Source organism: Rutidosis leptorrhynchoides, chromosome 6 (assembly GCF_046630445.1).
Source record: "Rutidosis leptorrhynchoides isolate AG116_Rl617_1_P2 chromosome 6, CSIRO_AGI_Rlap_v1, whole genome shotgun sequence".
NCBI classification, from domain to species: domain Eukaryota; kingdom Viridiplantae; phylum Streptophyta; class Magnoliopsida; order Asterales; family Asteraceae; genus Rutidosis; species Rutidosis leptorrhynchoides.
Window position 1 is genome coordinate 87,483,128 of NC_092338.1, and position 144,179 is coordinate 87,627,306.

Consider the following 144,179-nt stretch of genomic DNA (forward strand, 5'->3'; position numbering starts at 1 on the left):
CCAATTACCGACTCCGTCACTTGTGGAAACGTTTTGTTTAATAGTTGTAGCCCGATGTTCTTGTTCTCACTTTGGTGAGAAGCGAACATTACTAATCCGTAAGCATAACATGCTTCTTTATGTTGCATGTTAGCCGCTTTTTCTAAATCACGAAGTCCAATATTCGGATATATTGAGTCAAAATAATTTCTTAACCCGTTGCGTAAAATAGCATTTGGGTTCCCCGCAATATATGCGTCAAAGTAAACACATCGTAACTTATGGGTTTCCCAATGTGATATCCCCCATCTTTCAAACGAAAGTCTCTTATAAACCAAGACATTCTTGGAACGTTCTTCGAATGTCTTACAAACTGATCTCGCCTTAAATAGTTGTGCCGAGGAATTCTGGCCGACTCTAGACAAGATTTCATCAATCATGTCTCCGGGTAGGTCTCTTAAAATATTGGGTTGTCTATCCATTTTGTGTTTTTAAACTGTAAAATAGACAAGAGTTAGATTCATAAAAAAATACTTATTAATACAAGCAATTTTTACATATATCATAAAGCATAAGAACACTATATTACATATATTACACCACACGAATACAACTATCTTATTCCGACTCGCTCGTTTCTTCTTCTTCGGTTTTGGTTCGTTTTGCCAAGTTTCTAGGGATATATGATGTTCCCCTAATACGAGCCGTCATTGTCCACATTGGTTTAGAAAAACCTGGTGGTTTAGAGGTTCCCGGGTCATTGTTACAACTTAAGAACTTCGGGGGTTGACGATACATATAAAGTTCATCGGGGTTGGAATTAGATTTCTCTATTTTTATGCCCTTTCCCTTATTATTTTCTTTTACCTTTTTAAATTCAGTTGGGGTAATTTCTATAACATCATCGAAATTCTCGTCGGAATCCGATTCATCGGAGAATTGGTAATCCTCCCAATATTTTGCTTCCTTGGCGGAAACACCATTGACCATAATTAACCTTGGTCGGTTGGTTGAGGATTCTCTTTTACTTAACCGTTTTATTATTTCCCCCACCGGTTCCGATTCTTCTTCCGGTTCCGATTCTTCGTCCGGTTCCGATTCTTCTTCCAGTTCCGACTCTTCTTCCGGTTCCTCTTCGGGAACTTGTGAATCAGTCCATGAATCATTCCAATTTACATTTGACTCTTCATTATTATTAGGTGAGTCAATGGGACTTGTTCTAGAGGTAGACATCTATCACATAATATCAAACACGTTAAGAGATTAATATATCACATAATATTCACATGTTAAAAATATATAGTTTCCAACAAAATTTGTTAAGCAATCATTTTTCAAGTAAACACGGTCGAAGTCCAGACTCACTAATGCAACCTAACAAGCTCGATAAGACACACTAATGCAAAATTCTGGTTCTCTAAGACCAACGCTCGGATACCAACTGAAATGTCCCGTTCTTATTGATTAAAAACGTTCCATATTAATTGATTTCGTTGCGAGGTTTTGACCTCTATATGAGACGTTTTTCAAAGACTGCATTCATTTTAAAACAAACCATAACCTTTATTTCATAAATAAAGGTTTAAAAAGCTTTACGTAGATTATCAAATAATGATAATCTAAAATATCCTGTTTACACACGACCATTACATAATGGTTTACAATACAAATATGTTACAACAAAATAAGTTTCTTGAATGCAGTTTTTACACAATATCATACAAGCATGGACTCCAAATCTCGTCCTTATTTAAGTATGCGACAGCGGAAGCTCTTAATAATCACCTGAGAATAAACATGCTTAAAACGTCAACAAAAATGTTGGTGAGTTATAGGTTTAACCTATATATATCAAATCATAATAATAGACCACAAGATTTCATATTTCAATACACATCCCATACATAGAGATAAAAATCATTCATATGGTGAACACCTGGTAACCGACATTAACAAGATGCATATATAAGAATATCCCCATCATTCCGGGACACCCTTCGGATATGATATAAATTTCGAAGTACTAAAGCATCCGGTACTTTGGATGGGGTTTGTTAGGCCCAATAGATCTATCTTTAGGATTCGCGTCAATTAGGGTGTCTGTTCCCTAATTCTTAGATTACCAGACTTAATAAAAAGGGGCATATTCGATTTCGATAATTCAGCCATAGAATGTAGTTTCACGTACTTGTGTCTATTTTGTAAATCATTTATAAAACCTGCATGTATTCTCATCTCAAAAATATTAGATTTTAAAAGTGGGACTATAACTCACTTTCACAGATTTTTACTTCGTCGGGAAGTAAGACTTGGCCACTGGTTGATTCACGAACCTATAACAATATATACATATATATCAAAGTATGTTCAAAATATATTTACAACACTTTTAATATATTTTGATGTTTTAAGTTTATTAAGTCAGCTGTCCTCGTTAGTAACCTACAACTAGTTGTCCACAGTTAGATGTACAGAAATAAATCGATAAATATTATCTTGAATCAATCCACGACCCAGTGTATACGTATCTCAGTATTGATCACAACTCAAACTATATATATTTTGGAATCAACCTCAACCCTGTATAGCTAACTCCAACATTCACATATAGAGTGTCTATGGTTGTTCCGAAATATATATAGATGTGTCGACATGATAGGTCGAAACATTGTATACGTGTCTATGGTATCTCAAGATTACATAATATATAATACAAGTTGATTAAGTTATGGTTGGAATAGATTTGTTACCAATTTTCACGTAGCTAAAATGAGAAAAATTATCCAATCTTGTTTTACCCATAACTTCTTCATTTTAAATCCGTTTTGAGTGAATCAAATTGCTATGGTTTCATATTGAACTCTATTTTATGAATCTAAACAGAAAAAGTGTAGGTTTATAGTCGGAAAAATAAGTTACAAGTCGTTTTTGTAAAGGTAGTCATTTCAGTCGAAAGAACGACGTCTAGATGACTATTTTAGAAAACATACTTCCACTTTGAGTTTAACCATAATTTTTGGATATAGTTTCATGTTCATAATAAAAATCATTTTCTCAGAATAACAACTTTTAAATCAAAGTTTATCATAGTTTTTAATTAACTAACCCAAAACAGCCCGCGGTGTTACTACGACGGCGTAAATCCGGTTTTACGGTGTTTTTCGTGTTTCCAGGTTTTAAATCATTAAGTTAGCATATCATATAGATATAGAACATGTGTTTAGTTGATTTTAAAAGTCAAGTTAGAAGGATTAACTTTTGTTTGCGAACAAGTTTAGAATTAACTAAACTATGTTCTAGTGATTACAAGTTTAAACCTTCGAATAAGATAGCTTTATATATATGAATTGAATGATGTTATGAACATCATTACTACCTTAAGTTACTTGTATAAACCTACTGGAAAAGAGAAAAATGGATCTAGCTTCAACGGATCCTTGGATGGCTCGAAGTTCTTGAAGCAGAATCATGACACGAAAACAAGTTCAAGTAAGATCATCACTTGAAATAAGATTGTTATAGTTATAGAAATTGAACCAAAGTTTGAATATGATTATTACCTTGTATTAGAATGATAACCTACTGTAAGAAACAAAGATTTCTTTAGGTTGGATGATCACCTTACAAGATTGGAAGTGAGCTAGCAAACTTGAAAGTATTCTTGATTTTATGAAACTAGAACTTTTGGAATTTATGAAGAACACTTAGAACTTGAAGATAGAACTTGAGAGAGATCAATTAGATGAAGAAAATTGAAGAATGAAAGTGTTTGTAGGTGTTTTTGGTCGTTGGTGTATGGATTAGATATAAAGGATATGTAATTTTATTTTCATGTAAATAAGTCATGAATGATTACTCATATTTTTGTAATTTTATGAGATATTTCATACTAGTTGCCAAATGATGGTTCCCACATGTGTTAGGTGACTCACATGGGCTGCTAAGAGCTAATAATTGGAGTGTATATACCAATAGTACATACATCTAAAAGCTGTGTATTGTACGAGTACGAATACGGGTGCATACGAGTAGAATTGTTGATGAAACTGAATGAGGATGTAATTGTAAGCATTTTTGTTAAGTAGAAGTATTTTGATAAGTGTATTGAAGTCTTTCAAAAGTGTATAAATACATATTAAAACACTACATGTATATACATTTTAACTGAGTCGTTAAGTCATCGTTAGTCGTTACATGTAAGTGTTGTTTTGAAACCTTTAGGTTAACGATCTTGTTAAATGTTGTTAACCCAATGTTTATAATATCAAATGAGATTTTAAATTATTATATTATCATGATATTATCATGTATGAGTATCTCTTAATATGATATATATACATTAAATGTCTTTACAACGATAATCGTTACATATATGTCTCGTTTAAAAATCATTAAGTTAGTAGTCTTGTTTTTACATATGTAGTTCATTGTTAATATACCTAATGATATGTTTACTTATCATAGTATCATGTTAACTATATATATATATCCATATATATGTCATCATATAGTTTTTACAAGTTTTAACGTTCGTGAATCACCGGTCAACTTGGGTGGTCAATTGTCTATATGAAACATATTTCAATTAATCAAGTCTTAACAAGTTTGATTGCTTAACATGTTGGAAACATTTAATCATGTAAATATCAATCTCAATTAATATATATAAACATGGAAAAGTTCGGGTCACTACATGATTAATTTGGGGTTTTGAATTTGTGAGTTAAATTGATATATTTTGAATGTTGTATGACTGTTAGTTGAGTATAAATACCATGAATTCATGTTTAAATTGTCTATATTTTGATTTTGAATTCTAGGGTTCATGTGTAATTAGGGATTTTGACTTGGTTGACTGGGTTTGACTCAGTTTGACTTTTGGATTGTGTTTAGCATGTGCCGATGATATGTATGCTTTGATTACGTGTTTGGATTATTGGTTTACTTAGTTAAAGTTGCATATTTTACTGAGAGGATGACGTTAGTAGATTGATTTGTGTTGATTTGACATGCATGCTTTAAATTGTCTATAACTGTGAGGATTTTCATGATGATTAAGGATGATACTTGGGAATTTGTTATAAGTGACCATTGACATTCTGTGCCTTAGGTTTATGTTTGAAAGAATGCAGGGTATCGCTAACGCTAACATGTCCTTTGTGATATATCTTTTTGGTTTGTCATTGTGTTTGTTTTTTAGACAGGAGGACGTGGTAATGCTAGGGGTGCTTCAAGTTCCGGTACTGCAGCCGGTGCAGCTGAGGAGGTTCAACCGCAACCTCCAATTCCTCAAACAGAATTACATGTGAATTTACGGTTTAATGGTCGATCGGAGGTTATTAAGCAAAGAAAGGCGGATGTTCAAGAGTTGATTCGTAAAGAATTTGAACCACATCGGGTGGTTGATTGGAATGTTTTGCAACGAGGTGGTTTACATGCTACGGTTATGGAGTATTTGCAGTTGGAATGGCGTAGTTCTGTGTATAATGATTGGGTTGCTTTTTTTGGGATTCATGAAGTAGTTTACCGGGAGTTGGTTATTGAATTTTACGCTACATATGTGATGAACCTTCACCCTGAAAATGTTGATGATCCAACGTTTATAACTTTTCGTTTGGGTGGGGTTAACCGCTCTATGTCATTATTTCAGTTGGCTACTTGTTTGGGAATTTATACCAATGAAGAACGCACACGAGTTAGTTTTCGAGATTATCTTTGGGGTGCTGAAAGGGTAATTGGTATGATTGATCCTCGTGAATTTGATGCAGCTAGAGTTTGGGGGGATATTGCTTCTGATTCTGAATGGAGCCCGAGTAACTGTCCTTGTGTTCATATCATGGATCTCGCTCTTCGTGCAATTCAACGAATGGTTGCGCATACTATTACACATTGAAGAAGTGGGAACGAGAAGGTCTCTTTACCGGACCTTTGGTATGTGAACCAATTCCGAACCAAGACACCTACTTTGGTTGCTTATGGAGTGGCTTATTTTCTTAAACATCAGGGTAGTGGACTTCGTTCTGCGGGAAGTCCGATTCGAGGTGGTCATTTTATCACGAGGATTGCGTCGATTTTTGAGATTGATAGATCGGATATGGAGCGAATTGTTACTGAGGCGGTTGTGTTAGGAGAAAATGTTTTTCGAGGAGCAAGAGTAATATCTATTGAGCACGGTCAGGTTATTTCGAATAGGGTTCGTCGTCGTCGTCCCCGAGATGCACAGGGGGCACATGAGGAGGATGAAGAGATGACCGAGGGTGGTCAGGATGCGGGTCAAGGTATCGGGGGTCAACGTTTTACAAACCGGGATTTAATGGAACAGATGCGTAATATGCAGCTTTATAATGAGGAAACCCGAGCACGCTCGGAAAGTCAGATTGCATATGGCATTAGTGAGGTTACGTATCATCACGATTGGCATCGACACAACATGGAGCTTGTTTCTCCTAATATTATCTTTACTCCTTATGGCACTCGTGTTCCATGGACTCCGGAGTCGACAGGTTCTTATCGGGTATATGATGGCACAGCAGCTCAGGAAGTTTGGGAGGATATGGTACGACGAAGAGGAGCAGGTTCTAGTTCTCAGTATGATGAAGGTAACCAGGGAGGTCAATGAGGTGGTGGAGGTCCTTATGGTGGGCAGTATGATGGCTCTTATGGAGGGTATAACCCTTGGTGATTGGATGCGGTAGTGATCGTGTGGTGACAAGCAAAACAATAATTTTTTAATTTCGTTTATTTGTTTTTATTTTGGATGACTGTAACCTTAATTAGGATGATGGTAGTTGTTAGTGTTTAAACTTAATACTTTGGATTTTTAATGGGGCGTTTCGGTACCATGGTGGTACCACCCCATTAATTGTGGTTGTGGTATGTATGTTTTCATTTCAGGTTCCACGGTGGTTGTGCTTTATTGTTTTTCAAAGTCTGGCATTAAGTTCAACACCTTACTTGATTATGATGTTTTGGTGATCGAATGGATGCCGATGTTCTTATGCTGGCAGTAAGTTCAGCGCCATCGTGCACCGTGTTTCCGCGATCTACGGATCTAAAAATCCGGGTTTTTCTTTTCTTTTCTTTTCCCCTTTTCACTATTTTGTCCTCTCGAATTTATTTTTGATTTTCCGATTTCATGTAAATGAGGGCATTACATGATCTTAAGTGTGGGGGGAGAGATAAATTCTCGCGGATTTTTGAACTTTTTGCATGTTTTAATTGCCTAGTGGTCAAAATTAAAATTTTAAACTTTTCAAGGTTATGATTGAGATGTTTACCCATGAGAGCACCCGTAGTGATTAGGGATTGACTTGGAATTTTTGGTTTTAGCCGGTGAGGTTTATTAGTTTTAAGCAAATTGCTAGTGATATGTTAATTATGAATGACCTTTTTGACCATGACTTAGGAATTTTGAGTATATAAATGCTTGAGGAAAGACAATTGATGAAAGGTGAACGTTGAAAAGGGATAAATGTTGGATAAATTTGGTTAAAAATGTTAAAAATTTAATCTTATTTTATCTAGTTTAGTATTTGTTTCAAAGATGACAATGCAACTTATTTGTGTCAAGAAATGAAGAATAACGGTATTTAGGGCTTTAGGGTAAAATGCGAGAAAAATGGTTAAATTAGAGATTAGGATATAAATGGCTTCGTATTTTGTGTTTATGGCTTTTTGACTCTCTTAAAGAAGTGTTATACTCATAAGTGCTAGGTATGTAAGCTTGAAGAGAAAAAATCACAAATCTCTGACTCTAATGGACCCTTTAAGGGTTGGCTGTTGCTGACTATGGTGTGAATGGTATTGCTTTATGTCATGAGTTAAAGATTTCCTACAACAAATCATTCATCATCATCGATCACATCATATATCCATCCGCTACATCATACATTGCGGGTTCTACAAAGTCACAAATTGAAGACGAGGAAGATATTCAAAGAGAGTATTATGTTTACAAAAAAAAAAAAAGATGCTTATGAGATCCGAACTTAAGTAGTAATTTCTAAGACTCGAGCCGATAGATCCTTTGGGGCGCTAGATCACCTAACCACCTAAGACCTTTTTACGGTTTGGGATCGGTTGGTTGAAGGTTCGCTACACGGGTCAAGGACGTTACTATCTCAAGGCAAGGTGATCATCTTTAGGTACTCGTCTCATACTTATGCAGCAGTGATCATCTTTGGCTCATGATGTGGGAAATACCTAGTAAGACTAGACCTTGAGAAGAGTTACCTTTGCGGGGTACTTTGGATAAGAGAGATGTGACCAGTATGTGGATAGCTTGCATATTTAGAAATTATCAGCATGAAATGGAATCAAGAGAGTTAAAAAGTTAAACGGATTTCCCTACATAAACACAGGTATGAATCTATTTATAACTGGATCTTTGATTAAATTGTGAAGTATTGGTATTTGCAATAGCGCCTTAAATATTGTTAGTAGGCTATCTTGATGCGAATAAGGGTCATGATTACAAATGCTAAACCTTATAACGTAAGATTGTTTTTATCATTTGTAATCATTTTACACCAATTGTATTTGAATGTTTATTGGTGATTAGTTATTGAGGTTGGAAAGTTAGGTCTTAAGGGTTGATTGATGCAAAGAAAAGAAGGATATTGAAAGCCTAGTAATGTGATTTTTAGGGGAAGTTAAGTGAAAAGAGTTTAGGCTTTGAGATGAAAGGTTTTTGTTAAGAAGTAAAGTTATGGAAATTTTTGAAGTTTGAGTTCTCAACCCAAATTGTCTTTACATCTCAATTCATGACCTAGAAAAAAAAAATGTTTATTGAAAATTTGTTGCGATAATGGCCACTTAGGATATTGTTTTTGAAATGTGTTTGAATGAAAATGGGGGGAAGAAGGGGGGTGCGTTTGATGGTTTGTATGTTGTTTTGTAAGTGACAGGAATGTGAGGAATTGTTTTGTGAGGAAATAAGCTTATTCGTGAAAAGATGAAGAGTACGAGAGCTTGTGGAGGATTGACTTGCTTGAGGACAAGCAAGGTTCAAGTGTAGGGGATTTTGATAACGCCATTTTCATACATATATTTTGGGCGTTATCTTGTTCCATTTGCTAGTATTTTGAAGACTTTGGTGGAGATATCGAGTTATTTGAGTTTAAAATGAAGAAAAGTGTCAAGATATGGTTCGTTGGCTCATTATTGTTGATTTTATTGAGGTTATAGCCAAAACAAAGTTAGAGTTGAAGATAAACGTGCCTCAGGTGAAAAAATTAGTTTCCATCGCTTCAGGATAAGGTTTATCGTGTTTTGGTCATCATGATACGTGATGAAGTGCATCAGAACACGACATGGAAAAGGGGCCGTTCTGACCATTCTGTCGCGTATTAAGCAGCTTTGTCGCGTCTCGTTTATGGCGTAATGCGATGAGGTTGTCGCGTATCGCGATGAGATGTCGCGGATCGCGACATAGGTCGGTTTCAGCTGTTTTCCCAGCTTCTATAAATAGACGAATTTTACCCCAATTTAGGGTATGCAGTTTTTATTCCGAACTTTAGCCTACAGCAACTTTAGTTACGAATTTCTTTGTCTTCCTTCATTATTTAACAAGGGTTTAAGCTACAATATCATTCTTGGTTAGTTTAATTACTTTTATTAATTTGTTCTTCATTCAATTCAATGATTATGTTTAATTGTTCTTCTTATTTATTTGTTCTTTGCTTTACCATGAGTAGCTAAATATTTAGTATTCGCTTAGATGCATGAACCTAGGTGATGGATTGCGATCTTTTGGTTAATAACAATTAATTAAAATTACACAAGTTTATGTCTAGCTAAGATCCACCGTTATTAAAGCTTATTGATTGTTAGATCACGGAAGTTATTGATTAACTAACGACAGTTAAATTGATTAATAGCTTTTACTAGATTATTGAACGTGAATAAATTAGGAATACGTGAGATTTTATGAGGGACACCGATAATAAAATTAATCATATAGCGGTTGAGCTTGAAATTAGTTGCAATAATTGTGAGGTTGTAAGGGACACCAAACCAACCTAAGTTAGATTATAATCTTGAGTAATACCATTGTGAATTGGTTAGTAACTCTAGGTTAACGACAGTTATACTTAGGTTGCTAGTCTTAAACTGTAGGAATCGACAGATAAATACAGTGTCACATCATTGTAATTGTTTAATTAACGGGTTTAAACGAGCAATCCTAGCCTAGGGAATTGTAGCTAAGTGGATACCTTTGTTTCTTATTGAGTTAAGTTTAATTTACTTTCGCGTTTAATCAGTTTTACAACAAAACCCCCTTTTAAATCTTAGAATAATTAATAGTTCAAGTTTTCAATTACCTGCTCTCTGTGGAACGAATTGGTCAAATACTTGTTTAATTACTACACGAACTGGTTATAGTTGCCTGTATTGTGTGATAATCGATAGGTATTTAGCTAATAATTTAGAGTACGGAATTACACATCAGGGCCCATTTGTACCATGCAGCATTTAAATTTTGTGGTCTATCAAAATGATGAATTTTATTGTTTTATGATAAACTTATGAACTCACCAACCTTTTGGTTGACACTTTAAAGCATGTTTATTCTCAGGTATGAAAGAAACCTTCTGCTGTGCATTTGCTAATTTTTAAAGACATTATTTGAAGTCGATCATCGCAATGGGACCAGATATTGGTGACTTCGTCCAGATGGATTAGGACGGGGTATGACATATGATTGCATCCCACGAAATTTGATTTGGAAGACCCTTAAAGGTAGAAGTATCCCGAGTAGATATATTAGTGTTATTAGGGATATGTACGAAGGGGCGAAGTCTTGCGTTCGAACGCCAGTGGGAAATACCGAAGTTTTCCCAATAGAAGTAGGCCTGCATCAGGGATCGGCCCTTAGCCCTTTTCTTTTCGTATTGATTCTTGATGAGCTTTCGAGAGGGATACAAGAGTGTATCCCTTGGTGCTTAATCTTTGCCGATGATATTGTGCTTGTCTCCGAATCTAAGGAGGAGCTTAATAGAAGACTGGAGCAATGGAGGGTGGCCTTAGAAGGTAATGGTCTACAAATTAGTAGACAAAAGACGGAATATCTTAGATGTGATTTCGATAGAAACAATGATGAACAAGATGATGGAGTGAACATCTGCATTGAAGACCAGATCTTGCATCCACAAACCTCGTTTAGATACCTAGGTTCGATGCTTCATAAATCGGGGAGGATAGATGAAGACGTGTCTTACCATATTAAAGTAGGATGGGTGAAGTGGAGAGCAGCGACTGGAGTCTTATGCGACAGGAAGATCCCCCTAAAGCTGAAAGGGAAATTCTTCAAGGTGGCAATTAGACCTGCCATGCTATACAGATCAGAGTGTTGGCCAATGACGAAGGCGCAAGAGAGAAGGATGGACGTGGCAGAGATGAGGATGCTTAGGTGGATATGCGGTAAGACGATGTTGGATTTGATTCCAAATAGTGTTTTTAGGGAGAACCTGAATGTTAGAAGCATCATCGACAAGCTAAGAGAACAACGACTTCGCTGGTTTGGGCATGTGAGGAGACGCCCTCTTACTGCACCTGTTAGGAGAGTCGAGGCACTTACAGTTGACGGTGTAAGGAGAAGGGGTAGACCCACGCGTAGGTGGGAGGATAGAATAAAGCTCGATTTGAAGGAGCTTTTACTGACCGAGGACATGACCTCTGATAGGAACGTGTGGAGGGCTAGAATTAGAATAGACGAGTAGGCTTTGAAATGCATGTGTGTTTGTGGGTAGGGGTGCTTGTGGGTATGGGTTATTGTGTGTTTGTGTCTTCTTTTGAAGTGTTGTTCGTATGATGGTTTGTGTACGTATGTATCCTCATGTTTTTCCGCGCTTCGCATCTAACCAGGACCCCGTCTCGGTTTTGGGTATGTTTGTGTGTGCATGTATGTTTGTGCATGTATGTACGCATGTTTAGGGTGTCGGGTATGGATGTTTGCATGTTTAGGTTTGGATGTTTTTGGGTATGTATGTTTATGGTTGTTTTTATGTGTGCATATATGTTTGCATGATGTATGTTTATGGATGTTTGTAAGTATGTTTTGTATGGATGTATGTACGTGTATGTAAGTATGCTTATGCTTGTATCTTTGTTTTGTATGTTTAGCGATGTAGGTATGTTAGTGTGTATGTAGGTATGTATGCGTATATGTTAGCGTGTATATGTGCGTTTATGTTTTGTATGCGTATGTTTCATGTATGTTTGCTTTTTGTTGCGTTTAGGTACGGATTTATGTATGTATGTATGTATGTATGTATGCTTGTGTGGATGTTTGGAGGTAGTATGTAGGGCCATGTTTTGTAGTTATTGTTTAGGTGTGTTTCTGGTTATTGGTATGTGGTCATATATGTTTATTGTTCTTTTTGTGTTGCATTTCTCGATATGTCTTGAGCCCCGCTCAACTGTATTAGGTACGTTTCCATTTATATATATATATATATATATATATATATATATATATATATATATATATATATATAGTTTATACCTACTTTTACTACTATTATTATTATTATTATTATTATTATTATTATTATATTATTATTATTATTAGTATTTTTACGTGTATATATATATATATATATATATATATATATATATATATATATATATATATATATATATATATATATATATATATATATATATATATATATATGGCCCTATTACTTGAGGCAACGGCAAACGTAGATTTATTGGCGACTTAACTGCCGCTTAGTGGCTAAATTGAACTCCAGGCTTGATTTAAAATCCATGAAAATTTGCTTCTACCATTTTCATGGCGTCTCTTTTCTATTACTTTTTCTATCATGTATGTATGTATCTATTTTATTTTTTATTTAAATTATTTGTTATTTACTTTATTTATTTTTATTTTGTTTTATTTTGTTCTATTTGTTATTTTATTATTATTATTATTATTTATTTTTTATTTTTTTTCCTTCTACTTTTGGGCAGGAGGTCCTCTTGGAAGCAATCTCTTTATCCGTCGAACAGAGAGAGGAAAAACTTTCTCTACTCTTGTGAGTGTTTCACTCGGGGTGGAAAAATGATTTCTCTTTATTCTGGGATAATGGAAGGATTGTCTATGTCTCACCTCCCCCATACCTCACACATGTGAGATTGGGTATGTTGTTGTTGTGTGTGTGTGTGTGTATATATATATATATATATATATATATATATATATATATATATATATATATATATATATATATATATATATATATATAGTAATATTATAAAAGGGAGTTTTACCGTTTAATGACCGGTTTGTCGATTTTTAATAAAGCGTAAAAATAAATGACAATAATTAAAGTGCATAAAATAAATAACAATATTTAAATGACGATATATAAAATTGTGATAAGAAATAAAATGACAGTAAATAAAAGTACGATGAGAAATACAATAAAAGTATTATGCTTAATTAAACTTCCGTAATCATGATGTTTGATGTTTTGATTTTAATTTATTACTCTGAGTTAATTGTCATTTGTCTTGGATTTATTTGAAACCTATCTGGTTTTTGCTCATAATAGTCCATCGGTCATAATTATAAAATGCTCGTCAAATTAACCTTATACCCGAAGTCAAATATTCCAACTAATTAGGGATTTAGACTGTAACAAGGTTTTAATACTTTGTTAATTACACTAGGTTATCGACTGCGTGTAATCCAAGATTTTAGTACTTTGTTAACAATTACACCAATTACCCTTGTATGTAATCCACCTCTGTTTTAATGAGTCCATGATATATTAATTTATTCACTTGGCCAAAATGAATAATAAATTACCCAATCCAATTGATTAATTAAATGATTGTAAAAGATTCCGTATAAACGTCACTAAATAGGACATTCGTAATCATTTAATAATTATTAGATTAACTAATTTGAAGATATGTTATTAAATTAACTAATTTGAAGATAGGTTCGACAGACTCCAAAGAGTTGTCATTCGATTAAACAATAGTACAATACCCCCCATCTATTAATAGTCCATAGTCCAATGTCCACAAGTGTCGGTCTTTTATCTAAACCCTAATTATGGTACAAAATCCAATAACCCCGTCTTAATATTTAGTCCAACATCACGATTACTTCGACTTAAATAAGCATAATAATAACTTAGTTACGAGACAATAATTTAAAAAGGAAGAACATAGCTTACAGTGGTTATTAATCGCGTAGCGTTACACAGACAGAGTTTCGACTTTAAAACCCGTAAAACATTTCTTACAATAACCTTATTATTAAAATTAACTTAACTTAAAATTATAATATAAATATAAATTATAAATATAGAGAGAAAGAAAAGATTGAATTAATCAATCTGGTGTCATTTTTCGGGCAGAACTCGTGGCCTTTTATAGCAAGTTTCCTGATCCTGTAGCCCATGCGATCTCATGGACTTTGTGTGTGGTTGCCATGCGATCGTATGGCTAGCCTGGCCATGCTCCATCCTTCATTTAAACGTGGGCTGCTCGATATAAAATAATATATAATATAATATATATAATTTTATATAATTATATATATATTATATTATATTCTTGTGCATAGTTGACTGGTAATTTTTGCTCCGTTGATTTGTACGTTGATGCTCGGTTTATGTCTCAGTTTCGAATTTTCGAACGTCCTTTCGTACACTTAGATATCTTGTACTTTGCATTCCGCGGCTTGTACTCTTGTCATTTTTAGATGTTATTCATCAATAAATTGAACCACTTGGATTGTATCTTGTACATTTGAGCTTTTTGGTCATTTTCGTCTTCAAATCGTCAATTCTGTCTTTTATCTTCGCACTTATTTATTTAAACGAATATTACTTAAAAATAGAACAATTTCAACTGAAAACTTTACATATTGGAAGGATATTGCGCCTAAATATATTTTCATTTAGAGCACTATCAAATATCCCCACACTTGAGCGTTGCTTGTCCTCAAGCAATACAAAACTTGAAATAAAATCACACTTCACTCGAATCACTTTTTTATTCTCACACTTTATACATCAGTGATTTTGATACGGTGGTATAAACAATGATAGTAACGATATGGTTTACAGTCTCACATGACTCTGAAAATTTAGATCCTTTAAGGAAATTGGATCTTTATGAAAACATTTGATCTTTTGAAAATTCATTCTAGCTTTTACCCTAGATAAATTTTTCGGAATAACCATTCACCGGTGTCTGCAAAATATTTTTGTGGGTTTCAGATTTGAAAATTTTAGCTCAAAACTTTACAATTTTGTGTCACCCACTTGCTAACCTTGTATTACGAAAGCAACACGTCCAGTTTACTTATCCCGTATATTACCTTTCAGTAAACTACCTTTCAGTTGTAAAGGAAATCGTTGAACAAGCAACTGTTGAGGCAATGTCTAATGATATACAGATGTTCATGGTCTACAATGTGTCGGATGCAATTACTATCCTTTGTAGGAGAAATAGTAAAGATCACCCTATAATTTTGGTCTGGCACAAGGTCCTGTCTTCGACCATGCTATGCAACCAATCCTGTCTTCGACCATGCTATGCAACCACCGTTCTTACGGTTGACACCCGATTTGGTTCAGGTGACCTAATGAATTCTGGTGAATTCTCAGGATTTTACGTTCAATGGTAATGAACGTATTGAAAATAGGTTTTTAGAAAACAAATCGGTTTTAATTTTATCAAAATATTTTCTCTTTCAAGATCGAGTTTAGATATCATTGAATTCCATGAGTTTGTAATTATGAATCTTTAAGGTCAATCTCAAGGATTGAGTAATATCAGTCTTAAAAGCTGATTTTTAATCTTTAAGGAGATTATCCTTTCTGGGTGTCTGATTCATTAGTCTTATCAAGCTAATTTGCATGGCGCCCTCCCCATTTTACAAGACAGATCCTCTCATGATTAGGATAAGTCTGACCACTTGGCGACCTTGTTTGATGTTGAGGTCCGTGGATTTCCTGCTGATTTTAGAGATGACTTTTCTAGATTTTTCGTCAACCTACAGCTAGTCTGGACGATAACTTTCTGACCTAAATCAAGAAGCGTGTGTCTTTTTCAGAAGACTTTACTTCCTTTTAATGATGGAATTGATTCATCATGTAGATCCATCTTTCTTTCAAATATATTACAGTAAATCGGGTAAAACTGATCAGTATTGTTCAAAGCAAAAGTACCTGCAATAATCTTGTACAAAAATATGTGATATATGTTTTAAAGAACTTGGTGCATTCTTCCCACACTTAGCTTTTATATTTCTTTCTTTGACTTTTTATTCTCTTCTATTCCATTTTAAATGAATTCAAGCGTTTTGGGTTGTTTCTCAATTTATGTCCTTTTTGAGGTAACAATAATTTCGGTATTATCACCTAGTTTTATCGTTCATAAATATGTATAAACATGATTTTGAGTTCATTTAGTTGAAATTTTTTTCAAATTTTCACAAAATTTGGCAATTAAACCAAGTGTAAACCCGAGAGAATTTATAACTCTTCCCCACACTTGAGATCTTGCAAAGCCCTCATTTGCAAGAAATCAGTAAAAAATCAAATTCATGAGGGTGATTAGCGTAGAAAAATGATTAAAATTACCGAGTTTGCAAACATATTGTTTTATATCACATTTGATATTTTACGTCTTGTCGTTAAAATTAGTAGTTTTTGCTGAACTTAATGCTAGTTTTTGAAAGTGCGCTGTTTTACCCTGTTTTGTACATAACATAAACTACAAACATATATACATATTTTTGAAGTTGGGTATATTACCCCACATTCATATAATATTTTTGGCATACTTTAGATCAATAATATTAAAATAATGATAACAAAATTTTTCGTTCCGTCCTTGGGTAAAGCAATTTCGGTTCTACGACCTAGTGTTTAACTTACGACGAATTTTAGAAATCATTTTTTTAAACTAAATGAAATAAAGTAAATTTTGTTTTTAAATTCACACAAAACTTAAATTTAAAAAGCATATTAATTTCATACAAAACCTACAAAGCAAAAAAAAATTCAGAATGGGGGGAGAAAACTAGTTCTTTAGTGTCTGCTAGTGAAAAAGACCAATCGGATTCCATTCTCGAAACTACACGAGAACAGAACAACTAACTCTAGACAGCATTTTTTTTTTCTTAGAACATTTGAATCTCCTCACAAATAGGTAGTTGTGGTGTCAAAATTGTGATTAACTTTATCGTCAATTTCTCTTGGACCATAATCAACTTGCATATCTGTGACTTTTGCTTTAAGCCATTGGTCGGATTCCTGTGTAATATCCACAAATTCAACTAGTTTTGCCTTTTCTTTAGGCGACAGATTGGATACTAACCGGTTACATAACTTAAAGTTCCCCGTGGTTCTAGCATCGCGAATCCGTTTAATAAGTTTCTTCATTGAACTGTTAATAACGGGGTCATTTAATTTCGCATCAACAATGGGGTTCTTTGCTATCAAGTCATCATTAGGTGTTACTTCATCTTCCCCACACTTAGGCGTTTTATTATTGTTAAGCATTACCATTGGAGTTGGTAAAACAATATAGTTTTTACCAATCGTTTTTATTGGTTCAACGGTTTTGATTGGTGGAGATTTAGACTTTCGAATCACAAAGGTGATCGATTTTTCACCATTATTAAGTGTCATTCTACCCTCTTTTACATCAATTAACGCCTCGGTAGACGCTAAGAATGGTCGACCTAAAATTAGAGGAATGTTTGAGTCTTCTTCTACGTCAATGATAATAAATTCGACTAAAAGGTTAAATTACCCACTTGAACGGGTAGGTTGTCAGCAATTCCAACTGGGTGCCTAATGGTTTCGTCAAAGAGTCGAACACTCATTTCCGTTGGACTTAACTCACCTACTCCTAATCTTTTATATAATGAAAGAGGCATAACACTCACACTCGCACCTAAATCTGCTAGTGCATCATACATGACACAATCACTAAGTAGACAAGGAACAATAAACTCACCCGGATCACCCAACTTAGGTGGAAGTTTTGGTGGAACTGTCTTCACCGGGTTTATTTTTACGGTTTTAGTTTCTTGTACTTGCTTATTCTTCTTCTTCCTTCCAAAGGTATCACAAACTTTATTACCTATCACTTGATCATACTCAACTCCTTTTCTTGGAAACGGGGTGGGTGGTCTGTATGGTGCAACCACTAGCTTTACATACTTGGATGGTGGTGGTGTTGTAACTTCTTCATTGTTACTCACATCTAAAACCATCCCATCTTCTGATGCTGGTTTTTCAGAATTTGTTGACACCATGTTAACATTCTCATTCCGAGGATTTACTTCAGTATTACTCAGTAGCTTTCCTTATTCCCTCTCACTCATCATGCTAGCAAGAGTACCTACATGTTTTTCTTGATTCAAAATGGAAGCTTGTTGAGTTCTAAATGACCGATTAAACCTCTAATTCGTTTGGATTTGAGTTGCAATAAATTGTGTTTGAGATTCAACTAGCTTTTGTACTATTTCTTCCAGATTTGACTTTTTCTCTTCGGTTTGTTGTGGTGGTTTATACAAGACAGGTCTTTGTTGATTGAAAGTGTTGTTTTGAGTTGGTTGGTTATTCGGACCTTGTTAGTTATACGAGTTATTGTTGGGTCCATTTGGATTGTAAAGAATGTTTTGATTTCGATTAAAGTTTGGCCTTAGCGGTTGATAATTATTTCCCGGCCTTTGGTTCATGTAGGAAACATTCTCACGTTGTTCCATGGTTTGCTCAATATTGCAATCTTTCGTTAAGTGTGGTCCTCCGCATTGCTCACAACTGATTCGTATTGCGTGAATATCTTTAGTCATCTTTTTCATTCGTCTCTCGAAAGCATTTATATTTGCGGAAACAGAATCAAAGTCATGGCTAGAATCGGCTCTAACTGCTTTAGATGAATGAAAGATATCTTTTTCCTGGTGCCACTCATGCGAGTGGGAGGCTGTGTTATCAATGATCTTGTGAGCTTCGGTTGCGGTTTTCTTCATAATGGAACCACCAGCTGCTGTGTCGATGTCTTTTCGTGTGGTGATGTCGACGCCTTTATAGAAGATTTGCACTATTTGAAAAGTATCTAAACCGTGTTGAGGACATCCTCTCAACATCCTTCCAAATCTTGTCCATGCCTCATATAACGTTTCATTTGGCTTTTGCATGAACGTGGAAATTTCTCCTTGAAGTCTCACGGCTTTATTTGCCGGAAAGAATCTTTTAAGAAATTTCTCAACTAAAACATCCCATGTATCATTCGCTCCTCCAAGTAACGATTCTAACCAACCTTTGGCTTCTCCCTTTAAAGTCCGGGGAAACAACATGAGATAGATCTGTTCATCTTCAACTTCTCTGATTTTAAATAGAGTGCAGATCCTATTAAAGGTTCGAAGATGTTCGTTTGGATCTTCTTTTGGCGTACCACTAAATTGGCATTGATTAGTTACCATGTGTAGGATTTGTCCTTTGATTTCAAAATCTGGCGCATTAACATCTGGCTGAATAATGGCGTGACCTTGGCCCGTGCGTGTGGCTCTCATTCGGTCTTCCATACTTTGAGGTTCCATTATTTCCATATTTGAATTTGTTGAATCTGAATCACTAGAAGATTCTGATTTAATGGTTTGTGGTTCAGGAGGAATAATTAGTGGTTCAGGATCTTGGAATTGTCCTTGAATATTGTAGTGACCCGAACTTTTACATATTTATATATATTAAATGAAATTGATATTTACATGATTAAATGTTTCCAACATGTTAAGCAATCAAACTTGTTAAGACTTGATTAATTAAAATGAGTTTCATGTAGACAATTGACCACCCGAGTTGACCGGCGATTCTGTAGTGACCCGAACTTTTCCATGTTTATATATATTAATTGAGATTGATATTTACATGATTAAATGTTTCCAACATGTTAAGCAATCAAACTTGTTAAGACTTGATTAATTGAAATATGTTTCATATAGACAATTGACCACCCAAGTTGACCGGCGATTCACGAACGTTAAAACTTGTAAAAACGACATGACGATATATATATATGGATATACATATGGTTAACATGAGATTATGATAAGTAAGTATCTCCATAAGTATATTAACAATGAGTTATATACATATAAACAAGACTACTAACTTAAGGATTTCGAAACGAGGCATATATGTTACGATTATCGTTGTAACGACATTTAAATGTATATATATCATATTAAGATATATTAATATATCATAATATCATGATAATATAATAATTTAACATCTCATTAGATATAATAAACAATGGGTTAACAACATTAATTGAGATCGTTAACTTAAAGGTTTCAAAACAACACTTACATGTAACGACTAACGATGACTTAACGACTCAGTTAAAATGTATATACATGTAGTGTTTTAATATGTATTTATACACTTTTGAAAGACTTCAATACACTTATCAAAATACTTCTACTTAACAAAAATGCTTACAATTACATCCTCGTTCAGTTTCATCAACAATTCTACTCGTATGCACCCGTATTCGTACTCGTACAATACACAGCTTTTAGATGTATGTACTATTGGTATATACACTCCAATGATCAGCTCTTAGCAGCCCATGTGAGTCATCTAACACATGTGAGAACCATCATTTGGCAACTAGCATGAAATATCTCATAAAATTACAAAAATATGAGTAATCATTCATGAGTTATTTACATGAAAACAAAATTACATATCCTTTATATCTAATCCATACACCAATGACCAAAAACACCTACAAACACTTTCATTCTTCAATTTTCTTCATCTAATTGATCTCTCTCAAGTTCTATCTTCAAGTTCTAAGTGTTCTTCATAAATTCCAAAAGTTCTAGTTTCATAAAATCAAGAATACTTTCAAGTTTGCTAGCTCACTTCCAATCTTGTAAGGTGATCATCCAACCTCAAGAAATCTTTGTTTCTTACAGTAGGTTATCATTCTAATACAATGTAATAATCATATTCAAACTTTGGTTCAATTTCTATAACTATAACAATCTTATTTCAAGTGATGATCTTACTTGAACTTGTTTTCGTGTCATGATTCTGCTTCAAGAACTTCGAGCCATCCAAGGATCCATTGAAGCTAAATCCATTTTTCTCTTTTCCAGTAGGTTTATCCAAGGAACTTAAGGTAGTAATGATGTTCATAACATCATTCGATTCATACATATAAAGCTATCTTATTCGAAGGTTTAAACTTGTAATCACTAGAACATAGTTTAGTTAATTCTAAACTTGTTCGCAAACAAAAGTTAATCCTTCTAACTTGACTTTTAAAATCAACTAAACACATGTTCTATATCTATATTATATGCTAACTTAATGATTTAAAATCTGGAAACACGAAAAACACCGTAAAACCGGATTTACGCCGTCGTAGTAACACCGCGGGCTGTTTTGGGTTAGTTAATTAAAAACTACGATAAAATTTGATTTAAAAGTTGTTATTCTGAGAAAATGATTTTTATTATGAACATGAAACTAGATCCAAAATTTATGGTTAAACTCAAAGTGGAAGTATGTTTTCTAAAATGGTCATCTAGACGTCGTTCTTTCGACTGAAATGACTACCTTTACAAAAACGACTTGTAACTTATTTTTCCGACTATAAACCTATACATTTTCTATTTAGATTCATAAAATAGAGTTCAATATGAAACCATAGCAATTTGATTCACTCAAAACGGATTTAAAATGAAGAAGTTATGGGTAAAACAAGATTGGATAATTTTTCTCATTTTAGCTACGTGAAAATTGGTAACAAATCTATTCCAACCATAACTTAATCAACTTGTATTGTATATTATGTAATCTTGAGATACCATAGACACGTATACAATGTTTCGACCTATCATGTCGACACATCTATATATATTTCAGAACAACCATAGACACTCTATATGTGAATGTTGGAGTTAGCTATACAGGGTTGAGGTTGATTCCAAAATATATATAGTTTGAGTTGTGATCAATACTGAGATATGTATACACTGGGTCGTGGATTGATTCAAGATAATATTTATCGATTTATTTCTGTACATCTAACTGTGGACAACTAGTTGTAGGTTACTAACGAGGACAGCCGACTTAATAAACTTAAAACATCAAAATATATTAAAAGTGTTGTAAATATATTTTGAACATACTTTGATATATATGTATATATTGTTATAGGTTCGTGAATCAACCAGTGGCCAAGTCTTACTTCCCGACGAAGTAAAAATCTGTGAAAGTGAGTTATAGTCCCACTTTTAAAATCTAATATTTTTGGGATGAGAATACATGCAGGTTTTATAAATGATTTACAAAATAGACACAAGTACGTGAAACTACATTCTATGGTTGAATTATCGAAATCGAATATGCCCCTTTTTATTAAGTCTGGTAATCTAAGAATTAGGGAACAGACACCCTAATTGACGCGAATCCTAAAGATAGATCTATTGGGCCCAACAAGCCCCATCCAAAGTACCGGATGCTTTAGTACTTCGAAATTTATATCATATCCGAAGGGTGTCCCGGAATGATGGGGATATTCTTATATATGCATCTTGTTAATGTCGGTTACCAGGTGTTCACCATATGAATGATTTTTATCTCTATGTATGGGATGTGTATTGAAATATGAAATCTTGTGGTCTATTATTATGATTTGATATATATAGGTTAAACCTATAACTCACCAACATTTTTGTTGACGTTTTAAGCATGTTTATTCTCAGGTGATTATTAAGAGCTTCCGCTGTCGCATACTTAAATAAGGACGAGATTTGGAGTCCATGCTTGTATGATATTGTGTAAAAACTGCATTCAAGAAACTTATTTTGTTGTAACATATTTGTATTGTAAACCATTATGTAATGGTCGTGTGTAAACAGGATATTTTAGATTATCATTATTTGATAATCTACGTAAAGCTTTTTAAAACCTTTATCTATGAAATAAAGGTTATGGTTTGTTTTAAAAATGAATGCAGTCTTTGAAAAACGTCTCATATAGAGGTCAAAACCTCGCAACGAAATCAATTAATATGGAACATTTTTAATCAATAAGAACGGGACATTTCAGTTGGTATCCGAGCGTTGGTCTTAGAGAACCAGAATTTTGCATTAGTGTGTCTTATCTAGTTGTTAGGATGCATTAGTGAGTCTGGACTTCGACCGTGTTTACTTGAAAAATGATTGCTTAACAAATTTTGTTGGAAACTATATATTTTTAACATGTGAATATTATGTGATATATTAATCTCTTAACGCATTTGATATTATGTGATAGATGTCTACCTCTAGAACAAGTCCCATTGACTCACCTAATAATAATGAAGAGTCAAATGTAAATTGGAATGATTCGTGGACTGATTCACAAGTTCCCGAAGAGGAACCGGAAGAAGAGTCGGAACCGGAAGAAGAATCGAAACCGGAAGAAGAATCGGAACCGGATGAAGAAATAGAACCGGTGGGGGAAATAATAAAACGGTTAAGTAAAAGAAAATCCTCAACCAACCGACCAAGGTTAATTATGGTCAATGGTGTTTCCGCCAAGGAAGCAAAATATTGGGAGGATTACCAATTCTCCGATGAATCAGATTCCGACGAGAATTCCGATGATGTTATAGAAATTACCCCAACTGAATTTAAAAAGGCAAAAGAAAATAATAAGGGAAAGGGCATAAAAATAGAGAAATCTAATTCCAACCCCGATGAACTTTATATGTATCGTCAACCCCCGAAGTCCTTAAGTTGTAACAATGACCCGGGAACCTCTAAACCACCAGGTTTTTCTAAACCAATGTGGATAACGACGGCTCGTATTAGGGAAACATCATATATCCCTAGAAACTTGGCAAAACGAACCAAAACCGAAGAAGAAGAAACAAGCGAGTCGGAATAAGATAGTTGTATTCGTGTGGTGTAATATAAGTAATATAGTGTGCTTATGCTTTATGATATATGTAAAAATTGCTTGTATTAATAAGTATTTTTTTTTTATGAATCTAACTCTTGTCTATTTTACAGTATAAAAACACAAAATGGATAGACAACCTAATATTTTAAGAGACCTACCCGGAGACATGATTGATGAAATCTTGTCTAGAGTCGGTCAGAATTCTTCGGCACAACTATTTAAGGCGAGATCAGTTTGTAAGACATTCGAAGAACGTTCCAAGAATGCCTTGGTTTATAAAAGGCTTTCGTTCGAAAGATGGGGGATATCACATTGGAAAATCCATAAGTTACGATGTGTTTACTTTGACGCATATATTGCGGGGAACCCAAATGCTATTTTACGCAATGGGTTAAGAAATTATTTTGACTCAATATATCCGAATATTGGACTTCGTGATTTAGAAAAAGAGGCTAACATGCAACATACAGAAGCATGTTATGCTTACGGATTAGTAATGTTCGCTTCTCACCAAAGTGAGAACAAGAACATCGGGCTACAACTATTAAACAAAACGTTCTCACAAGTGACGGAGTCGGTAATTGGGGTAAGAAATGAGGTTTTTAGATTGTTACGGGACTGTTGGACATTACGTAACCCTCGTCCCTTTGACGACGTTACAACACGCTGTCTTATTAACGGCCATAACGGTTATGTTCCACAAGACCAAGGATGGGAAGTAATCCTAGTAAAACCAGAATGCATGACTTGTTTCTGGACGTATGAATTACGTGTCTTTATTGCCTTTGCTGAACGACTTGTGTACTAGCTAGAATTATCTTCACAACCATCTTGTATCAAATTTATTGTGTGCTATATTTCATGCTATATGTAAAATAAGCGGTATTGTAAGTTTGTAAAATATTGTGTAAAAGTTTGAACGCGAAATATTATTATAATCAGTTTTTCATATAGAATTGTAGTAGTTGAATTGTATATTAGCTACTAAGTATGAACTTAACGGGTAGGTACTACCCGAATTTAAACTTATAAAATGCTAATATGAAGAAAAAGCTTTTATAAATGAGTTCATATTATGCTACAAAATACTATTAACTACTCTTAATATTCTGTATGATTAACTTGTTCCATTTGACTATTTTGAAAGAAATGGCACCGACTACTCGACACACCGTGAATATGAATGAAGAGGAATTCCGTACTTTTCTAGCTTCAAACATAGCCGCAGTACAGGCTGCGCTACATACCAACAATAACCTTGGATCTAGCAGTACAGGAAATCGTGTAGGATGCACCTACAAAGAATTCACTGCTTGCAAACCTTTGGAATTTGTTGGAACCGAAGGACCGATCGGATTGAAACGGTGGACCGAGAAGGTCGAATCGGTGTTTGCCATAAGTAAGTGTACTGAAGAGGACAAAGTGAAGTACGCTACGCATACCTTCACAGGTTCTGCGTTAACATGGTGGAATACCTATCTAGAGCAAGTGGGACAAGATGATGCTTATGCACTACCGTGGTCAGCATTCAAGCACTTGATGAACGAGAAGTACCGTCCCAGAACCGAGGTCAATAAGCTCAAGACAGAACTTAGAGGGTTACGAACCCAAGGATTTGATATTACCACGTACGAAAGACGATTCACATAATTGTGCCTATTGTGTCCGGGAGCATTTGAAGATGAGGAAGAGAAGATCGACGCGTTTGTGAAAGGATTACCGGAAAGAATCCAAGAAGATATAAGTTCACACGAGCCCGCCTCCATACAACAGGCATGTAGAATGGCTCACAAACTAGTGAATCAGATTGAGGAAAGAATTAAAGAACAGACGGCTGAAGAGGCCAATGTGAAGCAAGTCAAAAGAAAGTGGGAGGAAAACGGTGATAAGAATCACCAATACAACAACAACAGCAATTACAATAATAATCGCAATAATTATCCCAACAATCGCAACATCAATCGCAACTACAACAAACGGCCCAACAACAACAACAACAACAACAACAACAGCAGCAACTACAACAATCATCCCAACAACAATAACAACCGCAACAACAACAACAATCAGAAGCAGCTATGCCAAAGGTGTGAAAAGTATCACTCGGGGTTCTGCACCAAATTTTGCAACAAGTGTAAAAGAAATGGTCATAGCGCGGCGAAGTGTGAGGTCTACGGACCAGGGGTTAACAAAACGAAAGGAACAAATGGTGTCGGAACGAGTAATGGCGGAGCAAGTAGTGTCGGAGCAAGTTATTCCAATGTAGTTTGTTATAAATGTGGAAAACCGGGCCACATTATTAGAAATTGCCCGAACCAGGAGAACACAAATGGACAAGGCCGTGGAAGAGTTTTCAATATTAATGCGGCAGAGGCACAGGAAGACCCGGAGCTTGTTACGGGTACGTTTCTTATTGACAATAAATCTGCTTACGTTTTATTTGATTCGGGTGCGGATAGAAGCTATATGAGTAGAGATTTTTGTGCTAAATTAAGTTGTCCATTGACGCCTTTGGATATTAAATTTTTACTCGAATTAGCAAATGGTAAATTAATTTCAGCAGATAATATATGTCGGAATCGAGAAATTAAACTGGTTAGCGAAACATTTAAGATTGACTTGATACTAGTAGAGTTAGGGAGTTTTGATGTGATAATCGGTATGGACTGGTTGAAAGAAGTGAAAGCAGAGATCGTTTGTTATAAAAATGCAATTCGCATTATACGAGAAAAAGGAAAACCCTTAATGGTGTACGGAGAAAAGGGCAACACGAAGCTACATCTTATTAGTAATTTGAAGGCACAAAAACTAATAAGAAAAGGTTGCTATGCTGTTCTAGCACACGTCGAGAAAGTACAAACTGAAGAAAAGAGCATCAATGATGTTCCCGTCGCAAAAGAATTTCCCGATGTATTTCCGAAAGAATTACCGGGATTACCTCCACATCGATCTGTTGAATTTCAAATAGATCTTGTACCAGGAGCTGCACCAATAGCTCGTGCTCCTTATAGACTCGCACCCAGCGAGATGAAAGAACTGCAAAGCCAACTGCAAGAACTATTAGAACGTGGTTTCATTCGACCAAGCACATCACCGTGGGGAGCTCCTGTTTTGTTTGTCAAGAAGAAAGATGGTACATTCAAGTTGTGTATCGACTACCGAGAGTTGAACAAACTTACCATCAAGAACCGCTACCCACTACCGAGAATAGACGACTTATTTGATCAACTACAAGGCTCGTCTGTTTATTCAAAGATTGACTTACGTTCCGGGTATCATCAAATGCGGGTGAAAGAAGATGATATTCCAAAGACTGCTTTCAGAACACGTTACGGTCATTACGAGTTTATGGTCATGCCGTTTGGTTTAACTAATGCACCAGCTGTGTTCATGGACCTTATGAACCGAGTGTGTAGGCCATATCTTGAAAAGTTTGTCATTGTTTTCATCGATGACATACTTATTTACTCAAAGAATGATCAAGAGCACGAAGAACATTTGAGAAAAGTGCTAGAAGTATTGAGGAAAGAAAAACTGTACGCTAAGTTTTCAAAGTGTGCATTTTGGTTGAAAGAAGTTCAATTCCTCAGTCACATAGTGAACAAAGAAGGTATCCAGGTGGACCCGGCAAAGATCGAAACTGTTGAAAAGTGGGAAACCCCAAAAACTCCGAAGCATATACGTCAATTTTTAGGATTGGCTGGTTACTACAGAAGATTCATCCAAGATTTCTCCAAAATAGCAAAACCCTTGACTGCATTAACGCATAAAGGGAAGAAATTTGAATGGAAGGATGAACAAGAGAAGGCGTTTCAATTATTGAAGAAAAAGCTAACTACGGCACCTATATTGTCATTGCCTGAAGGGAATGATGATTTTGTGATTTATTGTGACGCATCAAAGCAATGTCTCGGTTGTGTATTAATGCAACGAACGAAGGTGATTGCTTATGCGTCTAGACAATTGAAGATTCACGAGCAAAATTATACGACGCATGATTTGGAATTAGGCGCGGTTGTTTTTGCATTAAAGACTTGGAGGCACTACTTATATGGGGTCAAAAGTATTATATATACCGACCACAAAAGTCTTCAACACATATTTAATCAGAAACAACTGAATATGAGGCAGCGTAGGTGGATTGAATTGTTGAATGATTACGACTTTGAGATTCGTTACCACCCGGGAAAGGCAAATGTGGTAGCCGACGCCTTGAGCAGAAAGGACAGAGAACCCATTCGAGTAAAATCTATGAATATAATGATTCACACTAACCTTACTACTCAAATAAAGGAGGCGCAACAAGGAGTTTTAAAAGAGGGAAATTTAAAGGTTGAAATACCCAAAGGACCGGAGAAGCATCTTAATATTCGAGAAGACGGAACCCGGTATAGGGCTGAAAGAATTTGGGTACCAAAATTTGGAGATATGAGAGAAATGGTACTTAGAGAAGCTCATAAAACCAGATACTCAATACATCCTGGAACGGGGAAGATGTACAAGGATCTTAAGAAACATTTTTGGTGGCCAGGTATGAAAGCCGATATTGCTAAATATGTAGGAGGATGTTTGACGTGTTCTAAGGTCAAAGCTGAACATCAGAAACCATCAGGTCTACTACAACAACCTGAAATCCCGGAATGGAAATGGGAAAACATTACCATGGATTTCATCACTAAATTGCCAAGGACTGCAAGTGGTTTTGATACTATTTGGGTAATAGTTGATCGACTCACCAAATCAGCACACTTCCTGCCAATAAGAGAAGATGACAAGATGGAGAAGTTAGCACGACTGTATTTGAAGGAAGTCGTCTCCAGACATGGAATACCAATCTCTATTATCTCTGATAGGGATGGCAGATTTATTTCAAGATTCTGGCAGACATTACAGCAAGCATTAGGAACTCGTCTAGACATGAGTACTGCCTATCATCCACAAACTGATGGGCAGAGCGAAAGGACGATACAAACGCTTGAAGACATGCTACGAGCATGTGTTATTGATTTCGGAAACAGTTGGGATCGACATCTACCTTTAGCAGAATTTTTCTACAACAACAGCTACCATTCAAGTATTGAGATGGCGCCGTTTGAAGCACTTTATGGTAGAAAGTGCAGGTCTCCAATTTTTTGGAGTGAAGTGGGGGATAGACAGATTACGGGTCCGGAGATTATACAAGAAACTACCGAGAAGATCATCCAAATTCAACAACGGTTGAAAACCGCCCAAAGTCGACAAAAGAGCTACGCTGACATTAAAAGAAAAGATATAGAATTTGAAATTGGAGAGATGGTCATGCTTAAAGTTGCACCTTGGAAAGGCGTTGTTCGATTTGGTAAACGAGGGAAATTAAATCCAAGGTATATTGGACCATTCAAGATTATTGATCGTGTCGGACCAGTAGCATACCGACTTGAGTTACCTCAACAACTCGCGGCTGTACATAACACTTTCCACATCTCGAATTTGAAGAAATGTTTTGCTAAAGAAGATCTCACTATTCCGTTAGATGAAATCTAAATCAACGAAAAACTTCAATTCATCAAAGAACTCGTCGAAATAATGGATCGTGAGGTTAAAAGACTTAAGCAAAACAAGATACCAATTGTTAAGGTTCGATGGAATGCTCGTAGAGGACCCGAGTTCACCTGGGAGCGTGAAGATTAGATGAAGAAGAAATACCCGCATCTATTTCCAGAAGATTCGTCAACACCTTCAACAGCTTAAAATTTCGGGACGAAATTTATTTAACGGGTAGGTACTGTAGTGACCCGAACTTTTCCATGTTTATATATATTAATTGAGATTGATATTTACATGATTAAATGTTTCCAAAATGTTAAGCAATCAAACTTGTTAAGACTTGATTAATTGAAATATGTTTCATATAGACAATTGACCACCCAAGTTGACCGGCGATTCACGAACGTTAAAACTTCTAAAAACGACATGACGATATATATATATGGATATACATATGGTTAACATGAGATTATGATAAGTAAGTATCTCCATAAGTATATTAACAATGAGTTATATACATATAAACAAGACTACTAACTTAAGGATTTCGAAACGAGACATATATGTAACGATTATCGTTGTAACGACATTTAAATGTATATATATCATATTAAGATATATTAATATATCATAATATCATGATAATATAATAATTTAACATCTCATTATATATAATAAACAATAGGTTAACAACATTAATTGAGATCGTTAACTTAAAGGTTTCAAAACAACACTTACATGTAACGACTAACGATGACTTAACGACTCAGTTAAAATGTATATACATGTAGTGTTTTAATATGTATTTATACACTTTTGAAAGACTTCAATACACTTATCAAAATACTTCTACTTAACAAAAATGCTTACAATTACATCCTCGTTCAGTTTCATCAACAATTCTACTCGTATGCACCCGTATTCGTACTCGTACAATACACAGCTTTTAGATGTATGTACTATTGGTATATACACTCCAATGATCAGCTCTTAGCAGCCCATGTGAGTCACCTAACACATGTGGGAACCATCATTTGGCAACTAGCATGAAATATCTCATAAAATTACAAAAATATGAGTAATCATTCATGACTTATTTACATGAAAACAAAATTACATATCCTTTATATCTAATCCATACACCAACAACCAAAAACACCTACAAACACTTTCATTCTTCAATTTTCTTCATCTAATTGATCTCTCTCAAGTTCTATCTTCAAGTTCTAAGTGTTCTTCATAAATTCCAAAAGTTCTAGTTTCATAAAATCAAGAATACTTTCAAGTTTGCTAGCTCACTTCCAATCTTGTAAGGTGATCATCCAACCTCAAGAAATCTTTGTTTCTTACAGTAGGTTATCATTCTAATACAAGGTAATAATCATATTCAAACTTTGGTTCAATTTCTATAACTATAACAATCTTATTTCAAGTGATGATCTTACTTGAACTTGTTTTCGTGTCATGATTCTGCTTCAAGAACTTCGAGCCATCCAAGGATCCGTTGAAGCTAAATCCATTTTTCTATTTTCCAGTAGGTTTATCCAAGGAACTTAAGGTAGTAATGATGTTCATAACATCATTCGATTCATACATATAAAGCTATCTTATTCGAAGGTTTAAACTTGTAATCACTAGAACATAGTTTAGTTAATTCTAAACTTGTTCGCAAACAAAAGTTAATCCTTCTAACTTGACTTTTAAAATCAACTAAACACATGTTCTATATCTATATGATATGCTAACTTAATGATTTAAAACCTGGAAACACGAAAAACACCGTAAAACCGGATTTACGCCGTCGTAGTAACACCGCGGGCTGTTTTGGGTTAGTTAATTAAAAACTATGATAAAATTTGATTTAAAAGTTGTTATTCTGAGAAAATAATTTTTATTATGAACATGAAACTAGATCCAAAATTTATGGTTAAACTCAAAGTGGAAGTATGTTTTCTAAAATGGTCATCTAGACGTCGTTCTTTCGACTGAAATGACTACCTTTACAAAAACGACTTGTAACTTATTTTTCTGACTATAAACCTATACATTTTCTGTTTAGATTCATAAAATAGAGTTCAATATGAAACCATAGCAATTTGATTCACTCAAAACGGATTTAAAATGAAGAAGTTATGGGTAAAACAAGATTGGATAATTTTTCTCATTTTAGCGACGTGAAAATTGGTAACAAATCTATTCCAACCATAACTTAATCAACTTGTATTGTATATTATGTAATCTTGAGATACCATAGACACGTATACAATGTTTCGATCTATCATGTCGACACATCTATATATATTTCGGAACAACCATAGACACTCTATATGTGAATGTTGGAGTTAGCTATACAGGGTTGAGGTTGATTCCAAAATATATATAGTTTGAGTTGTGATCAATACTGAGATACGTATACACTAGGTCGTGGATTGATTCAAGATAATATTTATCGATTTATTTCTGTACATCTAACTGTGGACAACTAGTTGTAGGTTACTAACGAGGACAGCTGACTTAATAAACTTAAAACATCAAAATATATTAAAAGTGTTGTAAATATATTTTGAACATACTTTGATATATATGTATATATTGTTATAGGTTCGTGAATCAACCAGTGGCCAAGTCTTACTTCCCGACGAAGTAAAAATCTGTGAAAGTGAGTTATAGTCCCACTTTTAAAATCTAATATTTTTGGGATGAGAATACATGCAGGTTTTATAAATGATTTACAAAATAGACACAAGTACGTGAAACTACATTCTATGGTTGAATTATCGAAATCGAATATGCCCCTTTTTATTAAGTCTGGTAATCTAAGAATTAGGGAACAGACACCCTAATTGACGCAAATCCTAAAGATAGATCTATTGGGCCCAACAAGCCCCATCCAAAGTACCGGATGCTTTAGTACTTCGAAATTTATATCATATCCGAAGGGTGTCCCGGAATGATGGGGATATTCTTATATATGCATCTTGTTAATGTCGGTTACCAGGTGTTCACCATATGAATGATTTTTATCTCTATGTATGGGATGTGTATTGAAATATGAAATCTTGTGGTCTATTATTATGATTTGATATATATAGGTTAAACCTATAACTCACCAACATTTTTGTTGACGTTTTAAGCATGTTTATTCTCAGGTGATTATTAAGAGCTTCCGCTGTCGCATACTTAAATAAGGACGAGATTTGGAGTCCATGCTTGTATGATATTGTGTAAAAACTGCATTCAAGAAACTTATTTTGTTGTAACATATTTGTATTGTAAACCATTATGTAATGGTCGTGTGTAAACAGGATATTTTAGATTATCATTATTTGATAATCTACGTAAAGCTTTTTAAAACCTTTATCTATGAAATAAAGGTTATGGTTTGTTTTAAAAATGAATGCAGTCTTTGAAAAACGTCTCATATAGAGGTCAAAACCTCGCAACGAAATCAATTAATATGGAACGTTTTTAATCAATAAGAACGGGACATTTCAGATTCACGAACGTTAAAACCTGTAAAAACTATATGATGATATATATATATATATATATATATATATATATATATATATATATATATATATATATATATATATATATATATATATATATAGTTAACATGATATTATGATAAGTAATTATCTCACTAGGTATATTAACAATGAGTTATATACATAAAAATGAGATTTCTAAGTTAAGAAACTCGAAACGATACATATAACGATTATCGTTATAACAACGCCTTACTAAATACATATGTATCATATTAAGGTATTGTTACACTATATTTAACATGATAAAATGATAATTATATATATCATTATGTATGTTAACAATGAACTACATATGTAAAACAAGACTACTAACTTAAGAATTTCGAAACGAGGCATATATGTAACGATTATCGTTGTAACGACATTCTAATGTATATATATCATATTAAGATATATTCATTCATCATAATATCATGATAATGTAATAACTTAACATCTCATTAGATATAATAAATAATGGGTTAACTACATTAAATGAGATTGTTAACTTAAAGGTTTCAAAACAACACTTACATGTAACGACTAACGATGACTTAACGACTCAGTTAAAATGTATATACATGTAGTATTTTAAGATGTATTCATACACTTTTGAAAGACTTCAAGACACATATCAAAGTACTTCTACTTATCAAAAATGCTTACAATTGCATTCTCATTCATTTTCATCAACAATTCTACTCTTATACACCTGTATTCGTACTCGTACAATACACAACTTCTAAATGTATTTACTATTGGTATATACACTCCAATGATCAGCTCTTAGTAGCCCTTGTGAGTCACCAAGACATGTGGGAACCATCATTTGACAACTAGCATGACTTATGAGCATGAAAACTAAAAATAGTAACCTTATATTGACTAAGCATTAGGCATTTTTTTCAAACAACACACACATCACATTTCTTTGATTTTCTAATCCAAATTCTCTCCATCTTAACTCTCTCTAAGCTTAAAAACGTCTATACTTCAGTATTATTGATCATATAGGTCAATCTAGCTTCAATTACAATCAAGAAACATCATCATTCAAGAACACATCAAGAACACTTCACAAATACTTTCAAGTTTACTAGCTTACTTCCAATCTTGCAAATCCATTTCAAGCGATCATCCAATCTCAAGAAATCTTTCTTATTTATAGTAATATATCTTTATAATTCAAGGTAATACTCATATTCAAACTTTGATTCAATTTCTATAACTATAACAATCTTATTTCGAGTGAAAATCTTACTTGAACTTGTTTTCGTGTCATGATTCTACTTCAAGAACTTTCAAGCCATCCAAGAATTCTTTGAAGCTAGATCAATTTTTGTCACTTCCAGTAGGTTTACCTACTAAACTTAAGGTAGTAATGATGTTCATAACATCATTCGATTCATATATATATAACTATCTTATTCGAAGATTTGAACATGTAATCACTAGAACATAGTTTAGTTAATTCTAAACTTGTTCGCAAACAAAGTTAATCCTTCTAAATTAACTTTTAAAACCAACTAAACACATGTTCTATATCTATATGATATGCTAACTTAATGATTTAAAATCTGGAAACACGAAGAACACCGTAAAACCGGACATACGCCGTCGTAGTAAAACCGGGGGCTGTTTTGGGTTAGTTAATTAAAAACTATGATAAACTTTGATTTAAAAGTTGTTCTTATGGAAAAATGATTTTTCTTATGAACATGAAACTATATCCAAAAATAATGGTTAAACTCAAAGTGGAAGTATGTTTTTCAAAATGGTCATCAAGACGTCGTTCTTTCGACTGAAATGACTACCTCTTAAAATATTGACTTGTAACCTATATTTCTGACTATAAACTTATACCTTTTCTATTTAGTTTCATAAATTTCAGTTCATTATGAAACCATAGCAACTTGAATCATTCAAAACGGATTTAAAACGAAGAAGTTATGGGTAAAACAAGATTGGATAATTTTGCTTGTTGTAGCTACGTGAAATTTGTAACAAATCTATACAAATCATAACTTAACTAACTTATATTGTATTATACATGTATTCTAACATATATTATGTAATCTTGGGATACCATAGGCATGTATACAATATTTTGACATATCATATCGACCCATATATATATATATATATATATATATATATATATATATATATATATATATATATATATATATATATATACACTCTATACGCAGTAATGCTCGAGTTAGCTATACAGGGTTGAGGTTGATTCCAAAATAATATATATACTTTGAGTTGTGATCTAGCCTGAGACTTGTATACACTGGGTCGTGGATTGATTCGAGATAATATATATTGCTTTATTTCTGTACATCTAACTGTGGACAACTAGTTGTAGATTACTAACGTTGGACTGCTAACTTAACAAACTTAAATCGTTAAAACGTAATAAAAAAATGTTGTGAATATATTTCGATCATACTTTGATATATATGTATACATTTGTTATAGGTTCATGAATCGACCCGTGGCCAAGTCTTATTTTTCCGACGAAGTGAAAATCTGTGAAAGTGAGTTATAGTCCCATTTTTACTATCTAATATTTTTGGAATGAGAATACATGCAGTTTTGAAAATGATTTACAAAATAGATACAAGTAATTAAAACTACATTCTATGATGAATCGTTATACCGGATATCGCCCTTGTTGAACTTGGTAACCTAAGAATTGGTGTTTATTATAATTGTCACCAATTGACGCGAATCCTAAAGATAGATCTATGGAATTTGACACGCCCCAGTCAGAGAATTTGAACTGCTTTAGTACTTTGATATATATATATATATATATATATATATATATATATATATATATATATATATATATATATATATATATATATATATATATATATATGGGGATATTCTAGATGCATTTGTTAATGTCGGTTACCAGGTGTTCAATCATATGAATGATTTTTATGCAGATTGCATGTTATTGAAAGATGAAATCTTGTGGTCTATTATTACGATTTGATAAATATATAGGTTAAACCTATAACTCACCAACATTTTTTTGACGTTTAAAGCATGTTTATTCTCAGGTGATTATTAAGAGCTTCCGCTGTTGCATGCTAATTTATGGACAAGAGTTGGAGTCAGCATGCTTGTATAATATTATTTAAAAACTGCATTCGAAGACATATATTGTTGTGTAATATGATTGTAAAACATTATGTAATGGTCATGTAAAAACGCTATATTTTAGATTATCATTATTTGATAATCATAGTAATATTTTAAAGGTTATGGTTTGTTTTAAAAATAGAATGCAGTCTTTGAAAAATGTCTCATATAGAGGTCAAAAACCTCGCAAAGAAATCAATTAATATGAAACGTTTATAATCAATATGAACGGGACATTTCAGTTGGTATCCGAGCGTTGGTCTTAGACAACCAGAAAATTGCATTAGTGTGTCTTACCGAGTTTGTTAGGATGCATTAGTTAGTCTAGACTTCGACCGTGTTTTCTTTAAAAACAATTGTTTAACACTTTTTGTTGGAAACTATATATTAGTAACTTGTAAATATTATGTGATATATTAATCTCTTAACATGTTTGATATTGTGTGATAGATGCCTACCTCTAGTACAAATCCCATCGACTCACCTAATAATAATGAAGAGTCGAATATATTTTGGGAAGATTCACAAATTCTCGAAGAGGAACCGGAAGAGGAGGAACCGGAAGAGGAGGAACCAGAAGAGGAGGAACCGGAAGAAGAAGAGGTTCCGGAGGAAGAAATATTAATAACTACTGAAAAACGGTTAAATAAAAGAAAATCCTCAATCAATGGATCAAAGTTAAAAATGGTCAATGTTGTTTCCGTCAAGGAAGCAAAATATTGGAAAAATTACTAATTTTCTGATGAATCGGATCCCGGTGATGTTATAGAAATTACCTCGACCCAATTTGAAAAAACAAAAGAAAATAATAAGGGAAAAGGCATCAAAATAGAGAAACCTAATTCCAACCCTAATGAACTCTACGTTAACATGAAATACCCTGATGGGGTGTATCGTAAACACCCGTATTTCTTAAACTTTCACTATAACTCGGGAACATCTAAGCCACCAGGTTTTTCTAAACCATTTGTGAAAACGATGACTCGCATTAGAGGAGCACCATATATCCCTAGGAAATTAGCAAAACGAACCAAGTCCGAGGAGGAAGAAATGAGTGAGTCGGAATAAAGAGTTGTAATCATGTTGTGTAATATATGTATTGTAGCGTGCTTGTATTTTTATGTTATATGTAAAAATTTCTTGTATTATTTGTTAATTATCTTTTACAAATCTAATCCTTGTCTATTTTACAGTATAAAACACACAATGGAAGTTAAGGATAGAAAACCAAAAATTTTAGAAGACCTACCAGGGGATATGATTGATGAAATCTTGTCTAGAGTCGGTCAGAATTCATCGGCACAATTATTTACGGCGAAATTAGTTTGCCGAACATTTGAAAGACATTCCAGAATGCCTTAGTTAATAAAAGGCTTTCCTTTGATAGATGGGGTATATCATATTGGGGAGACCATAAGTTACGTCGTGTTTTCTTTAAAGCATTGAATGCGGGGAACCCAGATGAAATTTTACGCTACGGGTTGAGAGCCTATTTTGACTCTACCTATCCCAACATAGGACTTCGTTCTTTAGAAAGAGCTTCAAACATGCAACATAAAGAAGCATGTTATGTCTACGGGTTAGTAATGTTTGCTTCTCACCAAATTGAGAAAAAGAACATAGGATTGCAACTACTAAGTAAAACATTCCCACAAGTGACGGATTCGATAGTTGGGGTGAGAAACAAGGTTTTTAGATTGTTACGGGGCTGTTGGGCATTACGTAACCCCCGTCCTTTTGACAACGTTACAACATGCTGCCTAGCCAACGGTCACAACGGTTATTTTTCACAAGACCAAGGATGGGAAGTATTACTAGTAAAATCCGAATGCATGACTTATTTCTGGACTTATGAATTACGTGTCTTTATTACCTTTGTTGAACGACTTGCGTATTAACTAGGATTGTCTGCGCAACTGCCTTGTATTAAAGTTATTGTGTGCTATATTTCATGCTATATGTAAAATAGCGGTATTGTAAGTTTGTAAAATATTGTATAAAAGTTTTAACGCGAAATTTTATTATCAGTTTTTCATATAGAATTGTAGTAGTTGAATTACATAGTAGCTACTAAGTATGAACTTAACGGGTAGGTACTACCCGAATTAAAAATTATAAAACGCTAATATGAAGGAAAAGCTTTTATAAATGGGTTCATATTATGCTACGAAATACTATTGACTACTCTTAATATTCTATATGATTATCTTAATTCTTTTGGCTATTTTTGAAGGAAATGGCACTGACTACTCGTCATAACTTGAACATGAGCGAGGAAGACTTCCGTGTTTTCCTTGCAGCAAACATAGCCGCAATGCAGGCTGCAATGCAAAATAACAACAATAACTCTGGATCTAGTAGTGGAACTAATTCCACAAGAAATCATGTGGGTTGCTCCTACAAAGAATTCACTGCTTGTAAACCTCTGAAATTCGATGGAACTGAAGGACCAATCGGATTGAAACGGTGGACCGAGAAGGTTGAATTAGTGTTTGCCATAAGTAAATGTACTGAAGAAGATAAAGTAAAGTACGCTACGCATACCTTCACGGGTACTGCATTAACATGGTGGAACACCAACCTCGAGCAGGTGGGACACGATACTGCTTACGCATTACCGTGGTCAGCATTCAAGCACTTGATATGTGACGACCCGGGAATTTTCGACTAAAATTTAAACTTAATCTTTATATGATTTTGATACGATAAGCAAAGTATGTAATGTGGAGTTTAGAAAATTTTGGAAACTATGTTCATGTGTTCAATTAACCTTTGACTATTCCCGACGATTCACGAACAACTATATATAAATAAATACATATATATCTATATATATATATTAATTATTATAAATTAAAATATTATTTGAGTTAATTAATATTGTAAATAAAATAATATATGATAAAATAAATCTATATATATATATATATATATATATATATATATATATATATATATAAAGTATATTGAATATATATTTATATGGTTTCGAACTTATTTAGTAAACTAAAATAACACTCGTTTGCCAGTCGATCGATATTTAGTAAGTTAAATTCGAACTTATATGATTGTAAAATAAACGGTGATCCGAAAATGAGTTCTATAAATTATAGGCGTATTTAAAATATATTTAGAAACTATTTGTTGAATTTTAAAACTTTTTATATTTTACTTAGGGTTGGGAGTGAATAATTAATGTAATTTTTATTTAATAGTTAGTGATTGAATTCTATATCATAATGACCAAAATAAATAAAGACATTTAATTTAAAAATATGAGAATTTTCCGTATACTTTTATTCGCCACTGTTTAACAACAGAGTACGATATATTAGCCCATAAAAACTGTCGGTAGTTGAAGTTAAAATTTAAGGCTGCTATAATTTTGTGCACATGTTTATTTCTGTTACTGATTGAGTGATTGATAATTTAATATATTATCCTACTGTGTGTGATTGGCTTCTCCAAATTTAAAACTATACGGAGTAATATAAAATATCCATCCATTAACCACCTATCAACTATCTATTTCTGTGTACAACATGAATACAAACTAAACTATTCTAGTTGTTGTTTGCTTGAGTACAAGTCTCCTCACCATCGTGAGATCAGCTAGTCTCCACCACCTGCAACTGTCGACCACCTCCACCATGGTCACCAAATTCTCACCACCACGAAACCGATCACCTTCACTTTCCTTCTTCTTCAAAAACCCACAAAACCAAAACCCATTTGTAATTTTGTTATTTCTGTTGTTGCAAAATTTGTTTACGTTCTTGTTACTATCCTTGTCAAAACCATAACCAACCATAAACAATCACCACAACCTTACAACCGTACACCCTCATAACTAACGTTGGCCACCATCTTCTTCATGTAAAACCACCATTGAAAACCTTTTGATTTTTTTTTCTTTCTTTCTTCTTCATAAAACAGCAACCACCACACATCAACTTATTTCATTGTTGTTTTCTTCGATCACCATCACAGTTTTAAACAAACGACCACCATCATCATGTTCACCGGTTACCCTCCGCCACCAAGAACCGCCATCACTCTTCTTTTTCTTTATCTATCTCATCCTCTCTCTCTCACTTCTAATTCCCGTTTTAATTTCCATTCAAACAGCAAACTATGCTGCTCGCCATATTTTTTTTTCTGCATCGATTTAACATTTTTTTATGCTTTATGTTTGTTTTTCTTCTCTTGCGTACCAACGAAAGCTGTTACTACAGCTGTTTGTTTTTTTTTTTTGTTTGTTATTTATTGACTAAAAGGACTACAATTTTTCTTTAGGGCCGACACATACAAAACCTTTAACCCAACTTGTTGATTATTAAATAGCAAGGAAATCTAGCTATACAAAAAAAAAATTAAGCCGTGATTTTTTTTTGTTATTGGACTCAAAGAAACAAATCCTGTTTCTGTTAAACAGGGATGGGTGGATTTCCATTATTGGACTTATTTCATTTATTAGATTGGTATGAGGTTGGGCTGCGAATACAAATAGTAGCGACTGGGGTCCCCTAAAACCGGTTGGGCTTATGCATGTGGGACGTGATCCAAGTCTAGGGCTGCTAGAAAAATTAATAAGCGTGGATGGTGAACGAAGAGGTTACTAGCGTGATTAGTTTATTACTCATGCAAGGATTACATGATGATGATGATGGAGATGGTATGTCGATGATGAAATGATCATGAAGGAATGGTGATCGTGATTTTATGTGAATGATGTTGCGGGAATGAAGATGCCACAATGTTGAAAATGATGAACTCATATTCTCATGATGATGTCAGTAGCAAAAGATGATAAACAAGTGTGATAATGAACATGGAGTCCAAAGAGTGGGGTTTGATGGTCGCTGCTATACTTGTAATATTCTTTCTGTTTCTGTCAAGACACACAACGAACCAAGTAATGGACTAGTTAGTGGATCCAAGTAAACCATCAAATGGACTATTAAAATGGGCTTCTTTTTTTTCTTTTGGGCTGCTTTGATATACAAAAATCCATTAGATATCTGCTATTTATTATGGCTGCCGTTACTATACTTTGTTCCTGATATTCGCTATATAAGTTAAGAAATTACACGCGAATGATGAGAAGAAGAAAATGATATTTATGATTAGGATACACGCATGTAAAGTTGATGATTAAGAATGATGATGATGATTTTAGATGAGGATACATAGAGGTAACGATGGTGATGATAATAAACGAGTTAGAATGATTATGATACGATAAACATAAAATGATGATGTTTATGAAATGAGATGATAATTAGGTTAGTGATGTATGATGATGACAGAGGAATGGTAACGGGTGTTATCGGGTTAGCGGGATATCGCGAGTTTAAACCCGGACTTGGGCATTCTTTTTATAAAATCTTTGGAAGGTAGATTTCATTACCAATACTTATTATTATTATTATTATTATTATTATTATTATTATTATTATTATTATTATTATTATTATTATTATTATTATTATTATCATCATCATTATTATTATCATTATTATTATTATTATCATTATTATCATTATTATTATTACAAATAGTATTGTTTTATTAATATGTTCATTATCAATATTAACAAATATCATTACTATTACTATTATTATTAAAGTATTATCATTATTATTATTATAAATATCAATATTTTATTATCATTACTTTAGTATAATCATAATTATTATTTTAACAAAGAAAAGATACATGTATAAAAATGTAATTATGACATATATCATAAGTATGTCTAATTACTATTTTAATATAAAAATAAAATATATATATATATATATATATATATATATATATATGTATATATATATTTATGTATATATATATATATAACATTTGAAATAATAAATACATACTAATTTAAATAAGTAACATACTATGTAATTAATATATATAAACTGGGTTGAATACCATTATGTGTTCATTATGTGTGTTAATATATATACTTGATATAGGTTCGTGAATCCAAGGCCAACCCTGCATTGTTAAATGTCGTCATATGTATTTTTACTACAAAATACATTAGGTGAGTTCATTTGATTCCCTTTTACTCTTTACATTTTTGGGACTGAGAATACATGCGCTACTTTTACAACTGTTTTATTAAATGTTTTTGAAATATATTTTGAACTGCGAATACATGAAATGCTTTTATAAATGTTTGACGAGATAGACACAAGCAAAACATTCCTTGAATGAATTATGTGGACGTGATAATTGCCACCATTGAATTATGTGGACGTGATAATTGCCACAATTGATATGAATATTTTTCCCCTGATTATTATCGCTTGGTAACCTAAGAATTACGGAACATCACTAATTTTGAGAATTAGTGCACGCCTAATTGACGCGAATCCTAAAGGTAGCTACCGGGTTTAACACCCCCAGCCATAATGTTCACTGGACGGAAGAGCTAGTGGGCGCGGTGTTTAGAACTTCAAGATTATTATACAGATGAGAGGTTCTGTTTTGGGGATATTCTATGCATTAAGTTAACGTCGGTTACCAGGTGTTCAATCCATATGAATGATATTTTTGTCTCTATGCATGGGACGTATATTTATGAGAAATGAAAATCTTGTGGTCTATTAAAATGATGATAAGGAATGTTTATGATAAACTAATGAACTCACCAACCTTTTGGTTGACACTTGAAAGCATGTTTATTCTCAGGTATTAAAGAAATCTTCCGCTGTGCATTTGCTCATTTTAGAGATATTACTTGGAGTCATCCATGACATATTTCAAAAGACGTTGCATTCGAGTCGTTGAGTTCATCAAGAATATTATTAAGTCATTTATAGTTTGGATATATTATGAGATAGCATGCATGCCTGTCAACTTTCAATGTAAAGGAAGTTTGTCTTTTAAAAACAAATGTAATGTTTGTAAAATGTATCATATAGAGGTCAAATACCTCGCGATGTAATCAACTGTTGTGAATCGTTTATAATCGGTATAGAGTTCATCCAGATGGATTAGGACGGGTCCCTTCAGTTAGTATCAGAGCGGTGGTCTTAGCGAACCAGGTCTTACATTAGTGTGTCTAACTGATAGTTGTTAGGATGCATTAGTGAGTTTGGACTTCGAACATGTCTGCATGTCAAAAGTTTTGCTTATCATTTCGTATCGAAAATCATTGCTTATCATCCATAGGAAATTACCTGCTTATCATTCTTAGTCTAGACACATCTTACTGCAATGATTGCATGAATAGTGTATAGACAAAATTCGTATCTTAGCATATCTGTTACTGTAGACTTTGCCTGACAGCTTCCGTAGATTCCTCCGTAACTTATGGGATTTTAGTATTATATATGCATATGTAAATTATGTATTGCAGGGTACTAATATACATCCTATAATCTATTTCTTATCAAAAATCCTTCATCTGATCGTACGAGATGAATCCCTCAACCAGTTCGAATTCCTCGGATTCCGACAGCTATTCCGATATGGAGTTTCACCTAAGCTCCGAAAGCAGTGTCACCAGAATGAATCAACCAATCATCCATTCCCAATTCATCTGATGAGATCGTAGCCTACTTAATCAATGGAGACAAGAAGAAGGCGATCCTTTTCACCAACCAAATTCACCTCTTGGTGAAGAACCTGAAGCACTTACCGGTGAGCCTATCCAAAACACCATTTTCAGTCTCATTTCCCGAATACCTCGCCACGATTATATTCTATCTAAAATTCTAAACCTTATTCATCTGCTCGTTTCGACCGACAATCATCCCGGAATAATAGAAGAAGTCAACGAACTTCGCGCCCGAGTAATCAATTTGGAGAATATGGTGCAAAATATACCAACTTCAGCAACATCACCGGCACCAACAGTACCATCAGTAACAGCACCAGTACCATCAACAATCCAAGCCTCAACATCTCATTCTGTACCTCGAGTATAATCATCGTTCTACGTATCGTTCTACATCAATTATCTTCGTTGGACATGACGATTATGTAATCTCTAATGTCCTAGAGATTATGTATTCTAGTTCTAAAGGTAAATCAAATGAGATTAATATTATATTAACTCATTAAATCTATGATTACATTTGAAGAAAATATATATGTAAGTATATTTTCATAAGGATTATAATTAAAAATTCTTTTGTACAAACTGTTAATGGTGAAAATATTTTAACGGGTAGGTAATACCCAAGGAATATTTAGATTTCACATTAATAAGTTACATTGTACATTCTTCGAATCTGATTCAACAGTCATTTACTATCCTATTTACATCCACAAGATATACGTATCCGTTCACCAAAGAATAACTATTTACATTCAAATTCAATTTGATATTTGGATTTTGACTTACCAGAATCCAACAAGTGGCATAATGAAGAAATAATGGACACAATAAAAATTGATTAGAAACAGACTAATTAACAATATGAAATTTTGTTAAGAAACCACGCTAACAATATCCTAGCTAACTGTTCCTAGCTAACTGTTAATTCTGTATTACATTTTATTTTATCGCAATTTATTTATCGCAATTTAATTATCGCAATTTATTTATCGCAGTTTATTTATCGCAATTTATATTCTCGGAATTTTATTTATCGTCATTTAATTTCTGTTATTTATTTTACGCATTTTATTTATCGTCATTTAATTTCTGTATTTATTTTACGCACTTTAAATATCGGGACACGTATACAAGGTTTTGACATATCATATCGACGCATATATATATATTATTTAGAATAACCATAGACACTCTATATGCAGTAATACTGGAGTTAGCTATACAGGGTTGAGGTTGATTCTTCAATAATATATATAATTTGAGTTGTGATCGAGTCTGAGACATATACGGGTCATGATACGTATTAATCAATTCGAATATTATATATTAAACTATATATGAATTATTGGACTATTAACTGTGGACTATCGACCGTGGACTACCAACATTGGACAATTAAAATGAATTAAAATATTGATTATAACATATGAAATTAAACAATTCTTCAAGTTTGCCACTTGATTTCATCTTAAACCTCTTTTGTATCTTGACAATTACAATCTGCGTTCAAACCTTTCATAATTCTTGAAAATACCTCAATCGAGAGGATGAACCAACCGCACTTCATCTACGGAAGAAAAGATTAATGCATATAGTTATGCACCTGAAAATACTCAGAACTTGAGTAAACTTTTAGCACGTATCTGTGCTAGCTCCTTCGGCATTGTTATTACCATAAATAACATTGTAATTCTTTTTCAAATTAGCCAATTTTGTCACAGCTCCAGCAAATCAATTTCGATTGTTCATTTCGAATTAACCTTATTATAACTTTGATATATGTGTGCTCTTTTATTGTTACCGGAGAACCTTTTATATTCCACTATATTACTGTGACAACCCGGAAATTTCCAACCAAATTTAAACTTTAATCTTTATATGTTTTCGACACGATAAGCAATATTTGTTAAGTTAAATTGCAAGAATTTTAAACTATGTTCATACATTCATTCAACCTCGACCATGTTCCAACGATTCATGAACCATTAAACGAATATGATTATATATGTATATGTGTATATATATTATAACTTGAAACGTAAACAAAATATTAGATTAAATACTTTATATGATTGTATCTGTTTCAAAATATTTATCAATGGAATTAGAAGATAAGATCAAATGATTGAATTATCAGATATATTGAATTATGATTACAAGTCTCTGTTGAAAGGCCCACGTTGATTTGAGAAATATTTCTGTTTTAACAATATTCGAAAAATGGTAAAGTGATTTATAAATAAGAATAAATTATCAATCATTGAGAACTAGACAAAGGATAGTGGAAGATTGAATCTCATAAAGACTCGATTGATCTATTTAGTTTCAAACGTACAAAAACGTTTTCAGTTTAAAAAGAACTTTATTATTAAAACGTATATAACTTTTATAAATATCTAGAACCACTTTTGACAACTCATTACTTAACTAGTATGATAAAGATAACGATATTTATATTTTATTTTATTAAATATATATAACGATTTAAATTAATATTATATATATTTATACGCGTATTATACGTACATAGTTTTATACTTTTACTATACTTAAACTTTACCTTTACTTTATTTTTACTTTACTTTAACTTTAATAATTCACTTTAATAATTCATACTTTAATAATTCACTTTAATAATTCACTTTAATAATTCATACTTTAATAATTCACTTTAATAATTCATACTTTAATAATTCATACTTTAATAATTCACTTTAATAATTTAAAAATCTATTATAAATAGAATTCAATAGGTTTCATTATTTCATAGAAACTTGAAAATATTTTTCTCTAAACTCTCTCAATCGATTTACATATATATATTTACTCCGTATTATTTCAAGATATTATTAGTATACATAAAATATTACGACGGAGTGCTGTCCGAGTGATTTCGAAATTGTTTTTCGAGTAGGATAGGTGATAAGGCTAAAAAGGAACATATATTTCATAGCAAAATCCCCCAAGAAAGACAAGATTTTAGTTGCAATTGTTCCATTTTCGAGTAATATTCGTTTATTTTAAATAAGTGCGAAGACAAAAGGCGAAAACGAAGATTTGAAGACGCAAAGGTCCAAAAAGCTCAAAAGTACAAGATACAATCAAAAAGGTTCAAATTATTGATGAAGAACGTCTAAAAATGACAAGAGTACAAGTTACAAAACGCAAAGTACACGATATAAAATTGTACGAAAGGGCGTTCGAAAATTCGGAACCGAGGCATGAACCAACTTTCAGCGCTCGACGCAACGGTGTAAAAATTACGAGTCAACTATGCACAAGAATAAAATATAATATTTAAATAATTCATAATAAGAATAATATTAAATAATAAAAAGTTGTTAATTGAGCATAGTTCAGGGGTCGTAAATGAAAATTTCAATTCTAATTTCGCTATAAAAGCGATGATTTACGATCAATTTGAGGATACTTTCTTCGATCATATTTTCTATCCCTTTTTCGATCATCTATCAAATATCTATATCTAATATCCAATATCTATATTCTATATCTCTATCATAATGTTAACTTAATAAGATATAACAATAATCTTAATTTTAATTTTAAATTATGATAATAATAAGATTTATGATAGAGATCGTTTGAGTGTGTAAGTCGAAATTCTGTCCGTGTAACGCTACGCTATTTTTAATCATTGTAAGTTATGTTCAACCTTTTTATATTAATGTCTCGTAGCTAAGTTATTATTATGCTTATTTAAAACGAAGTAATCATGATGTTGGGCTAATTACTAAAATTGGGTAATTGGGCTTTGTACCATAATTAAGGTTTGGGCAAAAGACCGACACTTGTGGAAATTGAACTATTGACTATTAATAGATGGGGGGTATTGTCTAATTGAGTGACAACTCATTGGAGTCTGTCGAACCTATCTTCAAATTAATTAACCTAATAATTAATAATGATTATGGTTGTCCTATTTAGTGATGTTCATATGGAATCTGTTATAATCATTTAATTAATCAATTGGGTTGGGTAATTGATTATTCATTCTGATCAAGTGGATGAATTAATATTCATAAACTAATTAAAACAGGGGTGGATAACATACAGTGATAACTGGTGTAATTGTTGACAGAAGTGATAACTGCGTCACAGTTTAAATCCTTAATCAGTTGGAATATTTGACTTCGGGTATAAGGGTAATTTGACGAGAATACTCGCACTTTATATTTATGACCGATGGACTATTATGGACACAAACCAGATAGGCGTATCAAATAAACCAGGACAAAGGACAATTAACCCATGGTAATAAATTAAAATCAACACGTCAAACATCATGATTACGGAAGTTTAAATAAGCATAATTCTTTTATTATATTTCTCATCGTATCTTTATTTACTGTCATTTTATTACTCGCAATTTTATTTACTGTCATTTTATTTATTGTCATTATTTTACGCACTTTAATTATCGTCATTTATCTTTACGCTTAAAATATAGAATCGACAAACCGGTCATTAAACGGTAAAACCCCCCTTTTATAATAATATTACTACTTATATAATTATATATATTTTGTATAAATATAGTTAAAAATATAGTAAGTATCACCAGCTCCCTGTGGAACGAACCGGACTTACTAAAAACTACACTACTCTACGATTAGGTACACTGCCTATAGTGTTGTAGCAAGGTTTAGGTATATCCCATCCGTAAATTAATAAAACTTGTGTCATATTTTGTAGTATTTTGTATTAAAAATTTAATAGTATTTTATACCCCTCCGCTACCACATCAAGTTTTTGGCGCCGCTGCCGGGGAGTACTAAAACGCTATATTTTTAATTTATATTTGCAAAAATATAAAAAAAAAAAAAACGTAAAAAAAAAACGTAAAAAAAAAAAACGTAAAAAAAAAAAATTATTAAAAAAAAATATATTTTTTTTAAGATTTTGTCTATAAAAAAAAAAATTTTAGTTTTATTACCTTTAGATTTTTAGACTATATTCGCAACTTTTAGTATTAAGTTTAGTTTTGCCATAGTTATTTTTACTTCTAGAATTTTTAGTTTTGCCGTAAAATCCCTTAAGTGCTTTTTCTTTAGACTAAGATTTAGGTGCCTTAAAATTTTGCGACGCTATTTTTCGTGCTACTTTCTTATTTTTATTTATCTTTCGACGCCGTTTACCTATGTATCAATTACAATTCCAATTAGTAATCTCTATTTGTAGTTTTAATTTTAAGATAGTGATAGTTATAAGGTTGGATTAACCGCGTGTTTACAAACCACTCTTCGTCTTTTTCATTTTTCGACACTTTTCGACGCGCACTCTTTTTCTCTCTTATTTCTCGCCATTATAGTTTTTAGGACTTATTTTTTTTTCTACTTCTTCTCTAAATTTCTTAAAATTACGAAAATTTATTTTAAGTGGTTAAATTGATAGACATCAAAATTTTCTGGTTCGTAGTAATAGTTGGATTTGTACGTGGACCGGGTTATTGGAGCCAAACAGTACTCAATTATATTGAGACCAAACGAATCCTGCCCCTCTGCTGCATCTTTTGGCTATTCGAAACGTGGGCAAAATCAGAAAAGTCTATTGATTGGATAACTTATATAATTTTTCTTTCTTTTTTAAAAACTAATAGGATATTCAGTGAATGCACCGAGCAAGACGTTCGCCGCCGGTCATACGTTCACCACCTGTAACTCGATCAAGACATCGTTTAACGAATATCGCCGCCGTTGATTTTTCTTTAGAATCGTCATCTAGTCGAACAAGAACTCCAACTCAAATTTCCGATAATCCATCTTTTGAACCCGACTTCACAATTAAGAACCCGGAGCATATTCAAGGACAATTCCAAGATCCTGAACCACTAATTATTCCTCCTGAGCCACAAACCATTAAATCAGAATCCTCTAGTGATTCGTATTCAACAAATTCAATTATGGAAGTAACAGAACCTCTAAGTATGGAAGATCGAATGAGAGCCACACGCACGGGCCAAGGTCACGCCATTATTAAGCCAGAAGTTAATGCGCCGGATTATGAAATCAAAGGACAAATTCTACACATGGTAACTAACCAATGCCAATTCAGTGGTGCACCGAATGAAGATCCTAACGAACACCTTCGTACGTTTAAAAGAATTTGTACACTATTCAAAATCCAAGAAGTGGAAGATGAGCAGATCTATCTCATGTTGTTTCCCTGGACTTTAAAGGGAGAAGCCAAAGATTGGTTAGAATCGTTACCTGAAGGGGCGATTGACACATGGGATGTTTTAGTTGAGAAATTTCTTAAAAGATTCTTTCCGGCATCTAAAGCCGTGAGACTTCAAGGAGAAATTGTTACGTTCACACAAAAGTCAAATGAAACTCTATATGAGGCGTGGACAAGATTTGGAAAGTTGTTGAGAGGATGTCCTCAACACGGTTTAGACACTTACCAAATAGTACAAATATTCTACCAAGGTGTCAACGTTGCTACACGAAAAGACATCGACATAACAGCTGGTGGTTCCATTATGAAGAAAACCGCAACTGAAGCTTACAAAATTATTGATAACACAGCATCCCACTCACATGAGTGGCACCAAGAAAAAGATATCTTTCGATCATCTAAAGCAGCTAGAGCTGATTCTAGCCATGACTTTGATTCCATTTCCGCAAAAATAGATGCTTTCGAAAGACGAATGGAAAAGATGAATAAAGATATTCACGCAATACGAATCAGTTGTGAGCAATGCGGTGGACCACACTTATTGAAAGATTGTCACATTGAACCAACATTGGAACAACGAGAGAATGTTTCCTATATGAACCAAAGGCCTGGAAATAATTATCAAAATAATTATCAACCGCCAAGGCTAAACTTAAATCGAAATCAAAACATTCTTTACAATCCAAAAGGACCCGAAAATAACTGGTATAACCAACAAGGTCCGAATAACCAACCAACTCAAAACAACACTTTCAATCAACAAAGACCTGGCTTATATAAACCACAACAACAAACCGAAGAGAAAAAGTCAAATATGGAAGACGTGGTATTCAAGCTAGTTGAATCTCAAACACAATTTATTGAAACTCAAACCCAAACGAACGAGAGATTTGATCAGTCATTAAGAACTCAACAAGCTTCCATTTTGAATCTAGAAAAACACGTAGGTACTCTTGCTAGCATGATGAGTGAGAGGGAACAAGGAAAGCTACCGAGTAATACTGAAGTAAATCCTCGGAATGAGAATGTTAATATGGTTTCAACAAATTCTGAAAAACCAGCTCCAGAAGATGGGAAGGTTTTAGATGTGAGTAACAATGAAGAAGTTACACCACCACCACCACCCGAGTATGTAAAGCCAATGGTGGCACCATACAAACCACCCATCCCGTTTCCAAGAAAAGGAGTTGAGTATGAGCAAGTGATAGGTAATAAAGATTGTGATACCTCTGGAAAGAAGAAGAAGAAAAAGAATAAGAAAGTGCAAGAAACAAAAGCCGTAAATATAAACCCGGCGAAGACAGTTCCACCAAAACCTCCACCTAGGGTAGGTGATCCGGGTGAATTTATTGTTCCTTGTCTACTTAGTGATTGTGTCATGTATGATGCACTAGCAGATTTAGGTGCGAGTGTAAGTGTTATGCCTCTTTCCTTATATAAGAGATTAGGTGTAGGTGAGTTAACTCCAACGGATATGAGTGTTTGATTCTTTGATCAAACCATTAAGCACCCAGTTGGAATTGCTGACAACCTACCCATTCAAGTAGGCAATTTAACCTTTCTAGTCGAATTCATTGTCATTGACATAGAAGAGGACCCAAACGTTCCTCTAATTTTAGGTCGACCATTCTTTGCGTCCACCGGGGCGTTCTTTGATGTAAGAAACGGTAGAATGACACTTAGTAGTGGTAACAAATCGATCACCTTTATGATTCGAAAGACTAAATCTCCACCAACCAAAACCGATGAACCAGCAAAAACGATTGGTAAGAACCATGTTATTTTACCAACTCCAACGGTAATACTTAGCAATAATGAAACGCCTAAGTGTGGGGAAAATGAAGTAACACCTAATGATGACATGATAACAAAGAACCCCGTTGTTGATACGAAATTAAATGATCCCGTTATTAATAGTTCAATGAAGAAACTTATTAAACGGATTCGCGATGCTAGAACCAAGGGGAACTTTAAGTTATATAACCGATTAGTATCCAATCTGTCGCCTAAAGAAAAGGCAAAGCTAGTTGAAATTGTGGATATAACACATGAATTCGACCAATGGCTTAAAGAAAAAGTCACAGATATGCAAGTTGATTATGGACCAAGAGAAATTGACGATGAAGCTAATCACAATTTCGACACCACAGCTACCTAAGTGTGGGGAGATTCAAATATTCTAAAAAGAAAATGCTGTTTGGAGTTAGTTGTTCTGTTCTCGTGTAGTTCCGAGAATGGAATCCGATTGGTCTTTTCCGCTAGCAGACACTAAAGAACTAGTTTTCTCCCTCCATTCTAAATTTTTTTTTGTTTTTTTAGGTTTTATATGAAATTAATATGCATTTTAAATTTAAGTTTTGTGTGATTTTAAAAACAAAATTTACTTTATTTCTTTAAGTTAAAAAATGATTTCTAAAATTCGTCGTGAGTTGAAGACTAGGTCATTAAGCCGAAATTACTTTACCCGAGGGCGGGGCGACAAATTTTGTTATCATTATTTTTAATTTTATTGATTTAAAGTATGCCAAAAATATTATACTTTATAAATTTTTGAAAAGTGGGGTTATAAACCAAACTTCAAAAAAAAAAAATATATATATATATATATATATATATATATATATATATATATATATATATATATATATATATATATATATATATATATATATATATATATATATATATATATGTTTGTATTTTATCTTATGTACAAAACAGGGTAAAACAACGCACTTTCAAAGACTGTCATTAAAGTTCAGCAAAAGGTACTAATTTTGACGACAAGACGCAAAACAACAAATATGATATAACAAATGAAGGAATGAACGATGAGGCGCCATCTATCATTCGACGAGCTTTGTAATTACAAACTCGGTATTTTTAATCAATTTTCTACGCTAATCACCCTCATGAATTTAAATTATAGTCTGATTTCATGCAAATGAGGGCATTGCATGATCTTAAGTGTGGGGAAGGGTTATAAATTCTCTCAGGTTTATACTTGGTTTATTTGCCAAATTTTGTGAAAATTTGAAAAATTTTCAATTAAATGAAGTCAAAATCATGTTTATACATATTTATGAACGGTGAAAACTAGGTGATAATACCGAAATTATCGTTACCTCGGAAAGGACATAAATTGAGAAACAACCTAAAATGCTTGAATTCATTTAAAATGGAATAAAGGAGAATAAAAAGGCAAAGAAAGAAACTAAGTGTGGGGAGAATGTACCAAGTTATTCAATTAAAAACTATCTATCACATATTTTTGTACAAGATTATTGCAGGTACTTTTGTTTTGGATGATACTAATCAGTTTTACCCGATTTACTATAATACTTTTGAAAGAAAGATGGATCTACACGATGAATCAATTCCATCATTAAAAGGAAGCAAAGTCTTCCGAAAAAGAAACGCGCTTCTTGATTTAGGTCATGAAGTTGTCGTCCAGACCAGCTGTAGGTTGACGAAAAACCTAGAAAATTCATCACTAAAATCAGCAGGAAATCCACGGACCTCAGCATCAAACAGGGTCGCCAAGTGGTCAGACTTATCCTAACCATGAGAGGGTCTGTCTTGTAAAATGGGGAGGGCACCGTGCAAATTAGCTTGATAAGACTAATGAATCAGATCCCCAGAAAGGATAATCTCCTTAAAGATTAAAAATCAGCTTTTAAGACTGATATTACTCAATCCTAGAGATTGACCTTAAAGATTGAGAATTCAAACTCATGGAATTCAATGATATCTAAACTCGAGCTTGAACGAGAAAATATTTTGATCAAAATTAAAACCGATTTGTTTTCTGAAAATCCATTTTCAATGCGTTCATTACCATTGAACGTAAAATCCTGGGAATTCAACAGAATTCATTAGGTCACCTGAACCAAATCGGGTGTCAACCGTAAGAACGGTGGTTGCATAGCATGGTCGGAGACAGGACCTTGTGCCAGACCAAAAAAATTATAGGATGATCTTTACTATCGCTCCTACCAAGGATAGTTCTAGCATCCGACACGTTAAAAGACCATAATCATCTGCATGTCACGGGACATTGCCTTAACAGTTTCTTGTTCATCGCTTTCCTTTACAACCGGACGGTAGTTTATCGAAAGGTAATATACGGAACAAGTAAACTGGATGTGTGCTTTCCGATACCGGGATAGCAGTGGATTACACGAACCTAAATGTTTTTAGCCAAAATATTGATCCACAAATATATTTTGCAACACCGATGGTGGGTCAGATCAGAAAACTTGTCTAGGGTAAAATCTAGCTTGAATTTTTAAAAGATCAAATGTTTTCATAAAGATCCAATTTCCTAAAGGATCTACATTTTTATAGTCATGTGGAACTGTAAACCGCCTTTCAAATGTGCACTTTGCTTTGGAAACCGAAAGTAAATCGGCTATTTGATTGCAAGTGTCGTTGACCTAAACCCAAGGCAACTGTGGATGACACACCCACCTTTAACCATGGTTCTATTGTTAATATCATTGTTTATACCGCTCTATCAAAATCACTGATGTACAAAGTGTGAAGAATAAAGAAGTGATTCGTGTGATGTATTATATTATTTTAAGACTGTATTGCTTGAGGACAAGCAACGCTCAAGTATGGGGATATTGATAAGGCTAAAAAGGAACATATATTTCATAGCAAAATCCCCCAAGAAAGACAAGATTTTAGTTGCAATTGTTCCATTTTCGAGTAATATTTGTTTATTTTAAATAAGTGCGAAGACAAAAGGCGAAAACGAAGATTTGAAGACGCAAAGGTCCAAAAAGCTCAAAAGTACAAGATACAATCAAAAAGGTTCAAATTATTGATGAAGAACGTCTAAAAATGACAAGAGTACAAGTTACAAAACGCAAAGTACACGATATAAAATTGTACGAAAGGGCGTTCGAAAATCCGGAACCGAGGCATGAACCAACTTTCAGCGCTCGACGCAACGGTGTAAAAATTACGAGTCAACTATGCACAAGAATAAAATATAATATTTAAATAATTCATAATAAGAATAATATTAAATAATAAAAGGTTGTTAATTGAGCATAGTTCAGGGGTCGTAAATGAAAATTTCAATTCTAATTTCGCTATAAAAGCGATGATTTACGATCAATTTGAGGATACTTTCTTCGATCATATTTTCTATCCCTTTTTCGATCATCTATCAAATATCTATATCTAATATCCAATATCTATATTCTATATCTCTATCATAATGTTAACTTAATAAGATATAACAATAATCTTAATTTTAATTTTAAATTATGATAATAATAAGATTTATGATAGAGATCGTTTGAGTGTGTAAGTCGAAATTCTGTCCGTGTAACGCTAAGCTATTTTTAATCATTGTAAGTTATGTTCAACCTTTTTATATTAATGTCTCGTAGCTAAGTTATTATTATGCTTATTTAAAATGAAGTAATCATGATGTTGGGCTAATTACTAAAATTGGGTAATTGGGCTTTGTACCATAATTAAGGTTTGGGCAAAAGACCGACACTTGTGGAAATTGAACTATTGACTATTAATAGATGGGGGGTATTGTCTAATTGAGTGACAACTCATTGGAGTCTGTCGAACCTATCTTCAAATTAATTAACCTAATAATTAATAATGATTATGGTTGTCCTATTTAGTGATGTTCATATGGAATCTGTTATAATCATTTAATTAATCAATTGGGTTGGGTAATTGATTATTCATTCTGATCAAGTGGATGAATTAATATTCATAAACTAATTAAAACAGGGGTGGATTACATACAGTGATAACTGGTGTAATTGTTGACAGAAGTGATAACTGCGTCACAGTTTAAATCCTTAATCAGTTGGAATATTTGACTTCAGGTATAAGGGTAATTTGACGAGGATACTCGCACTTTATATTTATGACCGATGGACTATTATGGACACAAACCAGATAGGCGTATCAAATAAACCAGGACAAAGGACAATTAACCCATGGTAATAAATTAAAATCAACACGTCAAACATCATGATTACGGAAGTTTAAATAAGCATAATTCTTTTATTATATTTCTCATCGTATCTTTATTTACTGTCATTTTATTACTCGCAATTTTATTTACTGTCATTTTATTTATTGTCATTATTTTACGCACTTTAATTATCGTCATTTATCTTTACGCTTAAAATATAGAATCGACAAACCGGTCATTAAACGGTAAAACCCCCCTTTTATAATAATATTACTACTTATATAATTATATATATTTTGTATAAATATAGTTAAAAATATAGTAAGTATCACCAGCTCCCTGTGGAACGAACCGGACTTACTAAAAACTACACTACTCTACGATTAGGTACACTGCCTATAGTGTTGTAGCAAGGTTTAGGTATATCCCATCCGTAAATTAATAAAACTTGTGTCATATTTTGTAGTATTTTGTATTAAAAATTTAATAGTATTTTATACCCCTCCGCTACCACATCAATAGGATTAAGGAAATTATGGGTTATAGCTATGGAGGTGATTGAGTATGGTTCATGGGTATGCTCGTGAGGTCAATATAGTGTTTATCATTTCCGTTGCATCTACGTACCTTTCCTGCAATATTGAATCTCAATATTGATACGTGAGTACTCATAATTTAACTTTTACATACTAATAGTGTATCCCTGACTAGTGCTCGAGTATTTAGGATTATGCATGCTTGTACTTTTGATATTGCCCTTAGACAGGTTAGGTTGAATATTGAATTAGTTACACTTGCGGTTGAGATAAGGTATAAGATAAGCATGTCCTTGGAAAGCTAGTGAAAAATTAAGGACTTTTCCTTTAGATATCGAATGGTTTCGATGAACGGATTAGAAGTTATAATCAATTGAATTTTCTATATTTTTATTAAAAATGATTATTATCGTCGTTTTTATCGTCGTTCTAGTTTTATCTTATTATTATCATTATTATTATCTTTATCAATAAAATGGATTTATCATTAAAAATTGTTATTTTTTTTTTATTATTACTATCGTTATTATTGTTAAAGTTATAATTAGTATTATTATTATTATTATCCAATTATTATTATTATTATTATTATTATTATTATTATTATTATTATTATTATTATTATCATTATTAATATATATATCATTATTTAAAAATGGATATTGTCATTGTTATTATTATTATTACTATATTATCATTAAGATAATTATTAGTATTATCGTTAAAAATGTTATAGTAACTATCATTATTAATATTAGTGTAATTAAAACAAATATTTGTAACACCTAATTATTTTGATTACTATTATTATCATTATTATGAACACGATATAAAAGACGATTAAAAGCTATTAAACGAAACGATTAGGAAATAATGAGTAAGAGTATCATGATGAAATTAAAATATTATAAAATATTGATTTAGATAAAATTATCGTTCTTATTATTTTTATCATTACTATTATTATTAAAAATATCGTTAGTATTAAAACTATCATTTTAACAAAAAATATCATTTTAATAGAAATGTCATTGTTACTATAAAATATCATTATTATTATTATTTTAAATAGAATTATTATTTTAAAGATAATATTAAAAATTATCGTAAATATTAAAGTTATCATAATTAGAATTATCGTTTTATCATAATGTCATCTTAGTAATTATAAATATTGATATTTTTATAATAATTATTATTATTACAAAATAATACAACTTTTACTTACTATCATTATAGGTATTATTTTATCAAATAAATATGTGATACAAACATATTTTACTACGTGTAATAACTTACTTTAATAATACCTATCATATTATCTTTATGATATTAAATGAACCCTATAAATTTTATTACTTAATATATATAAAAGTATATTATATTATATAAATTTAATATAAAATTTTATTTATTAAGAAATAAATTATATTATTTACTCTAATAAATCTTTTAAAAATATTTAACAATATAAAACGACGATATTTAAACTATATATTAATCATGTATAGATTTTGGAAATTATTTTGAGTCAAATTTACTTTTGTTGACTTTTGCATATTAGTCTCGAGCATTAGGATTGTGGTACACTATGACTTGGCCTAATTTGTTAGACAAATATTGACCAACGCATAATTATATATAATTAATTTAGGTTCGTGAATCCGAGGCCAACCTTGCACTTGTTCAATGACGTTATATGTATTTTTACTACGAAATACAGTATGGTGAGTTTCATTTGCCTTTTTACCCTTTATATTTTTGGGACTGAGAATACATGCGCTTTTATAAATGTTTGACGAAATAGACACAAGTAATTGAAACTACATTCTATGGTTGAATTATCGAAATCGAATATGCCCCTTTTTATTAAAGTCTGGTAATCTAAGAATTAGGGAACAGACACCCTAATTGACGCGAATCCTAAAGATAGATCTATTGGGCCTAACAAACCCCATCCAAAGTACCGGATGCTTTAGTACTTCGAAATTTATATCATGTCCGAAGGAGGATCCCGGAATGATAGGGGATATTCTTATATGTATCTAGTTAATGTCGGTTACCAGGTGTTCACCATATGAATGATTATTTTTGTCTCTATGCATGGGACGTATATTTATGAGAACTGGAAATGAAATTCTTGTGGTCTATTAAAATGATGGAAATAAATGATTATGATAAACTAATGAACTCACCAACCTTTTGGTTGACACTTTAAAGCATGTTTATTCTCAGGTGTTAAAGAAATCTTCCGCTGTGCATTTGCTCATTTTAAAGATATTACTTGGAGTCTTTCATAGCATATTTCGAAGAATGTTGCATTCGAGTCATTGAGTTCATCAAAGATTATTATTAAATCAATTTATAGTTGGATAGTGGATATTATGAAATGGTATGCATGTCTGTCAATTTTCGATGTAAAGAAAGTTTGTCTTTTAAAAACGAATGCAATGTTTGTAAAATATATCATATAGAGGTCAAATACCTCGCAATGTAATCAACTATTGTGAATCGTTTATAATGTATATGAACGGGTCCTTTCAGTTGGTATCAGAGCGGTGGTCTTAGCGAACCAGGTCTGCATTAGTGTGTCTAACTGATAAGTTGATAGGATGCATTAGTGAGTCTGGACTTCGACCGTGTCTGCATGTCAAAAGTTTTGCTTATCATTTTGTGTCGAAAATTAACTACTTATCATAATCAGGAAATTACCTGCTTATCATTTTTAGTCTAAAACACGTCTTGCTGCATTGATTGCATAAATAGTGTATAGACAAAAATTCATATCTTAGCATATCTGCTAAATCATATCTTATCGTATCTGTTACTTTAAACTTTTCCTGACATATCCCGCAAAGTCCTCCGTAATCTACAAAATCTTTTGATCTATATATCTATCTATCTATATATATATATATATATATATATATATATATATATATATATATATATATATATATATATATATATATATATATATATATATATTCTATGTAATTAGAATACCATCCGTTAGCCAAAATCATTTCATATCGAAAAAAAAAAAATCCTTTATCCAATCGTACGAAATGGAATTCGTTATCAGTTCAAGTCACTCAGATTCCGAAATGGAATCCCATTCAAGCTCCGAAAGCAGTGTGACCGGAATAGATCAACCAATCAGTCATCACCTATTTTGGATGAATTGGGGATGGGTTCGTAGCCTCCTCAATCATTGGAGACAAGAAGAAGGTGATCCCTTCCATCCACCACATTGCCCTCTTGACGAAGAACCTGAAGCACTTACCGGCGAACCTGTCTGAAACACCATTTTCTCGCTCATTTCCAGAGTATCTCATCACGATTATATATTACATCAAATTTTAGATTTTATTTATCCGCTCGTTCGAACCGACAATCACTCCGGTGTAATAGAAGAAGTCAACGAGCTTCGCACTCGGGTAGTGGCTTTGGAGAATATGGTGCAGAGATTACAAACACCAGCAGCAGCATCAGCAGCGTAACCAGTACCACCATCATCAACGCCAACAGTACCATTACCACCTCCAACCACAACCGCGTCATAAACCTCAACTTCACAATCTGTGCCACGAGCATCAACGTCATATGCACCATAGATACCAAGGAGTACCAACAACAATAACTGATGACGTATTAATTCATAACTTCATTGGAGAAACATTCCGCGACGATTATGTAATCTCTAAAGTCTTAGAGATTATCTAATCTAGCCCTAACCATAAATCAGTTAAGCGAATCAAAATGATAGAAGGAAGAGTAGAAACCCTGACAAAAATGGTGTGTGATTAACAAGCTAAACTTGCTTTATCAACAGCATCAACAGTACCGTCAGCGTTACCAGCATCGTCAGTACAGTCAACATCCGAATCAACAACACCGATAACATCACAAAATCCGTCAGTTCAAGAATCACTGTGGACATCATTACAAATCAATAACGTGTATATTGTATCAACAGGTTATGAAGAATTAACTCATTCCCTCTGAAGAAATTATATATATATTTTATATATATATATATATATATTTTTTGAAATAAAAAAATAAATCTTTCCGTGCTAAGCTATTGTGTGTTAATCTTAACTACTCAGTTAATTCATATTACAAATATGCAATAATGTACGTCCCTCACCCGCGACTTAACCATCGTTAACTACAATCTCTGTCTCAATTCAACAAATTCCAATTCCTAATAAATCAAGTATATATTTGATTTTACACTTCATCATTGATGTAACCGAAACTTTTCAGATAACATCATTCGTACTTTGCGAAGTTCACAAGAATTTAACGAAAACCAACATCACATCTCAACAAATAACGAAGTATTGATTCATAATTTCAATATTATTGAAGAAATACTTATGTAACCTCTAAACCTTCATGGAATTATTCAATTCTAGTTCCAACCGTAAATCGAATGAGTTTAATTTAGTATTAACTCATTAAAATCTATGTTACATATGAGGAGAATATATACATATATATTTTCATAAAGACTGTAATAAAATTCTTATGTACAAAATATTAATTGTGAAAATTTTTTAACGGGTAGGTAATACTCGAGAGATATATATAAATTCACAATTAATATGTTACATTCTTCGAATCAGATTAAGCAAATTATCAATTATACTTCCTACTTTCACAATAATATACATTCTTTCATAGAAATCAAAACAACCATACTCATTCAAACCCAATTACGTATTCTGATTTTAAAATCTCAGAATTCAATTCGAGATATAACCGGTACCATTACTTTTAGATTCCTACATATTTCAAAGCTATACTTTGACTTCAAAAGTGTGTTAGAACATCAAATGTATACAAACGATTACAATCTATGTTCAAACCCTTCGAAAATCGCTGAAGACACTTCAAATAATGAGCAATCGAGATGATGATCCAACCACATATTACCCACAGTTATGTACTTAAAAAGCTCTCGAAACCAAAGTCATAATTCAACACATATCTGTGTCAGATCTTTTGGCATTTATTAGCAAAAATAACCTTGCAATTCCTTTGCAAAGTAGCAAATTATATCACAGCTCCAGCAAGACAACTTCGATTTTTTCATTCGGAGTAGCCTTATCATAATTTTGATATATGTGATTACCCTTTTGTTACCGGAGAACCTTTCATATTCCACCACATTAGCAATAAGCTTACCAACAACTTCTCTGATCTTGGGCATTCTGAAGAATCTTTATATTTATCGAAACCTCATCATTTACTCATCTGCCTCTTGTAACGAGAATTGTCATACGAATCATTGGGAGTTAGCAATCAGTATTTTGAAATCTCACAACATGTTGACGCCAACAGTTATACATAACGTCTATTTCCAAGGCTTACATACTTCGAATGTGAAGTTTCTGAAAAACACTCTGAACCGCGAACTAGTTCTCGAAATGCTGATGAAGCAACAAAAAAACTGTAAACGACCTTAGCAGTAAAAATTTTGATGATAAAGATTAGTGTATTAACAAAGCTCAGAAATAGAGAAGTTTTGGAACTGGAAAACGGATTTAGCAAAGTATGAAGGAGGCTGTGGACAAATCACAAAGACTGAACCTGCCTTCAAAGAATCCAAATGATTCAGTGTCTGCTGAAGTCATTAACGAATACCTTGCTCCTGACACTAAACCCTTACAGACAATATTCTTCATCATCCTCTGATATTAGAAATTCTAAGATATCATCGTATCTTTCATTATAAATATCCTCCATATTTCTGAAGATATTTTCATAACTATTCTTATCTGGAATCATTTATCTCTTTGCGCTATCTGTATTACATCAAAAAGGAAACTGTTTAGTTCCTATACTCTGTAAACCTTTGAGTTTAAAATATGAATGTTTTTGAAGTAGTGTTGGAAACTGAAGCATGAGTTAGTATAATATAATGACACTTGATCAACGTGATTATATTACAGTAATTCATGCTGACTTTCTAAATGGAACGTGATGATTCACAGATCATAACATCATCATGTGCCATGTTATACGACTCTTGTATTCTATTTAACCTCTAAAATATCAAGAAAATATTTCTTGATGATTCGGCCTTTTCCAAGGTATTCTAGTAATTTGACAAGTCAAGATCGTGCCATCACAATTTCCTTCCTAGAACATTAACAATGTTCATTCCGAAAATCATATTTGTGAATTCTGGACCATTACAAGCGGTGCTTAATCGCAAGAAGAAGAAACGAAAGGACAAAACTCCGAAATAGAAATTGGGGTATAAATTGCAGCAAATAAAAGAGAGCATTAACTATGGATGACAATGATTATAGAAGATAGAAACAGAGACTTTGAAATATAAAGGAAGATATAAAGCCCAACGACAAACCAAAAATTATAAACCATATATATCGATGCATATAGCAATATAAAGACACGGGAGAACTAGAAACACTATAAACCCAAGAGTATAGTAGAAGTAAATAGATTCTTCCGGCGGTAGATGAAAAAGAAGAATGACCGATATGAAAGTTATAAGTATATCGAGAATCAGAACTGGATGGAGCATATTGATGAATACTTTAAAATATGAGTTGAGGGGGAAAGAATAGAAGGTGATGAAACATGACTAGGAACTTAGAAATCAACAGATTTAACTCACACAATGACGGAATAAGTGAATCAAACCCTCTAGTGAATAGGTTAAGCTTTTTGTGATTAATTTAGTCATACCACAACTAAATCAAGTGTGATTAGATCAACACCTAGAGCTATTATTCACCACCTGGGTGATTTGGGTTGAGAGAGAATCGGAGGAGCTCACCAGATCTGAGTGTGTGTAACAAATGAGAGGCTTAACCTAAAAATGAAGAACATAAGACTTTATATACCCCTGCTGTTGACTCACCCGTACGATTCATCCATCACACATACGAGTTGGCTTCATCAGCCGTACGGGTGATCACTCACTCGTGTCTTCTCATTTAGGTTGTAATTGTGACTTAGCTCAGCATCAACCGTGCGTATGAGCCTGTCAGCCGTACGAGTGAGGCTTCACTCGGACGTCTGACTAAGTCTAACATAGTCAAACATCCACATCTCGTTCCTACAGTTGCTGTAACCACATACAAACACGGATAGGATAATAACGAACGATCATGGTGGCCTGTAAACTGTTGTACCTACAATGGACGTGGGTAGATGTCTAAGAACTGCATAAAATGCATCAACAGAAGGTGTGAGTTGTAAGGAAACGAAGGAGGTAAATTTATAAGAAAATCTCCTACAGAACAATTAAAATGGACGATCGCATTTAAAGCGGATCCTAATTCCCTTGATTACCGGAGAGTCAAATCTTATTAAGAAGATTTTCTTCAAATCCCTTGAAATCTGGGAATCAATCATATCTACGTCAAATGATAAGATGAATCTACACTTACTCATTTCACTCTTCTATATTAGCTTCATTCGTACTCTTCATATAAATGGATTGTTTATCCAAATTATTCGCTGATGATAAAACTCTAATTTTCAGCCCGTATGCATCATGAAAACATACTTATTATCATTCACGACCTTTCCACTCAAATTTCGGGACGAAATTTCTTTAACGGGTAGGTACTGTGACAACCCGGAAATTTCCAACCAAATTTAAACTTTAATCTTTATATGTTTCCGACACGATAAGCAATATTTGTTAAGTTAAATTGCAAGAATTTTAAACTATGTTCATACATTCATTCAACCTCGACCATGTTCCAACGATTCATGAACCATTAAACGAATATGATTATATATGTATAAGTGTATATATATTATAACTTGAAACGTAAACAAAATATTAGATTAAATACTTTATATGATTGTATCTGTTTCAAAATATTTATCAATGGAATTAGAAGATAAGATCAAATGATTGAATTATCAGATATATTGAATTATGATTACAAGTCTCTGTTGAAAGGCCCACGTTGATTTGAGAAATATTTCCGTTTTAACAATATTCGAAAAATGGTAAAGTGATTTATAAATAAGAATAAATTATCAATCATTGAGAACTAGACAAAGGATAGTGGAAGATTGAATCTCATAAAGACTCGATTGATCTATTTAGTTTCAAACGTACAAAAACGTTTTCAGTTTAAAAAGAACTTTATTATTAAAACGTATATAACTTTTATAAATATCTAGAACCACTTTTGACAACTCATTACTTAACTAGTATGATAAAGATAACGATATTTATATTTTATTTTATTAAATATATATAACGATTTAAATTAATATTATATATATTTATACGTGTATTATACGTACATAGTTTTATACTTTTACTATACTTAAACTTTACCTTTACTTTATTTTTACTTTACTTTAACTTTAATAATTCACTTTAATAATTCATACTTTAATAATTCACTTTAATAATTCACTTTAATAATTCATACTTTAATAATTCACTTTAATAATTCATACTTTAATAATTCACTTTAATAATTCATACTTTAATAATTCACTTTAATAATTCAAAAATCTATTATAAATAGAATTCAATAGGTTTCATTATTTCATAGAAACTTGAAAATATTTTTCTCTAAACTCTCTCAATCGATTTACATATATATATTTACTCCGTATTATTTCAAGATATTATTAGTATACATAAAATATTACGACGGAGTGCTGTCCGAGTGATTTCGAAATTATTTTTCGAGTAGGATAGGATTAAGGAAATTATGGGTTATAGCTATGGAGGTGATTGAGTATGGTTCATGGGTATGCTCGTGAGGTCAATATAGTGTTTATCATTTCCGTTGCATCTACGTACCTTTCCTGCAATATTGAATCTCAATATTGATACGTGAGTACTCATAATTTAACTTTTACATACTAATAGTGTATCCCTGACTAGTGCTCGAGTATTTAGGATTATGCATGCTTGTACTTTTGATATTGCCCTTAGACAGGTTAGGTTGAATATTGAATTAGTTACACTTGCGGTTGAGATAAGGTATAAGATATGCATGTCCTTGGAAAGCTAGCGAAAAATTAAGGACTTTTCCTTTAGATATCGAATGGTTTCGATGAACGGATTAGAAGTTATAATCAATTGAATTTTCTATATTTTTATTAAAAATGATTATTATCGTCGTTTTTAGCGTCGTTCTAGTTTTATCTTATTATTATCATTATTATTATCTTTATCAATAAAATGGATTTATCATTAAAAATTGTTATTTTTTTTTATTATTACTATCGTTATTATTGTTAAAGTTATAATTAGTATTATTATTATTATTATCCAATTATTATTATTATTATTATTATTATTATTATTATTATTATTATTATTATTATTATTATTATTATTATTATTATTATTATTATCATTATTAATATATATATCATTATTTAAAAATGGATATTGTCATTGTTATTATTATTATTACTATATTATCATTAAGATAATTATTAGTATTATCGTTAAAAATGTTATAGTAACTATCATTATTAATATTAGTGTAATTAAAACAAATATTTGTAACACCTAATTATTTTGATTACTATTATTATCATTATTATGAACACGATATAAAAGACGATTAAAAGCTATTAAACGAAACGATTAGGAAATAATGAGTAAGAGTATCATGATGAAATTAAAATATTATAAGATATTGATTTAGATAAAATTATCGTTCTTATTATTTTTATCATTACTATTATTATTAAAAATATCGTTAGTATTAAAACTATCATTTTAACAAAAAATATCATTTTAATAGAAATGTCATTGTTACTATAAAATATCATTATTATTATTATTTTAAATAGAATTATTATTTTAAAGATAATATTAAAAATTATCGTAAATATTAAAGTTATCATAATTAGAATTATCGTTTTATCATAATGTCATCTTAGTAATTATAAATATTGATATTTTTATAATAATTATTATTATTACAAAATAATACAACTTTTACTTACTATCATTATAGGTATTATTTTATCAAATAAATATGTGATACAAACATATTTTACTACGTGTAATAACTTACTTTAATAATACCTATCATATTATCTTTATGATATTAAATGAACCCTATAAATTTTATTACTTAATATATATAAAAGTATATTATATTATATAAATTTAATATAAAATTTTATTTATTAAGAAATAAATTATATTATTTACTCTAATAAATCTTTTAAAAATATTTAACAATATAAAACGACGATATTTAAACTATATATTAATCATGTATAGATTTTGGAAATTATTTTGAGTCAAATTTACTTTTGTTGACTTTTGCATATTAGTCTCGAGCATTAGGATTGTGGTACACTATGACTTGGCCTAATTTGTTAGACAAATATTGACCAACACATAATTATATATAATTAATTTAGGTTCGTGAATCCGAGGCCAACCTTGCACTTGTTCAATGACGTTATATGTATTTTTACTACGAAATACAGTATGGTGAGTTTCATTTGCCTTTTTACCCTTTATATTTTTGGGACTGAGAATACATGCGCTTTTATAAATGTTTGACGAAATAGACACAAGTAATTGAAACTACATTCTATGGTTGAATTATCGAAATCGAATATGCCCCTTTTTATTAAAGTCTGGTAATCTAAGAATTAGGGAACAGACACCCTAATTGACGCGAATCCTAAAGATAGATCTATTGGGCCTAACAAACCCCATCCAAAGTACCGGATTCTTTAGTACTTCGAAATTTATATCATGTCCGAAGGAGGATCCCGGAATGATAGGGGATATTCTTATATGTATCTAGTTAATGTCGGTTACCAGGTGTTCACCATATGAATGATTATTTTTGTCTCTATGCATGGGACGTATATTTATGAGAACTGGAAATGAAATTCTTGTGGTCTATTAAAATGATGGAAATAAATGATTATGATAAACTAATGAACTCACCAACCTTTTGGTTGACACTTTAAAGCATGTTTATTCTCAGGTGTTAAAGAAATCTTCCGCTGTGCATTTGCTCATTTTAAAGATATTACTTGGAGTCTTTCATAGCATATTTCGAAGAATGTTGCATTCGAGTCATTGAGTTCATCAAAGATTATTATTAAATCAATTTATAGTTGGATAATGGATATTATGAAATGGTATGCATGTCTGTCAATTTTCGATGTAAAGAAAGTTTGTCTTTTAAAAACGAATGCAATGTTTGTAAAATATATCATATAGAGGTCAAATACCTCGCAATGTAATCAACTATTGTGAATCGTTTATAATGTATATGAACGGGTCCTTTCAATTACCATCAGTGTTTAATCATCTAAAAACACAATTCTCTTGAAACCACCTTGAATTGATAACCAATGATTCAGACATGGTAGCATTGAATGCAGAGGAAACAACAAAATCGTAGATGGTCTAAACGGCCAAAAGTTTGATAATAAAGAGTGGAATATTGGGAACGCTCGATAGAAAAATTGGTACTGAAAAACTGATTGAGCAAACTACGAAGGAGTCTCTGAAAAAATCACAAGGACTAAACTTGTACATTAAGAATCCTGATGATTCTGTTTCTGATGAAATCTTTAGCAAATACCTTGCTTCTGACTCCCAACTCTTGCGGACAAATTTTCTTCACCATCCTTCGATATTAGAAATTCCAAGATATCATAGTATCTTTCATTATAACTATCCTTCATATTTCTGAAGATATTTTCATAACTATTCTTATCTGAAATCATTAAATCTCTTCGTGCTATTAGTGTTACATCATATAGAAACTGTTAGTTTCTATATTCTGTAAACTTTCGAGCTTAAAATATGAATGTTATTGAAGTAATGTTGGGAACTGAAGCATGAGTTAGTATAATATAATGACACTTGATCAACGTGATTATATTACAGTAAGTCATGCTGAGTTTCTAATGGGACATGATGATTCACAGACCATAACGTCATCACGTGCCATGTTACATAACTCTTTCATTCTGCTTAACTTCTGAACATATCAAGAAAGTATATTCTTGATAGTTCTATTCTCTGTGATTCTGGTAATTTGACAAATCAAATCGTGCTATTACGTTCTTTCTTGTTTAGAACATTAAGTTCATTCGAAACTCCATACTTACGAATTCTGGACCGTTACTCGCTTTACTAGAGATCGAGAAGATAATAAAAAGGCAAAGAGCTCCAAAATATAAGAAAAAATATAAAACCCAATAACAACACGAAGATTACAAACCGTGGATATTAATATGAATAGTAATATAAAGATACGGTATAATTAAGAATAGTATCACCCCAAGGTAATAGTAGAAGTGAATAGATTCCTTCGGTGGTAAATGAAAAAAAAGAATGACAGAAGTGATAATTAGAAAAATATCAAGGATTAGAACTGGATTAAGCATTTTCACAATCATTGGGATGTATAAACTAAGAAAGAAAGTATTGAGGTGGCGAAAACTAATGGAACGGAAAAAGTGAATTTATAATGGAAATATCCGACAGAGCAATCGAGGCAGATCACCGTATTTATTAAAAGAGATCTTAATTCCCATATTCACCGAAGAATCAAATCTTTTAGATTTCCAAGATTTTCTTTAAATCCCTTGAATTCCGGAATTCAACCCTGGCTATGTCATAAGCTAAGATGCACCTTATCTTCTAAAATCAACCGTGACTACGTCAAAAGTTAAGATGAAACTTTATTTTTCCCAATTCACTCTTTTGTGATAGCTTCATTCGTACTCTTCGAATAATCAAATCGTTTTATCTTCATTACTTAATAATGATAAAACTCTATTTATCAACTCATATTCGTCATGAAAACATTTTTATTGTTAGTCATGACCACCTTACTCAAATTTCGGGACGAAATTTCTTTAACGGGTAGATACTGTGACGACCCGAGAATTTTCAACTAAAATTTAAACTTAATCTTTATATGATTTTAATACGATAAGTAAAGTATGTAATGTGGAGTTTAGAAAATTTTGGAAACTATGTTCATGTGTTCAATTAACCTTTGACTATTCCCGACGATTCACGAACAACTATATGTAAATAGATACATATATATATATATATATATATATATATATATATTAATTATTATAAATTAAAATATTATATGAGTTAATTAATATTGTAAATAAAATAATATATGATAAAATAAATCTATATATATACATATATATAAAGTATATTGAATATATATTTATATGGTCTCGAACTTATTTAGTAAATGAAAATAACACTCGTTTGTCAGTCGATCGATATTTAGTAAGTTAAATTCGAACTTATATAATTGTAAAATAAACGGTGATCTAAAAATGAGTTCTATAAATTTTAGGCGTATTTAAAATATATTTAGAAACTATTTGTTGAATTTTAAAACTTTTTATATTTTACTTAGGGTTGGGAGTGAATAATTAATGTAATTTTTATTTAATAGTTAGTGACTGAATTCTATATCATAGTGACCAAAATAAATAAAGACATTTAAATTAAAAATATCAGAATTTTCCGTATACTTTTATTCGCCACTGTTTAACAACGGAGTACGATATATTAGCCCATAAAAACTGTCGGTAGTTGAAGTTAAAATTTAAGGCTGCTATAATTTTGTGCACATGTTTATTTCTGTTACTGATTGAGTGATTGATAAATTAATATATTATCCTACTGTGTGTGATTGGCTTCTCCAAATTTAAAACTATACGGAGTAATATAAAATATCCATCCATTAACCACCTATCAACTATCTATTTCTGTTTACAACATGAATACAAACTAAACTATTCTAGTTGTTGTTTGCTTGAGTACAAGTCTCCTCACCATCGTGAGATCAGCTAGTCTCCACCACCTGCAACCGTCGACCACCTCCACCATGGTCACCACGTTCTCACCACCACGAAACCGATCACCTTCACTTTCCTTCTTCTTCGAAAACCCACAAAACCAAAACCTATTTGTAATTTCGTTATTTCTGTTGTTGCAAAATTTGTTTCCGTTCTTGTTACTATCCTTGTCAAAACCATAACCAACCATAAACAATCACCACAAACTTACAACCGTACACCCTCATAACTAACGTCGGCCACCATCTTCTTCATGTAAAACCACCATTGAAAACCTTTTGATTTTTTTTTCTTTCTTTCTTCTTCGTAAAACAGCAACCACCACACATCAACTTATTTCATTGTTGTTTTCTTCGATCACCATCACAGTTTTAAACAAACGACCACCATCATCATGTTCACCGGTTACCCTCCGCCACCAAGAACCGCCATCACTCTTCTTTTTCTTTATCTATCTCATCCGCTCTCTCTCACTTCTAATTCCCATTTTGATTTCCATTCAAACAGCAAACTATGCTGCTCGCCATTTTTTTTTTGCTGCATCGATTTAACATTTTTTTTATGCTTTATGTTTCTTTTTCTTCTCTTGCGTACCAACGAAAGCTGTTACTACAGCTGTTTGTTTTTTTTGTTTGTTATTTATTGACTAAAAGGACTACAATTTTTCTTTATGGCCGACACATACAAACCTTTAACCCAACTTGTTGATTATTAAATAGCAAGGAAATCTAGCTATACAAAAAAATATTTAAGCCGTGATTTTTTTTTGTTATTGGACTCAAAGAAACAAATCCTGTTTCTGTTAAACAGGGATGGGTGGATTTCCATTATTGGACTTATTTCATTTATTAGATTGGTATGAGGTTGGGCTGCGAATACACACAGTAGCGATTGGAGTCCCCTAAAATCAGTTGGGCTTATGCTTGTGGGCCGTGATCCAAGTCTAGGGCTGCTAGAAAAATTAATAAGCGTGGATGGTCAACGAAGAGGTTACTAGCGTGATTAGTTTATTACTCATGCAAGGATTACATGATGATGATGATGGAGATGGTATGTCAATGATGAAATGATCATGAAGGAATGGTGATCGTGATTTTATGTGAATGATGTTGCGGGAATGAAGATGCCACAATGTTGAAAATGATGAACTCATATTCTCATGATGATGTCAGTAGCAGAAGATGATAAACAAGTGTGATAATGAACATGGAGTCCAAAGAGTGGGGTTTGATGGTCGCTGCTATACTTGTAATATTCTTTCTATTTCTGTCAAGACACACAACAAACCAAGTAATGGACTAGTTAGTGGATCCAAGTAAACCATCAAATGGACTATTAAAATGGGCTTCTTCTTTTTTTCTTTTGGGCTGCTTTGATATACAAAAATCCATTAGATATCTGCTATTTATTATGGCTGCCATTACTATACTTTGTTCCTGATATTCGCTATATAAGTTAAGAAATTACACGCGAATGATGAGAAGAAGAAAATGATGTTTATGATTAGGATACACGCATGTAAAGTTGATGATTAAGAATGATGATGATGATTTTAGATGATGATACATAGAGGTAACGATGGTGATGACAATAAACGAGTTAGAATGATTATGATACGATAAACATAAAATGATGATGTTTATGAAATGAGATGATAATTAGGTTAGTGATGTATGATGATAACAGAGGAATGGTAACAGGTGTTATCGGGTTAGCAGGATGTCGCGGGTTTAAACCCGGACTTGGGCATTCTTTTTATAAAATCTATGGAAGGTAGATTTCATTACCAATGCTTATTATTATTATTATTATTATTATTATTATTATTATTATTATTATTATTATTATTATTATTATTATTATTATTATTATTATTATTAATATTATCATTATTATTATCATTATTATTATCATTATTATTATCATTATTATTATTACAAATAGTATTATTTTATTAATATGTTCATTATCAATATTAACAAATATCATTACTATTACTATTATTATTAAAGTATTATCATTATTATTATTATAAATATCAATATTTTATTATCATTACTTTAGTATAATCATAATTATTATTTTAACAAAGAAAAGATACATGTATAAAAATGTAATTATGACATATATCATAAGTATGTCTAATTACTATTTTAATATAAAAATAAAATATATAGATAGATATATAACATTTGAAATAATAAATACATACTAATTTAAATAAGTAACATACTATGTAATTAATATATATAAACTAGGTTGAATACCATTATGTGTTCATTATGTGTGGTAATATATATACTTGATATAGGTTCGTGAATCCAAGGCCAACCCTGCATTGTTAAATGTCGTCATATGTATTTTTACTACAAAATACATTAGGTGAGTTCATTTGATTCCCTTTTACTCTTTACATTTTTGGGACTGAGAATACATGCGCTACTTTTACAACTGCTTTATTAAATGTTTTTGAAATACATTTTGAACTGCGAATACATGAAATGCTTTTATAAATGTTTGACGAGATAGACACAAGCAAAACATTCCTCGAATGAATTATGTGGATGTGATAATTGCCACCATTGAATTATGTGGACGTGATAATTGCCACAATTGATATGAATATTTTTCCCCTGATTATTATCGCTTGGTAACCTAAGAATTACGGAACATCACTAATTTTGAGAATTAGTGCACGCCTAATTGACGCGAATCCTAAAGGTAGCTACCGGGTTTAACACCCCCACCCAGAATGTTCACTAGACGGAAGAGCTAGTGGGCGTGGTGTTAGTACTTCGAGATTATTATACAGACGAGAGGTTCTATTTTGGGGATATTCTATGCATTAAGTTAACGTTGGTTACCAGGTGTTCAATCCATATGAATGATATTTTTATCTCTATGCATGAGACGTATATTTATGAGAAATGAAAATCTTGTGGTCAATTAAAATGATGATAAGGAATGTTTATGATAAACTAATGAACTCACCAACCTTTTGGTTGACACTTGAAAGCATGTTTATTCTCAGGTATTAAAGAAATCTTCCGCTGTGCATTTGCTCATTTTAGAGATATTACTTGGAGTCATCCATGACATATTTTAAAAGACGTTGCATTCGAGTCGTTGAGTTCATCAAGAATATTATTAAGTCATTCATAGTTTGGATATATTATGAGATAGCATGCATGCCTGTCAACTTTCAATGTAAAGGAAGTTTGTCTTTTAAAAACAAATGTAATGTTTGTAAAATGTATCATATAAGAGTCAAATACCTCGCGATGTAATTAACTGTTGTGAATCGTTCATAATCGGTATGGACTTCGTCCAGATGGATTAGGACGGGTCCTTTTAGTTGGTATCAGAGCGGTGGTCTTAGCGAACCAGGTCTTGCATTAGTGTGTCTAACTGATAGTTGTTAGGATGCATTAGTGAGTCTGGACTTCGACCGTGTCTGCATGTCAAAAGTTTTGCTTATCATTTCGTGTCGGAAATCATTGCTTATCATCCATAGGAAATTACCTGCTTATCATTCTTAGTCTAGACACATCTTACTGCAATGATTGCATGAATAGTGTATAGACAAAATTCGTATCTTAGCATATCTGTTACTGTAGACTTTGCCTGACAGCTTTCGTAGATTCCTCCGTAACTTATGGGATTTTAGTATTATATATGCATATGTAAATTTTGTATTGCAGGGTACTAATCTACATCCTATAATCTATTTCTTATCGAAAATCCTTCATCTGATCGTACGAGATGAATCCCATAACCAGTTCGAATTCCTCGGATTTCGACAGCTATTCCGATATGGAGTTTCACCTAAGCTCCGAAAGCAGTGTCACCAGAATGAATCAACCAATCATCCATCCCCAATTCATCTGATAAGATCGTAGCCTACTTAATCAATGGAGACGAGAAGAAGGCGATCCTTTTCACCAACCGAATTCACCTCTTGGTGAAGAACCTGAAGCACTTACCGGTGAGCCTATCCAAAACACCATTTTCAGTCTCATTTCCCGAATACCTCACCACGATTATATTCTATCTAAAATTCTAAACCTTATTCATCCGCTCGTTCTGACCGACAATCATCCCGGAATAATAGAAGAAGTCAATGAACTTCGCGCTCGAGTAATCAATTTAGAGAATATGGTGCAAAATGTACCAACTTCAGCAATATCACCGGCACCAACAGTACCATCAGTAACAGCACCAGTACCATCAACAATCCAAGCCTCAACATCTCATTCTGTACCTCGAGTATAATCATCGTTCTACGTATCGTTCTACATCAATTATCTTCGTTGGACATGACAATTATGTAATCTCTAATGTCTTAGAGATTATGTATTCTAGTTCTAACGGTAAATCAAATGAGATTAATATTATATTAACTCATTAAATCTATGATTACATTTGAAGAAAATATATATGTAAGTATATTTTCATAAGGATTATAATTAAAAATTCTTTTGTACAAACTGTTAATGGTGAAAATATTTTAACTGGTAGGTAATACCCGAGGAATATTTAGATTTCACATTAATAAGTTACATTGTACATTCTTCGAATCTGATTCAACAGTCATTTACTATCCTATTTACATCCACAAGATATACGTATCTGTTCACCAAAGAATAACTATTTACATTCAAATTCAATTTGATATTTGGATTTTGACTTACCAGAATCCAACAAGTGGCATAATGAAGAAATAATGGACACAATAAAAATTGATTAGAAACAGACTAATTAACAATATGAAATTTTTTAAGAAACCACGCTAACAAGATCCTAGCTAACTGTTCCTAGCTAACTGTTAATTCTGTATTACATTTTATTTTATCGCAATTTATTTATCGCAATTTAATTATCGCAATTTATTTATCGCAGTTTATTTATCGCAATTTATATTCTCGCAATTTTATTTATCGTCATTTAATTTCAGTTATTTATTTTACGCATTTTATTTATCGTCATTTAATTTCTGTATTTATTTTACGCACTTTAAATATCGGGACACGTATACAAGGTTTTGATATATCATATCGACGCATATATATATATATATATATATATATATATATATATATATATATATATATATATATATATATATATATATATATATATATATATAATTTAGAATAACCATAGACACTCTATATGCAGTAATGCTGGAGTTAGCTATACAGGGTTGAGGTTGATTCTACAATAATATATATAATTTGAGTTGTGATCGAGTCTGAGACGTATTTGGGTCATGATACGTATTAATCAATTCGAATATTATATATTAAACTATATATGAATTATTGGACTGTTAACTGTGGACTATCGACCGTGGACTACCAACATTGGACAATTAAAATGAATTAAAATATTGATTATAACATATGAAACTAAACAATTCTTCAAGTTTGCCATTTGATTTCATCTTAAACCTCATTTGTATCTTGACGATTACAATTTGCATTCAAACCTTTCATAATTCTTGAAAACACCTCAATCGAGAGGATGAACCAACCGCACTTCATCTACGGAAGAAAAGATTAATGCATATAGTTATGCACCTGAAAATACTCAGAACCTGAGTAAACTTTTAACACGTATCTGTGCTAGCTCCTTCGGCATTGTTATTACCGTAAATAACATTGCAATTCTTTTTCAAATTAGCCAATTTTGTCACAGCTCCAGCAAATCAATTTCGATTGTTCATTTTGAATTAACCTTATTATAACTTTGATATATATGTGCTCTTTTATTGTTATCGAAGAACCTTTTATATTCCACCATATTACCATCAGTGTTTAATCATCTAAAAATACAATTCTCTTGAAACCACCTTGAATTGATAACCAATGATTCAGACATGGTAGCATTAAATGCAGAGGAAACAGCAAAATCATAGATGGTCTAAACGGCTAAAAGTTTGATAATAAAGAGTGGAATGTTGGGAACGCTCGATAGAAAAATTGGTACTGAAAAACTGATTGAGCAAACTATGAAGGAGTCTCTGAACCAATCACAAGGACTAAACTTGTACATTAAGAATCCTGATGATTCTGTTTCTGATAAAATCTTTAGCAAATACCTTGTTTCTGACTCCCAACTCTTGCGGACAAATTTTCTTCACCATCCTTCGATATTAGAAATTCCAAGATATCAGAGTATCTTTCATTATAACTATCCTCCATATTTCTGAAGATATTTTCATAACTATTCTTATCTGAAATCATTAAATCTCTTTGTGCTATTAGTGTTACATCATATAGAAACTGTTAGTTTCTATATTCTGTAAACTTTCGAGCTTAAAATATGAATGTTATTGAAGTAATGTTGGGAACTGAAGCATGAGTTAGTATAATATAATGACACTTGATCAACGTGATTATATTACAGTAAGTCATGCTGAGTTTCTAATGGGACATGATGATTCACAGACCATAACGTCATCACGTGCCATGTTACATAACTCTTTCATTCTGCTTAACTTCTGAACATATCAAGAAAGTATATTCTTGATAGTTCTATTCTCTGTGATTCTGGTAATTTGACAAATCAAATCGTGCTATTACGTTCTTTCTTGTTTAGAACATTAAGTTCATTCGAAACTCCATACTTACGAATTCTGGACCGTTACTCGCTTTACTAGAGATCGAGAAGATAATAAAAAGGCAAAGAGCTCCAAAATATAAGAAAAAATATAAAACCCAATAACAACACGAAGATTACAAACCGTGGATATTAATATGAATAGTAATATAAAGATACGGTATAATTAAGAATAGTATCACCCCAAGGTAATAGTAGAAGTGAATAGATTCCTTCGGTGGTAAATGAAAAAAAAGAATGACAGAAGTGATAATTAGAAAAATATCAAGGATTAGAACTGGATTAAGCATTTTCACAATCATTGGGATGTATAAACTAAGAAAGAAAGTATTGAGGTGGCGAAAACTAATGGAACGGAAAAAGTGAATTTATAATGGAAATATCCGACAGAGCAATCGAGGCAGATCACCGTATTTATTAAAAGAGATCTTAATTCCCATATTCACCGAAGAATCAAATCTTTTAGATTTCCAAGATTTTCTTTAAATCCCTTGAATTTCGGAATTCAACCCTGGCTATGTCAAAAGCTAAGACGCACCTTATCTTCTAAAATCAACCGTGACTACGTCAAAAGTTAAGATAAAACTTTATTTTTTTCAATTCACTCTTTTGTGATAGCTTCATTCGTACTCTTCGAAATAATCGAATCGTTTTATCTTCATTACTCAATAATGATAAAACTCTATTTATCAACTCATATTCGTCATGAAAACATTTTTATTGTTAGCCATGACCACCTCACTCAAATTTCGGGACGAAATTTCTTTAACGGGTAGGTACTGTGACGACCCGGGAATTTTCGACTAAAATTTAAACTTAATCTTTATATGATTTTGATACGATAAGCAAAGTATGTAATGTGGAGTTTAGAAAATTTTGGAAACTATGTTCATGTGTTCAATTAACCTTTGACTATTCCCGACGATTCACGAACAACTATATGTATATATATATATATACATATATATATATATATATATATATATATATATATATATATATATATATATATATATATATATATATTAAAAATTAAAATATTATATGAGTTAATTAATATTGTAAATAAAATAATATATGATAAAATAAATCTATATATATATAAAGTATATTGAATATATATTTATATGGTTTCGAACTTATTTAGTAAACTAAAATAACACTCGTTTGTCAGTCGATCGATATTTAGTAAGTTAAATTCGAACTTATATGATTGTAAAATAAACGGTGATCCGAAAATGAGTTCTATAAATTTTAGGTGTATTTAAAATATATTTAGAAACTATTTGTTGAATTTTAAAACTTTTTATATTTTACTTAGGGTTGGGAGTGAATAATTAATGTAATTTTTATTTAATAGTTAGTGACTGAATTCTATATCATAATGACCAAAATAAATAAAGACATTTAATTTAAAAATATGAGAATTTTTTGTATACTTTTATTCGCCACTGTTTAACAACGGAGTACGATATATTAGCCCATAAAAACTGTTGGTAGTTGAAGTTAAAATTTAAGGCTGCTATAATTTTGTGCACATGTTTATTTCTGTTACTGATTGAGTGATTGATAAATTAATATATTATCCTACTGTGTGTGATTGGCTTCTCCAAATTTAAAACTATACGGAGTAATATAAAATATCCATCCATTAACCACCTATCAACTATCTATTTCTGTTTACAACATGAATACAAACTAAACTATTCTAGTTGTTGTTTGCTTGAGTACAAGTCTCCTCACCATCGTGAGATCAACTAGTCTCCACCACCTGCAACCGTCGACCACCTCCACCATGGTCACCACGTTCTCACCACCACGAAACCGATCACCTTCACTTTCCTTCTTCTTCGAAAACCCACAAAACCAAAACCCATTTGTAATTTCGTTATTTCTGTTGTTGCAAAATTTGTTTACGTTCTTGTTACTATCCTTGTCAAAACCATAACCAACCATAAACAATCACCACAACCTTACAACCGTACACCCTCATAACTAACGTCGGCCACCATCTTCTTCATGTAAAACCACCATTGAAAACCTTTTGATTTTTTTTTCTTTCTTTCTTCTTCGTAAAACAGCAACCACCACACATCAACTTATTTTATTGTTGTTTTCTTCGATCACCATCACAGTTTTAAACAAACGACCACCATCATCATGTTCACCGGTTACCCTCCACCACCAAGAACCGCCATCACTCTTCTTTTTCTTTATCTATCTCATCCGCTCTCTCTCACTTCTAATTCCCGTTTTGATTTCCATTCAAACAGCAAACTATGCTGCTCGCCATATTTTTTTTCTGCTGCATCGATTTAACATTTTTTTTATGCTTTATGTTTCTTTTTCTTGTCTTGCGTACCAACGAAAGCTGTTACTACAGCTGTTTGTTTTTTTTTTGTTTGTTATTTATTGACTAAAAGGACTACAATTTTTCTTTATGGTCGACACATACAAAACCTTTAACCCAACTTGTTGATTATTAAATAGCAAGGAAATCTAGCTATACAAAAAAATATTTAAGCCGTGATTTTTTTTTTTGTTATTGGACTCAAAGAAACAAATCATGTTTCTGTTAAAATGGGATGGGTGGATTTCCATTATTGGACTTATTTCATTTATTAGATTGGTATGAGGTTGGGCTGCGAATAAAAACAGTAGCGACTGGAGTCCCCTAAAACCGGTTGGGCTTATGCTTGTGGGCCGTGATCCAAGTCTAGGGCTGCTAGAAAAATTAATAAGCGTGGATGGTGAACGAAGAGGTTACTAGCGTGATTAGTTTATTACTTATGCAAGGATTACATGATGATGATGATGGAGATGGTATGTCGATGATGAAATGATCATGAAGGAATGGTGATCGTGATTTTATGTGAATGATGTTGCGGGAATGAAGATGCCACAATGTTGAAAATGATGAACTCATATTCTCATGATGATTTCAGTAGTAGAAGATGATAAACAAGTGTGATAATGAACATGGAGTCCAAATAGTGGGGTTTGATGGTCGCTACTATACTTGTAATATTCTTTCTGTTTCTGTCAAGACACACAACGAACCAAGTAATGGACTAGTTAGTGGATCCAAGTAAACCATCAAATGGACTATTAAAATGGGCTTCTTCTTTTTTTCTTTTGGGCTGCTTTGATATACAAAAATCCATTAGATATCTGCTATTTATTATGGCTGCCGTTACTATACTTTGTTCCTGATATTCGCTATATAAGTTAAGAAATTACACGCGAATGATGAGAAGAAGAAAATGATGTTTATGATTAGGATACACGCATGTAAAGTTGATGATTAAGAATGATGATGATGATTTTAGATGATGATACATAGAGGTAACGATGGTGATGATAATAAACGAGTTAGAATGATTATGATACGATAAACATAAAATGATGATGTTTATGAAATGAGATGATAATTAGGTTAGTGATGTATGATGATGATAAAGGAATGGTAACAGGTGTTATCGGGTTAGCAGGATGTCGCGGGTTTAAACCCGGACTTGGGCATTCTTTTTATAAAATCTTTGGAAGGTAGATTTCATTACCAATACTTATTATTATTATTATTATTATTATTATTATTATTATTATTATTATTATTATTATTATTATTATTATTATTATTATTATTAATATTATCATTATTATTATCATTATTATTATCATTATTATTATTATTATGAATATCAATATTTTATTATCATTACTTTAGTATAATCATAATTATTATTTTAACAAAGAAAAGATACATGTATAAAAATGTAATTATGACATATATCATAAGTATGTCTAATTACTATTTTAATATAAAAATAAAATATATAGATATATATATATATATATATATATATATATATATATATATATATATATATATATATATATATATATATATATAACATTTGAAATAATAACTACATACTAATTTAAATAAGTAACATACTATGTAATTAATATATATAAACTGGGTTGAATACCATTATGTGTTCATTATGTGTGTTAATATATATACTTGATATAGGTTCGTGAATCCAAGGCCAACCCTGCATTGTTAAATGTCGTCATATGTATTTTTACTACAAAATACATTAGGTGAGTTCATTTGATTCCCTTTTACTCTTTACATTTTTGGGACTGAGAATACATGCGCTACTTTTACAACTGCTTTATTAAATGTTTTTGAAATACATTTTGAACTGCGAATACATGAAATGCTTTTATAAATGTTTGACGAGATAGACACAAGCAAAACATTCCTCGAATGAATTATGTAGACGTGATAATTGCCACCATTGAATTATGTGGACGTGATAATTGCCACAATTGATTTGAATATTTTTCCCCTGATTATTATCGCTTGGTAACCTAAGAATTAGGGAACATCACTAATTTTGAGAATTAGTGCACGCCTAATTGACGCGAATCCTAAAGGTAGCTACGGGGTTTAACACCCCCACCCAGAATGTTCACTAGATGGAAGAGCTAGTGGGCGTGGTGTTTAGTACTTCGAGATTATTATACAGACGAGAGGTTCTGTTTTGGGGATATTCTATGCATTAAGTTAACGTCGGTTACCAGGTGTTCAATCCATATGAATGATATTTTTGTCTCTATGCATGGGACGTATATTTATGAGAAATGAAAATCTTGTGGTCTATTAAAATGATGATAAGGAATGTTTATGATAAACTAATGAACTCACCAACCTTTTGGTTGACACTTGAAAGCATGTTTATTCTCAAGTATTAAAGAAATCTTTCGCTGTGCATTTGCTCATTTTAGAGATATTACTTGGAGTCATCCATGACATATTTCAAAAGACGTTGCATTCGAGTCGTTGAGTTCATCAAGAATATTATTAAGTCATTTATAGTTTGGATATATTATGAGATAGCATGCATGCCTGTCAACTTTCAATGTAAAGGAAGTTTGTCTTTTAAAAACAAATGTAATGTTTGTAAAATGTATCATATAGAGGTCAAATACCTCGCGATGTAATCAACTGTTGTGACTCATTTATAATCGGTATGGACTTCGTCCAGATGGATTAGGATGGGTCCTTTCATGATGAATGAGCAGTATCGTCCCAGAAACGAGGTCAATAAATTTGATATTACCATGTACGAACGACGATTCACTGAGTTGTGCCTATTGTGTCTGGGAGCATTCGAAGATGAAGAAGAGAAAATCAACGAATTTGTAAAAGGGTTACCAGAAAGGATTCAAAAAGATGTGAGTTCACACGAGCCTGCCTCCATACAAAAGGCAAGTCGAATGGCTCATAAACTCATAAATCAGATTGAGGGAAGAATTAAAGAGCAGGCGGCCGAAAAAGCCAACACGAAACAAGTAAAGAGGAAGTGGGAAGAAATCAGTGACAAGAGTCACCAACAAAACAACAGTAACTATCGCTTCAACAACCAACACATCAATCACAACTACAATCGCCCCATTTTTCGCAAAAACAAACGCAACAACAACTATCCCAACAACCACAATAATCGTCTTAACAACAATAACAATCGCAATAACAACCAAATCAATAACAACAATGGCAACAACAATCAGAACAATAAATGTCTAAGGTGTGGAGGGTATCATCCAGATAAGTTCTGTGTAGTAGTGTGTACCAAGTGTAACAGAACCGGACATAGTGTAACAAAGTGTGATGTCTATGGACCAAAATCCATATAAAAATAACATAACAAATAATTCCATTATTTGTTACGGATGCGGAAAGCCGGGCCATTTCAGCAAAGCATGCCTTAATCAAGGGAATAATAATGGGCAAGGCCGTGGACGAGTCTTCAACATTAATTCAGTAGAAGCGCAGGAAGACCCGGAGCTTGTTACGGGTACGTTTCTTATTGACGATAAATCTGCTTATGTTTTATTTGATTCGGGTGCGGATAGAATTTATATGAGTAAAGATTTTTGTGCCAAATTAAATTGTCCATTAATGCCTTTGGATAATAAATTTTTACTCGAATTAGCAAACGGTAAACTAATTACAGCAGATAAAATATGTCGGGATAGAGAAATTAAACTGGTTGACGAAACGTTTAAGATTGACTTAATACCAATCGAGTTAGGGAGTTTTGACGTAATAATTAGTATGGACTGGTTGAAAAAGGTGAGAGCAGAGGTCGTTTATTTCAAAAATGCGATTCGCATTATGCGCGAAAAAGGAAAACCTTTAATGGTGTACGGAGAAAAGAACAACGTGAAGTTAAATCTTATTAGTAGTTTGAAGGAGCAAAAACTAATAAGAAAAGGTTGCTATGTTATTCTAGCACACATCGAAGAAGTCAAACCTGAAGAAAAGAACATCAGTGATGTTCCCGTCACAAAAGAATTTCCCGACGTATTTCCGAAAGAATTACTGGGACTACCCCCACATCGATCCGTTGAATTCCAAATAGATCTTGTACCGGGAGCTGCACCAATAGCTCGTGCTCCTTACAGACTCGCACCCAGCGAAATGAAGGAATTACAAAGTCAACTACAAGAACTGTTAGAACATGGTTTCATTCGACCAAGCACATCACCGTGGGGAGCTCCTATTTTATTTGTCAAAAAGAAGGATGGTACATTCAGATTGTGTATCGACTATCGAGAGTTGAACAAACTTACCATCAAGAACCGTTATCCACTACCGAGAATCGACGATTTATTTGATCAACTACAAGGCTCGTCGATTTATTCGAAGATCGATTTACGTTCTGGGTATCATCAAATGCGGGTGAAGGAGGATGATATTCCAAAGACTGCTTTCAGAACGCGTTACGGTCATTATGAGTTTATGGTTATGCCATTTGGATTGACTAACGCACCAGCTGTGTTCATGGACCTCATGAACAGAGTGTGTGGGCCATATCTTGATAAGTTTGTCATTGTTTTTATCGATGACATACTCATTTACTCAAAGAATGATCAAGAGTACGAAGAACATTTGAGAAAAGTGCTAGAATTGTTGAGGAAGGAACAACTGTATGCAAAATTTTCAAAGTGTGCATTTTGGTTGGAAGAAGTTCAATTCCTCGGTCACATAGTGAACAAAGAAGGTATTCAGGTAGATCCGGCAAAGATTGAAACTGTTGAAAAGTGGGAAGCCCCGAAAACTCCGAAGCATATACGCCAATTTTTAGGACTGGCTGGTTACTACAGAAGGTTCATCTAAGATTTTTCCAAAATAGCAAAACCCTTGACTGCATTAACATATAAAGGGAAGAAATTTGAATGGAAGGATGAGCAGGAGAAAGCGTTTCAATTGTTGAAGAAAAAGTTAACAACGGAACCTATATTGTCATTGCCTGAAGGGAACAATGATTTTGTGATATATTGTGACGCCTCAAAGCAAGGCCTCGGTTGTGTATTAATGCAATGAACGAAAGTAATTGCTTATGCGTCTAGACAATTGAAGATTCACGAGCAAAATTATACGACACATGATTTGGAATTAGGCGCGGTTGTTTTTCCATTAAAGACTTGGAGGCACTACTTATATGGGGTCAAAATTATTATATATACCGACCACAAAAGTCTCCAACACATATTTGATCAGAAACAACTGAACATGAGGCAGCGTAGGAGGGTCGAACTGTTGAACGATTACGATTTTGAGATTCGTTACCACCCGGGGAAGGCGAATGTGGTAGCTGACACTCTGAGTAGAAAGGACAGAGAACCTATGCGGGTAAAAGCTATGAATATAGTTATTCGTACTAACCTTACTACTCAAATAAAGAAGGCATAGCAGGGAGTTTTAAAAGAAGGAAAGTTGAGGAATGAAATACCCAAAGGATCGGAGAAACATCTAAATATTCGGGAAGACGGAACCCGGTATAGGGCTGAAAGAATTTGGGTACCAAAGTTTGAAGATGTGAGAGAAATGGTACTTAAGGAAGCACATAAAACTAGATACTCAATACATCCCGGAGCGGGAAAGATGTACAAAGATCTCAAGAAACACTTTTGGTGGCCGGGTATGAAAGCCGATATTGCTAGATATGTAGGAGAATGTTTGATGTGTTCTAAGGTCAAAGCTGAACATCAGAAACCATCAGGTCTACTTCAACATCCCGAAATCCCAGAATGGAAATGGGAAAACATTACCATGGATTTCATTACTAAATTGCCAAGGACTGCAAGTGGTTATGATACTATTTGGGTAGTAGTTGATCGTCTCACCAAGTCAGCACACTTTCTGTCAATGAGAGAAGATTATAAAATGGAGAAGTTGGTGCGATTATACTTGAAGGAAGTTGTCTCCAGAAATGGAATACCAGTCTCTATTATCTCTGATAGGGATGGCAGATTTGTTTCAAGGTTTTGGCAGACATTACAACAAGCATTGGGAACTCGTCTAGACATGAGTACTGCCTATCATCCACAAACTGATGGGCAAAGTGAAAGGACGATGCAGACCCTTGAAGACATGCTACGAGCATGTGTTATTGATTTCGGAAACAGTTGGGATCGACATCTACCATTAGCAGAATTTTCCTACAACAACAGTTACCATTCGAGTATTGAGATAGTGCCGTTTGAAGCACTTTATGGTAGAAAGTGCAGGTCTCCAATTTGTTGGAGTAAAGTCGAAGATAGACAAATTACGGGTCCGGAGATAATCCAAGAAACTACCGAGAAAATCATTCAAATACAACAACGGTTGAAAACCGCCCAAAGTAGACAAAAGAGCTACACGGACATTAAGAAAAAAGATATAGAATTTGAAATTGGAGAGATGGTCATGCTTAAGGTTTCACCTTGGAAAGGCGTTGTTCGATTTGGTAAACGGGGGAAACTGAATCCAAGGTACATTGGACCATTCAAGATTATAGATCGTGTCGGACCAGTAGCTTACCGACTTGACTTACCTCAACAACTCGCCGGGGTACATAATACTTTTCATGTCTTGAATCTGAAGAAATGTTTTGCTAAAGAAGATCTCACTATTCTGTTAGACGAAATCCAAATCAATGAAAAACTTAAATTCATCGAAGAACCCGTTAAAATAATGGATCGTGAGGTTAAAAGACTTAAGCAAAATAAAATACCAATTGTTAAGGTTCGATGGAATGTTCGTAGAGGACCCGAGTTCACCTGGGAACGTGAAGATCTGATGAAGAAGAAATACCCGCACCTATTTCCAGAAGATGCGTCAATACCTCGAACAACTTAAAATTCCGGGACGAAATTTATTTAACGGGTAGGTACTGTAGTGACCCGAACTTTTCTATATTTATATATATTAAATGAAATTGATATTTACATGATTAAATGTTTCCAACATGTTAAGCAATCAAACTTTTTAAGACTTGATTAATTAAAATGAGTTTCATGTAGACAATTGGCCACCCGAGTTGACCGGCGATTCACGAACGTTAAAACTTGTAAAAACTATATGATATATATATATATATATATATATATATATATATATATATATATATATATATATAGTTAACATGATATTATGATAAGTAAGTATCTCACTATGTATATTAACAATGAGTTATATACATAAAAATGAGATTTCTAAGTTAAGAAACTCGAAACGATATATATAACGATTATCGTTATAACAACGCCTTACTAAATATATATGTATCATATTAAGGTATTGTTACACTATATTTAACATAATAAAATGATAATTATATATATCATTATGTATGTTAACAATGAACTACATATGTAAAACAAGACTACTAACATAAGAATTTCGAAACGAGGCATATATGTAACGATTATCGTTGTAACGACATTCTAATGTATATATATCATATTAAGATATATTCATACATCATAATATCATGATAATATAATAATTTAACATCTCATTAGATATAATAAACAATGGGTTAACTACATTAAATGAGATCGTTAACTTAAAGGTTTCAAAACAACACTTACATGTAACGACTAACGATGACTTAACGACTCAGTTAAAATGTATATACATGTAGTATTTTAAGATGTATTCATAAACTTTTGAAAGACTTCAAGACACATATCAAAGTACTTCTACTTATCAAAAATGCTTACAATTGCATTCTCATTCATTTTCATCAACAATTCTACTCGTATACACCCGTATTCGTACTCGTACAATACACAGCTTCTAAATGTATTTACTATTGGTATATACACTCCAATGATCAGCTCTTAGTAGCCCTTGTGAGTCACCAAGACATGTGGGAACCATCATTTGACAACTAGCATGACTTATGAGCATGAAAACAAAAACTAGTAACCTTATATTGACTAAGCATTAGGCATTTTTTTCAAACAACACACACATCACATTTCTTTGATTTTCTAATCCAAATTCTATATATCTTAACTCTCTCTAAGCTTAAGAACGTCTATACTTCAGTAATATTGATCATCTAGGTCAATCTAGCTTCAATTACAATCAAGAAACATCATCATTCAAGAACACATCAAGAACACTTCACAAATACTTTCAAGTTTACTAGCTTACTTCCAATCTTGCAAATCCATTTCAAGTGATCATCCAATATCAAAAAATCTTTCTTATTTACAGTAAGATATCTTTCTAATTCAAGATAATACTCATATTCAAACTTTGATTCAATTTCTATAACTATAACAATCTTATTTCGAGTGGAAATCTTACTTGAACTTGTTTTCGTGTCATGATTCTACTTCAAGAACTTTCAAGCCATCCAAGAATCCTTTGAAGCTAGATCAATTTTTGTCACTTCCAGTAGGTTTACCTACTAAACTTAAGGTAGTAATGATGTTCATAACATCATTCGATTCATATATATATAACTATCTTATTCGAAGATTTGAACATGTAATCACTAGAACATAGTTTAGTTAATTCTAAACTTGTTTGCAAACAAAGTTAATCCTTCTAACTTAACTTTTAAAATCAACTAAACACATGTTATATATCTATATGATATGCTAACTTAATGATTTAAAACCTGGAAACACGAAGAACACCGTAAAACCGGACATACGCCGTCGTAGTAAAACCGGGGGCTGTTTTGGGTTAGTTAATTAAAAACTATGATAAACTTTGATTTAAAAGTTATTCTTCTGGGAAAATGATTTTTCTTATGAACATGAAACTATATTCAAAAATCATGGTTAAACTCAAAGTGAAAGTATGTTTTTCAAAATGGTCATCAAGACGTCGTTCTTTCAAATGAAATGACTACCTCTTATAATATTGACTTGTAACCTGTATTTATGACTATAAACTTATACTTTTTCTGTTTAGTTTCATAAATTTCAGTTCATTATGAAACCATAGCAACTTGAATCACTCAAAACGGATTTAAAACGAAGAAGTTATGGGTAAAACAAGATTGGATAATTTTGCTTGTTGTAGCTACGTGAAATTTGTATCAAATCTATACAAATCATAACTTAACTAACTTATATTGTATTATACATGTATTCTAACATATATTATGTAATCTTGGGATACCATAGACACGTATACAATGCTTTAACATATCATATATATATATATATATATATATATATATATATATATATATATATATATATATATATATATATATATATATATATATATATATATTATTTGGGAACAACCATAGACACTCTATATGAAGTAATGCTTGAGTCAGCTATACATGGTTGAGGTTGATTCCAAAATAATATATATACTTTGAGTTGTGATCTAGCCTGAGACTTGTATACACTGGGTCGTGGATTGATTTGAGATAATATATATTGATTTATTTCTGTACATCTAACTGTGGACAACTAGTTGTAGATTACTAACGTTGGACTGCTAACTTAACAAACTTAAATCGTTAAAACGTAATAAAAAAATGTTGTGAATATATTTCGATCATACTTTGATATATATGTATACATTTTTTATAGGTTCGTGAATCGACCCGTGGCCAAGTCTTATTTTTTCGACGAAGTGAAAATCTGTGAAAGTGAGTTATAGTCCCATTTTTACTATCTAATATTTTTGGGATGAGAATACATGCAGTTTTGAAAATGATTTACAAAATAGACACAAGTAATTGAAACTACATTCTATGATGAATCGTTATACCGGATATCGCCCTTGTTGAACTTGGTAACCTAAGAATTGGTGTTTATTATAATTGCCACCAATTGACGCGAATCCTAAAGATAGATCTATGGGATTTGACACGCCCCAGTCAGAGAATTTGAACTGCTTTAGTACTTCGATATATATATATATATGGGGATATTCTAGATGCGTTTGTTAATGTCGGTTACCAGGTGTTCAATCATATGAATGATTTTTATGCAGATTGCATGTTATTGAAAGATGAAATCTTGTGGTCTATTATTACGATTTGATAAATATATAGGTTAAACCTATAACTCACCAACATTTTTGTTGACGTTTAAAGCATGTTTATTCTCAGGTGATTATTAAGAGCTTCCGCTGTTGCATGCTAATTTATGGACAAGAGTTGGAGTCAGTATGCTTGTATAATATTGTTTAAAAACTGCATTCGAAGACATATATTGTTGTGTAATATGATTGTAAACCATTATGTAATGGTCGTGTGAAAACGCTATATTTTAGATTATCATTATTTGATAATCGTAGTAATATTTTAAAGGTTATGGTTTGTTTTAAAAATCGAATGCAGTCTTTCAAAAACGTCTCATATAGAGGTCAAAAACATCGCAAAGAAATCAATTAATATGAAATGTTTATAATCAATATGAACGGGACATTTCAAATATCCTCCGGGTTCTCAATTGTGAAGTTGGGTTCAAAAAATGGATTATCGAAAATTTGAATTGGAGTACGTGTTCGACTTGATGATGATTCTAAAGAAAAATCAACGGCGATAATATTGGCTAGATGTCTTGATCGGGTTACAGGTGGTGAACGTATGAAAGGTGGTGAACGTTTTGCTCGGTGCATTCACTGAATATCCTATTAGTTATAAATATAAAAATTATATAAGTTATCAAATTAATAGACTTTTCTGATTTTGCCCATGTTTCGAATAGCCAATAGATGCAGCAGGTAGCCAGAACCCTTTAAATCGGAAGTCCACAACTCGCCACTAACAAATCCAACTGTTACTACGAACCAGAAAATTGGCGTCAATTAATTTAATCGCTTACAATAATTTTTCGTCGAAATTTAAAGAAAATAAAGAAAATTCTATGTCCAAAAAACTAGAGCGTATAAATGAAAAAGAAAAAGAAACGCATCGAAAAACGTCGAAAAAAAATAAGAAAGAAAAATGTCGAAACTTAAAAGTCTAAAAACTAAATCTAAAAAGTTGCGCCTAAAGGTATTAAAACTTAAATGGAATTCTATTTCGAAAACGGAAATAAACTTAATTTAGGCACTAAAATATATAAACGGCGTCGCAAAATTCTAAAGCGCCTAAATCTTAATTCTAAAGAAACAGTACTTAAGGGATTTTACGGCAAAACCTAAAAACTAGAAATATAAAAATAACTACGGCAAAATACTAAACTTAAAACTATATAACAAACGATAAATATACAAATTACGAATAAAAAGCTACAAAATATAAAAAGAAACTAAAGTTATAAAAATACAATAAAAATATTATTTTTATATTATTTATATAAAAGGATTAAATTTATATAATTAATAAAACTAATAAAACTTAAATTACAAATTAAAACTAAAAACTAAACTACTTAATATTTTAATTAAACCCTAATTAAAATTAATTAATAATTATTATTTATAAAAACCCTACCGTATTAATTAGTCCGAGGATCAGACCTGTCCAGTCACACCATGCGATCGCATGGTTTTAACGTGTTGGTCTCATGCGATCGCATAACCCAGCAAACCAGAAATGATTTTGGGCTTAAATCCGTTTCCGCCCAACTTTAATATTTATTTGATTTTTGATTTTCAAAAATATGTATTTAGAATATTTATAAAATAAAATAAACTTATATTTTACAATCTAAAAATAAAAATACTAATTAATTTTATAAATTATAAACAATATCTTTAAGAATATGCTTTCTTTTAATAATACTTATACAAAATATTTTTACGCAATAAGAAATAATATATTTTTACAAAAATTATAGTTTTAATAAAATATAGCGTTTTTCACCGAGTCCCCGGCAGCGGCGCCAAAAACTTGATGTACGAGCGGAGGCGTACGAAATACTATTATTTTTAATACGAAATACGATACAATTTACACAAGTTTTAATTATTTTATATAGATGAGATATACCTAAACCTTGCTACAACACTATAGGCAGTGTACCTAATCGTAGAGTAGTGTAGTTTTTAGTAAGTCCGGTTCGTTCCACAGGGAACTAGTTGATTACGTACTATATTTTAATAGAACTATATTTTTACAAAAAAAAAAAAAATATATATATATATATATATATATATATATATATATATATAAGTAGTAATATTATAAAAGGGGAGTTTTACCATTTAATGATCGGTTTGTCGATTTTTTAATAAAGCGTAAAAATAAATGACAATAATTAAAGTGCGTAAAATAAATAACAATATTTAAACGACGATATATAAAATTGCGATAAGAAATAAAATGACAATAAATAAAATGACCGTAAATAAAAGTACGATGAGAAATACAATAAAAGTATTATGCTTAATTAAACTTCCGTAATCATGATGTTTGACGTTTTGATTTTAATTTATTACTCTGGGTTAATTGTCCTTTGTCCTGGATTTATTTGAAACCTATCTGATTTTTGTCCATAATAGTCCATCGGGCATAATTATAAAATGCTTGTCAAATTAACCTTATACCCGAAGTCAAATATTCCAACTGATTAGGGATTTAGACTGTAACAAGGTTTTAATACTTTGTTAATTACACCAGGTTATCGACTGCGTGTAATCCAAGGTTTTAATACTTTGTTAACAATTACACCAATTACCATTGTATGTAATCCACCACTGTTTTAATGAGTCCATGATATATTAATTTATTCACTTGGCCAAAATGAATAATAAATTACCCAATCCAATTGATTAATTAAATGATTGTAAAATATTCCGTATAAAAGTCACTAAATAGGACATTCGTAATCATTTAATAATTATTAGATTAACTAATTTGAAGATAGGTTCGACAGACTCCAAAGAGTTGTCATTCGATTAGACAATACCCCCATCTATTAATAGTCCATAGTCCAATGTCCACAAGTGTCGGTCTTTTGTCCAAACTCTAATTATGGTACAAAATCCAATAACCCCGTCTTAATATTTAGTCCAACATCACGATTACTTCGACTTAAATAAGCATAATAATAACTTAGTTATGAGACATTAATTTAAAAAGGAAGAACATAGCTTACAGTGGTTATTAATCGCGTAGCGTTACACGAACATAGTTTCGACTTTAAAACCCGTAAAACATTTCTTACAATGTCCTTATTATTAAAATTAACTTAACTTAAAATTATAATATAAATATAAATTCATCTGTTACATACTATAAATCATGAAGCTTAATCCCATTTGTCACTCTATAATTACTTCTTAATTAGGAATGTTGAGGTGTAATATTCTTAATTAACCACAATTAGCACTAATTAATCAACACAAAATCCACGTGGCCATCTCAAATCCTGAAGGAAAAATCACGCTGAAGAATTATCACAACTTTCATTTTCATCCATCTGCTACAAACCCTAATAATTAATCCTTGAAAAATTATATGTCGCACAATCAATCAATCAATCAATCAATCAATCATCAATTGAAGGGTATAAACGAAGCTTAATCCCATTTGTCACTCTATAATTACTTCTTAATTAGGAATGTTGAGGTGTAATATTCTTAATTAACCACAATTAGCACTAATTAATCAACACAAAATCCACGTGGTCATCTCAAATCCTGAAGGAAAAATCACGCTGAAGAATTATCACAACTTTCATTTTCATCCATCTGCTACAAACCCTAATAATTAATCCTTGAAAAATTATATGTCGCACAATCAATCAATCAATCAATCATCAATTGAAGGGTATAAATGAAGCTTAATCCCATTTGTCACTCTATAATTACTTCTTAATTAGGAATGTTGAGGTGTAATATTCTTAATTAACCACAATTAGCACTAACTAGTTGGGTGACCTGGCTTTGCGCCGGTTCTTCACCCTTGATTAACATTAATTACATAGCTAATTATTGAGAAAGTGTTTATTCATCATTTTTTTTCCGTTTTGTCGAGGAAGGAAAAAAAATAGTTATGTGATTGATTTGTAATAAGCGTGAAAGTAATTATTCATCATTTTTTGTTTTACTTTTCGTCTTGTCGAGAGAAAAGATCCAAATGCTCAATCAATAAAGTGAGATGTACATCAACGATTGGTACAAACTATTTATATAATATATATATATATATATATATATATATATATATATATATATATATATATATATATATATATGTGTGTGTGTGTGTGTGTGTGTGTGTGTGTGTGTGTGTGTGTGTAATAACAATAAAACATTTATTAGAAAATGAGTTACGTAGTTAATTTATAATAAGAAAAAAAGGTTAAACAATAATAAAGTGGAAAATTATGTGATTGATTTAATAATAATAATAATAATAATAATAATAATAATAATAATAATAATAATAATAATAATAATGAATACTTATTAGATAGTAAAAATTGTGTGAGCGATTTAGAATGAGTAAGAAGTTTTATGGTTAAATTATGAAATGTGAGAAATTTGTGGTAAGTTTATAAAAACTATGAAGTTAACTATTATGGAAAATGTGGTTGAAGTATATAAAATAAAAATTTTGGGGAAAGTTTGTGAAGCTTCTAAATTTTTCGATTCATTTACTCTATGTATTTTAGATATATAGGTATAATTAATCAACACAAAATCCACGTGGTCATCTCAAATCCTGAAGGAAAAATCACGCTGAAGAATTATCACAACTTTCATTTTCATCCATCTGCTACAAACCCTAATAATTAATCCTTGAAAAATTATATGTCGCACAATCTATTGAAGGGTGGGAATAGCAGCGTGAGTTGATCAATTCTAGGGGTTTCCACCGAATCACAAATCAATTCCTTAAAAATTATACACACTAATTCAAGCTCTGTTCTTTAATTCCGAAAACTATACTTTTCTGTTTCTTAATCGGGTTACATTACATTCAATGATAAGGTTTTCAATATACATCAAATGTTCATTAGATTCAAACAACCAGTGATTACATTTTTGATTTTAGGGTTCGGCGTCACCGAGGATTTCAAAAACGCTCGATTCAAACAGTTGGTAAGACGATTCAATACATGTATGTTTAAATATTATTTTTTTATTTCTAAATTGATAACTTTTGATACACAAATGATTCCAGTGGAGGACGATGGAGTTTTAAAACTTATTTTTGATTTTTGATTTTTGATTTATTGAACTTTTTTGACTTGGATGAATATAGATGTCAATTTTTTTAGTTACTTTCGTTTTTTTGCAGAGAATAATAAATTTTGGTTTCAAACTTATTTTTGATTTATCATGCTAATAGGGTTTCGAACGTCAATCATGTTGTTCGATGATAATTGCAATGTAATTACGATGTACGATCATTATCCAAGTCGATTTACTATGCCAATTAGGTTCAAAGCTTGAAATCTCTTATATTCTGTATTGCGATAATTTTTCCCATTGTTTTTATTGTTGTTAAGAATTTAATTAACTTGTGGTTTTAGTTATCTGTTTAGAATTACTAATGCCTGTTGTGAAGTAGATGATCTTGGTGAAACACGTTAATTATCTTTATGACTTTGCTCATTTTGTCAAGCATGGTATGAAATGTATTAATCGATGCATATGAATATCAGAATAGAGATGTTGAACATGATTGGTTTTAGCAAAGAAATGTTGCAATAGGTGAAAAATGGTATAAAATGTAGTATTGCTATTACTTCCATACGATTTGATATATGGTTTTGAAGCTGATATTATTTTCTTGATGTGTCCCATTTAAAGGTAGGATTTCATTATGATTCAAAATATTGATAAGAATCGTGTTATTCAGCATGACAAACCAACCAAGTATTATTAATATTGTATTACTTTACTTTTAGATATTATTTTGTCGATGTGTCCCATTTAAAAATTAGACGATAAGTCTAGTATGCATTGTAATTTGACAAGACGTTTTCGTCTTATCATTTTTGGGGTTTCCATAAATTGTTGTCCAGTTTTTATGACCATATTTTTGTGATAGTTGTTTAGTTAAAACTGACCATAAAAATATGATCACAAAAAATGGGTTGCTTTTTAAGCTGTTATCAAAATCTTAAATAGTAGTTGTGATGACGAGTATATTTAAACTGGGTTGAGCAATAACAGAAAAAGGATTCATTTGGCGTTGTAACGAATGTCGTTTTCCTATCTTAACTTTGTGATTCTGTAATAACCTACTTGCAACTCCCAATAAGGATTAACATGAATCATGGAAAGAAGGTTAGAGAAGATAGGTTGTTGGTAATATGAAGCAGTTGGATTGATGAATGAAGAATTAGCTGTACAACCTGAAGGTTAGTTTTACTTTCATCCTTATGTGATATACAACATTATCTTGATGTCTTTCCTTTATTTCACTATTTATGAAATAACATAATATGTGTATTAATGTAGTATTGTATGTATTTTATAATTTCAATAATGGAGAAAAGGTTAGAGAAGATGACATTGTGTTATGTTGTTTCAAACAGATGCTAACTCACCCATTGGTAACCCATGGACTAGAACAATAAAATCTATAAAATTATATAATCAAGGTATCTTTGCTGAGGTGTCAGTTGCTAATCACCCTAATGATATGGCTAATGACATGTTAATTTGTGATTAGAAGTTGATTAATTCCTCTTAAATGTAAGAAAATGCCACGTGTCTTTAATTAACCACGGATTAGAGTCTGCAAAAGCACTGGAGCTGCCAAGGTAAGTAGACTGACATTGACTATATCACCAGTTTATTACTTCATGCCACTTTCTTTTCCAGTTTACAAAGTTGGCTGCTTGGTTAGGAAATAGGCTGGAGGATCTATATACTGATCTAAGTTTACGAATGTAATTTATTCGTGTTTCTGCAGGCTGTTGGTAAGGTTTTGCTGGTCCTTTATGGAAAGTTGACCGGAATGGCCTTCCGTGTACCAACAATGGATGTCTCAGTTGTAGACTTGACTTTCAGGCTTGAGAAGGTCACTTATGAGTTGTTCAAGGCTGCCATTAAATAAGTAGTACAAAATCATTTGTGCATTGCTATGATTCTTATTTGTTGCGAGTATAAAACGTAAATATGCAGGTACAAGCATCTTAACGACTTCACCACCACCCAGCCTTACCGAAGAGAGTCTATTAATATGAACATGTTGTTTGAATCTGATGACTTGCGAAGTTTCTGATTGTGTTCACGATGACGAATATAATCTCTGATTGTTGTTTGAATGATTGATGAAGAATTTGAGAAATTGGGATATAATGTTGAAATAGGCTCACGAGCACAGTAGCCAAGTTGATTATGAAATATATATATTTTCTTATTATCTATTTTGATCTGATTTGATGAAAGTGATAATATGATTTTTGAAAATGTAAAATGTAATAGATCAGACTAATATTTGTGTAATGTTTTGGTGTTTTTGTTGAAATCCAGACTTACTAACTAGAAACTATCATATTTTACCCTATCTAACAGACAATTAACTTTTGTTAGGATAAGGGATGAAATTAAGACCTAAAAATGCTTTTCAAGTTGAACATCAAATCAACAGTTCAGTAAGATGCTGGGTTGTGTAGAGGTTTGAGCAATCTCTTATATGTATTGAACAATTGATTGTTCAATGCTAAATGTATTCATTCATAGTGATTAGAATACTACGGAGTAACTTTATTTGTATATTTAGTTTCAACACAGAGAATATCAAAAATGGAGGTTTTAAGGATTGTAATTTTATCAAACCGTAATTTGCTGCTAAATTTTAACGATTTCAATTATTTTAATTTAGAACTGCCGTGCAACGCACAGTCTCTTAAATCTAATACAAATATATAACAACAAAGAGGTTGTTTTGCCGTTTTAAGTTTTAAAGCTGATGTCGTTTTGACAGAGTGAATTATTATAAAAAAATAAATAATACGCGTATAGTACAGAGTAATAATAAAATAGAACTCTCTCTCTTTGAGTTACTCTGCAACTTACTTCATCTTTTTTTTTTTTTTTTTTTTTTACTATCCAAAACCCCCATATACTTTTAAATCCCCCTTTCTCACAATTCCATAAGAATTACACCATGCCATCACCACCATTAAATTCATCTTCTTTTTCTGAACACACCCATACAAGTTTGATTTGAAAAATCAATAAAAAAAATCAGCGACAACTTCAGGCGACGAGTGGCGGCTCTACGGTTGGAGGCAGTGGTGGCCAAAGGGGAGGGTGGTTTTTGTCGGGTGGTGGTAGTGGTCGGAGGGGATGGTGGATTGGTGTTGGTGGTTATCGGAGCGGATGGTGGATTCCCAAGGGGTTGGCTTGGTGGTAGGATGCTTGGAAAGTTCCAAAGGGACCCAAGTTCAATGACCCAAGTTCAATCCTCACTTGCTACACTTTGGGGGGCTTGCCTTTCAAAAAAAAAAAAAAAAAATGCATTCGATGTGTATGACAAAAGAAGCTGACAAAAACTTGTATGAAAAACAAATAGGACTCTTCATAAATTATACGGACTAAAATAATAAGGGTTATTGTTATTCTTCTATTGAATCAAAACTCAAACACCTTTACTCTTTCTACCTAATCCTTTTTGCATATGTTTTCACACATCATTTGTTTTGTCTGATTGTGATCCTATATTAAGGTTTTCAATTTTGGGGCGAGTATGAAGCATGCCGCGTTAACGCGCGGCTGACCTGTTTTGCTAGTTATAAATATAGAGAGAAAGAAAAGATTGATTTAATCAATCTGGTGTAATTTTTCGGGCAAAACTCATTATAGCAAGTTTCCTGTTGTGTGTGATTGCCATGCGATCGCATGGTCAGCATGGCCATGCTCCATCCTTCATTTAAACGTGGGCTGCTCGATATATAATAATATATAATATAATATATATAATTTTATATAATTCTATATATATTATATTATATTCTTGTGCATAGTTGATTGGTAATTTTTGCTCCGTTGACTTGTACGTTGATGCTCGGTTTATGTCTTGGTTTCGGATTTTCGAACGTCCTTTCGTACGCTTAGATATCTTGTACTTTGCATTCTGCGGCTTGTACTCTTGTCATTTTTAGACATTATTCATCAATAAATTGAACCACTTGGATTGTATCTTGTATATTTGAGCTTTTTGGTCATTTTCGTCTTCAAATCGTCAATTCTGTCTTTTGTCTTCGCACTTATTTATTTAAACGAATATTACTTGAAAATAGAACAATTTCAACTGAAAACTTTACATATTGGAAGGATATTGCGCATAAATATATGTTCATTTGGAGCACTATCAGATATTCATTAAAATGCTATTGTTTCGAACTAACTATAACATTTGTCAAATAAAAAAACATTTTGCAAAAATGCTCACATTTCCTTTCTTTCATTTTTTTGCGACTTGCGAATGGTCAAATCTAGGTCATTCACAAAATACATTGCGACTTGCGAACTGACCTTGCGATTTGCGAATAAGATGCTTGACAATGAATTGGCCATAGATGTTTGCGCCAATTTTTTTTAATACAAGCCAATCAACCTTTAAAGTTAACGTTTTTTATTTTTTTGACATTTAAGAATACTTTGACTGCTCATTACTTGCTATATACTCGTAACATTCTAATTTGTAACATTAAATTCACCACCATTACTGACTAAAATTACGATTACATGAAATCCCTCAATCAATTGTAGTAAATACCACAAATTGCAAACAACATGTTTTTATCTATAATGTGAATCATGATATGAGGTCAAACTAAAAATAAAAACAAAACTACGGGATTTTATAAAGGATAGATCTAAAAAATTTATTAAAAAAAAATGGTGAATAAAACGGAGTTAAGAATGAAAAGATATGACATTTCAAAATTTATATGTAGCGATCTGAAATTCAGCCACTTGCAAAAATCGCTTGCCAATTACGAGCGCATATTTGAAACTTTTTTTGGCAAAATGTTATAGTTCGTTTGAAAAATGACATTTTATAGAATTATATTATATCATCCTAAAAATAACTTATTAAACTCCGATGGTAGCTTATTGGTAAGGACTTGATGATTTATAGTGAAGACCGAAGTTCACTTTCTATGGACTACACTTTAAGTACTTGCCTTAAAAATACTATCAAGCTAATTCGGAAACTAGCTTGCCGAGCTCGTGAATCATGGTGGGATAGATACATGAGTCTCCAATGATTGACTCGGTCAGAAAAAGTGAGGAGTTAAGGTCGGTCGGTCGGTCGGTCGAAGTGTGTGTTAGTTTTTTTTTTTAGTATTAAATTAAATTATTATTACAGTAAATTAAAACAATTCAAAATAATAATAAATAATAAAAATAAGATAATATCTTCCATCAGCATAGGCTGATAGGCGATAAAGTCGAGTGCACATGGGGAGCGAGTGACGTGGCGACAAAGGAAGTGGCATGGTTCCACTATCGGAGAAAGGTTTCTTGATATTTCATTCTTTCTACAAAAATAAAAGTAGCATCTAAAGAGGGGTGATTCTAGGTGAGGAGCAGTGGGTTCCGTAACACCACTTGTATAGAAAAAAATTTCACGAAGTACTTTACAAATTCTACATGACGCCATTAAATTTTACTACACGTCCCCATATAATTTTAAAGTTTATAGTATTTGAGATAAACAACTGCTAAAATATCCTTCAAGTATAACTAGTTGTGAAAAAAAAAAAATTAAGATCCCATTAAATTTTGATCCCGGATTCACCATTACATCATCTGAATATATAATGTCAAACAATGGAAACCCATAAAGCATATATAGTACAGTATTAATCACCATAAATATCTCTAGTTCCTTTTGCTTTCTTTTAAACTTTAAGTCTTTTATCCTATGAAACAAAGGGAAGTAATCAAGTAAGTGGGATATTGTTTTCATCTATGTATAGATCTATCATATCATCATAACCTTTTGGTCGACTACACTTATATCTTTTCCATTGAAAATGCACTTCATACAATTATTTATAGAGCTTTCCCCCTTTTTTGGTACTTTACGAATGTATTAAGCTATTGATAATGATATTCGTGATTAAACTGACGAGGAGTTGAAGTGGTGCTGACATTACCGGCAATTTTCCACAACACCCTCTTCCTGAAGTTCATCCATAACAACTTTTTCTTCATAATATTATCACGTCATACAAAAACTCTTACCATAAGAAATGGTTTAAGTAGTCAAAGAGTCAAAGAGAGGACATAAGTAGTCGTGTAATTCAAATCTCATTAAACTGGAAATACAATATCAAAGTCTTAGTCTCTTGTTCGGTTATATTGGTTCTATTAATCGAGTCAATCAGAAAGCGTCGATTTATTGATAACTTGAGTGCCGTTTAGAGCTTAAATTAAACTTCTGACAGCTTTAAAACCAATGGAAATTTTACTCTACCATTTTCATGGCGTCTCACTTTTTTAAACCTACTTATTGGCCGGAGGTCATTTTAGAAGCAATCTCTCTATCAATGGAAATTTGAGAGGGTGAATTTTCTCTATTCTTGGGGTGTTTCACTCTTGGTAGATAAATGACTTCTCTTTATTCTTGGATAGTGGAATGATTGTCTACATCTTACCTTCTCATACCTGTTTTTTTTTTTAGGATTGAGTTTTGTTGTTATTGTGAAGTCTCTTGTTGGGTTATAGTTGGTTCTACAACTAGTTTTCAATTAGTTAAGATTTCGATCTGGTTTGAAAGTCATATTGATTTATTCAAAGCCGATTAAAATTAGTCAAACCTGATCAATATATATAATTGGCAGAATTAGTCAACGCCCTTACGAACTTTTATTTTGACTGACTAATCCCAACAAGATCTCAATCGATTTTTCATTCACTAACGACTTTTATAACATTCCACAACATACATAACCACTTGGTCTTGCTCAAGTAGACATCAGGACTCCCAGTAAAGCTGACGATCTTTGGTTCGATACTAGCTTGGTCTGTAAAACGTTCAAGGCGTTCTCTTGAACCTAGCTAATTAGGGATCTCAAGTAGAAGGTGTTTTACCCGGTACTAAGGTGACACTTTAGTTCCTAATATTCGAGGTTAACCTGCTACGCGGAGCGAATATGCTCGTTCATAGTGAGGTTCCTCGTAACAAAAAAACATTCCACAACATTTTCATTACATAGGTCCGTTTTTTAAGTTCTAGAATACGTTTTGATTATGATATATAAATGATATGATTTTATAGGATGACGGCTAATCAATCTGTTAAGACGATCAAATAGTAAACCTAACTAGACGTAAACAATCAATTAAATAAGCTCACTTTATTAAAGTTGAATCGATGGGATAACTTAAAAGATATTATTGTTACCAACGAAGCATTGCTTCAATGGTACCGCGGTTACACTTGTGTACTCGCAGGGCTAGAGGTCTCGGATTCGAGCCTCGTCACCCGCTCTAGGAATTGAAATATATTCCTTGAAGGTGGCCCAAAGGGAAGGTTTTACCGACCCGCTCCGGGACTAAGATCCGGCCCGCCTGCCCCTCGGGATGGTTAAAGGGTCGGATCCTCAGAGTGTGGTTCGGGTTTCCTGCCCGAAAGCGCGTGTGTGTGTGCAAATGATGACTATGCTTCGGTCCGGACTGATGCAAGCTTGCCTTTCAAAAAAAAAAAAAAAAAGATATTATTGTTATATCTAACACAACATGTAAATTAAAGAATAACTTTTTGATTCTAAACCTGATCTTTAACTCTTTAAGGTTTTAAAGTTTTAAATTACCAATGAAACACTTGCAAATTGCAATCCTGCTGGAAGTACTAGCTAGTTATTGAATTTTATCAAAAGCCGTTGCAATTGGGGTGTATATCTAACGCACCTAAGTTGATGAATTTTACATTGATTGGTAATCTATCGAGAAAAATATTGATTAATCTCGACTTATACATCTAATGAGTTAAAAGTACAAGTCTATGAAAAACTAGCTAAATGTTAATTTACAATATTTGCGACTAAGTCGGAAATATATACTGAGTGATGTTTACTTTTATTTTGTATATATTAAGTGATGTTTTCAATTGTTTCTGTTTGGAAAGTGGTCTCTATTGATATGTCTCCTACAAAACAAACAGACCATTTTTTAGTGACAAATTAAGTGAAAAAGAAATAATACTTTTACTTACTGAATTAAAAATTGTACAGAAACAGACCATTAAGTGAAAAGTAACAGACCTTTTATTCAACCACCAAAAGGGAGTTCAAACTCATCTATGACTTCATACTCATACAAAAGCACCTTTATAACTAACATCGAAGGACTCTGAAGATATTTAGTACTCCCTATGTCCCCTTAAATGGTGTTTTCTGAGAACCTTTTATGTGTTAAACTTTGGATGATGATTATTAATGATTGTCCCCCTGTAGCATACATGAGAGTGGCTTATATAGCCAATAACCCTAAGAATAATAAACGGGCTAAGCCCAATACACATGAAACATGGGCTAAATAGATATGGGTACATAATATGTCTAACATCCCCCCGCAGTTGGAGCGGGAGTACTCCGGACGCTCAAACTGGATCTAAACTCGTCGAACAATGCAAACGGTAGACCTTTAGTGAAGATGTCGGCAAACTGATATCTGGACGGCACATGTAGGACCCGTACCTGTCCTTGAGCAACTAGATCACGGACAAAGTGAATATCAATCTCAATGTGCTTGGTCCGTTGGTGCTGAACTGGATTAGTGGCGAGATAAACAGAGCTGACATTGTCACAGTAGACAAGAGTAGCCGACGTGAGAGGACAGTGTAACTCTCGAAGCAGATTACGAACCCAACAAGTCTCGGCAACTGCATTGGCAACCCCACGATACTCTGCTTCAGCACTTGAGCGAGAGGGCGTGAGTTGCCGCTTAGATGACCAGGATCGAAGGTTGTTGCCGAGAAAAACGCAGTAACCGGATGTAGATCGCCTAGTAGTGGGGCAGCCTGCCCAATCAGCGTCAGAAAAAGCAACCAATGAGGTGGGAGAAGATGCATATAACTGAAAACCAAGGTCAGTGGTTCCCTGAATGTACCGAATGATCCTTTTGAGGGCATGCATGTGCTGCTCTCGAGGATCGTGCATAAAGAGACATACCTGCTGAACTGCGTAAGAAATATCCGGTCTAGTAAAAGTGAGATACTGTAAAGCTCCGGCAAGGCTCCGATAGAGAGTGGGGTTCTTGACAGGAGGGCCATGGCAAGTAAGCTTGGCACCCGGTTCAACCGGGGTCCGACAAGGGTGACAAGTGGGCATACCGGCCCGCTCAATAACCTCAGTGGCATACTATTTCTGTGAGAGAAAAAGACCAGAAGCAGTACAAGTGGCGTGAATCCCAAGAAAGTAGTTCAATGATCCCAAATCAGTCATAGCAAATTCCTTATGTAAAGAAGAGATAATCTGCTGAAGTAAACCTATGGAGGAGGCAGTCAAGATAATATCATCAACATATAATAGTAGGTATGCAGTGGCGGATCCCTGGTGATAAATGAAAAGAGAGGTGTCACATCGACTTTGATGAAAACCAACCCTCTGAGCATAACCTGCAAAGCGCTGAAACCAAGCGTGAGGGGCCTGTTTAAGGCCATATAAAGATTTCTTCAATAAGCAGACGTGATCCGGGTATCTGGGATCCCGAAACCCTGGTGGCTGATGCATATACATAGTCTCTGAGAGATGTCCATGAAGAAAGGCGTTCTTGACATCTAGCTGATGAATAGGCCAGTGTCTGGTGACCGCTAGACTGAGGACAGTGCGTATCAATGTCGGTTTGACAACCGGACTAAAAGTCTCATCACAATCAATGCCAACCTGTTGGCTGCGACCGTTAGCAACCAGTCGAGCCTTATACCTGCTCAAATTACCGTCTGCATTATACTTGTGCTTAAAAAGCCACATGGAGCGAACTATGTTCGTGTCCGATGAGCGAGGCACAAGTGTCCAAGTACTGTTGTTAATTAAAGCATTATATTCATCAGTCATAGCTTGTTTCCAGTTAGGGTCGTGAAGAGCGTCAGAGTAAGTACGTGGAATAGGAGATATGACAGTGATGTGAAGATTGAGTCGTTGCACCGGTTTGGTGGTGCCAAAGCGTGTGCGTGTGATCATGGGATGAGTGGAAGTGGAGGAGGATGTAGCCTCAGAAGGAGGAGGCTGTGTCTCCAGAAGGTGGTGCTAGGTGGTCGTTGTGACGGTAACCTCAGTAGGAGGAGGCTGAGTCTCTGGTGAGGAATCGATATGTGGTGTGGTATTTGTAGCCTCAGTAGGAGGAGGCTGAGGCTCCGGGGATGTATCAGGAGTATGAGTGGATAAGGGAAAGGATCGGGAAAATAAGCTTGGTGGAGGATCGAGAAAGTCATATGACGGTGGCGGAGTGGGTGTCATGGAACCAAACGGAAATGAAGTCTCATCGAAGGTGACATGACGGGAGAGAATGATTCGGTTGGTGGTGAGATCCAGACAACGGTAACCCCGATGATTAGAAGGGTACCCGAGAATGATGCATGGAGTAGAGCGAGGTGCGAGTTTGTGAGCGGTCGGTAGGTGAGGGTAGCAAAGGCAGCCGAAAACACGAAGAGTGGTATAGTTAGGTTTTTGTTGATATAGGCGGTAGTGAGGGATTTCATGATTAATAGCAGAGGAAGGGAGAATATTAAGAAGATATGCTGCCATATTAAGAGCTTCGACCCAGTAAATGGGTGGAAGATGAGCTTGAAAGAGCAGGGTGCGAATGAGGTTATTGATGGTGCGAAGCATGCGTTCTGACTTCCCGTTTTGTTGAGAAGTATAAGGACAAGAGAGTCAAAATTGAATACCGTTAGTCTGAAGAAGGTGATGGAAGGCATTGTTATCGAATCCCCCCCCCCCCTCCCATTATCTCATTGAAAAGATTTAATTTCACATTTAAATTGAGTGCGAACAAAAGTACGAAAATTAATAAAGGTATTAAGTACATCAGATTTATTGCGAAGTGGAAAAACCCATACATAATGCGAGTAATGATCAAGAAATATAATGTAGTATTTTAAACCACTAAGACTAGGCACAGGAGAAGTCCATAAATCTGAATGAATAATATCAAAAGGAGCATTAACATTGGAACTAGAAACGGAAAAAGGGAGTCGCACATGTTTGCCAAGCTGACAAGCGTGACAAAAAATAGGAGACGACGGTTTATTACATATAATATCTTTATTATAAATAAGTTTTCGAAAAACGTCATGTCCGGGATGGCCAAGACGTTGATGCCATGTGACGGGGTTGGTGAAAAAGGCTTGTTGAGAATATTGAGATGTGGGTGATGTAAGTGGGTAGAGATCTCCGGTGCTATCACATCGGAGAAGCAGACGACGGGTGAAATAATCTTTTACAGAAAAACCAAAAGGATCAAATTCAACAGACACTAGATTATCACGGGTAAATTGACGAACAGATATAAGGTTTTTAACAATGTTAGGGGTTACAAGTACATTATTTAAATGTAACGGTCGGTGGACATTGGGTAACAAGCTATGGCCGGTGTTAGTGACAGGAATGGTGTTTCCGTTACCAACAGCTACAGATGAATATTTGCAATTATTGAAAACAGTACTATGATTATTAATACATGAGGTAAGATGTGAAGACGCACCCGTGTCCATGTGCCACCCGGCACCACCATAATCGGGCTGAGTTGTATAAAAGCATTGGGCCCGTGTTTGAGCCTCTTGATGAGCCTGATGTTGAGCAATAAGATGTTGTTGGGCATTTATAACTTGTAATAAATAAGCTTGTGTTGAATTGGGCCATTAGATACCTAATTCATTTCTCATGGCGATTGATGATGAGTTAATAGTGAATATGCTGATATGCAGATCGAAGACGAATTCTTAAACCCAATTAGCTGTATGATCGAAACACGTGACAATCCGTGCAAGTATTTCTGTAGGAGCAACAAAACACGGGGACACGTGGTGAGCCAATAGAAGCTATAGGAGCACAATCAATTAATTAGTGTTGACGTCAAACAGCGGGTACACGCCAACATGAACAATTAATTAATATAGGTGGCTTCTTGAATTAATTCTGTATCCTTTTTATGCGATTAACCAAAAGGATCAATTATATAATAATCAATATATATAATTTGTTGTTGGTAAGCAAATAAGCAAAGACACGTCAAAGATTTGCAGCGGAGTTGCGTATTGGTCGGCAGGCTTCGTGACTTTAAAAGAAAACGATGGTCACTTTGATAATTATGACCGATTGTGAGAAGTCAATCGTAGGTTTTTAGGAAGAAAGAAAAAAACTAGGGCTCGATACCATGTTAAACTTTGGATGATGATTATTATTGATTATCCCCCCGTAGCATACATGAGAGTGGCTTATATAGCCAATAACCCTAAGAATAATAAACGGGCTAAGCCCAATACACATGAAACATGGGCTAAATAGATAGGAGTACATAATATGTCTAACATTGTGAATATATTATATGTTTGATTAATGCCAGTTTTATCCTTATATTCGACTACGTGATACTGATTGTCAAGTTGACACACTTCATGCCTAGTGCAAACGGAAAAGGGAGAAGATCTTATTGTTGGTAAACGAATAACCAACCTCTACACAATCAATTTTTCTAATAACATTCTCTCTACTCTACTTTGTTTAATGTCAAGAGCCACCTTACAAAATACATGGCTATGGCATAAAAGAATGTCCCACTTAAACTTCAAAAGTATGAACAAACTAATCAATAAGGACTTAGTTGAGAGGACTTAGTTGAGGGACATCCAATGTTTAAGTATGATCCCCTATCATGTATGCCTTCATGTGCATTAGAAGGTTTGATTGAAATTATTTAATAAATAAATGACTTAAAGTAATAAATAAGAGTAAATGAGAAAGTTTGATGATATTTGGTACTTATTTTTTATAATTGAACATTTTACATCCGATATTTTAGCTTTATACATAACTAATTGTGTTTCAAGGTTGCACAATACAATGCTTTAAAGTACTATGACTAAAAAGTGATGGTAGCAATTCCGGTCATTCAGGTGGTGGTTCAACCGGCAGATTTTGGCCCAATTTGAACATGAAGCTAGCTCCGGTGTAAAGCTGTACCAAATGATCTGATTTTGAAGCAGCTTCATCTCGCAGTCCTGTTAATCGATTTGGTTTCGATTGATGAAACAAAGGTTTCAAGTGTGCAAGGCTCAGGTTTCGCACATAACGAAATTTGGTCATTTTGGTTATATTTGCATCTGCGAGGATGAAGATAGCTTCATGAATAACATCAATTCTTGTTCGTCGGATTTTCTGTCGATTTCACCTTTCTCAGATTCGGCATCTTCTTTTCATCGATTTTCTTGGGTTGAAGTCTTGGGTCTTCCTGTTACTTATGCATCTAAAGAAAACGCCTCTGAAATTGCTTCACTCTTCGGTGACGTGATGGCAGTGGCAAATACTACTTTTGATTTAGGTAATGTTGTTTCATCATTTGTTTTCAATCTTCCGATCCGAAACATATTCATGACTTAGTTGAGGTGGATTTGGTAGATAAGGTTTATTCTAAATGTAACGTCTGGGTTTCAGAGATTTTAGATATTAATATTTTCAAGCGTGTTTTGTTTGATGTTTTCGACAAACACTTAATGGAGGCCACTAATAGGTTTTTTGTGACTAGTAGTTTGATGGTTATTAATAATGTTGTTCGGGTCGATAAGGATTCGGTATACTCCTCCCATGCAGAGTCACTAGCTGTGTCTTTGAAGGGTTATGTTGCTAGCAATTATTCGGTTTTAGGTAATAGATGTGTTCAAAATGGTGATGCTATTACGAATGATAACTGGGAGATTAGATTTGGTTCGTTGGATCCTTCTGCCTTGGATAAAGTAATGCGGAAAACACCTGTGGACAATGAAAATGTACCTACAGTGGGTGTTGATGTTGGCGATTCGAATGTAAATGAGATTGGTTTTCCGTATATCGTGAATAAGATGGGCAAGAGTGGCCGTGTTGACAAACAAGTGAACGTTTCTTGTAGAAATAAGGAGACTATAACGAAGTTGAAAACAACAGAAGTTGCTGCTGCAGCGAAGTTGAAAACAGTAGCTGATGCAGCTGACTGTTTAGCTGCTGTTGGGCCTGATGTTGGGCCTTTGGAGAGCCCATTTGATCCTAACGCTGTTGTATCTTTCGATGACCCGGAATCAAATGATGATAACATCACGTTTGCAGATAGATTGGCTCGTTTGAAGAAGGAGAAGAAGAAAAAGAAGGAAGATGTGATGCCCCGTACAAAACCATCGTGTATGAATCATCAACAACAGGATCATTACAAGGTTAAGTACTATATGCTGTAATAAAAGAAGTTGCATTCACGATAAAAAAGATGACATCATAACCAACGTCAATTGTTTTACACCAACAGTATGCTTCTACGAATAGCAAGCACGAATAAATGTATGTGACCCTTAGGTCGTTACAAAACATAGTTCAAATGTATTAAAGTTTGAATGCAAGATAAACAGTTCATGCAGTGATAACACTAGAGCAGCGGGTGTCTACGGCAAGACTAGAATGACAGCGGAAGCAAATAACCTTAAGCACCTGAGAAAAACATGCTTAAAAACGTCAACACAAAGGTTGGTGAGCTATAGTTTAAGTATAACAGTAAGTAAGGTAGGCCACGAGATTTCAGTGCTACAAAGAGCGTTTCAAAATAGTATGATAAAGTATATGTTAACCGTGGGCACTTGGTAACTAACTTAACGTTTATACCCCCTGAAAGTACACTTGGAAAGTGCGTATGTCTACGAAGTATTAAACACTCGTTAAATGCTAGCGCGACTAGCCCGAGTGGGGATGTCAAACCCTATGGATCCATATCTAAGATTCGCGTTCACCGGTTCAAAAACCAATGACTAAACGTTACCGAGCTAAAGGGAATGTTTCTGCCTTTGTATAACCCACACATATATAAGTTTAAGTACTCGTGCCTAGTATGTAAAACATAAAATCCGCATGTATTCTCAGTTCTCAAAATAAGTTAAAGTAAAAAGGGAATGCTATAACTCACAATGATAAAGTAGCGGTAAAGTATGACTTGGAAAGTAAGCAAGTAATGAAGGTTGTCCAAACGGGTCCTCAACCTAAGTCAAATAGTACTAAGTCAGTAAATCGTCCGAATAGGTTTAAAAGTATGTAAATAAGGTCTTAAGGGTCATCATCATTCATCATCAAACAAAAGGCGTAAAGTAGGTTTCGTTTATGAAAGTAGTTTAAAACAAAGGCTGAGTTCGGTCAGTAACTACGGCCTCTACACCTACTGAAATAAGGTGAGACCAGTGGCCATGACTCCATCTATGAGTCCTTTAAGTGTGGTAAAATTTACAGAAGCAAACTCATCTTCATTTGACCGTGGCGACGGTCTAAGTGCGAGTAGGTCAGAAATTTCTGCACAACGTTAAAAGGACATAGTGACGATCGGAGGGCCATAAATCCTAAACCGTAACTCGGATTAAGACGAGTCCTATATGAAAAGTTATCTACTCGAACAGAGCTATTTGAAATTCATAATCACAACAGCCCAGGTCTTACTGATCAGACCCAGAATACAGAAAACAGACAGGTCAGTAGGTTCCGGTGGTTCTTGGTGTTCGATGCTTATCATGGTTCTCATCCTTGATGCATATAGCTTCAAGTGTACAAATCGTTGATGTGTTTGCATTATTTTCACCAAGGTTTGACCATCATAACCCAAGTGTAAGTCTAAGACATGAAGCACAACTCACTTAAGTGTTGCAAGTGTTTTGATGAACCAAAGTTACATCAAAGTCTTAGATCTAACACATACATGAATTTTAAAACTAATAATAAGTTACAAACTTGAAAGTGAACTTATGAAATCAAGATCTTAAGTTGTAGAACATAGTTCTTAGTTTGATCTTGAAGATCCAAGACTCAAAAGTCTAGATCTAACATAAGTGTACAAAGTTATAATTAAAGAAAGCTTACTTACATGTTCTTGAACTTTTAAAGTTAATTTTAGTTCAAGAAAGTATGAGATCAAGACTAACTTGTAATACTTGACCATTTAAACTAACAAACATGAAATTTAAGTGCAAGTAAATGAAATAACAAACTAATTTAAACAAGTTAATAAGTTTATGGGTTGCATACTTTAAAGATTCAAGCCTAAGCTTGATCTTTAAGGAAAGTAAACTTTAAAGTTTACCTCATGAATCACAAGTATGCTTTCAACACATGAACTTTGATCTTTTAAATTTTTAAATGTAGAACATAAACTATAAAGTTTAATCCTTGTATGTTCTTGTTATGAACAAGATAAAGTGAAGAATCAAACTAGAAAGTTTGCTTCTTAGTAATTAGTAAGTAACCAAACAACAACTAGTAATTACAAGTAAGTAAATAATAATCAAAGATAAGTAACATTAAACAAAAGAATGATGATGATGTTCATGTAGAAATCGGTTTTAGAAGGAAAGAAAAGAAGAAAATGTTCAAGATACTTACTAAGTTTATAGAGAAAAAGAGAGTAAAAGAGTTGCAAGTATGAGAGTGTTTTTGGAATGAGAGAAAATGCAAGTAAATGTAGTGGTAAAAAAAAATTAAAACTCCTTCTAATGGCCACAAAAGGCCACGGCCAGCACAAGGTAAAGGGGATGGGATTTGTTTGTTGGTCACTTGCATGAAAAGCTTGAAAAAGTTGGATACTTAGAGGTGCATGCATGGGGAGAAGTTGTAACAAGATTCCTACAAGTATTAACTAACTAGTTCATCTCTAAATAATACTTACATAAGTAAATGGGCTAACCAATCCTTGTAAGATGTAGGGTGGGCTTATAAGCCCACATTCATGAGTCCATTACACTAATCATGCCCAAGTTCAAGTATTAACAATTTAAGTCCAACAAAAGCCCAAGTAATTAACTAACAACCATAGTTAATTAAAATGATTAATAAAACTAATCATGAATGTAAATAATATTCTAAAAATATTATTCGTGGAAGTCTCGTGTGTCACAAAGACGTTTCGGGCAATTAAAGTCAAGTACGGGCAATCATGGCTACATGTAAATGTAATAACATACATTAGTTTAATCTCACGTATTAATAATAATAATAATTAATAAATAAACGTTGGAAATTCTAGGGTCGTTACATTACCCACCTGTTAAAGAAAATTTCGTCCCGAAATTTTAAGCTGAGGTAGATGGAGGAGTCGGGAAAAGGTGAGGATACTTCCGCATCATTTGATCCTCTCGCTCCCAAGTAAACTCAGGTCCTCGTTTGGCATTCCATCGTACCCGGACGATCGAAATCTTGTTGCGTTTCAAAGTTTTGATCTCTCGATCCATAATTTCAACAGGTTCTTCCACAAAGTGGAGTTTGTCATCAATTGTAGGTTCCTCAAGTGGTATGATAAGTTCAGGTGCAGCAAGACACTTCTTCAAGTTTGACACGTGGAAGGTAGGATGAACTGAGCTCAATTGTACTGGTAGATCCAAACGGTAAGCAACGGGTCCAACACGTTCCAAGATTTCAAAAGGACCAATGTATCGTGGGTTTAACTTTCCACGTTTTCCAAAACGGATCACACCTTTCCAAGGTGCAACTTTCAACATTACCCGATCACCAACGTTGAATTCAAAGTCTTTACGTTTAAGATCGGCATAACTCTTTTGGCGATCACGGGCAGTCTTAAGTCTAGCTTGAATCTGAGCAATCTTTTTCGTGGTTTCATGGACTACCTCGGGTCCGGTGATTTGCTTTTCGCCTACTTCGGCCCAACAAATAGGAGATCGGCACTTGCGGCCATACAATGCTTCAAAAGGTGCGGCATTAATGTTTGAGTGATAACTGTTGTTGTACGAAAATTCGGCTAGCGGCAAATGCCTTTCCCAGGCCTTTCCAAAATCAATGACACATGCACGCAACATGTCCTCCAAGGTCTGAATCGTTCGTTCACTTTGCCCGTCAGTCTGAGGGTGATAAGCAGTACTCATGTCAAGACGAGTTCCCATGGCTTCTTGTAAAGAACGCCAAAATCTAGAAGCAAAACGGGGATCGCGATCTGAGATGATCGATAACGGTACACCATGACTAGATACAACTTCTTTGATGTATAGTTGAGCAAGTCTTTCTATTGTATCCGTTTTCTTCATCGCTAAGAAATGTGCAGATTTGGTAAGGTGGTCAACAATAACCCAAATAGTATCGTATCTGCCCACCGTCTTTGGTAGCTTGGTAATGAAATCCATTGTGATCCTTTCCCACTTCCATTGTGGGATTTCCGGCTGTTGAAGTAAACCAGAAGGTCTCTGATGCTCGGCTTTAACCTTCGAGCAAGTCAAACACTTCCCAACATAAGTTGCAACGTCTTTCTTAAGATTCAGCCACCAATACTGTTCTTTAAGGTCGTGGTACATCTTGCCCGCACCGGGGTGAATCGAATATCTCGACTTGTGGGCTTCATCAAGTATAAGGTTCCGTAGATCTCCATAATAAGGTACCCAAATTCTTCCGGCATAACTGATAATGCTAAAAACGAACATATATTTCATAGCATTATTCCTCAAGAAAGACAAGCTTTTAGTTGCAATTGTTCTATTTACAAGTGATATTCGTTTAAATAATAAAAGGTGAAGACAAAAGACAGATTCGACGAATTAAAGACGCAAACGACCAAAAAGCTCAAAAGTACAAAAGACAATCAAAAAGGTTCCAATTATTGATAAGAAACGTCTCGAAATTACAAGAGTACAAGATTCAAAACGCAAAGTACAAAATATAAAATTGTACGCAAGGACGTTCGAAAATCCGGAACCGGGACCAGAGTCAACTCTTAACGCTCGACGCAACGGACTAAAAATTACAAGTTAACTATGTATATAAATATAATATAATATATAATTAATTATATTAATTATATATATATTATATTTATATATATAAAACCGTCGGCAGAGAAAACTCCAAGGACTGAGCTGTAATTTCTATCTCCGCGACTCGCGGAGTTTGAAGGGGATTTTGCCGCGAGTCGCGGAGCCCCAAAAATCAACTCTGGCTATAAAGCCAACCGAATTCTGATCAAAATTATCATCTTTTCTTCCTCATTCATACGTAAAACTTATATATATATATATAATTTATATTTTAATTTTAATTTTAATTCTAATAATAAGGGTATGTTAGCGAATGTTGTAAGGGTGTAAGTCGAAATTCTGTCCGTGTAACGCTACGCTATTTTTAATCATTGTAAGTTATGTTCAACCTTTTTATATTAATGTCTCGTAGCTAAGTTATTATTATGCTTATTTAAAACGAAGTAATCATGATGTTGGGCTAATTACTAAAATTGGGTAATTGGGCTTTGTACCATAATTGGGGTTTGGACAAAAGAACGACACTTGTGGAAATTAGACTATGGGCTATTAATGGGCTTTATATTTGTTTAACTAAATGAAAGTTTGTTAATGTTAATATAAAGATTTACAATTGGGCGTCCCTATAAATTACCATATACACTCGATCGGACACGATGGGCGGGGTATTTATATGTACGAATAATCGTTCATTTAACCGGACACGGGAATGGATTAATAGCCACTAGAATAATTAAAATAGGGGTGAAATTACATTCAAGGGTAATTGGTGTAATTGTTAACAAAGTAGTAAAACCTTGGTTTACACGCAGTCGATAACCTGGTGTATTCATTAAACAAAGTATTAAAACCTTGTTATAATTCGAATCCCCAATTAGTTGGAATATTTAACTTCGGGTATAATAATAATTTGATGAGGACACTCGCACTTTATATTTATGACTGATGGACTGTTATGGACAAAAACCAGACGGACATATTAAATAATCCAGGACAAAGGACAATTAACCCATGGGCATAAAACTAAAATCAACACGTCAAACATCATGATTACGGAAGTTTAAATAAGCATAATTCTTTTATTTCATATTTAATTTCCTTTATTTTATATTTAATTGCACTTCTAATTATCGCACTTTTATTTATTGTTATTTATTCGCACTTTTAATTATCGTAAGTTTATTTTATCGCACTTTTATTATTCGCAATTTCATTATCGTTATTTACTTTACGCTTTAATTTAAGTCTTGTATTTATTTTATATTTTACATTAGGTTTTAACTGCGACTAAAATCTTAAAATCGACAAACCGGTCATTAAACGGTAAAAACCCCCCTTTATAATAATAATATTACTTATATATATATTTATATTTTTATAAAAGTAAACTAATATAGCGTTGAGCTTTGTTTAAAGATTTCCCTGTGGAACGAACCGGACTTACTAAAAACTACACTACTGTACGATTAGGTACACTGCCTATAAGTGTTGTAGTAAGGTTTAAGTATATCCATTCTATAAATAAATAAATATCTTGTGTAAAATTGTATCGTATTTAATAGTATTTTCCTAGTAAAATAATAACTATTTTATATACACCTCGTACGACATCAAGTATTTTTGGCGCCGCTGCCGGGGAAATATCTTAAAAGCCGGAAGCGCAACGCTAATATAAAAAAAAAAAAAAAAATTTTAGTTAACTTTTATTAAAATTCGTTTTTGTAAAAATACGTTTTAAAAAATATAAAAAGAAAAACAAAAATATAAGTATTTTTAAGATTTTGTTAAATATTTAAGTTTTATAAGTTTCTTTATTTCTATTTTAGTTTATAAAAATATAAGTTTTATTTTAAAATCTTTTATTTATTTAAAAAACAGAAAACATAAAATAAAAAAAAAATAATAAAGAAAAACGCGTAAAAATTGAAAGCTGTCAACTGAATTTCTGAACCCCGCGACTCGCGGGGTTTTCTTCTTTAATTGCCGCGACTCGCGGAGACCATCTGACACACGGACAAAAACCCTAAATCTGCATTAATTACGGGTTATTTTTAATTATTATTATTATTTAAACCTAATTATTATTATTATTATTATTAGTTTTATTTTTATTTTTACTTTTTATTTAATTTATGTATTTTGTTTAATTAGTTTTATTAAAATTGTAAAATTAATAGTTTTATTAAAAAATTAATATAAAAATAATATTTTTATAAAAATTGTACTTTTTACAACTTTTTGTATATTTTTATATTTTGTCCCTTTTTAATCGTTGTAGCGTAACATTTGTATTTTTTAGCTCATATTTAATTTTAAACTTAGTTTTTGCTATAGTTATTTTTACTCCTAGATTTTTAGGCTTTGCCGTAGAATTCCTTAAGTGCTTTTTCTTTAGACTAAGATTTAGGTGCTTTAGAATTTTGCGACGCCTTTTTAAGTTTTAGTTTCTTTTTAAGTTATTTCCATTTGGGATTTAGTTTTTCCTGTAAGCTTTAATATTTTTAGACCTTTTACTATGTATCAATTATCATTCCAATTAGTAATCTCAATTTGCGATTATAATTTTAAGTTAGTTGTAGTAATAAGGTTAGGTTAGTCAAGTATTTTTAAGTTTTTATAAGTTTCTTTTATTTTTCCGTCACCTTTTATTTTTCAACCATTTTTTTTTTCTTTTTCAACCTTTTTCGACGAACTCTTTTTCTCTCTTATTTCTCGCTATTCTAGTTTTAGGACATAGATTTTTATTCTACTTCTTATCTAAATTTCTTAAAATTACGAAAATTTATTTTGAGTGGTTAAATTAATAGACATCAAAATTTTCTGGTTCGTAGTAATAGTTGGATTTGTACGTGGACCGGGTTATTGGAGCCAAACAGTCCTCAATTATATTGAGACCAAACGAATCCCGCCCCTCTGCTGCATCTTTTGGCTATTCGAAACGTGGGCAAAATCAGAAAAGTCTATTGATTGGATAACTTATTATAATTTTTCTTTCCTTTTTAAAAAAACTAATAGGATATTCAGTGAATGCACCGAGCAAGACGTTCACCACCTTTTGTACGTTCACCACCTGTAACTAGATCAAGACATCGTTTAACAAATATAACCGCCGTTGATTTTTCTTTAGAATCGTCATCCAGTCAACCAAGTACTTCAGTTCAAATTTCCGATAATCCATTTTTTGAACCCAACCTCACAATTGAGAATCCGGAAAATATTCAGGAACGGTTCGTAGATCCTGAACCACTAAACTTTCCTCCGGAACCACCAATCATTCAAACAGAGATTGTTGAGGAACGAACTATTAAATCAGAATCATCTAGTGATACCGATTCAACAAATTCAATTATGGAGAATCTGGAACCTTTAAGTATGGAAGACCGAATGAGAGCTAAACGCACTGGCCAAGGTCACGCAATTACTCATCCAGACATTAATGCGCCAGATTATGAAATCAAAGGACAAATTCTACACATGGTGACTAATCAATGCCAATTTAGTGGTGCGCCGAAGGAAGATCCAAATGAACATCTACGTACCTTTAATAGGATCTGCACACTATTTAAAATCCGAGAAGTGGAGGATGAACAGATATATCTCATGTTATTTCCCTGGACTTTAAAGGGAGAAGCCAAAGATTGGTTGGAATCGTTACCTGAAGGGGCAATCGATACATGGGATGTTTTAGTTGACAAATTTCTTAAACAATTCTTTCCTGCATCTAAAGCCGTAAGACTTCAAGCAGAAATTGTTACGTTCACACAGAAACCAAATGAAACTCTATATGAGGCGTGGACAAGATATGGAAAGTTATTAAGAGGATGTCCGCAACATGGTTTAGACACCTGTCAAATAGTACAAATATTCTACCGAGGATGCGACATCACTACAAGGAAAGACATAGATATAGCAGCTGGTGGTTCTATTATGAAGAAAACCGAAACTGATGCTTACAAAATTATTGATAATACTGCTTCCCACTCACATGAGTGGCACCAAGAAAAAGATATCATTAGATCATCTAAAGCAGCTAGAGCCGATTCTAGCCATGACTTAGATTCCATTTCGGCAAAGATAGATGCTTTCGAGAGACGAATGGAAAAGATGACTAAAGATATTCATGCTATACGAATTAGTTGTGAGCAGTGTGGAGGACCACATTTGACAAAAGATTGTCTCAGTATTGAATTAACAATGGAACAAAGAGAGAATATTTCATACATAAACCAAAGGCCTGGAAATAATTATCAGAATAATTATCAACCGCCAAGACCGACTTACAATCAAAACCAAAATTATAACCGAAATATTCCATACAACAACCAACAAGGTCCTAGCAATCAACAAGTATCCAATAATACTTACAATCAGCAAAGACCGAATTTTCAAAACAAACCACCACAACAAACCGATGATAAAAAGCCGAATTTAGAAGATATGATGACGAAGCTAGTTGAAACTCAAACACAGTTTTTCACATCTCAGAAACAAACAAATGAACAAAATGCTCAAGCATTTAGAAATCAACAAGCTTCTATTCAAAATCTGGAACAAGAAGTAAGTAACCTAGCAAGGTTAATAGGTGAAAGAAAACCGGGAAGTCTACCTAGCGATACAAATGCTAACCCCCGAAATGAAACAGCTAAAGCTATCACCACAAGAAGTGGTACAACTCTTAAACCACCTGAAATACCTGAAACTTCTGATGAAACCATTCCTACTCCACAAGAACCACAATCCGATCAAGATAAGGAAAAAGAACCGGTAGTTGAAAAGGTTAATGAAGATAACACAGTTAAGGATAAACCTTATGTTAAACCATACCAACCACCACTTCCTTACCCGAGTAAAATGAAGAAAGAAAAACTTGAAGCCGAGCAATCCAAATTCTTGGATATATTTAAACAGATAAATGTAAATCTTCCTTTCATTGATGTAATTTCAGGAATGCCTAGATATGCTAAATTCTTGAAAGATCTAATCTCAAATAGAAAGAAAATGGAAGAACTCTCGGCTGTTACTATGAATGCTAATTGTTCAGCAGTGCTGTTGAATAAGATACCAGAAAAACTATCTGATCCAGGAAGTTTCACAATTCCATGTTTTCTGGGTAGTCTTAGTTCAATAGAAGCATTGGCAGACTTAGGTGCTAGTATAAATCTAATGCCGTATTCACTATACACTAAACTAGACCTTGGAGAATTGAAACCAACCAGAATAAGCATACAACTAGCCGATAGATCAATAAAATATCCTAGAGGGATAATGGAGAACATGCTAGTTAAAGTTGGTACTTTAGTATTTCCAGTAGATTTTGTTGTTTTGGACATGGAAGAAGATTCTCAAGTTCCTCTCATATTAGGAAGACCATTCTTAAACACGGCTAAAGCAATGATAGACGTGTTCGGCAAGAAACTGACCCTAAGTATAGAGGATGAGAGTGTTACCTTTTCAGTTGATAGAGCAATGCAACAACCACAATCTGCAGATGATACATGTTATTATATTCAAACTATAGATGCACATGCAGAATTATTAGAAGAATTTCCAGAATTACAAGGGACAGGAGAATGTTCTTTAGAAGAAGGTAATGAACCAATTGATGAAGCTGAAATGTTAGCTACACTTATAGCTAATGGATATGAACCAACAACAGAAGAAATTCAAATGCTAAAAGAAGAAGACAGATATCGATATAAATCATCGATAGAAGAACCTCCGAAATTAGAGTTAAAGCCACTTCCAAACCATTTGGAATACGCTTATTTACATGGTGAATCTGAATTACCTGTAATAATATCGTCTTCTCTTACTGAAAATGAGAAATCACAACTCATTTCTGTGTTGAAAGCTCATAAACCAGCCATTGCATGGAAGATTCATGATATTAAAGGAATAAGTCCTTCGTATTGCACACATAAAATCCTTATGGAAGAAGGTCATAAAACGTATGTGCAACGCCAACGAAGACTAAATCCTAATATGCAAGATGTAGTTAAGAAAGAGATTATTAAACTGCTAGATGCAGGTTTGATATATCCAATTTCTGATAGTCCATGGGTAAGCCCAGTTCAATGCGTACCTAAGAAGGGTGGCATGACTGTCATTACAAATGAGAAAAATGAGCTTATTCCTACTAGGACTGTAACAGGATGGCGTGTATGTATTAATTATAGAAAATTAAATGATGCCACCAGAAAAGATCACTTTCCCTTACCTTTCATAGATCAAATGTTGGAAAGATTAGCCGGAAATAGTTACTATTGTTTTCTAGATGGATTTTCCGGATATTTTCAAATTCCAATAGCACCCGAAGATCAAGAGAAAACCACATTCACGTGCCCTTATGGTACTTTTGCTTACAAACGCATGCCATTTGGACTTTGTAACGCCCCTGCAACCTTTCAAAGGTGTATGATGGCGATTTTTCACGACATGATAGAAGAATGCATTGAAGTATTCATGGATGACTTTTCAGTCTTCGGTGATACATTTAAATCATGTCTAGTTAATCTAGAACGAATGCTAATTAGATGCGAAAAATCAAATCTAGTACTTAATTGGGAGAAATGCCATTTCATGGTTAAAGAAGGCATCGTTCTTGGACATAAAATTTCAAAAGAAGGAATTGAAGTGGATAGAGCTAAAGTAGATGTAATTGCTAAACTTCCACATCCCACCAATGTTAGAGGAGTTAGGAGTTTTCTAGGGCATGCCGGTTTTTACCGACGTTTCATAAAAGATTTTTCTAAAATTGCCACTCCTATGAATAAACTCCTAGAAAAGGATGCGCCATTCAACTTTTCAGATGAATGTATCAAATCTTTTAATATTCTTAAAGAGAAACTCACTAATGCACCGATCATGATAACACCAAATTGGAATCTACCATTTGAACTAATGTGCGATGCAAGTGATTTTGCAATGGGAGCCGTTTTGGGACAAAGGATTGAAAAACGATTTCAACCTATATATTATGCTAGTAAGACGTTACAAGGAGCACAAACAAACTATACAACTACTGAAAAAGAACTCCTTGCTATTGTCTTTGCTTTTGACAAATTTCGATCATATCTCGTTCTAGCAAAAACGGTGGTCTATACCGACCATTCTGCTCTTAGATACCTATTTTCAAAACAAGATGCTAAACCAAGATTAATCCGTTGGATCTTACTCTTACAAGAGTTTGATATTGAAATCCGAGATAAAAGAGGAGCAGAAAATCTCGCCGCTGATCATCTTTCTCGTCTTGAAAATCCCGAATTAGAAGTACTAAATGAATCAGCCATACAAGACAACTTTTCTGATGAATATCTATTGAAGATAGATTATAAAGAAATCCCATGGTTTGCAGACTATGCAAATTATTTAGTATGTGGATTCCTTGAAAAAGGATTATCGTACCAAAGACGAAAGAAATTCTTCAGTGATATAAAACACTATTTCTGGGAAGATCCACATCTGTTTAAAAGTTGTCCCGATGGAATAATACGCCAATGTGTATTTGGAGATGAAGCTAGTAAAATTTTAAACCATTGTCACACAGGACCAACAGGAGGGCATTATGGGCCTCAACTAACAGCAAGAAAAGTTTATGAAGCTGGATTCTATTGGCCTACAATTTACAAAGACGCACACCTTCTTTGCAAATCCTGTGATGCTTGTCAAAGGGCCAGAAAAATAAGTCAACGTGATGAAATGCCACAAAATGTCATCCAAGTATGTGAAGTATTTGACATTTGGGGTATTGACTTTATGGGTCCATTTCCAAAATCTCATAATAATTTATATATACTCGTAGCCATTGATTATGTATCTAAATGGGCGGAAGCACAAGCTCTCCCAACTAACGATGCACGAGTTGTAGTCAACTTTTTAAAACGTCTTTTTGCAAGGTTTGGAACACCGAAAGCTTTAATAAGTGATCGGGGTACTCATTTCTGTAATAATCAACTTGAGAAAGTTCTTAAAAGATATGGAGTAACTCATAAAATCTCCACCGCATATCATCCATAAACAAGTGGACAAGTTGAAAACACCAACCGAGCTTTAAAACGTATTCTAGAGAAAACCGTAGGATCAAATCCGAAGGAATGGTCCATTAAATTGGAGGATGCACTCTGGGCTTTTAGAACAGCCTACAAAACTCCAATTGGAACCACACCTTTTAGACTTGTTTATGGAAAAGCATGTCATCTTCCAGTAGAAATTGAACACAAAGCATTTTGGGCTTTGAAGACATGTAATCTTGATTTACATGAAGCCGGACGTCTACGATTAAGTCAACTAAACGAATTAGAAGAATTAAGACATGAAGCATACGAAAATTCGTTAATCTATAAAGAAAGAACGAAGAAATGGCATGATAAAAGAATCAGAAGTTCAAAAGAATTTAAAGAAGGAGACAGAGTTCTTCTTTTCAATTCACGATTCAAGCTATTTCCTGGAAAATTGAAATCAAGATGGTCTGGACCATTCATAGTCAAAAGAGTTTTCCCATACGGAACGATAGAATTGATAAATTCAAATGGAATGGAATTTAAAGTTAATGGTCACAGAGTTAAACATTACATACATGGTCTGATGGAAGTCGACAACGAAGTTAATCACAATTTCGACACCACAGCTAACTAAGTGTGGGGAGAATCAAGTCTTTAAAGGATAATATGTATTTCTGTTAGAGTTAGATTGTCTGTTTTCGTGTAGTTCTCGAAAATGGAACACGTATGGTATTTCCCTAGCAGACCCTAAAGAACTAGTCTTCTCCCCCCATTCTGAATTTTTATTTTTTTTTAGGTTTTTACGAAATGAAGACTGCCTGTGAACTAAACCATGGTCTAATGCTACACGCTTTGATCACTAAACGTAATAATGACATACTACCGAGCGAATTAGTATCAGTAATCAGAGAAAGAATGGACGGAGTTAGAAAAGAATCCAGATGCGAAGATAATAAGTTACAATTTGGTAAAGGAAAATCAAAATCCGCAGCGAAAAGAAGAGCACGACACCTAGAACGATGTCACAAATGCGGAAAATGGTCACATGGAGGCAAATGTTCAAATAATCAAACCTATTCAAATACCGAATTTGTTACTTTATGCAGAGACGGACCGTTCATATGTTTAGAAGAAAAGACACTGAATGCTCGAGGTTACGCCTATGTAGCCATGGAAAACTAATTAAACCGACTATCTTATGAATGGGATAGATCATATAACTAAGAAATCTATTTCACAGGTATGTCTGTACAGTTTTTATTTTTATTTTTATTTTTAACCTTTTGATAATAAACGCTAATTTGTTCGCTAAAAAGTATTAAATTGGTATTGAATAAAATTAGGTTTGGCGACCGAAATTATTGATATCATTCAAAAATTTATTACATCAATGCGAAATTTAACGTTTATTCTTAAGGTATAAATATCTTTAATCAATCAACCCAAAATATTTCAAAAATTCGTCATGAGTTAAATTAGGTCTTGGAACCGAAATTACTTTACCGAAAAGAGGGGCGCATATTTTTGATAATATTTGATTGATTAAAGTGGGATAAAAAGACAAAAAGATTTTTAATTTTATTTTTACCATGTTTTTAAAATTAATATTTAAATCTTAAATTAATATTGTAAACTTTGTAAAATCAATATTTTTAAAATTGTAAAAATTTGAAAAATTAATATAAGTTTGATATGAATTTATAAATTTTTAAATTAAGTTTGGTGTGAATTTTTAATTTTTAAAATATAAAATTTTAATTTTATGCATTTTAAATTTTAAGTTTGGTGTGAATTTTTAATATTAATTTTGAATTTTATATTTAAGTTGTGTGAATTTAAAAACAAAAATTTACTTTATCTCATTAAGTTAAGAATATGATTTTTGAAATTCGTCGTAAGTTGAAGACTAGGTCTTTGAACCGAAATTGCTTTACCCGAGGGAGGGACGAGAACTTTTATTATCATTATTTTTAATCTTATTGAATTAGAGTATGCCAAAAACATTGAAAAAACCCAAAAATCTTAGCTTTTAAAACAATCGCTACAAAAAGACAAATTTTAAAATTTTGTCGAGGGACGGACTAGGACATCGATCCGAAACGACCTCGTCCTAAATAACAAAGGAAACAAAATTTTAAAATTAAATACTTAATTGTTTTATAAGTTAAAGATTATATATAAAAAAAAAAAAAAAAAAAAAAAAAAAAGCAAACTCCGCGACTCGCGGAGTTTGAAGTACAAAACCTCCGCGACTCGCGGAGGGACCAAAACCCAGAAAAAAAAAATAAAAAGAGCTGAACGATCAGTACACTCCACAACTCAAAAACACAGCAAAAATACTGCGAAAACAGACCCGAAAAACCCGAAAAACACCCCCAAAAATCCCAATTTTTAACCGTTAATCACCAAATTTTTTGCTAAAATCATGTTGAGAAGGATGCTATCTAAGAATTACTCAAGAAAAACGGTAAATTTCTACACCTAAACACCATTTAATTCGAAATTAGGTGTTCTTGAGCTATTTTTCCCCAATTTGATTTTGATGCTTTTTAGTGTAATTAGACTTAAATTGTTTATGTATTATGCTTGTATAACCTAGATTGATGCTGTTTAACATGATTAGAAGCCTTAAACTTCAAATTTTGAATAATCTAGGGTTTGTGTTCTTGAGCAAATTTGGGGCTTTCTGATATAAACAGGTTATGGCCGATTTTTGTCATGAATTGTTGCTAAATTGAGTAGTGTAACATGTCTAGGTAGTTAAATGATCCAAACTTTGAGCCTAAACATGATTTTGAGAATTAAAGTGGACTTTTTCAAGTCTAAAATTCATGAACTTGATTTTTGAAAGATAATGCCATTTGAGACTTGTTTAATTGCTAGTAATGATTATTTTGACATGTTATTTGAGTTGAATGCTTATGAACTTGGCGAAAATTTTCGTATATGCTTATTTGAAAAAGTGTAGATTTGATAAAAATGTAAAAATAAGCTTAAGTTTGATATAAATTGATAATGTCATTGTAATTATTTTGATTGATGATTTTGCTGACACTAATGCATATTTGGATGCACAAAATTTGTGTTTGATGTGTTTTGCAGAATGAAAGGGGTGAATCTTCATCCCAAGCCCGCAATGCTCCTGCTGAGAATTTGGAACAACAGGAGGTGGATAACTACTACAAGCAGGATGTACCTCATCCAGTCATGACCTTTTCCGATATGCACTTGGAAGAGTTGCACCCGAACCTGAGATTTGACAGACTTTGGATAGATTATCCAAAATATCAACGGGGTTTGCATACTCTTCATTCCAAGGTTGTTGAGGTACCGAGGGTCATAGAATGGGGACCCTTAGAAGCTGTAGAATTGGCCGGGCCAATTAGGGAATTACTTGTACAGAGGTATGGTAATTCTTCTTTTAATGACTGGATATGTTTATTCACCATACGCAGACCTGTATATAAAGTATGGTGTGAAGAGTTGTTATGTAGTATAGAGTTGAATGATCGGGTAGCTAGTTTAACCGATCGTTCTTTTATTAGATTTTTGTTAGGCGGTTCGATGCGCCACATGTCTTTACTGGACATGGCTCAGGCTTTACGTATATATACGCCTGAGGAGTTAGCGTCTGCCGATTGTAGAGGATTGATACTAAACGGTAGAAAGATAGATGAGAATTTTGATACACACGGTGTGTGGAGTCAAATGACAAGCCATCACCGTTTCAAAGGGGGAAATTACTCTTATTTGGATATAGATAGAGCCGAATTAAGAGTGATACATAGGTTTTTAGCTAATTCGATTACACAAAGGGGTAAAAACAAGGAAAAAGTAAATGAACAAGATTTGTTTTACCATATGTGTACTCGAGACCCACAAAGCGCTGTAAGTATACCATATTGTGTGGGTTATTATTTATCAGCTATGGTTCGGGGGATGCGACCACATAGCATAATAGGAGGTGGTATTTTTATTACTTTGATTGGTGAATATCTCGGTGTGGACATAAGTCGGGGGGGATTATTAGTAGAAGAACCAGAACCCCGCGATACTATAGGTTTAAATGTATACCATGGTGCGAAAGTTTTGAAGAGGCGAAATAACGCCGCAGTACGATACCATGGTAGACATCCACAGGTGGAGAGAAACCAGCAGCAAGGTAATGTAGGAGGGGGGAATGAGATGCAAGAAATGCATAGGTTTATAGCTTCTCAGGAATACGAAAATGCTAGACAGAGAGCATTTGAAGATTGGCAAGTTCATCAGAACCAGATCATAGCTCATTGCCAACACATAGGTAGAAACTATATTCCTACACCGAAACCCGTCTTCCCTCCTTGGTCTATAGAGATGCAGCCACCATATCCTACGTATGACCCTGCCGAAGCATTCTATAGCACTTATGGTTATGCCTGGAACCCCTATTGGTACCAATATCATCCTTAGTTTACTTATTATTATTTTTTTTATTTTGTAATTTGTAATTATTGATACATTTAATATTTTTGTTAATATTGTAATCATTTTTATAATTGTCTAACTTTTATTCTTAGATTTTAATAATTTTTGAATGTGGGGTAATATACCAAACTTCAAAAATATGTATATATGTTTGCAGTTTATCTTATGTACACAACAGGGTAAAACAACGCATTTTCAAAGACTGGCATTAAGTTCAGCAAAAGCAACTAATTTTGACGACAAGATGCAAAATATATGTGAAATAACAACAAGACGGAATGAACAAATGATGTGCACCATTTATCATTCAGCAAACAAACGCCAATATATTTGGAAACTTTGGTAAAAATTTAATCATTTTCACACAAATCACCCTCAATAATTTAAATTGTTACTGATTTCTTGCAAATGAGGGCATTGCAAGATCTTAAGTGTGGGAAGCGGTTAAATTCTTTCGGATTTTAAAATTTTTACTTTATACACTTGGTTACCATTAAAAATACTAGTAAAGCAGTAGTTGTATTAGAATCTAGTGCTCTCTGATAAAAAAGAACAGCCCTAGTCTTATATACTGACTACCCAATTCTAGTAAAATTTTTCAAAATTTTCAATTAAATGAATTAAAATCATGTTTATACATATTTATGAACGATAAAACTAGGTTTTAACACCGAAATTATTGTTATCTCAGAAAGAACATAAATTAAGAAACAAACTAAAATGTCAAAATTCATTTAAAATGGAATAGAAGACGATAAAAAGAAAAATAAAAAGCCAAGTGTGGGAAAATTTACCAAGTTATTTTAAACATATGTCACATATATCTGTAACAAATAACTGAAAATACTTTTGCTTTGGACTAAACTAAACTGTTTTACCCGATGAAAGAAAAGAAGAGATGGATCTACACGATGAATCAATTCCATCATTAAAAGGAAGTAAAGTCTTCCGAAAAAGACACGCGCTTCTTGATTTAGGTCATGAAGTTGTCGTCCAGACCAGCTGTAGGTTGACGAAAAATCTAGAAAAGTCATCTCTAAAATCAGCAGGAAATCCACGGACCTCAGCATTAAACAGGGTCGCCAAGTGGTCAGATTTATCCTAACCATGAGAAGGATTTATCTCGTACAATGGGGGGGCACCATGCAAATTAGCTGGATAAGACTAATGAATCAGATCCCCAGAAAGGATAATCTCCTTAAAGATTAAAAATCAGCTTTTAAGACTGATATTACTCAATCCTAGAGATTGACCTTAAAGATTGAGAATTCAAACTCATGGAATTCAATGATATCTAAACTCGAGCTTGAACGAGAAAATATTTTGATCAAAATTATAAACCGATTTGTTTTCTGAAAACCCTATTTTCAATGCGTTCATTACCATTGAACGTAAAATCCTAGGAATTCACCTGGAATTCATTAGGTCACCTGAACTAAATCGGGTGTCAACCGTAAGAACGGTGGTTGCATAACATGGTCAAAGACAGGACCTTGTGCCAGACCGAAAAATTATAAGGGTGAGCTTTACTATTGCTCCTACCAAGGATAGTAATTGCGTCCGACACGTTATAGACCATAATCAAAAGCATGTCACGGGACATTGCCTTAACAGTTGCTTGTTCAACGCTTTCCTTTACAACCGGACGGTAGTTTACCGAAAGGTAATATACGGGACAAGTAAACTGGACGTGTTGCTTTCCAAATACAAGGTTAGCAAGTGGGTGACACAAACCCGCAAGTTTGAGCTAAAATTTTCAAATCTGAAACCCACCAAACCCACAAAAATATTTTGCAAACACCGGTAAAGGGTTATTCCGGAAAACTTATCTAGGGTAAAAACTAGATTTCAAAAGATCAAATGTTTTCATAAAGATCCAATTTCCTTAATGGATCTAAATTTTTATAGTCATGTGGGACTGTAAACCATATCGTTACTACCATTGTTTATACCGCCGTATAGAAATCACTGATGTACAAAGTGTGAAGAATAAAGAAGTGATTCTAGTATTTCAAGACAATATTGCTTGAGGACAAGCAACGCTCAAGTGTGGGAATATTTGATAATGCTAAAAACGAACATATATTTCATAGCATTATTCCTCAAGAAAGACAAGCTTTTAGTTGCAATTGTTCTATTTACAAGTGATATTCGTTTAAATAATAAAAGGTGAGGACAAAAGACAGATTCGACGAATTAAAGACGCAAACGACCAAAAAGCTCAAAAGTACAAAAGACAATCAAAAAGGTTCCAATTATTGATAAGAAACGTCTCGAAATTACAAGAGTACAAGATTCAAAACGCAAAGTACAAAATATAAAATTGTACGCAAGGACGTTCGAAAATCCGGAACCGGGACCAGAGTCAACTCTTAACGCTCGACGCAACGGACTAAAAATTACAAGTTAACTATGTATATAAATATAATATAATATATAATTAATTATATTAATTATATATATATTATATTTATATATATAAAACCGTCGGCAGAGAAAACTCCAAGGACTGAGCTGTAATTTCTATCTCCGCGACTCGCGGAGTTTGAAGGGGATTTTGCCGCGAGTCGCGGAGCCCCAAAAATCAACTCTGGCTATAAAGCCAACCGAATTCTGATCAAAATTATCATCTTTTCTTCCTCATTCATACGTAAAACTTATATATATATATATAATTTATATTTTAATTTTAATTTTAATTCTAATAATAAGGGTATGTTAGCGAATGTTGTAAGGGTGTAAGTCGAAATTCTGTCCGTGTAACGCTACGCTATTTTTAATCATTGTAAGTTATGTTCAACCTTTTTATATTAATGTCTCGTAGCTAAGTTATTATTATGCTTATTTAAAACGAAGTAATCATGATGTTGGGCTAATTACTAAAATTGGGTAATTGGGCTTTGTACCATAATTGGGGTTTGGACAAAAGAACGACACTTGTGGAAATTAGACTATGGGCTATTAATGGGCTTTATATTTGTTTAACTAAATGAAAGTTTGTTAATGTTAATATAAAGATTTACAATTGGGCGTCCCTATAAATTACCATATACACTCGATCGGACACGATGGGCGGGGTATTTATATGTACGAATAATCGTTCATTTAACCGGACACGGGAATGGATTAATAGCCACTAGAATAATTAAAATAGGGGTGAAATTACATTCAAGGGTAATTGGTGTAATTGTTAACAAAGTAGTAAAACCTTGGTTTACACGCAGTCGATAACCTGGTGTATTCATTAAACAAAGTATTAAAACCTTGTTACAATTCGAATCCCCAATTAGTTGGAATATTTAACTTCGGGTATAATAATAATTTGATGAGGACACTCGCACTTTATATTTATGACTGATGGACTGTTATGGACAAAAACCAGACGGACATATTAAATAATCCAGGACAAAGGACAATTAACCCATGGGCATAAAACTAAAATCAACACGTCAAACATCATGATTACGGAAGTTTAAATAAGCATAATTCTTTTATTTCATATTTAATTTCCTTTATTTTATATTTAATTGCACTTCTAATTATCGCACTTTTATTTATTGTTATTTATTCGCACTTTTAATTATCGTAAGTTTATTTTATCGCACTTTTATTATTCGCAATTTCATTATCGTTATTTACTTTACGCTTTAATTTAAGTCTTGTATTTATTTTATATTTTACATTAGGTTTTAACTGCGACTAAAATCTTAAAATCGACAAACCGGTCATTAAACGGTAAAAACCCCCCTTTATAATAATAATATTACTTATATATATATTTGTATTTTTATAAAAGTAAACTAATATAGCGTTGAGCTTTGTTTAAAGATTTCCCTGTGGAACGAACCGGACTTACTAAAAACTACACTACTGTACGATTAGGTACACTGCCTATAAGTGTTGTAGTAAGGTTTAAGTATATCCATTCTACAAATAAATAAATATCTTGTGTAAAATTGTATCGTATTTAATAGTATTTTCCTAGTAAAATAATAACTATTTTATATACACCTCGTACGACATCAATAACATCGGAGTCCAGACTCCCTAACCTCGAATCGAGAGACAAGTATATTCAAATGTTCGTGAGATATATTCTCCTCCTTGAGAGCCTCATCTTGGGCTACTCTGATCTGGCTGTTGAGGTTTGAATGAATGGTGATGTTCAGAGCCCTAACACGAAGAGGTGTCGTCCTCTCCTTTCGGCTTAAAGCGTCAGCTACAACATTGGCCTTGCCGGGATGATAACGGAGTTCACAATCGTAGTTGTTGAGTGTCTCGATCCATCGACGCTGTCTCATATTCAGTTGCTTCTGATCGAAGATGTGCTGGAGACTCTTGTGATCGGTGAAGATAGTACTCTTAGTTCCATACAAATAGTGTCTCCACAATTTGAGTGCAAAGACAACGGCCCCAAGTTCAAGATCGTGAGTAGTGTAGTTCCGCTCGTGAATCTACAATTGGCGGGAGGCATAGGCAATAACCTTTGAGCGTTGCATCAGTACACAACCAAAACCACTTTTCGATGCATTGCAATAAAAAAAAAGTCGTCACTGCCCTCAGGAAGTGATAGGATAGGTGCGGTGGTTAACTTCTTCTTCAAAGTTTGGAATGCTGATTCGTGTACGGTTTCCCAAATGAACTTTTTGCCCTTGTGAGTCAGCGCGGTCAAAGGACGCGCAATCAGAGAAAATCCCTCAATGAACCTTCGGTAGTAACTGGCGAGACCTAGGAATTGGTGAATATGAGTCGGAGTAGTGGGGGTCTCCCACTTGCTGATAGCTTCAATCTTGGTGAGATCAACTTTGATACCCTGGTCGCTCACAGCATGACCCAGAAATTGTACTTCCTTCAACTAAAATTCACACTTGGAGAATTTGGCGTAAAGTTGCTCTTGTCTCAAGAGTTCAAGTACTAGTCGGAGGTGTTGCTCATGCTCTTCTTCGCTCTTAGAGTAGATGAGGATATCATCTTTGAAGATGATAATAAACTTATCCAAGTACGGCTTGCAGACACGATTCATGAGGTCCATGAACACGGCAGGTGCATTTGTCAAACCGAATGGCATCACAAGAAACTCGTAATGACCATAATGAGTTCTAAATGCAGTTTTCATCACGTCACTTTCCTTCACCCTCAACTGGTGATAACCGGATCGTAAATCGATCTTTGAGTAAACGCTCGATCCTTGTAGTTGATCAAAAAGATCATCAATTCGTGGAAGAGGATACCGATTCTTGATTGTCAATTTGTTGAGTTCACGGTAGTCGATACACATACGGAAGGATCCATCCTTCTTCTTCACAAACAGAACAGGTGCGCCCCAAGGAGAGAAACTTGGTTGGATAAATCCTCGGTCTAGTAGTTCTTGTAGTTGGCTTTGTAATTCTTGCATCTCGAAAGGTGCGAGTCTATAAGGTGCGCGAGCTACAGGTGCAGCTCCTGGCACTAAATCAATCTGAAACTCTACTGCTCTCTGTGGCGGTAATCCAGGCAATTCCTCAGGGAAGACATCGGAAAATTCGTTCACAATTCGAACATCGTTCACACTCTTCACCTCAGTTTCTACTGTTTTCACATGCGCTAGGACAGCAAGACGTCCCTTCTTCATAATCTTTTGCGCTTTCACGCAACTAATGAGGTTAAACTTCGAGGTACATCTCTCTCCGTAGATGATCAGTGGCTCACCGTCTCCGTGTGGTATACGAAGAGCTTTATCTCCACAGATAATATCAGCCCTTATCTTACTCAACCAATCCATACCGACGATCACGTCAAAACTTCCCAATTTGATGGGTATCAAATCAATTTCGAAATCTGCACCAGCTATGTTGATAATAGCTCCTCGACTAATATGGTTAACTTTCTCAAGTTTTCCATTGGCGACCTCGACAAGCATACTCTCTTTTAACGGGACTAATGACCAATTAATCTTATCGCAAAAGTGTCTACATACATAACTTCTATCCGCACCAGTATCAAACAAGACAGAAGCTAAAAGATTGTTGATTTTGAATATACCTGCCACCAAGTCGGGGTTTTCGCGTGCGTCCCTTGCATTAACATTGAAAGCTCTAGCGCGCGGTGGTCCGCCATCTTTTCGCTTATTTGGACACGCATTTCTGAAATGGCCTGTCTGCCCGCATTCGTAACACTTCCTTGGCCCTGTGGGGTTCGACTTCCCATTCAAAGTGGTGACCTTGCAGTCTTTTCCAACATGCCCAGACCGTTGGCACTTCTCGCAGACAACATTACAATACCCAGTGTGGTGTTTGTAACACCTCTTGCATTGAGGTAGGGTTCCCTTGTAGTTCGGGTTGGAGTTGGTGTTGTTGTTGGGGTTGGGGTTTCCACCGTTGTTGTTTCCTCTGAAACCCTCATGTTGTTTCGCCGAGTTCTGTTCATAGTTCCTTCCCCTGTTGTTGTGGTTATCCCATTTGCGCTTCTCGCTAGTACCCGCTTCAGACTTAGTTTTCTCCGATTCATCGATGGTTATTTGATTCATTAAAGTATGCGCCTTGCGCATTGCCTCTGGGACATTTGGTGGTTTGGATGAGGTGACGTTTCCCTTAATGCTCTTAGGGAGTCCTCAGAAGTATCTCTCCATTCGCTTGAATTCTGGGGTCACCATTGTCGGACACATCAGGGCTAGTTCCAAAAATCTCCTGTTGTAACCATCAAGGTCGTTCCCAACAGCCTTTAACTGCATGAATTCCATTTCCATCTTTTGAATTTCGGTTCTCGGACAATACTCCTCAATCATAGCACATTTAAATTCTTCCCATGGCGTAGCATACGTCTCATCAATGCCTTCTGCATGTGCCATTGTGTTCCACCACGTGAGCGCGCCGTCAAATAGCGTGCAAGAAGCAAATTTGGTTTTGTTGTCCTCCGAACAGTTGCTAACTTGGAATACTGATTCAAGTTTCTCGAACCATCTGGTGAGACCAACCGGTCCCTCAGTGCCGCTGAAGTTATGTGGTTTACAGCTCTGGAATTCCTTGTAAGTACACCCATTTTGAACGGGTTGAATAACCGGTGGTGGTGGCGGTGGCGGTGGAGCTTGGGGTTGCATTTCCGCAATGGCTGCGGCTACACGTTCTTGGATCATCTCTTCAATTTGGGCAGCAGTAGGTGTGGATCGACCGTTAGCCATGGTGTTCTATACAAACATTTTGACTCAAGTCAAAATCCAGCATTCAATATATAATAATATAGTATATAACAACCAACATGTAAACAGCACAACACATGTTAATTAAGTAACGCAGGTTGATACAAGTACCACAAACACACCATACAGTAACGTAAATAGAACACTTGTGCAAAAAGTAACATCACAAAGTTTCCATTCATTAATAATAAGTTTCATACATCATGATATATTCGTACAATACATAAGTGAAATATGAAACTACAACTAGATTACATCATGAAATCTAATACAAAAGGTCCTACGGTGAAGGTGGGTGTAGGATGTCTAAAACCTGAGCCAATTGCTCCTCGAGCTCAGTAACCCGAGCTCGAAGGATTCCCACCTCCCTCCTCAGTTCCTCGTTAGAGGGAGATGGTGGGGCAGGCGGTGCAGGTGGTGCGGGTGGTGCGGGTGGTGCTGGTGGTGCAGACCGCACGAAACGGGGTGCAGACGTTCCGGCTCCAGAAATAGTCAGTACATAACGGGGTGTCTTACGCACTTGTGGGTCAGCAGGGTACGGCACAAGCCGCTTACGAGCAGTAACCCTACGACGCCGACCAAATGCGTCAGTGAAGGCTCGTCCTCCGTTGATCCCCGGAATGATGGTACCGTCGAAGCGATACCGCTTCTTCGGCGGGGTGGAGGGTGGCTGAATAGGTATATCAGCAGGGTCCTCATCATCACTGGAGTCGTCTGAGGAAGAGTCATCTGATGAAGAATCGACGGATGATGAGTCATCCGAATCATGTGGTGGTGGCACGGGTGGCTGAACTGGCAGTCCGAAGGCGGCCAACATCTCTCTGTGTCTGCCTGGCGGAATCGGCACTAAACATCCATTAGCAGCGCGTCGGCACGACATGCGCATATGGTTACGGAATGGCCCTTCCCCGAACTCCGCGGGAATCACATCACCACCGATGCGGGGCTGTGGCTCCGAGGGTCCGGGAGCAGACGGAGCTGGAATCTCCATAGGGTCCACGTGTCCGTCAATAGTAGCCACTGGTGCCGGCGCACTACTACTAGCTCCGGAAGACGAAGCGCCAGGGTCACTGGTGCGTATCTGGATCGGTGTGTCGACAGCAGCAGCAGGTGGGGTGGCTGACGAGTCTAAACTGCCCAAAATGATAGCAGGTGGTACATCCGACATCTGAACAAGGAAAAATAAATTTTCCATGTCAGTAAGTCATAAAGCAAGCACGTATTAGGCCAACAGTTTAAATCATGTATAACAATAAGTAGCATGGAAATAATAACGAATCGTACAGAAGTAGCATGCAATCGAAAGCAAGTAATTTCATACAGTAGTGAAATCATGTAATAGCATATGGCATATAGCAGTAAAAGTAAGCAGCAGCATGCAGTAAGTCCACCGAAAACAAGTAAACTAGCAAGTTGTAGATTAGTCCTATTAGTGAATCCTACTCGGGTCGGTCTTAGACTCACTAATGCAACTTAATTCCCTACAACCAATGCTCTGATACCAAATGTGATGCCCCGTACAAAACCATCGTGTACGGATCATCAACAACAGGATCATTACAAGGTTAAGTACTATATGCTGTAATAAAAGAAGTTGCATTCACGATAAAAAAAGATGACGTCATAACCGACGTCAATTGTTTTACACCAACAGTATGCTTCTACGAATAGCAAGCACGAATAAATGTATGTGACCCTTAGGTCATTACAAAACATAGTTCAAATGTATTAAAGTTTGAATGCAAGATAAACAGTTCATGCAGTGATAACACTAGAGCAGCGAGTGTCTACGGCAAGACTAGCACGACAGCGGAAGCAAATAACCTTAAGCACCTGAGAAAAACATGCTTAAAAACGTCAACACAAAGTTTGGTGAGCTATAGTTTAAGTATAACAGTAAGTAAGGTAGGCCACGAGATTTCAGTGCTACAAAGAGCGTTTCAAAATAGTATGATAAAGTATATGTTAACCGTGGGCACTTGGTAACTAACTTAACGTTTATACCCCCTGAAAGTACACTTGGAAAGTGCGTATGTCTACGAAGTATTAAACACTCGTTAAATGCTAGCGCGACTAGCCCGAGTGGGGATGTCAAACCCTATGGATCCATATCTAAGATTCGCATTCACCGGTTCAAAAACCAATGACTAAACGTTACCGAGCTAAAGGGAATGTTTCTGCCGTTGTATACATATATAAGTTTAAGTACTCGTGCCTAGTATGTAAAACATAAAATCCGCATGTATTCTCAGTTCCCAAAATAAGTTAAAGTAAAAAGGGAATGCTATAACTCACAATGATAAAGAGGCGGTAAAGTATGACTCGGAAAGTAAGCAAGTAATGAAGGTTGTCCAAACGGGTCCTCAACCTAAGTCAAATAGTACTAAGTCAGTAAATCGTCCGAATAGGTTTAAAAGTATGTATATAAGGTCTTAAGGGTCATCATCATTCATCATCAAACAAAAGGCGTAAAGTAGGTTTCGTTTATGAAAGTAGTTTAAAACAAAGGCTGAGTTCGGTCAGTCACCACGGCCTCTACACCTACTGAAATAAGGTGAGACCAGTGGCCATGACTCCGCCTATGAGTCCTTTAAGTGTGGTAAAATTTACAGAAGCAAACTCGTCTTCATTTGACCGTGGCGACGGTCTAAGTGCGAGTAGGTCAGAAATTTCTGCACAACGTTAAAAGGACATAGTGACGATCGGAGGGCCATAAATCCTAAACCGTAACTCGGATTAAGACGAGTCCTATATGAAAAGTTATCTAATCGAACAGAGCTATTTGAAAATCATAATCACAACAGCCCAGGTGAAAGGTCCCGTTCATATACATTATAAACGATTCACAATAGTTGATTACATCGCGAGGTATTTGACCTCTATATGATACGTTTTACAAACATTGCATTCGTTTTTAAAAGACATACTTTCTTTACATCAAAAATTGACGGCATGCATACCATTTCATATTACATCCAACTATAATTGACTTAATATTAATCTTGATGAACTCAACGACTCGAGTGCAACGTCTTTCAAAGTATGTCTTGAATGACTCCAAGTAATATCCTTAAAATGAGCTAATGCACAGCGGAAGAATTCTTTAATACCTGAGAATAAACATGCTTTAAAGTGTCAACCAAAAGGTTGGTGAATTCATTAGTTTATCATAATCCATCATTTCCGTAATAGTAATAGACCACAAGATTTCGGTTTCTATAAATATCCGTACACTTACAAGTGTATAAAAGTATTCTATAAGTTGTAGGCACCCGGTAACAAGCCTTAACGTTCATATTTTACCCTCTGAAGTACAACAGATCAGGTGTGTTTAAAATAACCTCGAAGTACTAAAGCATCCCATAGTCAGGATGGGGTTTGTCAGGCCCAATAGATCTATCTTTAGGATTCGCGCCTACCGTACATAGACAAGTAGTTTAATGTTACCAAGCTAAGGGTATATTTCTGGTTTAAACCCATATAGAATTAGTTTTAGTACTTGTGCCTATTTCGTAAAACATTTATAAATCAGCGCATGTATTCTCAGCCCAAAAATACATATAAAAAGGGAGCAAATGAAACTCACAATACTGTATTTCGTAGCAATTATGTATATGACGGCACTGAACAAGTGCAGTGTTTGTCTCGGATTCACGAACCTATATTAAGTATATATATTTATATGTTGGTCAATATCTGTCTAACAATTTAGGTCAAGTCGTAGTGTATCACAATCCTAATGCTCGAGACCGACATGCAAAAGTCAACAAAAGTCAACTTGACCCAAAATGACTTCCAAAATCTATACATGTTTATTATATAACTTATATATAGTAGTTTTATATATTTAAATATATTTATCAGATCTTATTATACTAAATAATATAAGTCATTTATTAATAAATAAAAATTTATATTAAAATTCATATATGATAAAAATATACTTTTATATATCTCAAATAATAAAATTTATAAAATTCACTTAATATCATAAAAATATAGTGGTATGTATTATTAATGTAATTACATTACGTGTGATAAAAATATCTTTGTACGCATATTTATTTGATAAAATAATATTGATAATAATAATAATGATAAAAATAATAAAATGATAGTTTCAATAAAAATATTAATTTTTAGTAATAAAGATAATTTTAGTAATAACATCAACTGATAACAGTTATAATAATCGTTTTAATAATAATATTAAAATTAATGATAATTCAGTTGACCATATCTTTTAATCCGTTCATCGAAACCACACGATTTCTAAATGAAAAGTTATTAATTTTTTTCTTCAGATTTTCAACGACATGCATATCATATAACTTATCTCAGTAGCATATGTATCAAATTCGTGATTTATCATAAACTATTTAACGACGAAACTAAGCATACAAACATGCATAATCATATATACTCGAGCACTAGTCAGGGATACACTATTAATATATAAAAGATAAGATATGAATGCTCACGTATCAATATTGTGATTCAATATTGCAGGAAAGTACGTAGACGCAACGAAAATGATAAACATTAGGTTGACCTCACGAGCAATACCCTCGATCAATACCCATAACCTTCATAGTTATAACCCATAATTTCCTTAGCTCTATCCCATTTGAAAACTTATTTTGAAATCGTCTGAATATAACTCCGTCGTAGTATTTTATGTACACTAATAATATCTTGAAATAATACTAAGTAAATATATATATATATGTAATTCGATTGAGAGAGTTTAGAGAAATATATTTTCAAGTTTCTATGAAATAATGAAACCTATTGAATTCTATTTATAATAGATTTTTGAATTATTAAAGTGAATTATTAAAGTATGAATTATTAAAGTGAATTATTAAAGTATGAATTATTAAAGTGAATTATTAAAGTATGAATTATTAAAGTGAATTATTAAAGTATGAATTATTAAAGTGAATTATTAAAGTATGAATTATTAAAGTTAAAGTAAAGTAAAGGTAAAGTTAAAGTATAGTAAAAGTATAAACTATGTACGTATAATACGCGTATAAAAATATATATAATATTAATTTAAATCGTTATATATATATATATATATATATATATATATATATATATATATATATATATATATATTAATAAAATAAAATATAAATATCGTTATCTTTATCATACTGGTTAAGTAATGAGTTGTCAAAAAAAAAATAGATTTCTTAAATCACAGTGGACCTCATAACATAGGCCCGTAATCATATCATAATGTATCTGATAATTCAATCATTTGATATTATCTCTTAATTCTGTCGATAAATATATCGAAACAATTATGTTTATGTAAAGTATCATATATCTAATACTTTGTTAATGTTTTCAGATAATATTATATATTATATATACATATCTATATACACATAATTGTTCGTGAATCGTCGAACACGGTCAAAGGGTAATTGATTACATGAATGTAGTTCTAAAATTTTTGAGATTCAACATTACAAATTCTGCTTATCGTGTCAGAAACATATAAAGGTTAAGTTTAAATTTGGTCAGAAATTTCTGGGTCGTCACAGTACCTACCCGTTAAAGAAATTTCGTCCCGAAATTTGATCGAGGTCGTCATGGCTAACTATAAAAATGTTTTCATGACGAATATGAGTTGATAAATAGAGTTTTATCATCATTGAGTAATATAGATAAAACAATTTGATTACGCGAAGAGTATAAGTGAAGCTATCGCAAGAGAGTGAAATGAGTAAACGTATATTCGTTTTAACCGATGACGTAGTTATGATTGATTTCTGAAATTCATGGGATTTAAAGAAAATCTTTGCAATAAGATTTGGTTCTTCGGCGATTAAGGAAATCGGGATCTTCTTTGATTAAATGCGATAATCTGTCTCGATTTCTCTGTCTGATATTTTACTATAATTCCACCCCCTTCGTTTCTTTATTTCCACAGCTCACACCTTCTAGTCTTTCTCCCCAATTCATACTTTAAAGCAGTCATTAATATGCTTCATCCAGTATTGATTCTTGATATACTTTTAACTTTCATATCTGTCATTCTTCTTTTTCATCTACCACCGGAGGAAGTTATTTTCTTCTACCATTACCTTGGGGTTATTGTGTTTTTCATTCTCCCGTGTCTTTATATTGCTATACGCATTTATATACACGGTTTGTAATTTCGGGGTTGTTATCGGGCTTTATATTCTCCATTATATTTCGGAGCTTCATGCTTTCGTTTTCTCTTCCCGATCTTAAGTCAAGCGGATAATAGTCCAGAATTCGTAGATATGAATTTTTGAATGAACATAGTTAATGTTCCAAGAAGAAAATCGTAATGGCACGATCTTGATTTGGCAAATTACCAGAATATCCAAAAATATAGAGCTATCAAGATGATATGTTCTTAATATGTTTGAAAATTGGGTAGAATGTAAGAGTCGTGTAAACAGTACATGATGACGGTATGTTCTGTGAATCATCACGTTCCATTAGAAACTCAGCATGACTTACTGTAATATAATCACGTTAATCAAGTTTCATTATATTATACTAACTCATGCTTCAGTTCCCGACACTACTTCAAAAACATTCCTATTTTAAATTCATAATTTTTTTTTAAATTTAGAAACTAACACAGTTTCTTTTTATGTTGTAACGCAGATATTGCGAAGAGATAAAAGATATCGAATAAGAATAGTTGTGAAAATATCTTCAGGAATATCGAAGATATTATAATAAAAGATACGATAATATGGATGATGAAGAAGATTTGCTTGTGAAGGTTTAGAATAAGATGTAAGGTGTTTGCTAACGATTTCAGTAGACACTGAATCATTTGGATCCTTTGAAGGCAGGTTTAGTCTTTGTGATTTGTCCACAGCCTCCTTCATGGTCTGCTCAATCCGTTTTCCAGTTTCAAACCTTCTCTTTTTCTCAGCTTTACCACCATACTATTCTTTATCATCAAACTTTTGACTGTTAAAGTCATTTACAGTTTTTGCTGCTTCATCAGCATTTTTCCAATTTTGAAGAACTAGTTCATAGTTTGGGATGTTTTTCAGAAAATTCACATTCGAAATATGTAAGTCTAGGAGATAGACGTTATATGTATAACTTTTGACACAAAATTGTCGCGAAATTCAAAATACCGATTGCTAATTCCCAGTAGTTGGTGTGACAATTATTGTTACAGGATGTAGGTGAGTACATGATGGGGTTTTAATGAATAAGTATAGTGGCTTTTCGGAGAGGCTTAAGTCGAAGGTTAATGAAGTTGTTGATAAGTTTACTGCTAATGTGGCGAGATATGAAAGGTTCTCCGGTAACAATGATGAAGGGGTAATTGTTATAATAAGGTTTATTCGTATAAACAAATGAAGGTGATTTGCTGGAGCTGTGACAAAACTGTCTATTTTGGAAAGAGATTGAAAAATTATATTTGGTAATAAATATCAAAGGATCTGACACGGATACGTGTTAAACTATAACTTTGGTTTCGAGAGCTTTTCAGATGCATGACAGTGGGTAATATGTGGTTGGATCATCATCTCGCATGTCTTTAGGAATTTCGAAGTGTTTGAACACATATTGTAATTGTTAATATGCATATGATGTTCTAAGATTTTGAATGATACAAATATTTTTGTGAGTTCCATGAATAGAAATGAGGTTCTAGGATAGTTTTGAAGTCAAAGTATAGTTTTGAAAGATGTAGGAATCTAAGAGTGATAATTTCGGTTATATCTTGAATCGAATTCTGAGATTTCAAAATCAGAATATATAATTAGATTTTGAATGAGTATGGTTGTTTTGATTTCTATAAAAGAATGTATATTGTTGTGAAAGTAGGGAGTATAATGGATGATTTGCTGAATTAGATTCGAAGAATGTAACATATTAATTGTGAATTTATATATCTCTCGGGTATTACCTACTCGTTAAAAAAAAATTTCACAATTAATATTTTGTACAAAAGAATTTTATTACAGTCTTTATGGAAATATATATGTGTATATTTCTTCAGATGTAATATTGATTTAATGAGTTAATATTAAATTAAACTCATTTGATTTATGGTTAAGGCTAAGATAGATAATTTCTAAACTTTAGAAATTACATAATCGCCGTAGAATGTTTCCCCAATGAAGTTATGAATCAATACTTCATCGTTGTGGTATTCCTTGGTATCTACATGGCGTATGACGTCGATGCTCGTGGAACAGATTGTGAAGTTGAGGTTTGCGATGCGGTTGTTGTTGGTGGTGGTAATGGTACTGTTGATGTTGTTGATGGTGGTACAGGTTATGCTGCTGGTGCTACTGCTGGTGTTTGTAACCTTTGCACCATATTCTCCAAAGTCACTACCCGAGCACGAAGCTCGTTGACTTCTTCTATTACACCGGGGTGATTGTCGGTTCGGACGAGCGGATAAATAAGATCTAGAATTTGGTGTAGTATATAATCATGACGAGATACTCTGGAAATGAGAGAGAAAATGGTGTTTCGGACAGGTTCGCCGGTAAGTGCTTCAGGTTCATTGCCAAGAGGGCAATGTGGTAGATGAAAGGGATCGCCTTCTTCTTGTCTCCAATGGTTAAGTAGATTACGAACCCATCCCCAATTCATCCAGAATAGATGATGGCTAATTGGTTGATCCATTCCGGTCACGCTGCTTTCGGAGCTCATGTGGAAATCCATATCGGCATAGCTGTCGGAATCCGAGGAACTCGAACTGGTTGAGGGATCCATCTTGTATGATCAGGGAAAGAATTTTTTTGGTAAGAAATAGATTGTAGAATTTAGATTTGGTATTCTTCAATATATAATTTACATATGTATATATAATACCAAAATCCCATAAATTACGGAGGAATCTTTGAAAGATGTCAGTCAAAGTTCACAGTAACAGATATGCTAAGATAAGAATTCGTCTATACACTATTATGCAATAAATGTAGGAAAACGCGTCTAGACTTAAGAATGATAAGCAGGTAATTTCCTAAGGATGGTAAGTAGATGATTTCTGACTAAAAATGATAAGCAAAACTTTTGACATGCAGACACGGTCGAAGTCCAGACTCACTAATGCATCTTAACAACTATCAGTTAGACACACTAATGCAAGACCTGGTTCGCTAAGACCACCGCTCTGATACCAACTGAAAGGACCCGTTCATATACATTATAAACGATTCACAATAGTTGATTACATCGCGAGGTATTTGACCTCTATATGATACGTTTTACAAACATTGCATTCGTTTTTAAAAGACAAACTTTCTTTACATCAAAAATTGACGGCATGCATACCATTTCATATTACATCCAACTATAATTGACTTAATATTAATCTTGATGAACTCAACGACTCGAATGCAACGTCTTTCAAAGTATGTCTTGAATGACTCCAAGTAATATCCTTAAAATGAGCTAATGCACAGCGGAAGAATTCTTTAATACCTGAGAATAAACATGCTTTAAAGTGTCAACCAAAAGGTTGGTGAGTTCATTAGTTTATCATAATCCATCATTTCCGTAATAGTAATAGACCACAAGATTTCGGTTTCTATAAATATCCGTACACTCACAAGTGTATAAAAGTATTCTATAAGTTGTAGGCACCCGGTAACAAGCCTTAACGTTCATGTTTTACCCTCTGAAGTACACCAGATCAGGTGTGTTTAAAATAACCTCGAAGTACTAAAGCATCTCATAGTCAGGATGGGGTTTGTCAGGCCCAATAGATCTATCTTTAGGATTCGCGCCTACCGTACATAGACAAGTAGTTTAATGTTACCAAGCTAAGGGTATATTTCTGGTTTAAACCCACATAGAATTAGTTTTAGTACTTGTGCCTATTTCGTAAAACATTTATAAATCAGCGCATGTATTCTCAGCCCAAAAATACATATAAAAAGGGAGCAAATGAAACTCACAATACTGTATTTCGTAGCAATTATGTATATGACGGCACTGAACAAGTGCAGTGTTTGTCTCGGATTCACGAACCTATATTAAGTATATATATTTATATGTTGGTCAATATCTGTCTAACAATTTAGGTCAAGTCGTAGTGTATCACAATCCTAATGCTCGAGACCGACATGCAAAAGTCAACAAAAGTCAACTTGACCCAAAATGACTTCCAAAATCTATACATGTTTATTATATAACTTATATATAGTAGTTTTATATATTTAAATATATTTATCAGATCTTATTATACTAAATAATATAAGTCATTTATTAATAAATAAAAATTTATATTAAAATTCATATATGATAAAAATATACTTTTATATATCTCAAATAATAAAATTTATAAAATTCACTTAATATCATAAAAATATAGTGGTATGTATTATTAATGTAATTACATTACGTGTGGTAAAAATATCTTTGTACGCATATTTATTTGATAAAATAATATTGATAATAATAATAATGATAAAAATAATAAAATGATAGTTTCAATAAAAATATTAATTTTTAGTAATAAAGATAATTTTAGTAATAACATCAACTGATAACAGTTATAATAATCGTTTTAATAATAATATTAAAATTAATGATAATTCAGTTGACCATATCTTTTAATCCGTTCATCGAAACCACACGATTTCTAAATGAAAAGTTATTAATTTTTTTCTTCAGATTTTCAACGACATGCATATCATATAACTTATCTCAGTAGCATATGTATCAAATTCGTGATTTATCATAAACTATTTAACGACGAAACTAAGCATACAAACATGCATAATCATATATACTTGAGCACTAGTCAGGGATACACTATTAATATATAAAAGATAAGATATGAATGCTCACGTATCAATATTGTGATTCAATATTGCAGGAAAGTACGTAGACGCAACGAAAATGATAAACATTAGGTTGACCTCACAAGCAATACCCTCGATCAATACCCATAACCTTCATAGTTATAACCCATAATTTCCTTAGCTCTATCCCATTTGAAAACTTATTTTGAAATCGTCTGAATATAACTCCGTCGTAGTATTTTATGTACACTAATAATATCTTGAAATAATACTAAGTAAATATATATATATATATATATGTAATTCGATTGAGAGAGTTTAGAGAAATATATTTTCAAGTTTCTATGAAATAATGAAACCTATTGAATTCTATTTATAATAGATTTTTGAATTATTAAAGTGAATTATTAAAGTATGAATTATTAAAGTGAATTATTAAAGTATGAATTATTAAAGTGAATTATTAAAGTATAAATTATTAAAGTGAATTATTAAAGTATGAATTATTAAAGTGAATTATTAAAGTATGAATTATTAAAGTATGAATTATTAAAGTTAAAGTAAAGTAAAGGTAAAGTTAAAGTATAGTAAAAGTATAAACTATGTACGTATAATACGCGTATAAAAATATATATAATATTAATTTAAATCGTTATATATATATATATATATATATATATTTAATAAAATAAAATATAAAT

At 33.2% G+C, this 144,179-nt stretch overlaps 1 protein-coding gene and 1 non-coding gene across 2 annotated transcripts; both read left to right on the forward strand.

Moving 5' to 3' along the window:
* The first annotated feature begins 10,760 nt into the window (after positions 1-10,760).
* On the forward strand, positions 10,761-97,489 carry LOC139853851 (uncharacterized). Its single transcript, XM_071843194.1, has 3 exons — positions 10,761-11,291; positions 96,041-96,148; positions 97,325-97,489. Exons 1-3 carry the CDS (start codon positions 10,761-10,763, stop codon positions 97,487-97,489), a joined length of 804 nt encoding a protein of 267 aa, XP_071699295.1.
* LOC139856538 (small nucleolar RNA R71) lies at positions 19,080-19,186 on the forward strand. Its single transcript, XR_011762014.1, has one exon. It is a non-coding gene; the product is annotated as a small nucleolar RNA R71 (small nucleolar RNA).
* Positions 97,490-144,179: the final 46,690 nt, after the last annotated feature.

Coding starts and splice junctions, on each gene's coding strand:
- LOC139853851 (XM_071843194.1), top strand. CDS start 10,761: ATGTACGAAGGGGCGAAGTCTTGCGTTCGAACGCCAGTGGGAAATACC. Junction 11,292..96,040: donor TGAAAGGGAAATTCTTCAAG/GTGGCAATTAGA, acceptor GTGTTTCTGCAG/GCTGTTGGTAAGGTTTTGCT. Junction 96,149..97,324: donor TGACTTTCAGGCTTGAGAAG/GTCACTTATGAG, acceptor AAAAAAAATCAG/CGACAACTTCAGGCGACGAG.